The sequence below is a fragment of the Neomonachus schauinslandi genome, chromosome 3, assembly GCF_002201575.2.
Source record: "Neomonachus schauinslandi chromosome 3, ASM220157v2, whole genome shotgun sequence".
Classification (NCBI taxonomy): Eukaryota; Metazoa; Chordata; class Mammalia; order Carnivora; family Phocidae; genus Neomonachus; species Neomonachus schauinslandi.
In genome coordinates, this window is record NC_058405.1 from 148,906,960 (window position 1) to 149,026,025 (window position 119,066).

General features: G+C 38.3%; 4 protein-coding genes across 6 annotated transcripts; 3 read left to right on the forward strand and 1 right to left on the reverse strand.

The window, feature by feature from the left end:
• Positions 1 to 14,634: 14,634 nt before the first annotated feature.
• Positions 14,635 to 20,304, forward strand: ASDURF (ASNSD1 upstream open reading frame). Of its 3 annotated transcripts, none has more exons than XM_044913360.1 (5): positions 14,635 to 14,802; positions 16,543 to 16,596; positions 17,690 to 17,765; positions 18,375 to 18,487; positions 20,287 to 20,304. In XM_044913360.1, exons 1-4 carry the CDS (start codon positions 14,713 to 14,715, stop codon positions 18,443 to 18,445), a joined length of 291 nt encoding a protein of 96 aa, XP_044769295.1. In that variant the 5' UTR covers positions 14,635 to 14,712; the 3' UTR covers positions 18,446 to 18,487; positions 20,287 to 20,304. The 3 variants fall into 3 exon arrangements, with proteins under 3 accessions (XP_044769295.1, XP_044769296.1, XP_044769297.1); XM_044913361.1 differs by having other exon boundaries at positions 18,375 to 18,468; positions 20,287 to 20,303; XM_044913362.1 differs by lacking the exon at positions 20,287 to 20,304 and having other exon boundaries at positions 17,736 to 17,765; positions 18,375 to 18,470.
• ASNSD1 (asparagine synthetase domain containing 1) lies at positions 18,467 to 23,295 on the forward strand. The gene is made up of 3 exons (XM_021702806.2): positions 18,467 to 19,933; positions 20,218 to 20,399; positions 22,936 to 23,295. The coding sequence occupies exons 1-3, from the start codon at positions 18,467 to 18,469 to the stop codon at positions 23,219 to 23,221; spliced, it is 1,935 nt and encodes a 644-aa protein (XP_021558481.1). The 3' UTR covers positions 23,222 to 23,295.
• Positions 23,296 to 29,075: 5,780 nt separating this feature from the next.
• ANKAR (ankyrin and armadillo repeat containing) lies at positions 29,076 to 98,611 on the forward strand. Its single transcript, XM_021702887.2, has 22 exons — positions 29,076 to 29,676; positions 37,448 to 37,885; positions 45,540 to 45,703; positions 46,344 to 46,447; positions 50,624 to 50,804; positions 51,966 to 52,185; positions 60,673 to 60,874; positions 63,226 to 63,434; positions 66,332 to 66,436; positions 69,554 to 69,795; positions 73,949 to 74,117; positions 79,236 to 79,477; positions 80,083 to 80,236; positions 80,321 to 80,482; positions 84,144 to 84,250; positions 85,448 to 85,570; positions 89,723 to 89,881; positions 90,541 to 90,658; positions 92,810 to 92,919; positions 94,424 to 94,620; positions 97,012 to 97,058; positions 98,364 to 98,611. Exons 1-22 carry the CDS (start codon positions 29,076 to 29,078, stop codon positions 98,609 to 98,611), a joined length of 4,302 nt encoding a protein of 1,433 aa, XP_021558562.1.
• Positions 98,612 to 101,012: 2,401 nt separating this feature from the next.
• Positions 101,013 to 111,931, reverse strand: OSGEPL1 (O-sialoglycoprotein endopeptidase like 1). Its single transcript, XM_021702888.1, has 9 exons — positions 111,854 to 111,931; positions 110,476 to 110,717; positions 105,986 to 106,373; positions 104,557 to 104,761; positions 104,332 to 104,480; positions 103,180 to 103,310; positions 102,999 to 103,070; positions 102,071 to 102,177; positions 101,013 to 101,245 (listed from the first exon to the last, which is right to left on the reverse strand). Exons 2-8 carry the CDS (start codon positions 110,694 to 110,696, stop codon positions 102,099 to 102,101), a joined length of 1,245 nt encoding a protein of 414 aa, XP_021558563.1. The 5' UTR covers positions 110,697 to 110,717; positions 111,854 to 111,931; the 3' UTR covers positions 101,013 to 101,245; positions 102,071 to 102,098.
• Between the last annotated feature and the right edge of the window lie 7,135 nt (positions 111,932 to 119,066).

Consider the following 119,066-nt stretch of genomic DNA (forward strand, 5'->3'; position numbering starts at 1 on the left):
ACACAAATCAAAACTACAATGAGATATCACCTCACACCTGTCAGGATGGCCAAAATTGACAACAGGAAACAACAGATGTTGGCAAGGATATGGAGAAAGGGGAACCCTCTTACACTGTTGGTAGGAATGCAAACTGGTGCAGCCATTGTGGAAAACAGTATGTAGGTTCTTCAAAAAGTTAAAAACAGAACTACCCTGTGATCCAGCAGTTGCATTATTAGGTATTTACCCAGATACAAAAATACTGATTTGAAGAGATACACGCACCCCGATGTTTATAGCAGCATTATCAACAATAGCCAAATTACGGAAAGAGCCCAAATCTCTAAGGACTGATGAATGGATAAAGAAGAGGTGGTGTGTGTGTGCGCGTGTGTGTGCATGTGTGTGTGTGTGTGTGTTGGACTATTACTGAGCCATAAAAAAGAATTAAATCTTGCTGTTTGCAACAACATGGATGGAGCTAGAGTCTATTATGCTAAGCAAAATAAGTCAGTCAGAGAAAGACAAATACCATATGATTTCATCCATATGTGGAATTTAAGAAACGAAACAGTTGAATATTGGTGGGGGGAGAAGTAAACCATAACAGAAGCTTCTTAACTACATAGAACAAACTGAGGGTTGCTGGAGGGGAGGTGGGTGGGGGATGGGTTAAATGGGTGATGGGTATTAAGGAGGGCACTTGAGATGAGCACTGGGTGTTATATGTAAGTGATAAATCATTAAATTATACTCCTGAAACTAATATTACATTGTATGTTAACTAACTGGAATTTATCTTTTTTAAAGATTTAACTTATTTGAGAGAGAGAGGGAGCATGAGTAGGGGGATGGGCAGAAGGAGAGGGAGAGGGACAAACATACTCCCTGCTGAGCACAGAGCCCCAAGAGGGGCTCAATCCCAGGACTCCGAGATAATGATCTGAGCCAAAGTCAGACGCTTAACTGACTGAGCCACTAGGCACCCCACTAACTGGAATTTAAATAAAAACTTGAAACTACAAAAAAAAGTAAACAACAACAAAAAAAGAAATTGTCATGCCTTGATAAAAATTTTCTTTAGTTGAACTAAACACTTTAATTAAACCATGTAACTTGTAGAAAAAAAGCTAAAGCTCTATTATAGGTTTATATTCATAGGTAACTCTACCTAGTTATATTTTGTCTTCATTTACTTAACTCTTAAGTAAAATTACAGTTAATTCAAATATTAGTAGCAGTGGTATGATCATAATTTCTGTTCTCTGAACACCAGTCTCCTAAGTTCTAACTGCCCAACTTCCTCCATATTCTCTCACCAACTCCCTCTTCCCCTGTCCCTTATATAAATTCTTTCTTCTGCAAAAGCCACCTTCTGCCCCTTCTTTCAAGAAGCCTCAACTACACAGGCTCAGCTGCAGAGGCAGCCACACGTATGACAACAGTAAATCAGCAGTAAGTACAGCTTTAGTCATCCAGAAGTTAATCTCAGCCTTGCATACTCAACTTCCACTATAAAACCATTGGAAGCTATGGACACATATCCATGTATTGTTTTGTTTTGTTTTACTAGGGCAAGCCAATAACCACAGCATAGCAATGCTTTTAATACTAAAACAACAGCACCTACAAGCAAACTAACTTATAAATTGAACTAACTTGAACTAACTTCTTTGCTTGCTTACACTGTGATAATACAAATAGAATTTTCCTGGTAGTTGCTTCACAAAGAACGAAAAAAAAAAAACTTAAGACACCAAGGTAGAGTTACACTGTTACCATAAACAGATTTTGAGTAACAGCTTTGTAAAACTTTATTATAGCTAACAATCAGAAGTAGGGTTAAAAAACCCAGCTCTGCATTATAAGGAGGGCATTCTATAAAGAAACATTACCAAATATATAAATATATATTACTAATACATCATTTAGACTTTATTTGTTCCTATTGATTCACTCAGATGGACGCATTTCTGCATGTTTTAAAAGCACCTAAATGCAAGTTTTGTAACAATAAATGCCTAATCACTTTAAAATTCTCCAGATACTAAACATTTCATAACTTTATTCAATTGACTTAGCCATTCACTGTAATCTACCTCACAGAGATGATTATGTTTAACCTTGCTTCTTCAATAATGTAGAACAGAACTTTTTAAGCATATCCTTAGTCTTGAGAATCAGGTGAACATATCACAGAAGTTATGGAAGAAGTTAATTTTAATCAACCTTTTTCTTAACTGTCAGAGATGGAAAGATGCATGGGTACCATAAAAAGCATCTTCCACTGCTGTCATTCACAAGCCACACTGAGCCCTACATTGTAAGACAGTACCACCAATAATGAAATGTTCAATCCAGTTGGTACAAGAGCCAGGCCCACCTAGAATGAGGTGTATGAGATACCTAGGGTGGAAAATCTAAAGAGGTGCTCACTGCAGTGCCCTGAGAGTGCATGCATCCTTAAATTTTGCCCCGAGGTGTCTCATTTGTCTTACTCTAGTCCCTGTCCTGCACAGGAGCCCCAAAGTGATGCTGGCTGTGGGAGCCAAGAGTGCCCAATCTCCACATTCCATAGCTGAAATTAAGTTGCAGAACCAATCTTCTCTCTAGTTGAAAGGGTTTACTCATCTCCAGCCCAGTGCTTGGAGACTCAGCCATTTCCCTTAAGTGACCAAGATTAGGCTGGTGTACTTCTCTACTAAGACACTATCTCCTCCCCCCAATGCCTGTATGATAAGACCCAGTAGTCCCCCTTCCAGATACTAGAGCCCTGCTTATAAACACCCGTCCACTATTTCAGGCCTTGTTACATTCTGACGGAATTCCTGATGCAAATCACCTACTTAGATTACAATACTACCTCTCCCTTGATTTTACCTCTTTGTTATTTAGAGTCTGGCCAAAATCCCACCCCATGCGATTTCCAATATTGTCTCCTTGCTAAGACCACCCTTTAGCCTGCTGTCTAGGCTCCTTAAAAGTCTGTGGCTCGGGGGCGGAGCAAGATGGCGGAGGAGTAGGAGACCTGGATTTCGTCTCCTCTCAGGAATTCAGCTGGATAGGGATCAAACCATTCTGAACACCTACAAACTCAACAGGAGAGCGAAGAAAAGAAGAGCAACAACTCTCTCATCAGAAAAGCGACCACTTTCTGGAAGGTAGGACGTGCGGAGAAGTGAATCCGAGGCGATATTCGGGAGGAGAGACGGCGGGGGAGGGGCCTCCGGCGGCCGCTTCTGGCAAGTGATAGAACCACGGAGCACAAAATCGAACTTTTAAAAGTCTGCTCCGCTGAGGGACGTCACTCTGGTGGCTAAGCAGGGAGTGGATCCCTCCGGGACAGTGTGGTCTCAGGACCCTCGGGGTCACAGAAAGACCGGGGGTGCCTGAGTGTGGCAGAGCTCCCAGGTCACAGAGCAGGGAAGCCGGCTGCAGAGGCAGAGCCCAGGCGCGGGCTCTCAGCTCGGGGTTGCCATAAACCGAGATCCGCGGCACAGTCGGGCCCCTGCTCCTCCAGCAGGGACCCAACAAGCGGCAGATCCGGGGAGACTCACCTTTCTCCCCCGGGAGGAGCCGCGCGGGAGTGCACCGCAGGGATCTGCTGGGTTTGGAGACTCCACCCGGGGTCGGGTGCCAGGGATAGAAACGCGCGGTCACAGGCCGGGTGAGCACGGAGTGCAGCCGGAGACCGGGGAGACGGGAGTGACTGACGGCTTTTCTCTGGGGGCTCACTGAGGAGCGGGGCCCTGAGTTCTCGGCTCCTCCGGGGCGGAGATTGGGAGGCCGCCATTTTCACTCTCCGCCTCCAAAGCTGTACGGAAAGCTCGCAGGGAACAAAAGCTCCGGAGAGCAAACCCGAGCAGATTACTTAGCCGGGAGGGGGCAAGGGCGGGGCAATTTCGCCTCTGGCAAAGACATTTGGAAACCACGGCAACAGGCCCCTCCCCCAGAAGATCAGCAACAACAGCCAGCCAAGACCAAGTTTACCGATCAATGAGAACGGCAGAACTCCAGCGCTAGGGGAATACTGCACATAGAATTCATGGCTTTTCTACCATGATTCTTTAGTCTTTCAAAGTTAATTTTTTTTTAACTTTTTTTCTTTTTCTTTTTTTTTTTTTGAGTTTTTCTTTTTTATTTATTTATTTATTTATTTATTTGAGAGAGAGAGAGAGAGAAACAGCATGAGAGGGGATAGGGTCAGAGGGAGAAGCAGGCTGCTGAGCCGGGAGCCCGATGTGGGACTCGATCCAAGGACTCTGGGATCATAACTGAGCTTTTCTTTTTCCCTTTTTCAACCAACATCTTATCAATCCCTTTTTTTAAAAAAACATTTTTATTTTTCATTTTTAGAGTCATATTCTATCCCTTCATAGTAGTTACCTGTATTTTTGGCATATATATATAAGTTGTTCTCTCCTTAAAATTTTGAGATAGTTTCTTCCAACAGATTAAAATATACCCTAAATCTCTAGTATATGGTTTTTTCTACTCCCCTGCTGATCACATTCTCTCCCTTTTTTTTTTCTTTTTTCTTTTTTTAAATTCTCTTCTTTCTTTTTTCAAACAACTTCTAATCAATTCCTTTTATAACATTTTTTATAATTTCCATCTTTACAGTCATATTCCATCCCTTCATCATATTAACCCTTATTTTTGTACATATATAAGTTATTCTTTCTTTAAAATTTTGGGAGGCACTTTCTTCTAACAGACCAAAATACGCCCCAAATCTAGTGTGTGGCACTGATCTATATACCAGCCTGATCATATTTGAGCACATTCTGGTTTTTTGTTGTTGTTGTTCTGTTTTGTTTGTTTTTATCTTTTTCTTTTTCTCTTTTTTCTTTTTCTTTTTTCTCTCTTTCCGTTTCTTTTTCCACTGCTTCAGGTCTTTTCTGATTTGTTTAGAGTATATTTTCTGGGGACGTTGTTACTCTGCTAGCATTTTGTTCTCTCATTAATCTATTCTCCTCTGCACAAAATGACAAGATGGAAAAAATCACCTCAACAAAAAGAACAAGAGGTAGTACCAACTGCCAGGGACCTACTCAATACGGACATTAGTACGATGTCAGATCTAGAGTTCAGAATCATCACTTTAAAGATACTAGCTGGGCTTGAAAAAAATATGGAAGTTATTAGAGAAACCCTTTCTGGAGAAGTAAAAGAACTAAAATCTAACCAAGTAGAAATCAAAAAGGCTATTAATGAGGTGCAATCAAAAATGGGGGCGCTAACTGCTAGGATAAATGAGGCAGAAGAGAGAATCAGTAATAGAGAAGACCAAATGATGGAAAATAAAGAAGCTGAGAGAAAGAGAGATAAACAACTACTGGATCACGAGGGCAGAATTCAAGAGATAAGCGATACCATAAGACGAAACAACATTAGAATAATTGGGATCCCAGAAGAAGAAGAAAGAGAGAGAGGGGCAGAAGGTATAATGGAGCAAATTATAGCAGAGAACTTCCCTAATTTGGGGAAGGAAACAGGCATGAAAATCCAGGAAGCACAGAGAACCCCTCTCAAAATCAAAAAAATAGGTCAACACCCCGACATCTAATAGTAAAACTTACGAGTCTCATAGACAAAGAGAAAATCCTGAAAGCAGCTCGGGAGAAGAGATATGTAACCTACAATGGTAGAAACATTAGATTGGCAACAGACCTATCCACAGAGACCTGGCAGGCCAGAAAGGACTGGCAGGATATATTCAGAGCACTAAATGAGAAAAATATGCAGCCAAGAATACTATATCCAGCTAGGCTGTCATTGAAAATTGAAGAAGAGATAAAAAGCTTCCAGGACAAACAAAAACTAAAGGAATTTGCAAACACGAAACCAGCCCTACAAGAAATCTTGAAAGGGGTCCTCTAAGTAAAGAGAGACCCTAAAAGCAACATAGACCAGAAAGGAACACAGACAATATACAGTAACAGTCACCTTACAGGCAATACAATGGCACTAAATTCCTATCTTTCAACAGTTACCCTGAATGTAAATGGGCTAAATGCCCCAATCAAAAGACACAGGCTATCAGACTGGATTAAAAAACAAGACCCATCGATATGCTGTCTGCAAGAGACTCATTTTAGGCCCAAATACACCCCCAGATTGAAAGTGAGGGGGTGGAAAACCATTTACCATGCTAATGGACACCAAAAGAAAGCTGGGGTGGCAATCCTTATATCAGACAAATTAGATTTTAAACCAAAGACTGTAATAAGAGATGAGGAAGGACATTATATCCTACTTAAAGGGTCTATCCAACAAGAAGATCTAACAATTGTAAATATCTATGCCCCTAACATGGGAGCAGCCAATTATATAAGGCAATTAATAACAAAAGCAAAGAAACACATCGACAACAATACAATAATAGTGGGGGACTTTAACACCCCCCTCACCGAAATGGACAGATCATCTAAGCAAAAGATCAACAAGGAAATAGACTTTAAATGACACACTGGACCAAATGGACTTCACAGACATATTCAGAACATTCCATCCCAAAGCAACGGAATACACATTCTTCTCTAGTCCCCATGGAACATTCTCCAGAATAGATCACATCCTAGGTCATAAATCAGGTCTCAACCGGTACCAAAAGATTGGGATCATTCCCTGCCTATTTTCAGACCACAATGCTTTGAAACTAGAACTCAATCACAAGAGGAAAGTCGGAAAGAACTCAAATACATGGAGGCTAAAGAGCATCCCACTGAAGAATGAATGGGTCAACCAGGAAATTAAAGAAGAATTAAAAAAATACATGGAAACCAATGAAAATGAAAACACAACTATTCAAAATCTTTGGGATACAGCAAAGGCAGTCCTAAGAGGAAAGTATATAGCAATACAAGCCTTTCTCAAGAAGCAAGAAAGGTCTCAAGTACACAACCTAACCCTACACCTAAAGGAGCTGGAGAAAGAACAGCAAATAAAGCCTAAACCCAGCAGGAGAAGAGAAATAATAAAGATCAGAGCAGAAATCAATGAAATAGAAACTAAAAGAACAGTAGAACAGATCAACGAAACTAGGAGCTGGTTCTTTGAAAGAATTAACAAGATTGATAAACCCCTGGCCAGACTTATCAAAAAGAAAAGAGAAATGACCCAAATCAACAAAATCATGAATGAAAGAGGAGAGATCATAACCAACACCAAAGAAATACAAACAATTATAAGAACATATTATGAGCAACTCTATGCCAGCAAATTAGATAACCTGGAAGAAATGGATGCATTCCTAGAGATGTATCAACTACCAAAACTGAACCAGGAAGAAATAGAAAACCTGAACAGACCTATAACCACTAAGGAAATTGAAGCAGTCATCAAAAATCTCCCAAAAAACAGGGGCGCCTGGGTGGCTCAGTTGTTAAGCGTCTAAACCCTCCCGCTCTGCTCGGCGGGAGGCCTGCTTCACCCTCTTCCATTCCCCCCTGCTTGTGTTCCCTCTCTCGCTGTCTCTCTCTTTGTCAAAATAAATAAATAAAATCTTTAAAAAAAAAAAAAAACTCCCAAAAAACAAAAGCCCAGGGCCAGATGGCTTCCCAGGGGAATTCTACCAAACATTTCAAGAAGAATTAATACCTATTCTTCTGAAACTGTTCCAAAAAGTAGAAATGAAAGGAAAACTTTCAAACTCATTTTATGAGGCCAGCATTACCTTGATCCCAAAACCAGACAAAGACCCCATCAAAAAGGAGAATTACAGACCAATATCCCTGATGAACATGGATGCAAAAATTCTCACCAAAATACTAGCCAATAGGATCCAACAGTACATTAAAAGGATTATTCACCACGACCAAGTGGGATTTATCCCAGGGCTGCAAGGTTGGTTCAACATCTGCAAATCAATCAACATGATACAATACATTAACAAAAGAAAGAACAAGAATCATATGATCCTCTCAATAGATGCAGAAAAAGCTTTTGATAAAGTACAGCATCCTTTCTTGATCAAAACTCTTCAGAGTATAGGCATAGAGGGTACATACCTCAAGATCATAAAAGCCATCTATGAAAAACCTACAGCGAATATCATTCTCAATGGGGAAAAACTGAGAGCTTTCCCCCTAAGGTCAGGAACGCAGCAGGGATGTCCACTATCACCACTGCTATTCAACATAGTATTGGAAGTCCTAGCCACAGGAATCAGACAACAAAAAGAAATGAAAGGCATCCAAATCGGCAAAGAAGAAGTCAAACTCTGACTCTTTGCAGATGATATGATACTTTATGTGGAAAACCCAAAAGACTCCACCCCAAAACTGCTAGAACTCATACAGGAATTCAGTAAAGTGGCAGGATATAAAATCAATACACAGAAATCAGTTGCATTTCTATACACTAACAACAAGACAGAAGAAAGAGAAATTAAGGAGTCGATCCCATTTACAATTGCACCCAAAACCATAAGATACCTAGGAATACATCTAACCAAAGAGACAAAGGGTCTGTACTCAGAAAACTATAAAATACTCATGAAAGAAATTGAGGAAGACACAAAGAAATGGAAAAATGTTCCATGCTCATGGATTGGAAGAACAAATATTGTGAAGATGTCAATGCTACCTAGAGCAATCTACACATTCAATGCAATCCCCATCAAAATACCATCCACTTTTTTCAAAGAAATGGAACAAATAATCCTAAAATTTGTATGGAACCAGAAAAGACCCCGCATAGCCAGAGGAATGTTGAAAAAGAAAAGCAAAGCTGGTGGCATCACAATTCCGGACTTCCAGCTCTATTACAAAGCTGTCATCATCAAGACAGTATGGTACTGGCACAAAAACAGACACATAGATCAATGGAACAGACTAGAGAGCCCAGAAATGGACCCTCAACTCTATGGTCAAATAATCTTTGACAAAGCAGGAAAGAACGTCCAATGGAAAAAAGACAGTCTCTTCAACAAATGGTATTGGGAAAATTGGATAGCCACATGCAGAAGAATGAAACTGGACCATTTCCTTACACCACACACAAAAATAGACTCCAAATAGTTGAAAGACCTCAATGTGAGACAGGAGTCCATCAAAATCCTAAAGGAGAACACAGGCAGCAACCTCTTTGACCTCAGCCGAAGCAACTTCTTCCTAGAAACATCACCAAAGGCAAGGGAAGCAAGGGCAAAAATGAATTATTGGGACTTCATCAAGATAAAAAGCTTTTGCACAGCAAAGGAAACAGTCAACAAAACCAAAAGACAACCGATAGAATGGGAGAAGATATTTGCAAATGACATATCAGATAAAGGGCTAGTATCCAAAATCTATAAAGAACTCATCAAACTCAACACCCAAAGAACAAAGAATCCAATCAAGAAATGGGCAGAAGACATGAACAGACATTTTTCCAAAGAAGACATCCAAATGGCCAACAGACACATGAAAAAGTGTTCAATATTGCTCAGCATCAGGGAAATCCAAACCAAAACCTCAATGAGATACCACCTCACACCAGTCAGAATGGCTAAAATTAACAAGGCAGGAAATGACAGATGTTGGCGGGGATGCGGAGAAAGGGGAACCCTCCTACACTGTTGGTGGGAATGCAAGCTGGTGCAGCCACTCTGGAAAACAGTATGGAGGTTCCTCAAAAAGTTGAAAATAGAGCTACCATATGATCCAGCAATTGCACTACTGGGTATTTACCCCAAAGATACAAAAGTAGGGATCCGAAAGGGTACATGCACCCCGATCTTTATAGCAGCAATGTCCACAATAGCCAAACTGTGGAAAGAGCCAAGATGTCCATCGAGAGATGAATGGATAAAGAAGATGTGGTATATATACACAATGGAATATTATGCAGCCATCAAAAGAAATGAGATCTTGCCATTTGCAACGCTGTGGATGGAACTGGAGGGTATTATGTTGAGCGAAATAAGTCAAACAGAGAAAGACATGTATCATATGATCTCACTGATATGAGGAATTCTTAATCGCAGGAAACAAACTGAGGGTTGCTGGAGTGGGGGGTGGGGTGGGAGGGATGGGGTGATGGGTGATAGACACTGGGGAGGGTATGTGCTCTGGTAAGCGCTGTGAATTGTGCAAGACTGTTGACTCTCAGATCTGTACCTCTGAAACAAATAATACAATATATGTTAAGAAGAAAAAAAGAAGAAGAAGAAGAGGATAGCAGGAGGGGAAGAATGAAGTGGGGGAAGTTGGAGGGGTAGATGAACCATGAGAGACGATGGACTCTGAAAAACAAACTGAGGGTCCTAGAGGGGAGGGGGGTGGGAGGATGGGTTAGCCTGGTGGTGGGTATTGAGGAGGGCACATTCTGCATGGAGCACAGGGTGTTATGCACAAACAATGAATCATGGAACACTACATCTAAAACTAATGATGTAATGTATGGGGATTAACATAAGAATAAAAAAAAATTAAAAAAAAAAAGAAAAGCATTCATAGCTTTCAACAATTTTTTAAAATAAAAATTGAACAGCAGGCATTGACAAGGACCTGAAATGCAGGCATTCTGGGTTTTCTCTATTTTGCTATTCTTCATCACTTCTTTGGCAATGGAAAATAAAATATAAATTATTTTTAAAAAAAGTCTGTGGCTCAGTCTGTCTCCTTTTAATTGGCTTCCAATTAGTCCTACCTCATCAGAGTTAACAGAACCATCCATTTATTGTGACCACCAAGATAACCATAAATGCCTTCAGCCTTAGCCCTGTTGAGAATCACTGGAAGTAGAAGAGAGGACATTACCTTCAATGAGAAACAGGCCAAGCATTTGGGAGCCTGCTCTTTTGGTTCCATTGGTTCATAAATACTGCTTGTGTCAAATTCATCTGGGGGAACTTCTAACTTATCTTTTTAACACACACTTAGATAGTGCTTAATATGTGCCTGAAACTATTATAAACACCTGACAAACACTAACTCATTCAATCTTCATAACAACCCTTTGAGTTAGGCACTATTATTACTCCCATTCTGCACATTAGGAAACTGGGGCTTGAGAGGTTAATGACTTACCCAAAGTCACACATCTAATAAATACAAGCCTAAATTCAAGCCCAGCATTTTGGTTATAGGGTAAATGGTAAACACTGTTATGCAGCAGATAGCCATATCCCAGTCCCAAAGATTTGATCCAGTAAATCTGGGGAAAGGACTGAGAATTCTGTATGTCTATGAACAAAATTTTCAGATGATTTTACATAGTTGGAAGGGCACCCACCTACTAACTGGTATGTGGGAACCACAGCACTATTCCACACCTCATTTGGGACAGACAGAAAGGAGACTTATGTGGTTAGAAACAATTGTGTGTTGCAATATACCGAGAAAGCAAGGGAAGACAGTGGTTGTGGAACTACTCATTCAAAACCTTGGAAGGCAGGGTAATAATACCTTATGCTTTTATAAAATGGTCAACAGTAAATTATGTATTGTTAAACAGAATGAAATATATTAAGAATGTAGCATCAGAGGAAGAGTATAATAGCATTAATAAACATGAAACTATCTTACTAAGTAGGAACATGACAGCAATGGACTTAATTGAAAGAAGGAAGAAGAGCCTAGCTAGTTTATGGTGAGCTGCAGATGGTCAGTCCTGAACCAGTCAGGCAAGACAAATGATACCAGGTAACCCCAAAATGTGACTTTAAGCAGTGTAGGACTTACAGCAGTTGAGGGGGGAAATAGAAGCAATTGGATATATATGAAAAATAAGATAAAATGTGAAAGAACTTTGAAAACAAATATGACTATCACTACTTTGTTTAGTAGTGTGTCATCTTAAGAGGCCCCCAGGAATTTTAAAAAAAACAAACAAAAAATATCCAAGCCAAGCACAGCCATAAGCAACAACTCACCACCCAAAGGGGGTAAGCAGCTGTAGACTGGCCAGCAGTATCTCTGACCACTCAGTATGGAAACAATTGTAGGTCAAAGAGTCAGCTCAAACCTGAACCAGAACTCCCACTCTGCCAGCCACTGCCATAGAAGGTGGAATATACTGGGAAGCTCAGTCTCCAGCTTAATAGAGAAGCCTCAACTTTGCCTCCAAGCATGAATTAAAATAACATCTCATGTGTCGGGAGAGGTGAGTTCCTAGTTTCCTACCAGAATTAAAATAATATCCCATGTGTCAGGAGAGGTGTGTTCCTAGGTTCCCATCAGCTCAACTGTATTAAACCCTAAATGTTGGGACACCTGGGTGGCTGAGTAGGTTAAGTGTCTGCCTTCAGCTCAGGTCATGATCTTAGGGTCCTGGGATTGAACCCCACATCGGGCTTCCTGCTCAGCAGGAAGCCTGCTTCTCCCTCTGCTGCTCCCCGTGCTTGTGCGTGCGCTCTCTCTCTGTCATATAAACAAAATCTTAAAAAAAATAAAAATAATAAAACCTTAAAAAAAAATGACCCAAAGGACGCCATTCTACAGTATATAAAAACAAGAAGCAAAAGTATATAATATTAAAATTATGCTTCTATTAATCAGTGTTTCTGTATTCAACTTTTAAAAATAAATTAGCTACTGATCTAATGACTAATCATTAATTAACCCAATTTATTATCTCAGGATTTCAAGTTACCTAAGGATTTTGGAGTTATGCATAAACTTACATGATACAGAACATAATTACCGTTGATATAAAAAGTCTGTCTGAATAATTTTTTCATTTTAGTGGACGGAAATTTACATTTTTCATAAACTTGCATTATTTTATAGCAGTAATGCTAGCTTATTTAATCAATAAACCAATATAAGAAGCTTAAGAAATTCGGATTACCTAATCTCTTCATGAGAAGGCAAATCTAAATGTCATTAAAAAAAACACACATCTGTATTTTACTTAACATTGACAAATCAGTGCAAAGACTTAATAACTGTTTTTTTCTTTCTTAAACCAAAATTATTAATCTAACCTGATTTCTCCAAAGGCTCATCTTAATTATATAAATTTATATTCTTCAATTGTATGTAAGCTAGCAGTTTTTGTAAGAAGAAATTTTTTCCTTAAAAGTCCAGCACATATTAAGTATTAGAGATTTGGGGCTTTTTTTAATTTGGGGGATTTATGCAAGGGCACATTTATGTCTATAGACCAATCAGAACAGAAGTTCTTTAATTTAAGAGACATTATAATGGAATTTATTAATACCCTCCAGAAGTATGAAAACCTTTTACACTCAGACAGCAACATATAAAGGCTATTTTAAATTATAGTCACATGGACGCATAGAGAGCTCATAGCTTCAGTTGTACATCTCAATCACTGGTTGAAAGTACAACAGAAATACAAAAATTCACTGACCCAGAACTCAAAAATCAGTTCTCCCCCCCAGTGGACACAAAGTTCTTAATTAATTTGAGCTCACAAAGGACAAACAAAAAGACCAAAAAAACTGGATTCTCTTTCATCTCTCTTCTAATAGAGACTAGATCTCCATCATCCAATAGGTATCATCAAATGGATATACCATAAAACCAAATTCCAATCATTGCTGCTAGTAATGTATAATAATTTATCAGGCATGCAAAATTAGAAACAAAAACAAAATTTTTAAAAATGGAAAAACAGACAGTAAACTTACTTCTATAACCACTTTTGTATTTACTCCAAGAGCCAATAAAATATATGCCTGGGCTTAAACAACCCTGAGGTGCACTTCCTTAGCCATACAATTTGGCACCATCGGTTGAGTACACATCAGTTGGCATCTCCATGGAACCTTAAGAGTTCCTATGATGAAGTATAGGGCAGGATTGCATACACAAAATCACATCTCTCACACACAAGTGTAAGATGAACCTATGTCAAAGTTTTATTCAATCCATTAATTAATGAAGGAACAGATGTCAAAACCGAACAGTTTATGAGAAACTAAGTATATACTAATAAAGAAATCATTAGAATTGCAGAGTTAGATACAAAACTGAACAATAAATCACAACCTGTGGCATTACCTGGCCCACCAGATAGAAATTATTTGCATCTCTACCACACAAAAATCTACAAGTTAACCTCTGCTCCTACAGAATTGTAAAACAGCCCAGTCAATAGAAAGTCAGGTCCAGAAAAGGAATAAAACAACACCCAGTAATCTCTTTGTTTACAAGGTTTGGATAATTTTTCTCATAGGAGTGAGATATTGTAAATATTGCATGGAACATACTTACATTAAAAATTTATTCTTTTATCTGAAATTTATATTTAACTGGACATCCTGTATTTTATCTTTTAGCCCTAATAAGAAGTTAACAAAAATTTTAACAAGTCTGTACAATTCCGTTGCCAACAATGTATCTCTTAAATCAATGGCTAGTTTCATATCCTTCCTTGCCTAGATAATTAAGTGGTATTTTTTACCCCGCTTCTATTCTTTATATTTACCACTGGAGGGCGCATATAACGCACAATCCACTGGATTCCAGGCAGTAAGGAGACCACAAAAGCGTTTCCACGTTGGATCCGCTAGGGGACCATTCGGAAACCTCTCTGATTTCACAACCAGGATCACGCGCTCACTAGGCATCTGTGCGCACGCGCACAACTCCTCCCAAGATACATCCGATTGCGCAGGCGTTCCAGTGAATGCGCAGCCGCTATTGGTAAGATTGACGGGAAGAGAAAGGGAGAGGGTGGGGCCACGGGGAGCGCGCACGCGCTGTGGCTGAGGAATGGAAGGTACTGGGCGCAAGTGAGGGTTGGTGCAATTTGAGTTCAACGCGCTCGGTGGAGATGCCCAGCAGGGGGTCGCGGCTCGAGGACGGCCCCGGGCTGTTCTCCGCAGACCACTCGACACTACACAAGGAGGATCTTAGCAGCAAGGTGAGTGTGGGACGAGGCGCGAAAGTCCGGACTTGGCTCCGCTCGTCTCCGAAGAAGGTCCCCCGCGCCACATGGCCCAGCCTAGGCTTTGCCCTGCTGCTTTGCTCCTTTTAGTCTTAGCATTTGGCAGTTAGAGTTAAAGGGAGACCATGAAATTTACCCCAGGATTAGACCCAGCTGGTAGTGGGACAGAAGTTTGGTTGGGATCTTTTCTCCCTACTCTTTTTAAACTGTTCGAAGTACCTCCTACTCCAGATCTATTGTGGTGTTTCCCAACTCAGAAAATGCCACCACCATCCATTCACTTGTCCATGCCAATAACTTGGGAGCTATCCTTGACGTCCATCACGAAGACCTACCAGTTCTCCTTCGGAAGCTCATTTCGATAAATCCCGTTGTCACAGTGTACACACACCGTCCTAAACCAGCCATCTTCATCTACCCTCCGGAACCTTGCATAAGTTTCCTAACCGGTCACTCCTTCATCCATCCTTACCTTCTTCCAATCTGTTCTCCACTTTAGGCAGAGCAGTGATCCTAAAATATGTATCTGATTGTCACTGTTCTATCCAAAAAGGCGGGGGGCGGGGGGGCGGGGAGGGAGCAATGTACATCTTAACTGCCATAAACAGACAAAACCTTTCAAAATATACTGGAGATGGGAATGGTTATAGCCTTTCAAGTATTAGATGCCCTAGATTTTACTTTAGTTCTGTCCCAAACTAACAGTGACATCTCAAGCAAGTCTCTGATCCCTCTGTATCAGTTTCCTTGTTTAAAGTAAAGTGAAATGTATACCTGCTATTTCTAAAATGAATGGGGGTGCACTGTTCAAACACAGATCTGAAGGACGTTATACAAATTTGGTCTTGGAGTTCAATTCAAATCTAGCCAATTACTACATTGACTGGAGAGACAGAAGTGTACACACCCATGGGTAGTGAATTTTCTAATCACGTATAGCCCACTCCAATTACTACTGTAGCAAGCCATTTATACAGATGTATGACAGATCTCTGAGGTGTGTGAGGTAGGACAGAGATTATAAATCCTGCTTTTAGAGGTACTGATGACACAATATCATGTTCACACCATAACTGCCTTTACTGAAAAGAGTTAGAAATTTCACTTCCACTTAGTTGTGCCTTGTGCCCTATCCTACTAATAAAAAGTGAGGTACAGTTCAACAGTGCCAGCACCATTCTACTCTTTGAAATGTAAAGAGGAATAAAGCCAAGATGGAAAGTAATACGCCTTACTGCCCCAGGTAGGGCATTTATACTGCTTACTTGTTCTGAACGTGTGGCTACACCATTCAGTACATAAATCATGAAAAGCATTGATATTTCATGACGTGCTATTAAAAAACAAAAACATAACTTAAATCATTGAAAACTGATACTACTTTTGGTGCATATTGTCTATGTTAAATAAAAGGCACAGACTTTGTTTAGTAACTGTGGCCTTTGCATGAATGCTGGTTACCAACCCCAAACCCCTTATCTGGGTTCAGTGGGCTTTTTAACACCTGTCAAGTGTAATCACTGTTTCCTTTTCCAACTTTCCCCCAGCTGCACCCCCACACACTGCTGTTCAAAAAGAATCTTTGTATTCACAGACTGCCCATTTGGGCAACCAGTAAATTATAGCACCTTATCCCATCTCTCTAATTTTAAAAGGCCCTCAATCAAGCATACTTTGCTAGCCTCTGATTTAAGAAGTTTTTCTTTATTTCATTAGATTAAAGAACAAAAAATTGTTGTGGATGAACTTTCTAACCTGAAGAAGAACAGGGTGAGTTATTAGGATAATTCTGAATTGTATGTGGGAAGGTTTGATTATATCTTATTAACTATATACTAAAGTTAAAAGAATTATATATAAGATTTATATTTACATTAAAATTTGCAAAACTTCAGCATCTTTTTTAGTTCCATTGCAAAAGTGAAAAGTGTCCAAGATTTTATACACATAGTGGATATCTATATGTTAATTATAGTTGATAATTTTTTTTTCTCATCATATGCAATTTGCACTACCTTTGAACCAAAGGATACTAATTATACAATGGTATCTTGGGTCTGTAATCACTAATGGTATTGACTTATACTTGAATTTGGTGTTTTCTTTTGAAATAAATAACCATTAAATATATTAAGAAAGGAAACTCTGCCTTAAAATGAATGTGGATAATTGTTGAAAAAACAAAAAGGATAAATTGCTTCCCCCCCCCAAATTTTTTTACACAAATCATCCAAATTGAATGCCATGTGCATTAATGTATTCATAAACAAGGTACTGCTTTATGTGTACTTATACTGTCAAAAATTACATTTTAAAGTTCAGGAAGAAATGATTTTGAGCCCTTTAAAGCATTTGATAAGTAACAGGTTGGTTAAACATTTCTGATATTGTCCCTTTTAGAATTTAAGGCACAACTGACACAAACTTTCTAGAGGGCAAGTTGGCAGAATGTATCAAAGCCTTAAAACTATGTAGCACTTTGACCCAGTTCCATTTATAGGAATTGATATTTATGAGTCATGAGAGTGAACAAAGATTTAGTTACAAAGAACTTCATTGCAACATTGATTTATAAAGTTGGTAATATCTTAAATGTCTAAAACTTGAGGACTTATCAAATAACCTGTAATGTTCAAGGAAACTGATAGTTGATATATGCAGAGAAAATACATTTCACCTCAGTGTTAATGGTAGCAGTTTCTAGATGGTAAGATAATGGGTGACTTTTGTTTACCTGTATTTGCTAAGGTATTGTTCTGAATATATCTTATTGAAGTTCAAGAATATACCATAAAAGCGTTCAGAGTTTTGACATATACTTTTTAGATCAAATCCTGATATTAGCCTAAATTATGTTTTGCAGAAAGTATATAGGCAGCAACAGAACAGCAACATATTCTTTCTTGCAGACCGAACAGAAATGCTTTCTGAAAGCAAAAGTAAGTTTTTTGGGTGGTTTTTTTTGGTATATTATATAGAAATGCATGAAAAGTCTTTTCTAGGCTTTCTGTAGAAACTCATGGTAGTGCCTAAATTATACTGTCTATATCTGAATGTTTAAATATATATCTGAAGCTTGGATGGTGGTATATCAAGTAAAATTAATGCTGTGGTTTGGGTTTTCTTCAAGGTAGCCTTCCAAAGATGAGTCTACAGTAAAAATAAAATAAAATAAAAATATATAAGTTGTGTTAGAAAGCCATAATTATTAATGTGTGCTTTAGAATTTTTGGCAGGTCTAGGTGCGAGAACTGCTCTACCACTTTCTCCCTTTGTGACTTTGAGTGAATAACTTTGAGCCTCCAAAGTTTTTTGGGATTTAAACAAGAGGGGCTAGCCCATAACCCAGTGCCTGGGCCAAAATAAGCATTTGATAAACAGATTATTTTCCTAAAAGATAAACATTTGTCATTAGAAGCCTGTTGTAACACAGTGCATATACTCAGGTGGTTTGATCTTGGTAAATAGCCTATGTTGCTGTATGAATTACCAGGGAAAGGTCTAAGAATTTTCATTTTACTTAATATTTCTTCTCCCCTCCCCCACAGATATACTGGATGAACTGAAAAAAGAATACCAAGAAATAGAAAACTCAGAGAAGACCAAAATCAAGAAATAGTCAACTTGATTTCACACAACAATGTGTGGCATTTGTTGTTCTGTAAGCTTTTCTGTTGAGCATTTCAGCAAAGATTTGAAAGAGGATTTACTGTATAATCTTAACCGACGGGGACCCAATAGTAGTAAACAGTTGTTAAAGTCTAGTGTTAGCTACCAGTGTTTATTTTCTGGTCATGTCCTTCACTTAAGAGGTGTTTTGACTGCCCAGCCTGTGGAAGATGAAAGGGGTGATGTGTTCCTGTGGAATGGAGAAGTCTTTAGTGGCATAAAGGTCGAAGCTGAAGAGAATGATACTCAAATAATGTTTAATTACCTTTCCTCTTGTAAGAATGAAGCTGATATTTTGTCGCTCTTCTCAGAAGTCCGAGGTCCTTGGTCTTTTATATATTACCAAGCGTCCAGTCATCATCTATGGTTTGGTAGAGATTTTTTTGGTCGCCGTAGCCTGCTTTGGCATTTTAGTAATTTGGGCAAGAGTTTCTGCCTCTCTTCAGTTGGCGTTCAGACCTCCGGAGTGGGCAGTCAGTGGCAAGAAGTTCCAGCATCTGGAATTTTCAGAATTGATCTCAAGTCTGCTTCCATTTCCAAATCTGTGGTTTTAAAATTGTACCCTTGGAAATCTGTTTCTGGGGAGAATGTTATCAAAGAATGTGTTAATAGCCTGATTCAGATTTCAGCAAACTTGCCTGCATTTGCATCAGTGGTAGCAAATGAAGCCAAACTGTATCTGAAAGAACCTGTTGTTCCTTTAAATGTGACGTTACCACAAGCTCCCCTTGAGATTCCTTGCAGTAACACCGCTAGTGTCCCTCCTACAAGGGAAACACTTCAGGTCTTTCTTACTGATGGACACACAAAGGAAGTAGTTCAGCAATTCACTGATGTCCTGAGTATCGCAGTGAGGAGACGTGTCTTGTGTTTACCTAGGGATGAAAACCTGACACCAAGTGAGGCTTTGAAAATTTGTGATAGGAAAGCAAACGTTGCAATCCTGTTCTCTGGGGGTATCGATTCCATGGTTATTGCAGCCCTTGCTGACCGCCATATACCTTTAGATGAACCAATCGATCTTCTTAATGTGGCTTTCATGACTAAAGAAAAGACCCTATTAACTGGTTTTGACACAAAGAGGAAAAAACAGAAAAGTCATTGTGAAATATCTTCTGAAGAATTCTCTAAAAATAATGCTGCTGGTGGCGATGATGATGGTCCTGATAAACAGTTCAGTGTACCAGATCGTATCACAGGCAGAATGGGACTAAAGGAACTACAAGCTGCTAACCCTTCCCGGATTTGGAATTTCGTTGAAATTAATGTTTCTCTGGAGGAACTGCAAGAATTAAGAAGAACTCGAATATGCCACTTGGTTCAGCCCTTGGATACAGTGTTGGATGATAGCATTGGCTGTGCAGTCTGGTTTGCTTCTAGAGGAATTGGTTGGTTAGTGACCCAGGATGAAGTGAAATCCTATCAGAGCAGTGCAAAGGTATGCACGGCAGACACACTGTACTCAGAATTTCTGAGCCCTCATTTTCACCCTTTAAAGCTATCAGCATTTATATTGCAAGAATAGAGCATATTTTAATTGCATTTAACCTACAGTGCGATGTATAAGACAAAAATTGGGCATATTTTTACTATTTTATGACCATCCTTGTGTTTTTGTCAGAAAATGTTATTTTTGAGATGGGAACTTTTTAAGCTTTGCTTTTATTTTAGTCATTTTCTTTATCTTATGTTGGAAGTACGGATTTCTTTAAACTGTTACAGGTAGTTCTTACTGGAATTGGTGCTGATGAGCAACTTGCAGGTTATTCTCGCCATCGTGTCCGCTTTCAGACACACGGAATGGAAGGATTAAATAAGGAAATTGAGATGGAACTGGGACGAATATCTTCTAGAAACCTTGGTCGTGATGACAGAGTTATCGGTGATCACGGAAAAGAAGCAAGGTAATTCTACTTACGTAAGTGCTGTGGGTAATTTTGTAGAGACACTAGACTGTAAAAGGAGATTTTTCGGTTCTTTTTCTCTGGAGACTGTTGAAATGAATAACCGTAGCAACAATACTATCTTGACCTTATATTACAAACACCGTCCATCAGAGGGGAAGCTGGGGAGGGGTCAGGGGAGCACTTGTTTTCCAGAACTCATATTCTAAGCGATGTCTTTTTGGTAATTTTCAAAGATAATACAATGGCGTGATTGTTTTCCGTAGTACAGTGGAAAAGACTGTAAAACTGAGGTAATGGAATGCTGAGAGAAGGTATTTAAAGGGTTGGGTTTTGGGACGCCTGGGTGGCTCAGTTGGTTAAGCGACTGCCTTCAGCTCAGGTCATGATCCTGGAGTCCTGGGATCGAGTCCCACATTGGGCTCCCTGCTCAGCAGGGAGTCTGCTTCTCCCTCTGACCCTCCCCCGTCTCATGCTCTCTCTATCTCATTCTCTCTCTCAAATAAATAAATAAAATCTTAATAAAAAAAAAAAGAAAATATAGAAGTTCTATATGTACTATAGAATATACATAATTTACATATATTACATACCACAATGTAAAAACTGTAAAATGTTTTCCTTTTGAAGGGTGTATGTATTTGAGAGAGAGAGAGAGAAATTCAGTCTTTTATTTCAGGTAGGTCAGAGAAAAGGGAATTTATTTTATTTAGTAAAAGCAGTTGATTCTAAAGGCCCCATGTGATACCCTTATGTAAAAGTGCATATGAAGAATGTTTCAAACAGCGGATACAGGATTGTGATTTAACAAATACCACGATAGTGGCTAGATCCAATATCAATTTATTATGTATTTTGGCATACATATTAGCAGTGCTCAGTTGATTAGATTATCTTATATATAAATTTGTTTTTGTAATTAATGCATTTTTACAAAATATTCCACATAACGGGCACCTGGGTGGCTCAGTCATTAAGCGTCTGCCTTCTGCTCAGGTCATGATCCCAGGGTCCTGGGATCGAGTCCCACATCGGCTCCCTGCTCGGCAGGAAGCCCGCTTCTCCCTCTCCCACTCCCCCTGCTTGTGTTCCTGCTCTCGCTATCTCTCTGTCAAATAAATAAAATCTAAAAAAAGAAAAGAAAACCAAAATATTCCACATAACGAATGCCTTTACCCTTTCCAGTCTCTCTACATGAGCTAGAATAAAATGTAATAAAACAGAAACACTACTGTAACAGTAATGCATTTAAAGAATTGGAGGGAGAGTTTTAAAGTATTTTAAACAAAACCCAGAATTTTGTAGGAAATTAGAGAAGCCAAAGGGCAGAAAGTTATTTTTTTTAAATAAAACAGTACTTTGTTCTGTTAATACCATTTGCCTCCATTTAAATGGCTTAAAGGTAATCAAACAATTTTTTTTTAAAGATTTATTTATTTCAGAGAGAGTGTGCATGCACCCACACAGGCACACACGGGGGGAGGGGAAGAGGGAGGGAGAGAAGCCTCAAGCAGACTCCCTGCTGAGCACGGAGCCTGATGCGGGGCTCAATCCCACAACTGACCATGAAATCATGACCTGAGCCGAAACCAAGAATCAGACACTTAACGGACTGTGCCACCCAGGCACCCCAATTTTTTTTTTAAAGATTTATTTATTTCAGAGAGAGAGAGAGAGAGTATGCAGGAGTGCGAACAGGGGGAAGGGCAGAGGGAAAGGGGAAGCAGACTCCCTGCTGAGCGCAGAGCCCCACTGGGGCTCTGTCTCCTGACTGGGAGAGCATGACCTGAGCTGAAACCAAGAGTCAGACACTCAACTGACTAAACCACCCAGGCGCCCCTAAACAATTTTGATAACCATAAAATTTTACCATAAGTAAATGTTTCACAAGTTCAGGATTATAGAGCCCTTCTGTATTGATTTCATACCTCTGAAGTTCATTTACTTTTGACATGATAAAGAGCACACAGATTGAATAATTGAGTCAAGACTGTACTTGTGGGGCACTGGGTGGCTCACTCAGTTAAGCGTCTGCCTTTAGCTCAGGTCATGATCCCAGGGTCCTGGGATCGAGTCCCACATCGGGCTCCCTGCTCAGCGGGGAGTCAGCTTGTCTCTCCGTCCCCACTCCCCCACTCTTCCCCCCATTCAGGCTCTCTCTCAAAGAAATAAATAGAACCTTAAAAAAAAAAACAAAAAAACTGTACTCGTTTTCCAAGGCATTCCCAAAGAAACCTTGTGAAACAATTTGAGATTATTTCTAACCGTAGGCCTAATTTATTTATTTTTTGAGGCAAAATTTATTTATTTTGTAGCATATTATTAAAATTAGTCATATGAAATATTTGCCTATGTGATTAAATTTTAGCTGTAAAATTGTGTAAATAACCAGAATATTTTTAATTGAGAAAAACAGTGCCATCAAAAATTAATTTGATGCTATAAATTTTAACATTGAATAAAATGTAAAAAATAATCATAACACATTGGTTGTTTTTTTTTTTTTATAGTGGTTATATTTATCTATTTATTTTAGATTTCCTTTCCTGGATGAAAATGTCGTCTCCTTTCTAAATTCCCTACCGGTTTGGGAAAAGGCAAACCTGACTTTCCCCCGTGGAATTGGTGAAAAACTAATTTTGCGTCTTGCAGCATTGGAACTTGGCTTAACAACCTCTGCTCTTCTGCCAAAACGGGCCATGCAGTTTGGATCCAGAATTGCAAAAATGGAAAAGAGTAATGAAAAGGCATCTGATAAATGTGAAAGGCTCCAAGTCATTTCCTTAGAAAACCTTTCTATTGAAAAGGAGATTAAAACGTAATTCTTCACAATGTAACAATATTTACTGAATAATGATTATGTAAAAATAAAACACTCTGCTGCTCTATTATTATATAATGTGGTATTAAGGTTCATTACATGAATTTTTACTTAGCTATATAACTTAATATAACCAATTTAGTCAAATTAACCCTGGAGAAAAAGAGATAATACTTGAAAGAACAACTTGGATCTTTGAAGCTGTGATACTAACATTACTTTGAGCTCTTACATGGTAATGTCCCACCACCAACACTAAAAGAAGAGAAAGCAGGTTTTACCGACCCTTCTCTTGGTAGCTACACGCAGAAATAACTCAGTTTCTTGTTGTTAGGAGCCTGGCGGAAACAGGGCTGTTTGACAGATGAGAGAACTACGGTTTAGAGAAGCTAAACAGTTTGCTTGAGGTTCACAGTCCTGAGCAACACTTGTTACTTCTGTTACATCTCTTTAGGCAGCTAATTTTCCCACTCAGAGCTTCTGATGATTTTAAGCATTCTCCTGTCCCCAAAATCTCTAGCCTCCTCTCCTTGCCTCATTCTCAGCTCATGACCTGGGCTTTTCACAGAGAATCAGTCATCAGGACAAGAAATGCCTACACTTTCCAACACCAGAACTTCTTTTTTTTGTTTGTTTTTTTAAGATTTTATTTATTTATTTGACAGACACAGCGAGAGGGGGAACACAAGCAGGGGGAGTGGGAGAGGGAGAAGCAGGCTTCCCGCCGAGCTGGGAGCCCGACGTGGGCCTCCATCCCAGGACCCTGGGATCATACCCTGAGCCAAAGGCAGACGTAATGACTGAGCCACCCAGGCACCCTCCAACAACTGTCAAAAGGCTGTGTCTCCACCTGTTCTCTGTATCCCAACTCTTCTTGCCTTATAGGAATCTTACATTCCTCTCTCCTGTATCTTCAGCCTCTTTGTAGGATCCTTCCTATCATCATTTAATGTTCCGGTCTAACCAATTTAGAATGCACATACCTGGTTCTGTATCTTCCTCTGCTTATCATCTCTTGCCTCCCATCCACACTCACCCTCTGCACCTTTATGTCTCAACTCCACTCTGGCCTGATATCCACCCACATTAGTCAGCTGTGACAACCATACCAAGGTCACGGGTCTATCCCCAATTAGGACTGACACCCTTTCTGGACATGGACATACTTTGATTCTTTTATTTATTTATTTTTATTTTTTATTTTTTTAAAAGATTTATTTATTTGACATAGAGAGATACAGTGAGAGAGGGAACACAAGCAGGGGGAGTGGGAGAGGGAGAAGCAGGCTTCCCGCTGAGCAGGGAGCCCGATGCGGGGCTCGATCCCAGGACCCTGGGATCATGACCTGAGCTGAAGGCAGACGATTAACGCCTGAGCCACCCAGGCGCCCCATACTTTGATTCTTTTAATCTTGGTGGGAAAGCAGTTTTAGGATACTGACAAACAGCAATCTGTCAGAGACTTTCACATGCTCTGAATTTATCCTCTGGGAAATGTAATGTTCAAACCATATTTAGATACTAACTATAATAGCTTTCATCCTTTTACCTCAGGGCAGACAACTTCAAGTATCTATGTGGTCCTGAACACCAAATTGACATTCCTCCTATCAGGAATAAACTAAGAGGTAGCAGCCTAGATTTGAATATAATAACTTTTATAGTGACAATATAGTTCAATACTAAAAACATCTATCATTTATACAGTGATGATTATGTGGCAGGTGCTACTTTATGAGCTTTGCATGTATTAATCCAATTGAACTTCTGTAGGGAATTTCCAGGTCATCTGCTCCAGCATTTTGTTTTGTCCCCAGAGAGCCTAATTCTTTAGAACCTTCTTACTACTTAATTCCATAAACCCTGGGATGAAGTTCTGTGTTAGTCCTTAAAATAATTTTCCCAAGATTTGAGACACTTAAATCATCTGGTACTGAGCAAAAAACATGTCAGTAGAAGAATCTATATAGATTGTTCATAAGTGCAAACATGCAAATCTGTTAAAGAAGCAGTGACGTTTTTACATCCCTGCCCTGGAACAGCAATCATAAATTTCTAATACTACCTCCATAGCAGCTAAAATCATGACATGGTTGGACTAAGAGAAATTCTGCCCCCCAAAAGTCACTAAAACACCCATGTTGGTACACTCAGTGGAAAAGTTTAAGTTATCCCCCTTGACCTAGCAGCAGCAGACAATGAAGTTGGGCATTCCCTTATTCACGAAACATTTCTCTTGGCTTCTGTGCCCAAACTTGATTTTCCTCCTGCCTTCCTGACTGCTGGCCCTTTGTGTTCTTTGCTGACTCCATCTTCTCCTCCTGACTTTTAGATACTAAATTTCTCAGGTTTCCGTCCTGGGTTCCAAACTTCTCAATTCTTTCCCTTGGTGATTTCAGCCACTCTCTTGGCTTCACTCACCCTAAGCCTGCCCAAATGTATGCATCTACCCCAACCTGCCATTCTTAGCCTGGACCTGACATGTATATTTAAGGCATATTTAGCATCTCTACTTAGTTCTGTCACAGGTACATCAAGGTCAATATGTCCACAGCTGAACTCTTAATCTTGCCCTGATTCCCCATTTCTCCTGACAGAAATTTGAGTGTCATCTGGATAACCATTTTTTTTTTTAAGATTTTATTTATTTGACAGAGAGACACAGCGAGAGAGGGAACAGAAGCAGCAGGAGTTGGAGAGGGAGAAGCAGGCTTCCCGCTGAGCAGGGAGCCTGATGCGGGGCTCGATCCCAGGACCCTGGGACCAGGGCCTGAGCCGAAGGCAGACGCTTAACGACTGAGCCACCCAGGCGCCCCTAACCACTTTCTTTTTTAAACACCACCCACATTCAATGTTGCCACCTCATTATTTCTCAGATCCATCCACAGCCCTGCATCTCCACTGCCACACACTCTAGCCTGTACCTAGCATCTACTGCCACCAACCTAGCCCAAACCTTTAGAATAAAGTTCAAAATCATTAACTCAGCAACCCGGGTGATTAGGCCCTCACCTGCCTCTATGGCCTAATTTTGTGCCCATCGTCTTTCTAGTTCCTTAGGCAAGGTTTTGTTTGGTTTCTCAAAAAGTTCAACTTCCTTCTCAACTGGATTCTTCATCACCTGTTGTTGCCTATCCCTGGAAAGCTATTTCTCCAACTCTGCTTGGATAGCCCTTTGTCATCTTCCAGGCTCAGTTTAAAATATCACTTCCTCCGGGCAGCCTTTCCCAGCCCCTGGTCTCCGTTTGATTTCTTTCGTGTGCTGTCATTACATCTCATATTTATCACCCTGTTTAAATATAATTGTATGACTATCTGTGTAACTATAAGCCCCTTGAGCTAATGTGTCTGTCTTGTTCTCCAGGGTCTCCAAGTTCCGGGACACGGTGCTTGGCTCATAATAAGCGTTCGATAAATATTTGCTGAGTGGAAGAATAATGATGCAGGTGGGATTCCAACTCAGGAACATGGCGCCTTCGCCTCTGCCACTCTGGATTTGCGTTTTCCTAGAGGAAAATCGTGAAAGTGAAAAGTGATGGGGAATCACAGTGCTCAGAGCATGAGGCGGGATTGAGGGGAGGGGAGGGGCTGGGACACCTCTCGGAAAATTCAGCAGGGCCAAGCGAGCGCCACGCCGGCCGGAAGCGCTGCCCGCGGGCGCACAGGGGCGCCCCCTTGCGGCGCGGCAGAGCTGTCCTCGCCCGAGGACCAAGGGCTTCCGCGCGTGCCGGTTCCGCCCAGAGGCGGAGGGCTCCCAGGAGGGCCGCGCAATCGCGCGGGGCGAGCGGGCCTTCCCCGGCGGTCGCTGCAGGAGAGTCCCTCTCAGATCCTACCTGCAGAGGCTTCCCTTTGACCTTGCCCACCAGGGCTTCCTGAAGGTGAGAAGCCATTCAGGGCGACGGCTGTCCCCGGCTCCCACGAATATTCTGGGGACCAGAGTGGACGCAGCTTCCTTCTCCTGGACAAGAAAGCAATCATTCCAAAGTAGGTTTCTTCCCTTCCCTGTCCTTTCCCCTCTTTCGTGTCCATGTGGGCGTAGGTCTTGGACCAGACCTGGGTTGTTTCCGATTCTTTAGGTGTGAAACCATAGGCACGTTCTGTAACCTTCCTAGTCTCCATCTCTGCGTCTACACAGTGGGGATACCAACTCCTACCTCGAAGAGTTGGCTTCTTCAAGTGTCCTGTCCGAACTAGCAGCATCAGCATCAGCATCACCTCTAACTTTTCAGAAATGCAAATTACCCAGCTCACCCCAACAGACTGAATCAGAAACTCTTAAGCAGGGTCCATCAATGTTTTAACAAGCTCTAGGTGGTTTCGATGCAGGGCAAATGTTAAGAATCACTGTATGAGAGGCGCCAATTAAATGAAATAAGTAAAATATTATGTATAAAGAGCTGGGCAAATAGTAGACGCCCAAAAAATAGTGGTTATGATCATTTTTATTCCAAGAACAGAAAGGCATTTAGTTACATAGAAACAGAAAGTTAAATAGGCTCTTCTTGTTCCTTTTCTTTTAAGCAGGTCTTTATTTTCTTGCTTTAAAAAAACTAAAAACAAAATAAACATATACAAAAAGGCTTCTCCAACAAAAAAGAATAGGTATGCAACAGTATCTTCTCTATAAACATTTCTTTTTGACATACTTCTTAGTATCTTTTGACTTTTGAAAAGCAGAACATGATTAATGTTTAAAGATTTCACTTTTTAAATTGTTTTAATTCAAATCTCAACTTTCTTACGGTGTAATTAGTTTAAGACTGAAAATCGTAATAGAACTGCCATACGGTCCAGCAATTCCACGTCTGGGATTTTACCTGAAGAAAATGAAAACATTGGGATGCCTGGGTGGCTCAGTCGGTTGAGCGGCTGCCTTCGGCTCGGGTCATGATCCCGGGTCCTGGGATCAAGTCCCACATCGGGCTCCTTGCTCGGTGGGGAGCCTGCTTCTCCCTCTGCCTGCCTCTCCCCCTGCTTGTGTTCTGTCTCTCTCTCTGACAAATAAATAAATAAATAAATCTTTAAAAAAAAAAAAAAAGAAAATGAAAACATTAACTCAAAAAGATATATGCACCTCCATATCATTGCAGCATTATTTACAATAGTTTAGATATGGAAACAACCTAAGCATCCATCAACAGATGAATGGACAAAGAAAGTGTGGTTAAATGTATACAATGGAATATTCAGCCATAAACAAGAATGAAATCTTGCTATCTGCAACTACACGGATGGAACTTTAGGGCATTATGCTAAATGAAATAAGACAGACAAATACTGTATGATCTCACTTATATGTAGAGTTAAAACACACACACACACACACAAGCTCATAAATACAGGGAACAGATTGGTGGTGGCCAGAGGAGGGGGTTGGGGGGTTGGGGAAGCTGGAAGGGAGTCAAAAGTACAAACCTCCAGTTATAAAATAAGTAAGTCATGGGGATGTAATGTATAGCATGGCAACTATAGTTAGTAATACTGCACTGCATTTTGAAAAGTTGCTGAGAGAGCAAATCTTAAAAGTAGGTATCACAAAAAAACAATTTCATAGCTATGTATGGTGATGATGTTAGCTAGACTTATTGTGATCATTTCAAAATAGATACGAATATTTAATCACTGTGTTGTAGACCTCAAACTAATGTTTATGACAATTACACCTCAATTGTTAAAAATGTTATTAAAAAAAGATTGAAAACTATCATGGTTGACCATGAAACAACCTAATACAGATAAAGCTACAGATTTATTTGGGAAATCCAGCTTCATTACCATGACAAATTTCATTGCCTGTCTTTTCCTTTATGGTTTATTGCAGAAACTCCAGAAAGGCCACCTACAATTAGTAAGAAATGTTAAGATTACCCAAAAAAGGATTACCTAGACTTGATCAAATTCAAGATGAAGAAACCTACCTGGAGAACTTAGCAGTACAGAGAAATGCTTCTGCTTTTTTTGAAAAATATGACCGGAGTGAAGTACAAGAGTTGCTAACTACTGCCCTAGTCAGCTGGTTGTCTGCCAAAGATGACGTCCGCTCTCAACTGGACCTCCCATGTGGAATTATGACTCAAATGAATAATGTAGGTTTCTCCACTGCCATCCTGCTGACTCCTGTGGACCCTACTGCCCTCTTAGACTATAGAGAAGTCCATCAAATCATAAGGGAGTTGGCTGTTGGAATTTATTGCTTAAATCAAATTCCCTCAATCAGTTTAGAAGCTAACTATGATCAGAGTTCTTCTTGTCAATTACCACCAGCTTATTATGATACCAGAATTGGGCAAATTCTGATCAATATTGACTACATGCTGAAAGCACTGTGGCATGGAATATACATGCCCAAAGAGAAACGCGCCAGATTCTCTGAATTGTGGCGTACTATCATGGACATTGATCCAGATGGAAAGCCTCAAACATATAAAGATATTTTTGCAGAGTTTAGTTCTGCAGGTAAGAGAATCTAACATGCTTTATTTTTATTGGAAGCCATCTTTTTATTTAAAAGTAATTTATCTTTGTCTCAGTTGGAGTTTTGTTTATACTCCTTGTCTTACAGAGCCTAAGTAGGAAAATCAGTAATAGAGCCAAGAGTAGAATTCGAGTGCACTGGGAAAAATCTCCAAACTTGGAAACGAAATGACTGCCAGGTTGGCTAGTCATCTACACTGCCATTTTTATAAACCTCAAAAATGAATGATAGGAGAATTGAAGTTAAGGATAGATGTGCATCAGCAATCTAAGCTTTGGTATTTTAGTAGCATTTGGTTTAATAAGTATTTGTTCTTGGTTCACCTAACTTTTAAGTTCCTTCCTTCTTAGGGCCATATTTCTCTAAAGCCTGTATATTCACAACAGATACCACTAAATCCTGGTGCATCTCCCCAATATATGTAAATGTTTTATTGAGCTATTAAAAAAAAAAAATCCCCTAAGTTCCTTTGTAGTAGGCCAAGTGGAATGGGGAGTAAATTGGGAAATGAGTGGTTCAGTGTTCCCAACTGCTTTCATTGATGAAATATATCTAATCATTTTCTAAATAGATTTCACAGTTTGTGGGCACAGGCTTGAAAATAAGTCTCAATTCTGGTAAAAAATGTGTTAGAATTTCACTTGAGGGAGCACAGCAATAGATTTTACATAGATTTTAATCTCACCTGAAACTAAAAAAGGATGACAGTTTGTCCTTCGGGAATGAAATGTCACTCAGACGTTTCCTTTCTTGGCTATTCTGAGAACAGATCTGTTGATTTGTGTATTGCATGTAAATTGGCTGCACTTTAAGGGGGTTGATATTCAATATATAGTATTTTCAATTTTTATTCAGTTTTTTATACATAATCTTAATAAGTTTCTGCATAACCTCACTAAGGATGAAAAGGATTAATATTCTCCCCTAATTAGCCAGATTTCCCTTGGCTAAATAGAACTAATAACAGAACCTCTTAATGGTAGATCAGGTGGAAATGAACCACTTTTTATCTGAATTGTACATGTAACTGGGGAGAAAATTACCTGAAAACAACTTTAGTTTGTCAATGTAAGTCTGGTTACTAAAGCAAATACCTTGAAAACAAAATCAGTGGTTTCTTAGCTTCTCAATAAGATGTGGAAGAATTGTGATCTTTTGAATATTTAATACAGTTAATATGGTAAGGTAGTTTCATGGAGTTGTTTCATTGTTTTCTTATTTTTTTCCTTCTCTGTCATTGATAGCTAAGTCAAAAATTATACACACACATACAAAATGTACATATATGTGTTCATAAAGGGCTCTAGTTTGATTTATTCATTTTACAAATTTTCACTGAGTTTTTATTTCTAGCTAAGACACAAAAATAAGCCTGATGTTAAGAACAAGTTAGCAAAAAAAAAAAGAACAAGTTAGCAGTAAGCTTACATAAAAGCTCCATGAAAAAAAAACCCTTACCTGCCTTGTTTCTCTGTGTATGTTTTGTGCCTAAGACAGTCCCTGACACGAAGTAGGCATCAACTAATATTTGTTAAATTGAGTTAAATTAATTGAATTGAATTACACCCCTCTCTTTTTTAAAGATTTATGTATTTATTTGGGAGAGAAGAAGCATGAGCCTGGGGTGGGGGGCGAGGCAGAGGGAGAAGCAGACTCCCCACCGAACGTGGAGCCTGATGTGCCAGCTCGATCCCACGACCCCGAGGTCATGACCTGAGCTGAAATCAAGAGTCGGCTGCTTATCTGACTGAGCCACTCAGGTGCCCCCGAATGACACCCCTTGAGGGGATTTCTACCATTACCAGTTGATCAGGTTGGAAATTAAGTCTAACAGGGATGTTCCAAAGGGATTTAATAATTGTGAACTGAGGGAGCAGCTCCTCAGCAAACATGTCCAGTCAGGGTGATGTTTAGGTACAATGGCTACAACTGGGCAGTTATTCCCGACCACCACCTTCAGTAATACACATCACCGAACACTCCTGAATCTTGGTTAGGACCTGAACCACAGAAGTGTGTGTTTGCTACCTATACTATTTACTGTATCTGTGGCTGGACTGCTGTGACGTTCAAGTACCTGAGAATCAGATTTGCTTGATGACAGTCAGCAGCCTGATTCACTTGCTTTGGGTTGGGTTTTCAGATATGTTGCCTTAGTGTACCAGCAAGCAGTACAGTCTCTTGAAGACAGTACTTCTGTGTCTCAAGGGTAGTTTAGATAGCTAATAGCTCTCATTTCCATGCAGGGTAATCAACTTCTGTTGAGAACAGGCCCCGAGTGTAGTGAGTATAAGGCAGAAATTCTCCTCTGGGAGAGAATTACTCAATCTGTGATGTCGATGGAGTAAAAGCTAATGCTACCTGGCTAAGTGCAGAGTACCATAGGATTGGAGGGTCAGTAGCTTCTAAAAGATTATAGCTGGAACTGGAACTAACAAATCCTTTCTTGTTCAGGTCCTTGAGGTGATAAGGTTGAAGAAATGCAAAGTATTGCCGGTAATATCTAGTGAATTCCATTCATTTCTGTGTTCCCTTGACAGTTCCCTTTAAAGGACACTAACATTTTGGCATTATGTAGATGCATTATTGAAGAGAATATGGCACAGCCAAAGTCTTAAAAACATGTTAGTGTTTGCCCAGAAGTACTATCATTACTGGTAGTTTAGGACCTCCAAGGCTAGCTCAGGTAATATAAATAAAATATAGCTAAATTAAGATGTCCTTTTGGTAGATGGTGACTCTTCTAACCTGGAAGTTGTCAAGTGATCCATTGGCTGATCATTGGAAGACAGCAGGAAACATTGCACAAGACAGATGATGTCTCTCTTTAATCAAATTGGCCAAAATGTATCTGGAAAACTAAGCTGCATGGTTTGCCCTTCCTGACCGAGATGATGGCAGGAGTTTTGTGAAGATTTGAGCTCCATGGAGATTAAGGATCAGCAGGAATTGATAGTGGTTTCCAATGATGTTTGAGACTTGAAAATCCTGACAAAAATTGGGTTTGCTTTTCTTCCCTTTTTACAAAGATTACTTGGAACCATCATTCCCACTTGGTATTTGTCAAGCCAGGCAAAGGCCAGAGTTGAGAGATTTGACTGGTAAGGAAACAACATGCCCTTTTTATTTTATTATTTTTTTAAAGATTGTATTTATTTATTTGTCAGAGAGAGAGAGAGAGAGTGCACAAGCAGGTGGAGGGGCAGGCAGAGGGAGAAGCAGGCTTCCGGCTGAGCAGGGAGCCCGATGCGGGGCTCGATCCCAGGACCCTGGGATCATGACCTGAGCCGAAGGCAGATGCTTAACCAACTGAGCCACCCAGGCGCCCCCAACATGCCCTTTTTAGATTCAGATAATTTTTTCCCCAGTTACATGTACAATTCAGATAAAAGTGGTTCATTTCCACCTGATTTACCACTAAATATGCTTCAATGGTATAGTGCAAACAATAGTGAATGGCCAAGCAGAACACACACAAGACATGTATGGGGGAAACTCATAGAAGCAGGAACAGGTATGGGTTCCCCATCATGTACCACATTCGAAGCATCACTGTGAAACCTTGCAGGGCCAAGTGTCAGACTTGGGGACAGGAACCCAGACTCAGGCTGTGAGGCTTTTATGCTGCATGATCAAGGAAACACCAGGTCAGAGGCCAGATACAAGAGCAATGTGTATTAGCCTAGGTTACCCCCAAATTAGAGCCTGAAATGAGGGCTAAAGTCAGGGTAGTTTATGGGAAATGACTCCAAGGAACAGAAGTGAGGGACAGGAAAAGTGAATAGAAAAGGAGGGAACATCAATCCAAGGATGCACTGCTGAGTTTTCACCCCTTGGGCCATGGAGGTCCATTCTGTAGGGACTCTCTGAGGAGTCCTATAGAATACATTTCAGAGTTGTCAGCCCAAGGGATAGAAGAGGGCAGTATGTATCCCCTGGCTCCTCTTCTCTATTGGTCAATGCCCTCACACTCTAGATTTGTTCATGCATCAGAATGACTGGATGGGTTCCATCAAAAGTCTAACACAGCAGTGGTAGGGAAGTCCCAGGGCAAAAATAAGAACCATGTGGTGCATCAGAAGCAAAGCACATTCAGGTTATGTCTTTGTGAAGCTGGTCAATGCAACAACAGCTGGAGTGAAAAATACAGTCTAGGAGGAAGTGAGGTAAGGAACAAAAGGTGTCTGATATACAGTGTGACTCATGGAAACTTGGCTCCAGCCCTATCTTCCTCAGTGTTTGAGGTAGAGAAGGAATACCACTCCTCCACTGACTTGATCAGAGAACTGGGATCCAAGCCTTGTAGTTGTAGCTATATGATGACAAGCTAACAGCAATAATTTCTAGATCATCACTCATATTTGGAGAAATGGCACTACCATGACTGGGAGACTGGGTTCAAGCCTTGCAACTGACTATGTCATTGCCTTAAACATTGTGCTAATGTGGATGTCCAAGGAACTTTGCAGGAGGCCAACTCTTTTTCTAGGAGGGCAGACAGCTAAGAATCAGTCTGGCCATGTTAAACTTTCTTTACCTCTCCGATTTGCAATTTACAAAACGACCAACGAACACCACTTTTTTAAAAAACAGTAGCAACAGCTGTAAAGAACAGAGCACACCAAAATCTGGTCATATTATCCAGTTTTCTGTAGGGGATTTTATTTTATTTATTTATTTATTTATTTTAAGATTTTATTTATTTGACCAAGAGAGACACAGCGAGAGAAGGAACACAGCAGGGGGAGTGGGAGAGGGAGAAGCAGGCTTCCTGGGGGGCAGGGAGCCCGATGCGGGGCTCGATCCCAGGACCCTGGGATCATAACCTGAGCCGAAGGCAGATGCTTAACGACTGAGCCACCCAGGTGCCCCATGTAGGGGATTTTAATTATGGAGGGTTTCTTGATCTGAGTAATTCTTGGATTCTTTGATTTATTACATTAGGTTTGTGGGATGAGGGGAAAGAAGGAAAACATATTCTTGTGATAGAAAAATGTGGAGGGGATGATTTTTAGTTAAAATACATACATATATATCTATATCTATCTATCTATCATCTATCTATCTATCTATAAAATTCACAACTGGTAAAGTGAAATGGTTTTTGTTGTTTTTCTTCATGCCTCTGTTCATTCCCTGTCCTTTATCTGTAATTGGCTTCTCCCTGCCACTTCACCTCACTCTTCCACATTCTTCCCCAGGTTATTGCTACTTATTTCTCAAGACTTGATTCAGATACAGCCTCCTCTCTTCTATGCACACTGTGTCATTTTTGTATTGAAATTACTGATTTCATCTCTCTCCCTTATTAGCCCTTAAGCTCCTCCTCAAGAGCAGAGAAAAGTAGGTCTTTTTCTTCTTTAAATTCCTCAGCACCTCATACTGTGCTTGGCACAATGTAAACTTTCAATACATGTGGAAATTAAGCAGTTAATAACAAAGTGTGAGAGAAAAGGAATTGAAGGAGACTCTAGAGTTTCTAGTTTGAGGAACTGATAGAAAAATAGCATTAACCATGAAAGAAAGAAAGATTTGGGGGAGAGGAAGGATGAATTTAGTTTAGGAGTGTTTCTGTGACCTTCAGATAAAGACATGTATTAGGCATTGAGAAAGAATCGAGTTCAGGAGCAAAAGCAGGGCAGGAGATAAGACTAAAAGAAATTAACATAGAGGTTAAAACAATGGAGTCTGTGTTTCCTCTTCTTCATCCTCCAAATTTAGTTATATCCAGTTTTTTTTATTAAATCCTTTCTCGTTTTTTTACTTTATTATGACTTTGTACATATGATTTGCATTACGTGTTGGGATCACATTTCCTTTCTTTAATAACTTTATTTTTGGGGACATGAACTGTGTCATTTAAAAAAATTAGCTAAGTTTTCCAATTCCATTTCCAACTCCTCTCAGTAAAGTCAAATATCAGGTGGTGCAGCAATTCCATTTTTTCCCTTAGAGATGTCTCTCTCCACACCTTCAGTCTCCTCTTTCTATCTAAACTGGCTGATTCTTTTCTAGGCACTTTCGGTTATGGCTTTCCAAAATCCTTTCCCCCATTCTCAGCCCTCCGCCACTCTGTCCCGCCCCGCTGCCTCCTCCACCCCTCGCCTCCCCTTCCCTCCCCTCCCTTCCCGCCTTTCCTCCTCCCCCTTCCTCTTCTTCCCCCTTCTCGTCTCCGCCCAAATTCAAGTCCCTGTTGTTTCACTTGAGAGGTTCTCACCTGTGTGGAGATGCTCGCAGTTTGTTCTCATTTAGGAGTGCGGCAGGAACAGGGCTTGCTCACTGGTACACTGCACTGTAGTGGGATCAGAAAGAAACCTTGTCCTTTCACTGGGGAGCCTCTCCCTAAATGCTCTATCTGTAGGTCTTTCCTCTTTGATCGATCTGTTTTCTGCAGTCCCTGCCTGGCGGAGGGCAAGTCCTGGGCGAGAGGAGGTGAAGGGACTTACTTTGGAACTCTCTTCAGCGCGCAGACTCTCACTGTTCCCGGTTTTCAGCTCAGCTGCTCAAACCTTTTAGAGAAGAAGGGGAGGTGTGCTATCTGGGGAAGGCGATCTGGGGGTTTCACTGCACCTTAATCAGACTTTGAACCAATCTCTTCTGCTCCTCCCCCTCCTTTTTTTTTTTTTTTTGTAATTCTAACGCTAGGACCCGTCCTCCGAGGTTCCACGTGCTTCCAATTTCTAAGCCTCCTCCCCCCTCCCTCTCCTCCTCTTATTGGAGTGGGGGAGGGGGGTTAATTCTAACACTAGGACCTGTCGGTCAGAGAGGTTCCACGTCCTTCCAATTTCCTGCCTTTCTATGGTGAGAAGAATTGACTTGCTGCCTATTGGCTCCAGCCACCTCAGGCTCCAAAGTTTTAGAGATGTCAGCAAATACTATGGCTTATGTTCAGATTCTTTTAGAAATACTTTAATACTTTTCAGAAATACTTTAATTTCTTAATTTAACTTTTGCAAAAGGGAAGTGAATCAGTGACCATTTAAAAATCCAAGTGTATTCTGGCTTTTATTGTTTTTTTTTTAAATAGATTTGAGGAAGGACAAAAAGGAAAAAGAAAGGGAGGCACATTGATCTATCATTTGCACTTTTAAGGCACATATGTTACAGACTCCACATTTTCTATCAATACATATTTTATGATGCTATGCAGTTTTCTCAAGCTTAGATTAAGGGTAACATAAGTGTAACTGTCCTTAAAAAGACAATTTGACAACAAGGAAGTCCTTAATTTCATCATAAATAGGAAGAAAATGTAACAGGAAATTTGTCACTTAGAGTAAAATCAAGTTTTAATTCTTATTTATTTCATCACGATTAGTTAGCAGGAAAGTTCTCTATTGTATATGTTTAGCTTCTGATATCAGTAAAAACAAGAAATGTGTAATAGAAGGCTTGAAAAAGCAAATTATACTTTTAGCCAAGTGAAAAACTGAATCCCTGCTTAAAGGGAGATCACATTTTCTTGTTCTTCCATAGTTACCCTGATTAAATATGGGACTTACATGTGTTTCTTGCCTCCAAAGAGAATGGAAATCTATTCTAAATCTACAAGCTTTCATCTTCCTTTACTCTGCATGGTTACCACTCATCCGCGTGCTTTTCATCTTTAACAAATTTTTTGGCATCTCATTATCCCTTTATTGTCACTTTAGTAGGATTTCAAGATGAAACCCGGTGTTCAATCTCCTCTATTTATACAGAAGCCAAGTATGATGTTTTCACTATCTACATTTTTTTTCTTTTACTGTTAAGGTCTGATTGATATTACGAAGGATCCAGACTTTAATGGAATCTATGATGAAGACATGAATGAAGATCCAACATATAACCCCAATGGCCCTGAAGAAAAAGCTGTTTTTATGAAATATGCTGAAAACATTATGCTAAAATTAACATTCAGTACCACACAAGTTCAACAGTATGAAAATGTTTTTATATTTGAAACAGCCTATTGGCTTACTAATGCTATAAAATGTAATCAAGATCATCTTGATATTTGTACCTACCAGAGACTACAGCAAAGATTATATCTTCAGAAAAAGATTATTCAAAAACACTTTGAGAAGAAAAAAGAAATCAGAAGAGGGATAGGATACCTAAAGTTAATATGTTTTCTGACTCCCTTTCTACTGAGTTTAAAAAAGAAGATGAAAGTTCCATATTTAAGTAGTCTGCTTCCACCTTTTTCAGGTAAGTGTTTCAACAAAAATCAAATCTAAAATAATTATATATATGTAATTTGTATTTATTTTATTTTTTATTAACATATAATGTATGATGTTTCAGGGGTACAGGTCTGTGATTCATCAGTCTTACACAATTCACAGCACTCATCATAGCACATACCCTCCCCAGTGCCCATCACCCAGCCACCCCATCCCTCCCACCCCCCTCCACTCCAGCAACCCTCAGTTTGTTTCCTGAGATTAAGATTCTCTTATGGTTTGTCTCCCTCTCTGGTTTCATCTTGTTTCATTTTTCCCTCCCTTCCCATATGATCCACTGTCTTGTTTCTCAAATTCCTCATATCAGTGAGATTGTATGCTAATTGTTTTTCTCTGATTGACTCATTTTGCTTAGCATAACACCTCTAGTTCCAACCACATTGTTGCAAATGGCAAGATTTCATTTTTTGATGGCTGCATAATATTCCATTATACATATATATATATATATATATATATATATATATATATATATATACACCACTTCTTCTTTATCCATTCATCTGTTGATGGACATCGTGGCTCTTTCCATAGTTTGGCTATTGTGGACATTGCTGCTATAAACATTGGGGTGCACGTGCCCCTTCGGATCACTACATTTAAATCTTTGGGGTAAATATCCAGTAGTGCAACTGCTGAGTTGTAGGGTATCTATATTTTCAATTTTCTGAGGAACCTCCATACTGTTTTTCCAGAGTGGCTGCACCAGCTTGCATTCCCACCAACGGCGTAGGAGGGTTCCCATTTCTCCACATCCTTGCCAACATCTGTTACTTCCTGCCTTGTTAATTTTAGCCATTCTGACTGGTGTGAGGTGGTATCTCATTGAGGTTTTGATTTGGATTTCCCTGATGCTGAGTGATGTTGAGCACTTTTACATGTGTCTGTTGGTCATTTGGATGTCTTCTTTGGAAAAATGTCTGTTCCTGTCTTCTGCCCATTTGTTGATTGGATTCTTTGTTCTTTGGGTGTTGAGTTGGATAAGTTCTTTATAGATTTGGATACTGGCCCTTTATCTGATATGTCATTTGCAAATCTCTTCTCCCATTCTGTTAGTTGTCTTTTGGTTTGTTGACTGTTTCCTTTGCTGTGCAAAAGCTTTTTATCTTGATGAAGTCCCAATAATTCATCTTTGCCCTTGCTTCCCTTGCCTTTGGCGATGTTTCTAGGAAGAAGTTGCTGCAGCTGAGGTCGAAGAGGTTGCTGCCTGTGTTCTCTAGGATTTTGATGGATTCCTGTCTCACATTTAGGTTTTTCATCCATTTTGAGTCTATTTTTGTATGTGGTGTAAGGAAATGGTCCAGTTTCATTCTTCTGCATGTGGCTGTCCAATTTTCCCAACACCATTTGTTGAAGAGACTGTCTTTTTTCCATTGGACATTCTTTCCTGCTTTGTCAAAGATTATTTGACCATAGAGTTGAGGGTCCATTTCTGGGCTCTCTAGTCTGTTCCACTGATCTATGTGTCTGTTTTTGTGCCGGTACCATACTGTCTTGATGATGACAGCTTTGTAATAGAGCTTGAAGTCTGGAATTGTGATGCCACCAGCTTTGCTTTGCTTTTTCAACATTCCTGTGCCTATTCAGGTTCTTTTCTGGTTCCACACAAATTTTATGGATTATTTGTTCCATTTCTTTGAAAAAAGTTGATGGTATTTTGATAGGGATTGCATTAAATGTGTAGATTGCTCTAGGTAGCATAGACATTTTCACAATATTTGTTCTTCCAATCCATGAGCATGGAACGTTTTTCCATTTCTTTGTGTCTTCCTCAGTTTCTTTCATGAGTATTTTACAGTTTTCTGAGTACAGATTCTTTGCCACTTTGGTTAGATTTATTCCTAAGTATCTTATGGTTTTGGGTGCAATTGTAAATGAGATTGACTCCTTAATTTCTCTTTCTTCTGTCTTGTTGTTGGTGTATAGAAATGCAACTGATTTCTGTGCATTGATTTTGTATCCTGCCACTTTATTGAATTCCTGTATGAGTTCTAGCAGTTTTGGGGTGGAGTCTTTTGGGTTTTCCATGTAAAGTATCATATCATTTGCAAAGAGTGAGAGTTTGACTTGTTCTTTGCCGATTCAGATGTCTTTTATTTCTTTTTGTTGTCTGATTGCTGTGGCTAGGACTTCTAGTACTATGTTGAATAGCAGTGGTGTTAATGGACATCCCTGCCGTGTTCCTGACCTTATGGGAAAAGCTCTCAGTTTTTCCCCATTGAGAATGATATTTGCTCTGGGTTTTTCATAAGTGGCTTTTATAATATTGAGGTATGTACCCTCTATCCCTACATTGTGAATAGTTTTTTTTATTATTATTATGTTAATCACCATACATTACATCATTAGTTTTTGATGTAATGTTTCATGATTCAGTGTTTGTGTATAACACCCAGTGCTCCATGCAGAATGTGCCCTCTTTAATACCCATCACCGGGCTAACCCATTCTCTGACCCCCTCCCCTCTAGAACCCTCAGTTTGTTTTTCAGAGTCCATCGTCTCTCATGGTTCTTCTCCCGCTCCGATTTCCCCACCTTCATTCTTCCCCTCCTGCTATCCTCTTCTTCTTCTTCTTTTTTTTTTAACATATAATGTATTATTTGTTTCAGAGGTACAGATCTGTGATTCAACAGTCTTGCACAATTCACAGCGCTCACCATAGCACATACCCTCCCCAATGTCCATCCCCCAGCCACCCCATCCCTCTCACCCCCCACCACTCCAGCAACCCTCAGTTTGTTTCCTGAGATTAAGAATTCCTCGTATCAGCGAGGTCATATGATACATGTCTTTCTCTGATTGACATTTCGCTCAGCATAACACCCTCCAGTTCCATCCACGTCGCTGCAAATGGCAAGATTTCATTCCTTTTGATGGCTGCATAATATTCCATTGTATATATATATACCACATCTTCTTTATCCATTCATCTGTTGATGGACATTGTGGCTCTTTCCATAGTTTGGCTATTGTGGACATTGCTGCTATAAACATCGGGGTGCATGTACCCCTTTAGATCCCTATGTTTGTATCTTTGGGGTAAATACCCAGTAGTGCAATTGCTGGATCGTGTGGTAGGTCTATTTTCAACTTTTTGAGGAACCTCCATACTGTTTTCCAGAGTGGCTGCACCAGCTTGCATTCCCACCAACAGCCTACACTGTGAATAGTTTTAATCAAGAAAGGATGCTGTACTTTGTCAAATGCTTTTTCTGCATATGGTTCTTGTTCTTTCTTTTATTAATGTATTGTATCACATTGATTGATTTGTGGATGTTGAACCAACCTTGCAGCCCAGGAATAAATCCCACTTGGTCATGGTGAATAATCCTTTTAATGTACTGTTGGATCCTATTGGCTAGTATTTTGGTGAGATATTTTGCATCCATGTTCATCAGGGACATTGGTCTGTAATTCTCCTTTTTGATAGAGTCTTTGTCTGGTTTTGGGATCAAGGTAATGCTGGCCTCTTAAAATGAGTTTGGAAGTTTTCCTTCCATTTCTCTTTATGGAACAGTTTCAGAAGGATAGGTATTAATTCTTCTTTAAATGTTTGGTAGGGAGCCCCTGGGTGGCTCAGTTGTTAAGCATCTGCCTTTGGCTCAGGTCATGATCCCCGGGTCCTGGGATTGAGCCCCACATCGGGTTCCCTGCTCACGGGAAGCCTGCTTCACCCTCTCCTACTCCCCCTCCTTGTGTTCCCTCTCTTGCTGTGTCTCTCTCTGTCAAATAAATAAACAAAATCTTTAAAAATAAATAAATAAATGTTTGATAGAATTCCCCTGGGAAGCCATCTGGCCCTGGGCTCTTGTATGTTGGGAGATTTTTGGTTACTGCTTCAGTTTCCTTACTGGTTATGGATCTGTTCAGGTTTTCTATTTCTTCCTGGTTCAGTTTTGGTAGCTTATACATCTCTAGGAATGCATCCATTTCTTCCAGATTGTCTAATTTGCTGGCATATAGTTGCTCATCATATGTTCTTATAATTGTTTGTACGTCTTTGGTGTTGGTTGGGATCTCTCCTCTTTCATTCATGATTTTATTTATTTGGGTCCTTTCTCTTTTCTTTTTGATAAATCTGGCCAGGGGTTTATCAATCTTATTAATTCTTTCAGAGAACCAGCTCCTAGTTTCGTTGATCTGCTCTACTGTTCTTTTGGTTTCTATTTCATTGATTTCTGCTCTGATCTTTATTATTTCTCTTCTCCTGCTGGGTTTAGGCTTTATTTGCTTTTCTTTCTCCAGCTCCTTTAGGTGTAGGGTTAGGTTGTGTATTTGAGACCTTGTTTCTTGAGAAAGGCTTATAGTGCTATACACTTTCCTCTTAGGACCACCTTTGCTGTGTCCCAAAGATTTTGAACAGTTGTGTTTTCATTTTCATTTGTTTCCATGAATTTTTTAAATTCTTCTTTAATTTCCTGATTGACCCATTCATTCTTTAGTAGGATGCTCTTTAGCCTCCATGTATTTGAGTTTTTTCCAACTTTCCTCTTGTGATTGAGTTCTAGTTTCAAAGCACTGTGGTCCGAAATATGCAGGGAATGAACCCAAACTTTTGGAGACTAGAACAAAGCCATACACTAGATTAAGGTATATTTTGATCTGTTAGAAGAAACTGTATCCCAAAATTTTAAAGAAAGAAAAACTCACATATATACAAAAAATAAGGTTAAATACAATGAAGGGATAGAATATGACTGTAAAAATGAAAATTAAAAAAGATTTTAGGGAGCCTGGGTGGCTCAGTTGTTAAGCATCTGCCTTTGGCTCAGGTCATGATCCCAGGGTCCTGGGATCGAGTCCCGTATTGGGCTCCCTGCTCAGTGGGAAGCCTGCTTCTCCCTCTCCCACTCACCCTGCTTGTGTTCCCTCTCTCGCTGTCTCTCTCTGTCAAATAAATAAATAAAATCTTTTTAAAAAAAAAGATTTTAAAAAAGGAATTGATAAGATGTTGGTTGAAAAAGAAAAGAAGAAAAATTTTTAAAAAATAGAAAAAGTAAAAATAAAGAAAATGTTAAAAATTAACTTTGAAAGACTAAAGAATCATGGGGGAAAAGCCATGAATTCTATGTGCTATATTCCCCTAGCACTGGAGTTCTGCCATTCTCATTGATTGGTAAACTTGGTCTTGGCTGGATGTTCTTGCTGATTTTCTGTGGGAGGGGCCTGTTGCTGTGGTTCCCAAATGTCTTTGCCGGAGGCGGAATTGCCCCGCCCTTGCCAGGGCCAGGCTAAGTCATCTGCTCGGGTTTTTTCTTTGGAGCTTTTGTTCCCTGCAAGCTTTCTGCACAGATTTGGAGGACAAGAATGAAAATGGTGGCCTCCCAATCTCCGCCCAGAGGAGCCAAGAACTTGGGACCCCACTCCTCAGTGAGCCCCCAGAGAAAAGCAGTCCTGTCTCCCCATTCTCTGGCTGCACTCCGTGCTCACCTGGCCTATGACCGAGCATTTCTATCTCTGGTGCATGACCCCGTGTGGAGTCTCCAAACCCAGCAGAGCCCTGCGGTGCACTCCTGTGCCGCCCCTCCCGGGGGAGGAAGGGGAGTCTCCCTGGATCTGCCGCTTGTTGGGTCCCTGCTGGAAGAGCAGTGGCCTGACTGTGCCGCGGATCACAGTTTATGGCAACCCCAAGCTGAGAGCCCGCGCCTCAGCTCCGTCTCTGCAGCCAGCTTCCCCACTCTGATACCTGGGAGCTCTGCCGCACTCAGGCACCCCTGGTCTTTCTGTGACCTGAGGGTCCCGAGACCACACTGTCCCAGCAAGGGTTCCACCCCCCGCTTAGCCACTGGAGCAACGTCCCTCAGTGGACCCGACTTCTAAAAGTTCCGATTTTGTGCTCCACTGCTCTATCACTTGCCAGAAGCGGCTGATGGAGGCTCCCTCCCCGCCAAGGTCTATCTTCCTGAATATCGCTTTAGATTCACTTCTCCGCACGTCCTACTTTTCAGAAAGTGGTCAGTTTTCTGTTCATAGAATTGCTGCTATTCTTTTCTTCAATCTCCTGTTGAGTTTGTAGGTGTTCAGAATGGTTTGATAACTATCTAGCTGAATTCCTGGGGCCAGACGAAATTTAGGTCTCCTACTTCTCTGCCATCTTCGGATAAATCTAAATTTACGTTTAAATTCAATTTTGCTTGTAGTAGGTGAGTCCAGGCATATAACCTTGTTGTAGCCTGTTATGAAACAAAACAAAACAAAACAAAATTTAATGTCTCCAAGGTAGTTAAAAATATTTCCTATATGTACATAGTACTTGGTATATGTTTATACCAATTATAAGGGCTATTAGAAGACTTAAAACAAATTTTGAGAAAAATAAGGAAATATGCCATGCTCATGATGGGACATATGATACACTATTAATGTATCATATCTGATCTATAAACCTATAAATTCAGTGAACTTCTACGCAAAATCCCTCGTGTTTTTTATGAAAGTTTATAAATTGATTCTGAAATTAATATGGAGCAGTAAAGGATCATGAATGGTGTTAAATTTCTGAAAAAGAAATGAAAATATATTTCAAAACTTTACTAGTGTGTTAGCACTGTTTACACAAATAAACCAATGTAAGAGAATAGAGAGCTGAAATAGGACCATACTTACATGGAATTTGACAGGCATGTAGTGCAAACTATTCCCTGCACCCAGATTAGCACACAATTTATATATTTTCATTGGTGCCCAAACATGTAGGCTTATTATGATGGGCTTTCTATTCAGGTGGCAAATTTTCAGTAGAAATTTTGCAAATCATTTAATGAAAATTTGTATCATAAGCATTCAAATGGTGAAAATTATACACTTATCTGTGAACTACTTAAAAATGGGCTCATGACCATTCTTATCCTCGGGTGGAGGTAAGAGGGCAGGTGTATGGAACTAAGAGGCCCTTCATTAAAGAGAATGTTAGCTATATCTGTAATGTTTTATTACTTAGATTATTGGAAGCAAATATGACTAAATGTTAATGGTTCCAGGTGGTGATATTAGGGTGTTATATTATTCCTTGTACTTTTCTGTACCTTTTACATTTCTCAAAATATGTTATATGCTTTACATTGATGAAACCATATTCTGCTAAGAAGTCAAAATATTGGACAAACCTAATCATTACTGGAGTTTTAGAAAATTATTTTTCTAAAATAAATGTTATATGTGTGGTTTTATTACTTTCCAAAAAAGTGAGCTGGTTATTTTTGTCAGTGAGAGATACCCACCTATTTCTTTTTAATGTCTTTTTTTTGCCTGAACCAGCTCAGTTTAAGTTTTTGTTTATTTAGCCCAAGATTCTCTGAGGCATAGTTTCAAATATTTTCTAACAAGGGGGGTAAGATATTAGTCTTGAACTCACACATAGAAATCAATAAGTAGAATAATGGTTTGACTATTCCCTTGAAATGTCTATACAATGAAACTAAAATGTATGCTATAAATATATTTTCATGTTTAAAATATATACTAAGGCCATGATTTTAGAGACTATAATTGCCAAGATTTTCTTTAATGCGGATTTTTTTTTCGCTTGGTTTACGTAAATAAGAATCTAGATCTTCAAAATATGATTGTGTGTCTGTTGTTTTCACTTTTAAATTAAAGTTTGTTTTCATTTTTGGAGATGACAAGGTCAAGACAGAGCGAGAATTGCCTCCATTTATTTATGGACGAGATTTTAAATGCCAGCATTTTCACTACAAAGAGGATCAATATTTTCATGTTCATGGAGGAATTGAATTTGATATCAGCACACCTTCAATTGAGAATGCTTTGGAAGATTTTAAGGTTTAAATTATTATTGTTTCTGAAATGGTTTGTCATTTCACAACTCTTTTATCTTATTCTCCATCCAGAAAGAGTCTCTGTTGGTATGGGCACTAGGCCAGTCTCCAAATGATTATCTTCCTAACTCACTAATCTTTTCGTACATTATGTAACATACATGAATTAAGTGCAACTATATCAGAGGTATGTTAGGTGTCAGAGATGAAATGACAAATAAGCTAGGTACAACTATCCTCACAGAATTTATAGACCTCTAATGGACCATATGTGCCCTAAAATAGTTAATCAAAGAGTGTAGTAGAAATCCTTCAACATTCACTACATAGTCTTCCATTTTCCTTGAAGATTAGTATTAGAAAAGAGATCCTCTAGAGTTTAGGAACAATAATTTAATCTAGAATTTAATATAAACATAACGTTTGAATTATCATTGCTTTCCTACCTTCTTTACACTATTTTTCTTTTGTATTTTTTCCTCACTCCTGAAGTAGGAATTGGGTACATGTGGTTATCATTAGGGTCTGGTGGGATATTATATTAAAAATATATCATTTGCAAGTATAAAATTTCATCTAAAAGAAGCCATAATTGTTTAGACTTGTTTAAAGATATGTTTTTAGTAACATAACTCATATTTTAGAAGAATTTAGAAAAAATACGGGATTGTGCTGCTGATGCATTTGTAGAAGATTCAGGATATAAAGAACATTACTCAATACCAGTCATGGAACTTAATGGAAAAAGGTAAGGAACTTTCAGTAATTATTCACAGTAGCCACAACTTGTTGAAAGTTAGGAGAAAACAAGGAAAGTGTCAAAATGCAAAGGTTAACTTAATACCTCAGCATAGAGATCCTAGAACAATAACCCCCATGAATAAAATACAGACTCAACAAAATATTAAATAGTGTATTTATTTCTTCATGCTCTTTGGTACATTGTGTATAATAATCCTTATAGATGGTGATTAGTTCTTATAACTATCACTGTGATTACACGGGGATGGAGGTGAGGATCAAATCCTGTGGACCTACTGAAAAGCAGTGGACTCAGCACAAAGCCCTTTAGTTCCATAAAGAATATGATTTAAAATCCTCTTTCTCTGCTGGGTCTTGTTATGCCTGTCATCTTTTGAAGCTGGATGTTTCTCTAAGTTTTGCTAGGGTCTTTTATGAATTATGTTCTTGGATCTTCATATCTTGGACACTGAAGTTTGGAAATATGGAAAGTAGAGCTAGGGGCATTATTATTAGAAGGTAGAGACTTGAGATTTAAAAGTATATAGGAGAGGTTTTTTGGTTTTGTTTTTTGTTTTTTTAAGGCATGGAAGTGGTTTAGAGAACAGGACCAAGTCTAGAACTGTGGAGAATAACAGCTTTTAAATGGGGTGGGGAGAAGCAGAGGAGAGAGAGCAAAGGAGACTAAGAAGGAATGATACAGGGAGGAGGACCAAGAAAGTATGATAGCATGGAAGCCAGATGGGGAGAATTTTTAAAATATGGAAATAGTTAAACCATCAAATTCAACAGAGAAAAAGGGCAAGTAAACTTAAGACTAAAGAGAGCACTCAGTTTCACAATGACTTGGTAAGAGAATTAGTTCTGGTTATAGGCTATGTGTAATGAGCTGGGTAAAGTTGGGGAGAGTTCATAGGATATGAAGAAGTAAAGACAAAGGTTGTAAATTTTTCTCAAGATGCATGGCAATGAGGAAAATACCAGAAACAAGGCAGAGGGAGCAGGATACACAATGAAACATGGCTCTTTCCATTAAGACTGCCTGGATGCTCACGTGGTACTAGAGATGAAGTCAAAGACCATGTGGCTAATGACCTCCATGATTTGAGAGGGAATTAAGTAATAGATCTCATGCCTCTAGAATGGACAGTTAGTGTGCATCTTCCTGGAGGAGGAAATCTCTCGCTCAGGGATCCAGCACCTGTTGACATACTCCATGTACAACCCTTGCCAAGCTGAATAGTATCCTGGAAGCACCTCCGAATAATGCTTTATTTTCGCAGGTTGTAGTGTCTGGCTGGACACTAATGACCCTGGGATGCAGGGAATCAGGTGAGATGAAGGCTGTGCTTGGTGAGAGGTGGTTGTGGATGAAGAAGCATGGCTGGCATAAGCACACTGCCACTGGACTATAAGGGATCCAGTCGTATTGTTGCAATGGGATGCCACAGTGGAATTAGCTCTCTAGTTTCTGACTAATGCACAACATCTGGTCATCAGTGTTGGTGAACTGTAGTTAGTTGGATTTGAATTTACAGGCTTTCAAAATCAGCAGGAGTTGTTTCCCAGACGCAGCCAGCATGGAGTAAAAGTAAAAACCACAAGTGGAATACTAATCAGTATCTTCCTGGTTCCTGTACCAATTACTAGAGAACTTTCAGTTTCATAGTAGCCACCCCCACATAGTTATTCCTAGGACTCTCATATGCTCCTGGATCAGCTCTCAGGTACTCTAAGATTTCTTCAGTCTCCTTCTTTCCTGTCTGAGCTCTCTGTGTTGATCCACTGCTGGGCTCCAGGCACTCCACAGGCCCCATGAAGGCAGCTCAGCACTAATGCCATTGCATTAGTGATGCTCTTGCTCCTGGTTGGGGATCTGGTGTCACCTCTGGGGCTGGCTCCTCCTCATGCCTGCTAAACAGCATACATCAACTGTGAGACATGTTGAAGCCAATCCAATGAAGCAAGGAGAATTTCTTTCCTAATTTTACTGGTTTCAAGGAAGTGCTGCCTTGAACCCCTAACAATTTGGTGCAAAAACAACGTTTTTAGTCATTTTCCTAACAGTTGTTCTTTTCTGTGATGTAGGGATCATTCTGTGTTGGTGCGGGACCAGAGAATAATCTGAATGATTGAAAACATGCCATCTTAAAATCTCCCCTCTTTGATTTTAAGGGCATTGTTATTGGACTGAGCTTATGTATCTTGATATTCTCTTTCCTCAGAATGGTTTATCTCCTGAGACAACCCTGGTCCCTTACAAAAATAGGATCAGTTCCACTGGCCCTCCAGGCATGCCTGGAAACATCGAAGTCCTAGATTGATTTTGGTTCAGGTTGGGTTCTTCTACCATACCAGAATCAAAAAGTAGGGACCACAGTCAGATACTCAGGATTTGACCACCCATAAAACTACAAGAACTCATGAATTATTTATTAAGGTGACAATGACTGGAGCAAAAAGATTAATTTATTCCAGTACTAAAATGTCCTATTTAGGGGAGAGCATACCAGCATTGTGATACTGTTGTGGATATTAGGGGGCAGGTCAGAAATCAACTTAATATGCCAGTGGTATATCAGGGAAATGTGGTGCTGGAAGCTCCTCAGAAGCTGGGTGCCGATTCCCAGGCAGAATAATATGAAGGGAGTTATTATTATTATTTTTTTATTTTAAAGATTTATTTATTTGAGAGAGCGAGAATGAGAGAGAGAGTACATGAGAGGGGGGAGGGTCAGAGGGAGAAGCAGGCTCCCTGCCGAGCAGGGAGCCCGATGCGGGACTCGATCCCAGGACTCCAGGATCATGACCCGAGCCGAAGGCAGTCGCTTAACCAACTGAGCCACCCACGCGCCCTGAAGGGAGTTATTTTAAAAGTGAGGCTCCCTTATAGTCCCTGCTGATGACTACACCTAAGGTTTTGAGTAAGAATAGTGGTATGTCATTATGCAGTACTTGGATGAGGGCTCCCTCCTGGCACTGGCCATCTGGGCTTCCTGTGCTCCCAGTATCATCTCTCTGTGGGCCAGTGTAGGTTCTGTATCCAACCTTGGGTGGGGGCGTCCGCAGAATTCTGTGGCAGAGACTTTCTCAGGGTATAGCCACCTTTACCACCTCTTGCTTCTTCAGTTTCTAGGTAGGATAGCCCCCTGCTGATTCTAGCTGCTTGATTTGCACTGGATAAGTAAATTGAATTTCTAGAAGAAATCAACCCACATTCCCCTGGTGTTTGTTAAATTTATAAGTCTGTTTCATTGCCTCAGCAGTGATCTAAGAGTACATCACTGAGTACCAGGGCCCCAGGTGTAGTCAGCAGCTTCTGACCCCATAACAATTTACCACAGCGAGAGCCAGCTCCCTGGAGAAGTCCATCAAAAAAAGGGGTTGTAGGCACTGGGACTCTATGATGTGGTGCTGGGCCACTCAAAGACCAAAGGATATCCTCAGTGTGATCCCCTATGCCCACATCTGTGGAGGCAGAATTATGGGACTTGGGGTATCTGTCTGTGGTGTCTACTCTTAGCAGCGTGTATGACACCAAAGAAAGGTGAGCTGTCTTCTTCTAGAAATTTAGTTTAGTCGTCCACTGTAAATCAGGCATCTAGGTATGATTCATACAGCTCCTTAAGGCCCTGGAACCTATCACTGCCGTGATTTGAAAGCCTTCAAATCTGAGTAAGATTCAGAATATCTATTCCTCGATTCTAGTAAGTTAGGCAAGGCCCCATCCATGAAGGTGGCACCTCCACAAGTCGGGGCCCACAGGAAATGTGATAAGTCCCGCCACTTGGACTGGCACTGTATCTGTAAGGTGTGGGTGAAGACAGCCTTTAGTTTATATTTTTGTGGGCTAGTTTCCTTTGGGGAGGAGAGGATGGTGGATGGGAAGAATGACAACCTCAAATAAATGCGAACAGGTCCTCAAATATGCCTCCATCCCTGCAGAAGTCTATTATATTCAGAAAACTGGGATGGAAGTCAAGGTCAAGGAGGAGAGGATATTAGCCTCCGACCAGTTCATAACATAGTATTTCCCTAAGACCTTCTTTTTCAGTCAAGTACAATTTAAACTACAGTTTTATATTTAATTATTATAGAAAAATACAGCTTAGTCAGTATAGAAAAAAGTACCAAATTACTTCCAAGTCAGAAAGATTTATCTTTTTTCTTTATATTTTAATAGCTACTATGTGATCTGTTTTGAACTTGAAACTTACTATCATCAACTATATAAGACAAAGTGGTGGGGAGCCATAAATGAAGTCGTGAACAATCTGAAACCGAAAAGACTTCCACTAACAGATGCCCAATTACATGAACAATTTAAGAAAAAATTTGGTTTCAAAAAAGCTATGAAATGCAAGGTATTTCAGTAATTATCACATAATTTAGTGTAGGAAACTATTACAGATAATATGTTATTATAGATAAGTCTATGTCTCAGATTTTTATCTTAGGGATAAACATTAGGTTAAATAAAGCTTTCCATATGAAATAAAAATTCCACATTTTAGCAGCTTAGACGCTATATAATTCTGGATTATAAATTTCTGGTAGGGTTACAGAATCATCTGTTAATGAACTGGATTGTGACCAATCTTCATAATGGCTAATATTTATTGAGTGCTTATTTTGTGTGCCAGGCACTTTATAAATCCTTTTAAGAAACTTGTTCAAGGTACTAGTACTTTGTTATCATTCCTACGTTACAAATGAGAAATTTGAGGTGCAGCGAGTTAAGGCTCTTCCCCAAATCACACAGCTGGTAAATGGCAGTCAGGCTTCAGTCCTGGGGACCAAACCTGAGGAACAAACCTGTCATCCTGAATCAAATCGCTCTGTTTCAACAAGCCTTCATGTACAGCTTCTGGAACTGATAAGTGGTGAGCTCACCTGTTTCAGTGGATACACTGGCCTTTATTTACCATGTATTCATCTCAGTGTCCATACATTTAACATTTTAATAACCTGTTCATTTAATTTTAAAATATTAAGTAGTCAGAATGTCTCAAAGAAGAGTGTACTGTTTTTACCTCTGTTTTGAGACCTAGAGCAAAGAGGACAAATTGTATCTCTGTAACTATATATATTTCCTAGATTTCTAAATTAGATTGTTCTTAAATCAGAAAAGGAACCCAGTGATCTCCGTTTGTTTAAGTAGTTCAGAAAGAAAATCATCTATCCTGTTTTAATTGTCTCCAAAGAAGGATCTGCAACTTCTCCTTAAAAAAAGAGGGAGAAAAAAACTTCCCAAAAATATTTTTTAAAGTTCTCAATGTTTCTTTATAGTTCTAATAACTTTAATCCTTGTCCAGTGAGACACTATCCACATGGATCTTGGGAAAATTCTACTGTAACTGAGCACCAATCCTGTGATTATATTAATACATATTTATTAATGATGTTATATATTAACATTACATTTATTATAAACATATTAATATATATTTATTGTCCCTTTTTTCCTTAAGCTAAACTTTAAGTATATTTTGAAAAATTTATTCTGGCCCTCTTAATAATTTTAGAGCATCCCATTTGGTATGAAGTCTGCTGTTGAAAGAGGATTATCTGCTGTTTTCCATACATTTAGCCGTAAAACCTCAAGCTCGACGATCAATGTTTCAGATGAAGCAGGTTATGCTATTTTCCATCACGCTGCTCTACACAACAGAGTTGCTATTATATGTCAACTGTGCAATGCTAACTTCAATGTCAACCAGAGACGCTTTATTATGTTTAGCCAAGGTACCGTAAAGTTTTTAAAATTTAAACTGTTTTTCTTTTACTTATTACCCCTATTCAGAATTAAGAATGCATGTTGATTTTTTTTTTAAGATTTTATTTATTTATTTGAGAGAGAGAATGAGATAGAGAGAGCATGAGAGGGAGGAGGGTCAGAGGGAGAAGCAGACTCCCTGCTGAGCAGGGAGCCCGACGTGGGACTTGATCCCGGGACTCCAGGATCATGACCTGAGCTGAAGGCAGTTGCTTAACCAACTGAGCCACCCAGGTGCCCCAAGAATGCATGTTGATTTTAGAGCAAGATTAAAATTTGGTGTTGGGACCTAGAGCAAAGTTGAGGTTTTTTTTTCCCTTATTTCAGAGGGGCTCCTTTTAGTTTTCTAAGTATATCACTTATTGATCTCCTATATAGTATTATTTATTTGTTTATTGTGTCTCCTTCACTTGAATATAAGCTCCTTAAAGGCAGTGATTTGGTTTACTTTGTTTGCCATGATATTCGAGTGCCTAGAAGAAAGCCTCAGGAAATAGTTGTTGGATGAATGCAGGGTAGCATTTGGTAATTACTGGGATAATTAATATACAGTGATGTACTGTAGAAATTCAAAGAAAAGGTAGATAAATGGAGAACCCAGCTGGACATCCATTTCTTATCCCAGAGTTCTCAACCAGGAAATAGTATATTCACAATACATAAACATAAATTATAATTCATAACAAAAAATTCATCCATAATTTTTTTAGGTTAATGGCCCCTTTAAGGCTAATTTAGTTGTTTGTTTGTTTGTTTTTTTAATTTTTTATTTATTTGCAAGAGAGAGAATGAGAGACAGAGAGCATGAGAGGGAGGAGGGTCAGAGGGAGAAGCAGACTCCCTGCCGAGCAGGGAGCCCGATGCGGGACTCGATCCAGGGACTCCAGGATCATGACCTGAGCCGAAGGCAGTCGCTTAACCAACTGAGCCACCCAGGCGCCCCTAGAAGCATCTTAATATCAAAACATTTTAATCACACTGGTAAGAGTACAGAATTTATTAGTAGTCAATAGGATTAAAGCAGAACATTTTGTTTTGGTGTGTGAAAATTTAACACAACTTTTTAAGATAGCTAGCTAAAATATAAAATCATCGTTTCTTATTGCCAATATTGTTGTATCAGCTATTCCTGATATTTTATCTCTATTTCCCTCTTCAGTTATGGAGGACTTCTGCTTTCATTTTCAACGCTATCATTTTTATACTGGTTAAATTTATTCCAATGAATACATATATAGGTATGCATACCTAATAATCAGGAAAAATGGCTTTTTAAAGTCAAAACTAAATTAGCCTTGGGCGCCTGGGTGGCTCAGTTGGCTGAGCGACTGCCTTCGGGTCGGGTCATGGTCCTGGAGTCCCGGGATCGAGTCCCGCGTCGGGCTCCCTGCTCAGCGGGGAGTCTGCTTCTCCCTCTGACCCTCCTCCCTCTCATGCTCTCTGTCTCTCATTCTCTCTGTCTCAAATAAATAAATAAAATCTTAAAAAAAAAAGATGCTTCTATTATTTGATTAACATGGAGCACAAACTCAGTTAAATTTAAATGTAATGAGTACTCTGTTATTTAAAGATGTGTTCTGTTTTAAACCTTTTTTGGTGTGAAAAAAATCTTTGGTAAATTGAAGTCTCTCGTTCATCTTGTGACTACTTGATTTCCATTTGCTAAGAATTGGATAGATTTTGAAGTATGGGAAATGTATAACTCTACCTGCAATGTCTATGCATTATGACTTTACAACACAGAACTGCCCCAACTGTCAGTTTTGATCAGACAGTTGAGAAGCAGCGCCCTAGGCTGCTCTGCCATGATGTCGGGGCATGCACCATGCCCAGATGGCTTGACCAAAGCTTAAACTCAGTCCTGTTTGATGTAATCCTGCGTTTGGTATCCAAACATAGCCATTTTGTTCTTATTCATATGAGTTTATTTTGACTAACTCAGGAAACTGCTGTACATTAATAATCATACTTCTCTGTGTATTCCCCTTTAAAACAGAGTCATCAAAAATGGACACGAGAAAAGAAAGAAATGGTAAGACATAAGTAAATATTTGGTGCATTTGAAAAGGTTATTGTATATATTAAAACTCTCTTTAAAGCATATAATCTCCAAAATGTTGTCACATGAGAATGTCATATAGTGATGTTTTGTCTATATTTTGAGGTATACATTTTTTTCTACCCATGGTCATTTATTTATATTCCTCTTAAGTCTTGGGGTTATTTTCTTTTTTCTTCTTTTTACTGTGGAATTTGCAGTTACCTGTACTTATTTTTATAAAATCAGGCCCCAAAGTCATTTTTATGTCTTAAGAAATAAATAAATAAATGCAGCTAATATTATTTAGATATGCTGCCATCTAGTGACATTAACAATCTGTGAGGTCTGAGGAATGAGGCATTCTTGACTGAGGTGAGAGATTTGACCTAAGTATTGAATACAGAGAATCATGAAAAATTTTGAAGGCTGTATCTTCTATATCTAAGAGACTATGCCTTCATACTCTATATGGGATAATTCAAGGAGGGTTTTTTTTTTTCAGGTTTTGGTCATATTTAGTTGATCAGGGACCACCAACTTCAGTTTGGTTTGTTTATCCCCAGAATACACAGGCAGCAACACAGTGGACCTGACGTGAAAGTGGTGAATCATAGCATGATTTAGCCATTCTTCCAACTCAGGAATTTAACATCTTTTTTTAATTCCACTATAATTAATGTACAGTTTTATATTAGTTTCAGGTGTATAATATAGTGATTCAGCAATTCTGTACATTACTCAGTGCTCATCATGACAAGTGTGCTCTTTAATCCCCTTTGCCTACTTCACCCATCCCCCACCTACCTCCCCTCTGGTAACCACCTCCTCCCTGGTTTGTTTTGAATGTTTGTCTGTTTTTTTGTCTCGTTTTTTCTTTGTTTGTTTAGTTTCTTAAATTCCACGTGTGAGTGAAATTATATGGTATTTGTGTTTTTCTGAGCGACTTATTACACTTAGTATTATATCCTCTGGATCCATCCATGTTGTTGCAAATGGCAAGATTTCATTCCATTTTATGGCTGAGTAATATTCCATTATATATATACATACCACATATTCTTTACCCATTCACCTATAGATGGACACTTGGGCTGCTTCCATATTTTGGCTATTGTAAATAATGCTGCAATAAACATAGAGGTACATGTATCCTTTTGAATTAGTGTTTTTTAATTCTTTGGGCAAATACCCAGTAGTGTAATAACTGTATCATATGGTAATTCTATTTTTAATTTTTTGAGGAATGTTTCCATACTGTTTTTCACAATGGCTGCACCAGTTTGGATTCCCACCAGCAGTGCATGAGGATTCCTTTTTCTCCACCTCCTTACCAACATTCATTGTTTCTTGTGTTTTTTATTTTAGCCATTCTGATAGGTGTGAGTGATATCTCATTGTGGTTTTGATTTGTATTTCCATGATAATTAATTATGTTGAACATCTTTTCATGTGTCTGTTGGCCATCTGGATGTCTTCTTTAGAGAAATGTCTGTTCGTGTCTTCTGCCCATTTTTAAATTAGCTTATTTGTTTTTTGAGTGTAGAGTTTTATAAGTTCTTTATATATTTTGGATATTAACCCCTTATCAGATATATCACTTGCAAATATCTTCTCCCATTCAGTAGGTTGCCTTTTAGTTTTGTTTATTGTTTCCTTCACTGTGCAGAAGCTCTTTATTTTGATTTAGTCCCAATAACTTATTTTTTGCTTTTGTCACCCTTGCCTCAGGAGACATACCTAGAAAGGTGTTGTTATGGCTGATGTCAGAGAAATTACTGCCCATGCTCTCTTCTAGGATTTTTATTGTTTCAGGTCTCACATTTAGGTCTATGATACATTTTGAGTTTATTTTTGTGTGTGGTGAAAAAAAGTGGCCCAGTTTCATTCTTCTGCATGTAGATGTCCAGTTTTCCCAACACCATTTATTGAAGAGACTGTCACATTGCATCTTCTTGCCAAGGAGAGTTTATTTTTAAAGAAACCATTTGCAAAGACCTGAGTCTAGTGGGGGAGGGCAGCAGTTATTCAAACCAGACGTCTTCCATTGGTGGAGGAATGCAACTAACCTGAGATGATCTTAGAGATGATAAGCGTGCTGACCTCATTCTCCTCCCTTCTCCAATCTCCTGCCAGCGATCCCCATTGGCAGACACCGACAGAAAGCCAAAGGACAGGGATTGCAAATTCTGCAGGGTGGGGAGTAAAGGGTGGGGGGGCATGGAGTTTATCTGGCCCACCCACCCTGTAGGAATTTGCAGTTGAGTAACAATAGTGTGCTTCCTGCATTATTGCTTTCTTTTTTCATTTTCTAAGTATCACTTATCCCTACTTTATATGATACTATCTCTCTATTGTGTCTCCCTCACTTGAATAAGCTCCAATAAAGGGCAAGGATTTGGTTCACTTTGCCATGATATTCTAGTGCCCAGAAGAAGGCCTGGCATTAGTAAGTAATTAGGAAATAGTTGTTAAATGAATATATGAATGGATGGATGCAGGGTAGCATATGACAATCACTGGCGGAATTAATAGAGTCATGTAATACAGATATTAGGAAAAAAGGAATAAATATGGCTTTCAGGTCCCAATAGAGCATCTATTCCCTCGACCAGGGTTCTCAGAGAATAGTTTCTTCAGACTACATAAACCCCTCCAGAACTTCCCTAATTCTAGCATGTCTTAGGCCAGTGTTTCTCATCCTTGTAGCACTGTTGACATTGTGGGCTGGATAATTCTTTGTTGTGGGGCACTTTCCTGTGCACTATAGAATGTGTAGTATTTTTTTTTTAACCTCTGTTGTTTTTTTATTTTTTATTTTTAAAATTTTTTAAAGATTTTATTTATTTATTTGTCAGATGAGAGAGCACAAGCAGGGGGAGTGGCGGGCAGAGGGAAAAGCAGGCTTCCCACTGAGCAGGGAGCCCTATGCAGGGCTCAATCCCAGGACCTTGGGATCATGACCTAAACCGAAGGCAGACGCTTAACTGACTGAGCCACTCAGGTGCCCAATTAAGCACACTTTAAAGTAGTAAGAGCGGGATGTAAGAATAGTACTCCTGCCCTCAGGTTGTGCTGAAATTTTTTTGAAGAAGAATAAGAAGAAGGGGGAGAAGAGAGGGAGAGAGCAGGTAGGGACGCTTGTGTGGGTTTTTAAAAAAACCCATCAGGTCATTTTGATATGTTTCTACTGCTGAGAGCAGCTAACAGCCTTCTGTTGATTGAAATGAACCACCAGGTTCCATAGTATGATTAGGTCTCAGTCTTTTGGGGAGCCTGTGCTCCTGGACTGTGAACTTCACATGTACTCGTCAGTCCTGGCCCCCACCTTAGGTGTGGCAGGGTGGCTGGAGGGGGGCCAGAGTTGGCTATTTCCCTTCCCCCCAGGTAGGTTAGGCTCTGATAAAAACCCAGCAGGTTAGGCTCTGGTAAAATAGTTTCTCCTGAGGGCAAGCCTTGTTAAGAGAAATGGAATGCTCTGGTATATCTCAAAATGGTTCCTTTTCCCCTGCCTCTCCGCCCCCCCACCCCCCCACCCCTACCCCGCAAGCATGACGGGATCTTTCTCTGATATCTACCATGAGGACCTGGTCAAATTTCTGCAGTTAAAACTCACTAAAGCATGGGGACCCCCTGGGACTGGGTCCCCCTTGAGTTTTAACTCCTCAACTTATCCACAATGAGCCACCAGCAATTTGTCAATTATAGTTCAGATTTTCCTACTGTTACCAAAACCCAGGTTCAGCTGCCTGCTACTCAAAAAACCAATTCTTGAGAGATGAGTTTTTTTTTTCTTTTAAAGATTTTATTTATTTATTTGACAGAGAGAGACACAGCGAGAGAGGGAACGCAAGCAGGGGGAGTGGGAGAGGGAGAAGCAGGCTTCCCGCAGAGCAGGGAGCCCGATGCGGGGCTCGATTCCAGGACCTTGGGATCATGACCTGAGCCGAAGGCAGACGCCCAATGACTGAGCCACCTAGGTGCCCCTAGAGAGACGGGTTTTGATTGGAAAGGAATACTTTATTCAGGAGGCTGGCCACCTGGGGAGAAGGCAGACTCTTGTCCAAAGGCCAACTCCAAGGTTTCTGCCTGGCCCAAGAAGGATTTTTGAAGGAGTTTAGGGCAGTTAACCATAAATCAGCTACATTTCTTTAATTACATTTCTTTAATTACAGGCAGACTCAGTGGTGTCAGTTATAGACGTTATCTTCATTATCTTCGTGCTTAGAGGTTGTGCAAGGGGGTTGTGCAGAGCGGTCTGATTCCTTAGTGCCAAGGGGCTGTGCAAGAGGTTCCGGTTTCTGTTTTGTGTTGTGCAGAAGCCTTCTGTTCTTTCTGGGAAAGAATGCATAATCTATAGATAAACAATGAAAGGTTAATCAATCACTTGGGCCAAGGGTGATTGCTAAAACTTAAAGACTACTAGGTTGGCTGGAGGGGCTGAGGCAGCTTTACTACGCTAGCACTAGGTCCTGTGGAGGTTTCTTTTCAGTCACTTATGCTCCTCTGTATCAGTCTGTCTATATCTCCAACTTTGGGGGGGCAGCATTTTTGCCCTGAGACCTCACTTCTCAATCATATCCAGGAAGAGTTGTTGATTTCTCAGTCTGTTTAGTTTTCTACTTGCTCTTAGGACAGAATGGTGACTTAAGCACCTTCCATGCCTGACCAGAAACTAGAAGGCTAAGCAGTGATTTTAGATAGATAAATCAGGTCAGATATTACAGATGATCAAAAGCTATGATACAAAGCTTAGACAAGGAAGGCAGGCCGGAGGCCATTGAAAGTGTCTGAGTTGGGAGAAAACCAGTGCTTCACTGAGGAATTACCATTTAGGCTGAGAAATATGAGTTAGCTGGACGCTGGTCAGAAAAGCATTGTTTGGGAGAAGGAAGCTCTCAGACAGCAGGAATAGCCCAAGGTGACCGGATAATTCACCATCCAAATCAGGGAGACTTGAAAATGGAAGAGGCACTATTAATCATCCTCCTGGGGCAACAGGCATAGATGAGTCCTTTCCTGGGCAAGCTGGGTCATGTGGCTGGCCACCCTGCATTTGAGGAGCTGCAAGAAGGCCCAGATGAAGAGAAGTTGTGTATGTCGTGGGTTTTTTGGTGGGAGGGGGATAGCTTGCAGTTCAGGTTAAATTGGAGCCAGTGGATCCTTTTCCTATATTCATGATCAGATGGCCTTGAGAAGCCACTGAAAAGTTTTAAGCCAGCAGATAATAAGATCAGATTTGTATTTTGAAATAATGGGTTGGTGAAGGGTAAGAACAAGGTGGGAGGCTTAGAGTGGGGAGGTGGTGGCAGTAAAGATAGGTTGTAAAGATACTTGGACGTGGTGATGGACTGGTTATGGAGATGAGATGAGAAGGAGATACTAAGAAGTCCTTAAGGTTACTGGTTTGTAGAGCTGGCTGGATGGTGATATTCTTCACTGATTTAGGCAGCAGGGAAAGAGGACCAGGTTTGGAGGGAAAGATAATTCAGTTGGAACATTGTTAAGTTTGAAGTGGTGTGTGGAGACACCTAGTGAGATGTTAGAGAAAAAGATGTGGAGCTTGGAGGATATAAACAGATCTGAGACATAATCCTGGGAGTCACCAACTTTTAGGTGGTAAATGAAGTCACTGCAAAGATAAAAAGGCCCAAGACAGAGCCTTAAGGCTCATGTAGGCATCAGGACAGTGAGAACGTTCTAAAGGAGATTATGAAGGAGTAGCCAGAGGGATAGGAGAGAAACAGGAGGTTATGATATCACAAAAGTCAAGGGAAAAAAATATTTTAAAGAGGAAGAACCTTACTGTTGAGAGGTTAAGGTAAGAATTGAAAAACACCCACTGGATTTTGTAACATGGAGGGCTTTTGTGAGCGTATTTTTCCTTCAATTTCAAAGGATATTACTTCCTACTACGAAACATTTAAATAAAATGGAAAATAATTTGAACAAGAAACAGCTTATTTGATCACAAGACTATTTTATACATTGACTTAATTTTTCAAATATTTAATATTTTCAATGTTATTCTTAACTTATAAAGAAGGATTGATTTTTAATGGTCAGACATCCTGAGTTAAAGACATATAGAATTGCCTAAATTAATCCTTTTAGTGCTTATCTTGGAGCTTTTATATCATAGTATTAAAGCTCTGTGGATGGATATCAAAAGACATTTTATTTTACTTATTTATTTATTTATTTATTAAAGATTTTATTTTCTTGAGAGGGGGAGAGAGAGAGAGAACAAGAGCAGGGGGAAGGGAGAGGCAGACTTCGATCCCAGGATGTTGGGATCGTGACCTGAGCCAAAGGCAGACACTTAACTCACTGAGCCACCCAGGTGCCCCCAAAAGACATATGTTTTAGATAGACATGTTAGATATTGATCACTTAAGTAATTGTCCATCCATTTTAGGTCCAACACCTCTACATCTGGCTGCACAGGCTTGCTCATTGGAAACAACCATCTGTCTACTCTGTTTCAAAGCTGATTACACGCTTTCTGAAAAAAGAGGTTGGATGCCAATTCACTTTGCTGCTTTCTATGACAATATTGGTATCATCATTGCTCTCTATAGGAAGGATCCTAGTTTGCTGGAAGCAGAGGCAACAGCTGAGTAAGTTATTAAGCATTTGTAAAAATATAAATTTCTGCTTTCGTGGCTTGCCCCAAACACTGACACTAAAAGGAATGGTTGGTATCATTGATGTGAAAGACTATAGTAAGGCTTACTCTGTCCTGGTCACTATCTTCTTCGTCTACCACTTACCTTTAGAATGTATAAAGACAGAACTTCTACTAGCCTATCCATGCTATCTCAATGGTGTGGCTCTACAGACTAGTTTACCTAGTTAACTACCAAGTGCTCTGGAAGAAGCCTGAGACTAAGGGAGGAGAAATGTGCTCTAAATTGGAACCTAACCAACCTGGAGGCAGCTCAAGTGCTCCAGACCAGTGTGGATAGGCCTCAGATAACAGGAGAAACATCTAATGGTATCCAGAAGAGAAACACGTTAAAAAGAAGAAAAGAACCTTGGGGCACCTGGCTGGCTCAGTTGGATAGAACATGTGACTCTTGATCTCAGGGTTGTAAGTTAAAGCCCCAGGTTGGGTGTAGAGACTACTCAAAAATAAAATCTTTTAAAAACAAGTTTTTAAAAAGAAGACGAAAGTAACTTTGAAATAGGGCAACACAATTTCACAATTTAGCTTCTATTTCACAGTTTCTATTTCACAATTCTATTTCATAATTTAGCAGAGGACCAACCTTTAGGATGGAGGTATAACTTCTCCTGAAGGTACAGTCTTGATAGCAATTGAAATACAGGTTATCGTTTTGAATCTCTGAACATGATTTAGGCATAGTTTCATTCAGATATTTCTGGGTCTTCTCATAACCTGGCCATTATTATTCAGTGAAGAAATTAACCCTCCCTCTAGGTGGGGGCAGAGGTGTATATAGAGAAAGCTTTCAGGACACCAGGGTCTCTTGCTAATAGATTCTCTAACTAATAGATTCTGGAAAGAGCCAAGGAATGTGGAGACCCAAGTCAGCTCTGGTTCTGTCATATTGTGATGATGTGTCTTTGAGCAGAAGAGGGGCGTGGGGATAAAGACTGGTAGATTGCAAAAGGTCAAACAGTTGGATATCAGAGGTGGAAGTAAGAAGCTATCTATGAACGTAAGGAAAAAGGGAAGGATTCATAGAGAGGACAGTTACCGAGGTTGGGATCTATGTGGAGCTAATGAAGAGTGTGACAATGCAGGTGTGTATGACTGTGGAGCACAAATGAAGGTAGGACAAGGAGCCGAGAGATCAGCACACAGACGGTCATTAGCATGGATGTTGAAGTCATGTTGGTGAGGCAATTCATGAGCTAAGATCCTGGAAGAGGACCCCACAGGGCAGGGGGAATGGCAATATGCAACTGAAAAGAGAAACATAATTTATGTGATAGTATATTTTTCATATGAGGAAAATCAGAGTGATGGTGTTAAAGTAGAAGTAATCTTTATTCCTACCATGGAGTAGAATAAGGAAAGCAAGAGAACAGTCTTTTTGAAGTACAAAAGGGAGAAAGTGAAGAGATGTTTATTCATAAAAGACAAGAGTTTCCACGGACCCAGGAAAAAGGGAATAGAGGAGAGAAAGAGGTCTGGGGCTAGCTGAACAGAGGTGAAAATTCAAGGACAGGCAGCAAGAGAAGGGAGGTTTCATGAAGAGAGGAAAGCATGGGTATAAGGATAAAAAATAACTTTGAGGCGTGTGACATGGTGAAAAGAGAATGAGGGGAATATGTATCAAGACTGCACTAAGCACCTTGTTCATCACTGACACTAACACTGTGAGCTGAGTGTTGTTACCCTCATTCTTTGACAGACAAAAAAAGTAACCCTATTTGCCTCAGGTCACACTGCTAGTCAGTAGATCTGTTAAGATACAGTTGAAGCTGCCGTGACAAATGTGCACCACAATATTGTAGTTCGGACAAGGTGAGCACGTAGTCTTCCTCTCGTTGCTTCTTCACATGTGGTTTCCATATCCTAGTACAAAATGGCACCTCCTGCTTTCATTGTGATGCCTGTATTTTAGCCATGAAGAGAAAAAGAAATGAAAGGTAATGGCACATTCCTTCTCTCTTTAGGGAGTTGCCCATGTAGCTTCTACTAACATCTCGTTGGCCAAACTTGGGCCTATGTGGTCGTAGCTATCCATAAAGGAAGCTGGGAAATGTACTATTTGGAGGGCAGCCATGTGCCTACCCAAAAGATCTGCACTATCTAAAAAGCAGATAGTGGGATTTTGAGGAACTCGGTTTCTGCCACGATAAGGAAGCTGGGATTTGTGAACTGGACACGAAGAATAAAGAAATGGGTTGGAACACTACCCGAGCCTCAGTTTCCTCGTGTGTAAAATGTGCTGATAACACTTGTGCTTAATTACTGTAATATGCCCTTGATTTTTAGGAATCAGTGTACCCCCCTGCTGCTTGCTGCCACCTCAGGAGCACTGGACACTATTCAGTACCTATTTTCTCTTGGTGCTAACTGGAGAAAAACAGATATTAAAGGAAATAATATAATTCATTTATCAGTGCTAACCTTTCACACAGAGGTTCTCAAGCATATAATAGAGTTAAATATTCCTGAACTCCCAGTTTGGAAAACTTTAGTAGGTGAGTATACAACACATAATCTCTTTATAAATGAATGTTCTGATTATTAGTCAGCTTAATCATTGATGCTTACTCTGAAATAGAGCAAATAAAATAATACATGCATCATATTTTAAATAGTTAAAGATCATAAACATTTTTTAGTAAAAACCAGAAATACAAATAAAACTGAACTATATTTTGGGTGTACAAAAGTAGTTTTATTTCCAAATTAAAATCAAAGAATAACCCAGACTATATTTTATACAATTATATTTTTATTTTCCAACTTTCTCCAAAAGCCCATATATCGTCTTCTCCATCAAAAAAGCAAATCAAAAACAAACAAAAACAAACACGGAAAGAGGAAGGAAATTAAAGGTCAAGTGACAAAGATTCCCTCCAATTTATTCCTTTCCAATTTAAAAGATTCAGCAACGTTTTTCCTCATATATTGATAAATGTTTTGTGAAAAATTTTGCTGGAGATTTTTTTCCAAATTTGGATTCAGTCTAGCCAGAAATATTATAAGGGTAAGGGCTACTAGGACAATTAATTGAATGCACACATCTAATTTTACTCTCTCCCAAGACCCCACCAAAATTACATGGAGCTTAAAGAAGAACATCAGCAACAGCAGGAAACAAACATTCAAGAGAAAACAGGAAAGGATACCATAGCAACAAAATACTGGAAGCAGGCAAGTCTAGGACTTAGCAGGCTGGAGAAATCATTCCAAGCCAACAGTGGGGAAGCTGAGGACTTCTCAGACTTCGACCATGAATCCTTTTAGAAGGCTCTAGGACCCACAGTGCCAGTCAGGAATACTCTCTGCTGAGGCTAGCCAGAAAAGACCTAGAGAGACTTAGGCAGGAATTCTCAACAAACAGGAAATTGGGAGTCTGACCCAAAAGAAAAGCAAAGGGGATTTCAAAGATGACAGCAAAGGGAAGTCCTAGAATGGAAACTGTGTACCCACGCCAAAGGGAAAATGTGGGAGGCATTCCCAATAGGTACAATGAACACTGAGCAGATGAAATAATTTTACCTCCAGGAAAAACAAAAGTAAGAAAGGAGACAAAACTGTAGTACACTACAATGCTTACTTGTGAATAATATCTGTATAGGCATTATAATGTAAGTATGGAATATTAATTTAACTGAATACTATAAACATGGGGAAGGGGAGAGAGGAAATGGCAGCACAGTGTTGAAAGAGCTAGCTTCTCCTTTACCATAACATGAAGTCAATCGATGATGTCTCAAATCGATATAGTGAAAGTGGGTGTAAGTATTTGGAAATATGGAGATATGTAAATCACAGGAGGTATAGGGAGAGAGTCCAAAGTGGTTATATCTGGAGAGATGAACTCAGAAAAGTGGAGAGGGTGAGGCAAGGAGCCACTATTATTTTTTTATAGGCCTTTTAGTAACATTTAACTCTGAATCATGAGCTTGTATTACATTACTAAACAAAAATGAAACCAATTGGGGAATGAAAACTGATGGCTTTCCCAACAACTCATTTTAGGATGGGATAAGATATATTTAAGGTTTTCAACTCCATTCTACTGTCTCAAGAAGTCTGAGTAATTAGTTTCAAAAGTGGCTCAATACCTGATTTTGGAATTTACTGGGTACTGGGAACACATTCTAATTGTATCAGCCCCAAGAGATACTAGAGAGTGTTTCCAGTGTTTATTTGCATGCATATATATCATTATATCCCAGCATTTTTAGGAGGAACTCAGAAGACCATCCTGTTACTTTTAAGAGAATAACGCATTTGAAATACCTCAATAGTTGGAAGAACCAGCCCGACAGGAATAGCCTAATGGCACAAAAAATTCCCAACAGCCACTCCTTCATGCAGCCATTGTTGGCAAGTGCTGATAATGACTTGAACACAACAATAACCAGTGAGCATCTGGCCATTGCTTCTTTGAGCCCTGGAATAGCTCTCCTTCCTCACAGCGCCCATTTCCACTATGAGGAAAGGAAGCATTAGTCAAAGTTTATTAGACACCTCCAGTTTTAGCTCTTGAGTAGTAGCTGAATTTTAAAAGAGAGCTCCATGGAGGAATCTAGCCAAGGTAGGATTAGGACCAGATTTGCTATGACAAGGGGTTGGGTAAAGAGAGACCAGGAAAGGATACTTCTATGTGTTTTTTTTTTTCTTGTACCATAGACATTGTTTAGAAGCATATATATTTATTTACATTATCTCGTCTGGAGTATAAGTTCATTTAAGATTTTTTGAAGTGTCTTCTTCATCCTCAGGAAATGTATAAAGCTTCATATATGATTTAATGGATATTAAATTTTTATTGACAATAATGTAGTTTACTTTGCCATCTTTAAAACTCACACTCAAATTTTTTTCTAAAGATTTATTTATTTTAGAGCGCGCACGCAAGTGGGGGGAGGGGCAGAGGGAGAGAATCTGAAGCAGACCCCCCACTGAGCGTGGAGCAATGCAGGGCTTACTCTCACGACCCATGAGATCATGACCTGGGGCGAAACCAAGAGACAGACACTTAAGTGCCTGAGCCACCCAGTTGCCCCCACATTCAGATTCTATTCAGCAACTGATTTCAGGCAAGAGAAAGGTATACTGTTTTCCCAGTGTACTTGAACCATATGACCAGTCAATCTAAGTCATTCAGACCAAAGATAAAAAATTTCAGGTTTTTTTTTATCAATTCTATAGATTATAAAACCTCAAAGATGATGGGCATTTGCAATCTGTTCAGCACCTCACAGAAGGCCATGCACAGAGGGAATTTAATGAATAGCATTTGGTGGTGATAGTGGTGATCTCAACTCACAGCTTCACTTGGCCTGTACAGAAGCAGATCAGTCATTCCATTCCTACTTGTAAAATTATAACATGTGTTTTTCTGTGGAACACTTACCAGAAATGTTGCAGTGTGAAAGCTATAAACGAAGGATGATGGCCGTGATGTCTTTGGAAGTAATTTGCTTAGCAAATGATGGATACTGGAAATATATTTTGGATGCAGGTGATGTAAAATCTATTAACTGTCTTTTGCTTACGCTATTTTTTGTAGGGCTTTAATTATGTTCAATCACTTTAAAATCTATTTTTTTAAGTTTTTATTTATTTGAGAGAGAGAGAGAGCGAGAGAGCAAGTGAGAGAGCACAAGCGGGGGGAGCTGCAGAGGGAGAGGGAGAAGCAAGCTCCCCACCGAGGAAGCCCAATGCGGGGCTTGATTCCAGGGATCGTGACCTGAGCTGAAGGCAGATACTTAAATGACTGAGCCACCCAGGCGCCCCTCAAAATCTATTTTTAATTGTAGAGGAAACATTTTAGTTGATTTTAAGTTTCCATTTTTCTTTTTTCTAAGATCACTTCCTTTACCTGACAAATATATATAGATATAAATATTTATTTTTACTGATTTATAAATATATATTTATACATACATATTTTTTGAGTATCGTTGACACACAATGTTATATTAGTTTCAGGCGTACAACATAGTGATTCAACAACTCTATATATTATGCTATACTCACCATAAGTGAGTATCTGTTATTTATTTATTTTTTTTCAAATTTTTATTTAAATTCTAGTTAGTTAACATACAGTGCAGTATTGGTTTCAGGAGTAGAATTCAGTGATTCATCACTTACATACAACACCCAGTGATCATCATAACAAGTTCCCTCCTTAATACCCATCACCCATCTAGCCCATCCCCGACCCACCTCCCTCCGTCAACCCTCAGTTTGTTATCATTAAGAGTCTTATGGCTTGTTGCCCTTTCCCCTTTTTTTCTTTCCCCTTCCCATATGTTCATCTGTTTTCTTTCTTAAATTCCGCATATGAGTGAAATCATATGGTGTCTTTCTCTGACTATTTCACTTAGCAAAATACATTCTAGCTCCATCCATGTCGTTGCAAATGGCAAGATTTCATTCTTTTTGATGGCTGAATAATATTCCACTGTGTGTGTGTGTGTGTGTGTGTGTGTGTGTGTGTGTGTGTGATACACACCACATCTTCTTTATCCATTCATCAGTCATTGGACATTTGGACTCTTTCCATTATTTGGCTATTGTTGATAATGCTGCTATAAACATCATCTTCTTTGTATATTTATTAATTGGTATTTAACATGTATGTACCCCTTTGAATCTGCATTTTTGTATCCTTTGTATAAATACCCAGTAGTGCAATTCCTGGACCATAAGATAGTTCCATTTTTAACTTTTTGAGGAACCTCCACCATACTGTTTTCCAGAGTGGCTGCACCATTTTGCATTCCCACCAACAGTGCAAGAGGGTGCCCCTTTCTCTGCATCCTCACCAACACCTGTTGTTTCTTGTGTTGTTAATTTTAGCCATTCTCACAGGTGTGAGGTGATATCTCATTGTAGTTTTGGTTTGCATTTCCCTGATGATGAGTGATGTTGAGCATCTTTTCATGTGTCTGTTAGCCACCTGGATGTCTTCTTTGGAAAAATGTCTATTTATGTCTTCTCCATGCAACGTTATTACCATACCATTGACTATATTCCCTATGCCATACCTTTTATTCCTATGATTTATTCATTCCATAACTGGAAGCCTGTATCTCCCATTCCCTTTCACCCTTTTTTTTTTTTTACCCATTCCCCCCCACATCCCTCCTGTCTGGCAACCATCAGTTTGTTCTTTGTATTTAGAGGTCTGATTCTACTTTTTGTTTGTTTATTCATTTATTTTGTTTTTTAGATTTCACATATAAGTGAAATCATATAGTATTTGTCTTTCTCTGACAACTTTATATTTTATTTTTCACATGGAAATTGCACATGATCAAAAAACTTTATAAACACTTCTCTAAAAATTTTGCAATATCAAAAATGATATTAAATTACTTACTGTACTACCTTTTATATTTACTTTCACTTGGAAATTATCCCTAGTCTGTATTTACACAATTTATTTTTTAAATTAAAAACAGCAGGTTTTTTTGTGATGAGCACTGCGTATTGTATGGAAGTATTGAATCACTCACTATATTTTATACCTGAAACTAATATTACACTGTATGTTAACTAACTGGCATTCAAATAAAAACTTTTAAAAATAGCTGTTTTTGTGTCAGCCCTGGGTTTGTAACTAGCTCTGCATTTAGAACTTAGGCTAATTGCTTGCCCTCTCTAACCCTAATTTCCTTGTTAATCAAATAATTCCTACCTCATTGGGTTGTTTTGAGAACACCATTATCCAATATAACTTTCTGAAATGATGGAAATGTTCTATCTGCACTGTCCAGTATGGTATGCACAGCTCTAATGTAGATTTTGGGCACACATGAAATGCTCCATAAATATTTGTTGACTGAATAAATGAATGAATAAAAAATATAGGTAGTATCCTAAAACTATTTAGTGTTCCTAAAAACATGTACAAAAAGCTCTGTGTCCAAAAAGCGAACCATAGATAAGTCATGAAGGAGGTTTCATTTCAAGTGGATAAATAAATAAAGCCCTAATTTTACCTGTTATATTCTCCAGCATTTCTTGTGTGCTCTAGAGGATGCTCTTTTATTTCTCTCACATTGAACTGCTATATAAGCATCTAGCTGAAGCCAGATTTTCTATTTTTCACCTTATCCAGTGATCTCCATCCTTGAATCAATTGTTATTAATGAAGCTAAAGTTGCTTTTTACTAGATTCAGCACTTTTTGTTTTCAGTTGCTTGCAAAAAAAAAAAATGGGTAAAATATAATAAAATGCTCAACTAATTGCACAAATACCACCCCAAAAATTGGATGAAATATCAAAACTGAACTCTGTCATATGGTAGCTCAAAGAATTTATTCATCCATCATCTTAAGCCAAAAATCCATGGTTCCAAGGTGGCTTCAAGTTGCCAATATGAAATATAGGCTTGTGTGCTGTGTGAACATCAAATGTGTGAACAATGAGAGTTGCCTGAACTGTAGAGAAGACAGAAAAAAGTATATTCATATAGTTTCAAATAATTTTATAAATATTTCATAGAATTATTTGCTAATTGTTTATATGGCAATGACCATAACCATTATTTAGATTTTATCATAATATGTTAACTATAAATGGTTACAAATAATTCATGTTTTTTTCTTGATTTCTTCATTACAGGTACCATTCCTGCCTTAATTAATCTATTAAAAGGTTCCAAAATAAAAGTACAGTGCAAAACAGTTGGGTTATTGAGTAATATCTCAACCCACGCGAGCATAGTGCATGCTGTAGTAGACGCAGGAGGCATTCCAGCTCTCGTCAGCCTGCTGGCTTCTGATGAGCCTGAACTACATTCTCGCTGTGCGGTCATTTTATATGACATTGCTCAACTTGAAAACAAGGATGTTATTGCCAAATATGTAAGTTTTTTTTCATAGAATATCATTTTGACTGACAATAATTCCCTTATATAGAAGCTAGAAAGGTACACACCCATGTTATCATGCAGCGGCGAAACTCCCAGGGAAGAACTCCAGTCTCAGGGAAGATGGCAAAGAACAAACCTGCCACAATCCCATGAGTGCCAAAAGTAAACAAGAGCAAGATAGTACCAGAGCAAGCACAGCAAAGGGCATGAGCTCCGGCAGAGTTGTCTGATTCCCGTGTCCCTTTCTCCCAAGGCAACACAGTGGGCCCCAAGGGAGGCTACCCATGCATTGGGTTTGTGTTGCCCCAGAAGAATCTCGAGCTTAAGACCCCTGTCACTTTGGTAGCAGTCAGTAAGCCAGCCTATTCTTTGAAGGGAGACGTTCCTGCACCTTTCAAGATTACTGGCTGCATAAAAATCCTGAGGAATGGCTCAGGTGAAAGAGCTGTGATGATCTTGGCGCACTCCAGTACACGTAGGAGTGCAAGAGGCCCAGGGAGGACTGTTTCTCAACAAAAATATCTGGTGAAACTATCACCTGGGATAACGTGGAAGGCGGGCCAAGTACCTACTTAGCTCTACGATGTGGTTGCTTCTTGTTTATGAGAAGATATTATACGAAACACTCCCACTTTCGCTATTTCTGTTCTGGCTGGAAAATGTAGTCTAACTGTATACCAGAAAGTTACTTTTTGTGAATACCAAGCAGTCTTTGCCATGCTGTAGTTCCTCAGTTAACACCCACCTTATTGTGTCTGCTAATGTTTTATTTAAGATCTTTTAGTAGATAGTTAAAAGATTATTTTTATACTTTTCTTCAGGTGATGCTTCTTCACCAGGGACTGAGTCATTTAACATCATAAAATGTACTCTTTTTGTCAAGTGTAATACTTTTGCCCTGAATTCTGTCTTGTCCAGAATTATGTTTATGATCTGTTTCCTTTGTGTTCTCATGTTTAATTTGGCTTTGCCTATCCTTTTTAACTTTTTTTTGAGTCATTTCCTACTGGTTGGTTGGTTATCATTTGGAAAATATATTAGAAATATAGACACCCCAGGCCCACCGCTAGAGTTAGTCTTTATTTATTTAGAACTTATAAATCTCCAGTTAACCTAACAATTAACTGGAGTTAGGATAAGTGTGTCCCTTGTATACAGTGTGTTTAGGTTTTGCTTTGCCTTTCACTTTTTATTGAGTATCGCCCATTTACATTTATTGGCATGACATTTAATCTTAGTTCTGTCATAGTTTGTTATTATTATTTTTTAATCTTCTGTATGGTCAGTGTCTTCTTTCTCTTTTTATCTTTAAAGTCCAGGACTGACAGATCAACATTAGTTACCTATTTTTCCTTTGGTATAACTTTTCAACATGTATATTCATCTTTTATTTTTGGAATGTTTTCCTGAATTTGTATGTTTAAGTATTTTTTTTTTCCTGTAGTATTCTTTTAGTCCATTCACACAAGTACTTTTTGTGAGTTTCTTAGATGGCAGATTTTATTCTAGATGCTGGGGTGATAGCAGTGAATGAAACAGACAAAACCCCAGTGTCATGGAATTTGTAGTTGGGAGTAGCAAGACAATAAACAAAGCAAATAAACCAAATATATAGTATGTTAGGTGACAAGAAGTGATAAGGAGGAAAGTAAAGCAGGGAAAGGGAAGGGGGGAGTTGGCATTTGAGTACAGACCTCAAGTAGGTTAGAGAGTATGTCATGTTTTTCTGTTGGGAAGACCACTCCAGGCAGAGGAGACAAGTGCAAAGTTAATGGAAGTTGGGATGTGCCTGGCATGTTCAAGGAACAGCAGGAAAGCAAAAGTAGCTGAGGGGAGAGAAATAGGAGATGCTTAGCTGGGTAGTGGTGGAACCCATCATGTAGGGCCATGTGGGCAACTGTTAGACACCTTGGCTTTATATGCTGAGTGAGTTAAGCCATTGAATGATTTTGTTCTGGGAAGTTCGTGGAGAGATGTATATCACTTTACCTTCTGTTTTGAAATAGGTGGGCAAGGGTGGATGTTGCAAGACTGATTAAAAAACTATTATGGTAATCCAGATGACAGATAATGATGTCTTGGACCAGGATGATAATAGTGGAAACGGTGAGACGTGATCACATTCTGTATTATATTTTGAATGTTGAGTCACCAGGTTCTGTGGGAAAGTTGAAAGATCTGGAGGGACCTCAAAAGAGACTAAGAAGGAATGGCCAGCAAGGTAGGAGGAGACCTGAAGAATCTGTTGTCCTATCAGCCAAGTGAAGAAAGTGTTTCAAAGAGGAAAAAATGATCAATAGTGTCAAAGCTCTTGTAAGGTGAAAGTCAAATACTGACCACTGAATTTATTGGTCTGAATTAAATGACCACCTATCTGTGGAAACACTAATTATTTGTGTATTGTATCACCTTTTCCTGTCTTACGTAGCTATCATTTTTTCTCTAGTCCTTTTCCACTCATTGTTTCATTTTATTTCATTTTTCTTTTTTTCTCAATCCTATCCTGTCACTTGCTATGTTTTTCAGCATTGATTTATTTTTGTGTTGATTACAGTTTGGCTTTTACATTTCTCCACATCTTTCCTGAACTTTTTCAGCTCTCGTTTCATCTCCCCTGTCTCAAAAAAAAAAATCTTCCCTGAGCTCTGATGTCTCTCCTGTGCATTCTTGTTTTATAGAAGTGATTGCCTCGTTAATTTTTTCATTGATAATAATATACCACTTTTGGTTACAATTTCATCTATTTTGTGGCAATATTTTTTTGATGAGCCGTTTTCATCTGCCATAAGGTTTTCTATTTTTTTCTTAAATATATGTGGACAGATGCCGTTCTAGTTCCTTTATGATCATTACTCATCTTTGAATTAGATACGTTCTTTCTGGCCTGGCTCTTTGCAGGAAGTATATGTGGGAAGGGGCCCAGTTCTGGGCTAGCAAGGATATGACTTATGCCACGGATTTGTATGCATGGATCCTTTCAGCTTTACTTTTCCCTAAGCCAACAGAGACTGGTACATAGTACCTCACAATGTAGCTTCTGTTTCCTCCACAGTGCAGAGTCCATCTCTTCCTTTTTACCTCACCAAGAGATTACTTCTTCCAAACACACCTTGTCAGTATGATTCATTGCTAATCCTTGCCTTCCTTAAGTTTTGCAACTTTATGCTAAATAGACCCAGGAGAGAGCCTGCATACCCATTCCTGTTGTTTCAGACAGAGAATTGTGTATTTCTTTTTTCTGCCCCTCAAAGTAGACGCAACTCATTTAGGGAAACTGTGCTCTGCTAGCATTTCCTGTGGACAGCAGCCGTGGGGTATCTCTCTCATCTCTGCTGGTAACTCACACAGACTTACTGTGACTCAACAGTATAGATGCCTCCTGCCTTCATGGAAAATGAGATTGCGTTTCTGTTTATCTTTCTTAATACTTTTGCATTATTTCTGGTAACAGAGGGAAATGCCATCTTTAGTCCATTTAAAATTAGGAAATTATATTCACATTTAAAAATATTTTGTGTTGCACAAATATAATTACCAATTACCAGCACAATGCCTGCAATGGCAAGTATTTCCAAATTGGCAGTGTATTCAATTAATCTTACTCAGTTGCTTTACTTTTTAGAGATTTATTAAATGTTACAGTGACCTTGTAGCCCTTGATTTATTTTGGTGTAGAGGAGGCCACTTTATGCTCAAACTTATATTAACTGTCATTTAATGTGACATACCAGTAGACACTTTTGTGGGCAATCATCCTCTCCTACATAAGCAGATATTTATAGCAAGAAAGATTATAGACTTATGTTTTTAAATAAAGATTGCATAAATCTTACATAATTCAGTTGTTTTTTCATTTAAATTCAATTAGCCAACGTATAGTACATCATTAATTTCAGATGTAGTGTTATACAATTCATCAGTTGTTTTTTCATTTAAATTCAATTAGCCAACATATAGTACCTCATTAATTTCAGATGTAGTGTTATACAATTCATCAGTTGTTTTTTAATTTAAATTCAATTAGCCAACATATAGTACATCATTAATTTCAGATGTAATGTTCAACAATTCGTCAGTTGCGAATACCACCCAGTGCTCATGACATCACGTGCCCATCAATCAATTTTTTGTTTATTTATTTGTAGAATGGAATCCCAGCTCTGATAAGTCTTTTGAAGTTAGACATAGAAAATGTGCTCATAAATGTAATGAACTGTATACGGGTGTTATGTATGGGAAATGAACAAAATCAACGAGCAGTGAGAGACCATAAAGGCATCCAACATCTTATCACATTTCTGAGTTCTGATTCAGGTGAGCCTCAACTTCTGTATTATTCCTAAGTGATCAGATATATTAAGTGAAGCAATACAGGTTGGACTTGTCCTATATGAATACATGTCAGGATTTATCTTAGAATGGATCTACACATATATAATATAAACTAAATATCTGGAACACTCAAGTTCAAATGCTGGTTTATAAAAGGAATTGACTCTCAAAGCCGTAGTTTAACATAAAAGTTTAATTGGACTTTTTTATAAATGGAAATACTGGCACAAATCATGAAAATAATGCAGTTAATATACCCAGGGACTTGAGTAGATAACTCCTTGTGTGAATAACACATATATTGATCTTTGGGAACTATTTTGTAAGTTACCACAAAAATTTCAGATTTGCTGTTAGATATTGGATAGCAAAATTCTAGGTCATCAGGTCGTTAGGCCAATTATCACACTCTGAAGTACATATCAGCACCAAGAACATCACAAGCTATGAGGTAGCTCTTGTCTGTGCTGCAAATGGTCTCTTAGGTTCTATAAGAATTATCTCATTTCAGTGAGCATACACATAACAGGGTAAGCTTCAAATCCATGGTTTTCCCCAAATTTGAGGGGATAAAAAATTGGGGAAAAGCTTGCCCATTTTTCTTCCTCCGCAGTTTATCATCTTTCTGTTCTAGGTTTTCAGGAATAAATACAGAAAAAATATGTTGGTTAACATGTAAGATAGGGTTATGGATAAGGGGGTTGTTGAAGAGAGCTTTCTCTTACTTTAGACCTTCAAAGTAATTATCATCTTCTAGGGACGCCTGGGTGGCTCAGTCGTTAAGCATCTGCCTTCGGCTCAGGTCATGATCCCAGGGTCCTAGGATAGAGCCCCGTATCAGGCTCCCTGCTCAGCGGGAAGCCTGCTTCTCCCTCTGCCTGCCTCTCCCCCTGCTCGTGCTCTCAATCTTTCTCTCTGACAAACAAATAAAATCTTTTTAAAAATTATCATCTTCTAAGAACCTCTCTGTATGGGGAAATCATTTGAAAGTCCTTTCCCTTCATTATAAATTCCTAAGGTCATCTGCTCTAACTGGCCCTCCATCAATAACTATGCTCTACTTTTTTTTTTTTTTTAAGTAGGCTCCACGCCCACTGTGTAGTCCAATGCAGAGCCTGAATTCACAGCCCTGAGATCAAGACCTGAGCTGAGATCAAGAGTCAGACACTTAACACCTGAGCCACCCAGGTGCCCCTACTTTATCATTTTTAAGAATAGCATTAGTGATAATGCATAGAATCATCCAATCACTATGCCCTGTGTTATGCAGCTGAAATAATATAACATTGTCCACTATGCTTCAATTTAAAAAAAAAAAAAAGCATTAGAGGGGCGCCTGGGTGGCTCAGCCAGTTAAGCATCTGCCTTCGGCTCAGGTCATGATCCCAGGGTTCTGGGATCTATCTAGCCCTGCATTGGGCTCCCTGTTGAGTGGGGAGCCTGCTTCTTCCTCTCCCTCTACCTGCAGCTCCCCCTGCTTATGCTCTCTCTCTGTCAAATAAATAAATAAATAAAAATCTTTTAAGAAAAAAGAAGTTTAAAAAAATAGCATTAGAGAGGGCCAGCTTTTATGCTTATTTTAGCCATAGAATTTTTACTTGTTATAATTGTTCTTTATTATTTGTGTTTTATCTCCTTAATTAAAATTTAAAGATGGGGCGGGGCATGCCTGGGTGGCTTAGTTGGTTAAGTGTCCAACTCTTGATTTCAGTTCAGGCCCTAATCTTAGGGTTGTGAGATTGAGCCCTGAGTCTGGCTCCATGCCGGGTGTGGAGCTGCCTTAAGATTCTCTCCCTCTCCCTCTGCCCCTCCCCCGCCCTAAAAAAATGTAAAGACAGGGACTAGTTTTTCCCTATCCTTTTTCATCCTCCAAATCCTAGATGCTAGAACAAAGCACAAATTATAGAGGCCATTTGAACAAATAAACAGTAAATAAATTCATGAAAGAAAGCTATAGAAATAAATTGTTGAAATTGTTTCTTTTGGGTTCTTGCCTTATCTAAATGAAAGTAACTTATCCTATACTATAATCTATATTATCTCCTCATTCCAAGGAAGATAATTTTGGGAAAAAAATTATTAATTATTTTTCTCTTCGTTTATAAATTATAAATGCTTCATTTATAATTTTAATGCTTTAACAAATAATTCTCTTGGCTGTTAGCTGGGTTGTTAAGTTGTAGGTGTTCACAAAGGAATTTTATTAATTCCAATATCTCCTTAACCATTCTCAACCACTCTAAGATTTCATGCATTAAGGTAAAATGGCCCCAAAGCAGAGTCACAGCAGTTTCTTGAGATAAGGGATTTATTAACATCTTCTTAGTTTTGACCCCTGTCTCCAGGAGTTCCTCAACCTTTGTTGAGTTTGGTTTGGTTTAAGCCTTCGCTTCACCCATCTTTAGCTGCTTATTTCACACTCTTCCACTTATGTTTGTGACTGCATGCATACTCTCATTCCTGTAATGCTTCACATTTCATCTTTCTCATGGCACACAATTGTCCTGTTCTGTGTTATTGACAAAGGTCTGTATGAAATTGAAATATGTAACAGAAAGTATACAAAATGCTTTTCAACTGGAAACTATCAGCAAAACTTAAGGAGCACTTCATCCTTCTTAGAATGATTATTGACACATTTCACTGCAGATGTGTTTTCTCCACACTCCCTGGGATGTTAGGTAATAGACAGTATATGCAGTCGTTACCTTCTGAAATCTGAAAACTTTGGAATTCTGTTCATAAGAGTTTAAGATAAAGACCATCGCCATTATGAAACTTCTTGTATCCAACTCTTGAAGTTGGGAGTTCCTCAGGCTCTGTTCTTGGTCTGCTTTTTTTTTTTTTTTTTTAATACAGCACACTCTCCTAAGCAACTGTATTTACTCTTCAGAACCTTGTTATGGTTATAATCTATTCTTCCCAGTTCTCTACCCAAATCCCTGACCTCTCCTCTGAGCTTTAGAGCTAGTTTGGATTATTGAGGCACTAAGATAGCCCCTCTCCCTTTAGAATTTGGATCCAATTGATAAGTAGACACAGGAATCAAATAGAGATCAGAACTTCAGCCATATCAGCCATATTTACAAATGCACAAAATGCATTTGTGATGACTGATTCTCCAATTAAGAAATTATGTAATTCAGGATGCCTGGGTGGCTCAGTCGTTAAGCGTCTGCCTTTGGCTCAGGTCACGATCCCGGGGTCCTGGGATCGAGCCCCGCGTCGGGCTCCCTGCTCCGCGGGAAGCCTGCTTTTCTCCCTCTCCCACTCCCCCTGCTTGTGTTCCCTCTCTCGCTGTCTCTCTATCAAATAAATAAATAAAATCTTTAAAAAAAAAAGAAAGAAATTATGTAATTCACTATTCCTTTTATGGGAGAAATGAGCAACATGCCTGAGTGTGGGAATTTCCACATTTTGGACTGACGCAGCAGTATGGGGTAAAAGAATGATCCACCCACACTCTCTTAATTTTAGTAACCTATTGGGTTTTGTTTTTTTTTTAAGATTTTATTTATTCGTTTGAGACAGAGAGAGAGAGAGAGAAAGGGATGGGCAGGGGCAGAGGGAGAGGGAGAAGCAGGCTTCCTGCTGAGCAGGGAGCCTGATGCAGGGCTTGATCCTAGAACTCTGAGATCAGGACCTGAGCCGAAGGCAGATGCTTAACGACTGAGCCACCCAGGCGCCCCAACCTATTGGGTTTAACAACATTTCAAGTATTACTAGAGTGATGTATGTAAAATGCAAAGTTGATCATATTTTTACCCTCTTTTAAATCATTCACTGGCTCTTTGTCACCCAGGATAAAGCCCAAATTTCTGTCATAGCCTATATGCCCTTCTAACCTTCTCATTCCAAATGGAAATGACCTTCCCATCACTTCCTATCACTCCCTCCCTCTCTTATTTTACTCTGAAGTAGTATGGAACATATTGCTATTTCATACTTCTGGCCTTTGGCTTGTTCCGCAAGGTCAGGGACTTTGTCTTGTCGGTTCATCACTGTTTCCTAATGCCTAGGACAGTGCCTGGCATGTAGTAGCTCCTCAATAAAGTATTTGCTGAAAAAGCAAATGATTGAATGATGAAAATATTCGTAACAAAAAGTTAATATATTTGATATAAGTGATATATATACATACATACATGTACACATATATACATGTACACATATATATATATATATATTTATAAATGGGTATGAACAAGAAGGCCTTAATAGAGATAACTAATCTGAATGACAGAAAGTAAGAAAATGCTAAAAAAAAAAAAAAAAAAAATGGAAGTATATCAATTGTTGCTAAATCTTGAGGGAGTTCTCAGACTTACCCTTGCAACTTTTCTATAATTTTTAAAGAGAACAAATACAACTGGTTAATAAACATATATGAAACTATTTAGATTCACCAGTAACCAAAAATATGAAATAAAAGGAGACACAGTTTTTTGCCTATCAAATTAGCTAAATGTATGTATTTATTCTTAATGATGATATCTATACTTAAAAAGGTAAGGCCACATTGAAACTCTCATATTCTGATTATGGAAGGGTAAGATGCAATTACCATTTTTGGAAAGTAATTTACTGTGATATATTAAATCATTCCAGTAATTCCTGGGACTCTACACTAAGGGAAAAAACAGGAAGGGAAAATACCTTTTGTGCCAAGATTTCTCCTACATATTGTTTAAAACCGTGAAAAGTTGGAAATGACATGTATTTTTTAAAAAGGTGAATGGATAAGGAAATGTGATACACTCATCAGTGGAACATTTAGGAGACACTGATGCTCACAAAGAATGGGAAAATGTTTTACTGGTAAATTAAAATGCAGGATGTTGTGCTTTTAGTACAACTATATTAAATATGTCTATAACACTACTTAAATATATCTTTTCCTTTAAAAAGCAAATGAGAGTAAATGAAATATTTGTTGTTTGGGTGGTGAGAATCTGGACAGTTTTATTTCTATTTTTCTTATTTTCTCAATTTTCTATACACTCTATATAAGTTTGATTTTGTAATATGGGAATCTAGTGATAAGTTGCACTTTTATATTTTTAAAAGGTTTATTTAACTGTGTCTTGAATTCATTTGAAGACGTGTTGAAGGCCGTATCTTCTGCTACAATCGCTGAGGTGGCGCGTGCCAATAGGGATGTTCAGGATGCTGTTGCCATGGAGGGAGCCATTCCTCCTCTGGTGGCTCTTTTTAAGGGGAAACAACTGAGTGTCCAAGTGAAGGGTGCAATGGCTGTGGAATCACTGGCTAGTTACAACCCGTGTATACAGAGAGCATTTCTGGAAAAATCCTTAAGTAAATACCTTTTAAAACTCCTCAAGGTAGGAACTTTATGGTAACTTGTCATTTTTCTTAGACAAAGTATTCAATACTGAATTCAGTAAAGTGAAAAGAAAACTAAAACCAATTCTTGAATAAACTTTTTTTTAAGATTTTATTTATTTATTATTTATTTATTTATTTATTTTAGAGAGAGAGCACGAGCATGTTGGTGGGGGGTGGGGGGAATCTCAAGCAGACCATGCCTGGCGTGGAGCCCAACATGGGGCTCGATCTCACGACCCTGAGATCATGATCCGAGCCAAAACCCAGAGTCAGACGCTTAACCGACTGAGCCACCCAGGTGCCCCTAGAATAGACTTTTTTTTTTTTTTTTAAAGATTTTATTTATTTATTTATTTGCGAGAGAGAGAATGAGAGACAGAGAGCATGAGAGGGAGGAGGGTCAGAGGGAGAAGCAGACTCCCCGCTGAGCAGGGAGCCCGATGTGGGACTCGATCCAGGGACTCCAGGATCATGACCTGAGCCGAAGGCAGTTGCTTAACCAACTGAGCCACCCAGGTGCCCTAGAATAGACTTTTTATAAAACATCCCTACAGTGTTCAATAAATGCTCATTGAAAGAATGGAATATTTTTTTTTAATAGGCGTTTCAAACAGATGTTAAGGAACAAGGAGCTGTAGCCCTCTGGGCCTTGGCAGGACAAACCCTGAAACAACAGAAGTATATGGCAGAACAGATTGGATACAACTTTATAATAAACATGCTTTTGTCACCATCAGCTAAAATGCAGTATGTTGGTAAGTTATTTCCTATGCATAAATTTGCACAATGTAGAGCAGCACATTGAAGTATCAGATATATTTCTTGCTTTTCTTGACCAGGAGGTGAAGCAGTCATAGCTCTGAGTAAGGACAGCAGGATGCATCAAAATCAAATATGTGAAGGGAATGGAATTGCACCGTTGGTTCGCTTACTGAGGATTAGTAAAATAGCTGAAGGCACACTTCTGAGTGTCATCAGAGCAGTGGGGTCCATTTGTATTGGTTTGTAAATTTTTTCTCCATTCTTAAAATATCAGTAAGATACTTCCCTTCCTCTCTGTCCTCATTGATAAAGCCCTAAATTATACTTAATCTATAAAAGGCTTACCATTTTTTAAATTTCTCTAAGACCTTAATGAGTAAAAGTGGTGTAATTAGGAATTTTTTTTTTTATCAGCTTTGCCCTTCAACTCTGGTTAAAAAAGGATAATGAGGACAATGAGCTTAGGCTATTTTGAGTTAAAGGAATCTCATTGTTTTAAGTTTAAGAGAAAAATATTTCTTCTTTCCAATCTTAAGAACTATATGTTTTATATAGAATTTCTAATGCTGGGGCACATTTTTCAATTCCAGTTTTTTTCCATAATGATTATTTCTTTATAAAGTGGCCTGGGGCGGGGGCATGGCTTAGTTGGTTAAGCGTCTGCCTTTGGCTCAAGTCATGGTCCTGGAGTCCTGGGAGGGAGCCCCACATCAGGCTCCTTGTTCAGCAGGGAGTCCGCTTCTCCCTCTTCCTCCGCCCCTCCTGCTCTCTCTCGCTCACTCTCTCTCAAATAAATAAATAAAATCTTTTTTAAAAAAATAAAAGTGGCCAGTAGGTCTAGTTGTTCCTTTCACTGCAAAGGAACTAACATTTTGGGATGTCTGTAAAAGTGTTGTAGGATTGTCAGTGATTCATCTACCAAAAATAAAAATTTGAGTTCTTTGCTGAACTTCATGAATGTATGAAGCTGATTGTAGACTGTTTCTTGTAGATAAGAAAAAAAAAATCTTTATTTGTAGTTGATTGTATTTCCTCAAAAAATAGTCTACCTGAATGAAGAATGTAGGAATTGGTTCCAAAAAGATTTTTTTTTTCCTTGCTTAAAAAAGCTACTTTGCAGAAGTTCATTAAAGCTCCAAGGCAGGGCGCCTCGGTGGCTCAGTTGGTTAAGCGACTGCCTTCGGCTCAGGTCATGATCCTGGAGTCCCGGGATCGAGTCCCGGGATCGAGTCCCGCATCGGGCTCCCTGCTCAGCAGGGAGTCTGCTTCTCCCTCTGACCCTCCCCCCCTCATGCTCTCTCTCTCTATCTCATTCTCTCTCTCAAAGAAATAAATAAAATCTTTAAAAAAAAAAAAAAAAAAAAAGCTCCAAGGCAGTCAGTCAGATAAAATAGTTTCTTTTTTTAGTCAGAGCCTATGGTATAGATTATAGAGATTTCTAAAATTCTAATAGATGATAACATATATACAAAAATACTGTATGTGTGTGTGTATGTGTGTGTGCGTGAGCACACATGAATGTAATTTCTTCTCATTACTTCACTTCAAAGCTGTCTACAAACCTGTCTCCATTTGCCATAGACAAGGGGATCTCCAGCAGAACTACAGAAGAAAACTCTTGATTTCAAATTTACTAGTTTAGACTGGTTATACATACACACACACCTCCGTTTTTCTTCCTCATCATGTTCATATTTTCTTCTATGTTCTTGAACATACATATTTAAAATAGCTGTTTTAACATCTCTGTAATGATTTCCAACATCTATACCATTTCTGGGTCTCTTTCAATTGGCAGATTGTTTTTTTCCTGATTATGAATCATATTTTCCTACTTCTTTGCATGCCTACAAATTTTAAATGTGGGTTTTTAAAGACCTATTGAAATAGTTTACATACAATAAAATATTTGTTTTTATAGATTTTCTTTTTTTTTTTTTAAAGATTTTATTTATTTGTTTGACAGAGACACAGCTAGAGAGGGAACACAAGCAGGGGGAGTGGAAGAGGGAGAAGCAGGCTTCCCGCCGAGCAGGGAGCCCGATGCGGGGCTCGATCCCAGGACCCTGGGATCATGACCTGAGCCGAAGACAGACGCTTAATGACTGAGCCACCCAGGCGCCCCAAGATTTTATTTATTTCTGAGAGAGAGCACGTGCGTGCGCAAGCATGAGGGCATGGGGGGAGATGCAGAGGGAGAAGCAGACTCCCTGCTGAGCAGGGAACCCCACATGGAACTTAATCCCAGGATCCAGAGATCATGACCTGAGCTGAAGGCAGACACTTAGCCGGCTGAGCCACCCAGGCGCCCCACAATAAAATATTTATTTATTTATTTTTATTTATTTTTATTTTTTATTTATTTCTTCCCTCGGTCCCCCCACAATAAAATATTTAAATAAAATATACAATAGAATAAAATACAAAAATACATTAAACCATACAATTTGATGAGTTTTAACATATGCATTCAGCTGTGACACCATCACAACAGTCAAATAAATGAATATAACCATCACCCTGAATGATTTCATTGTGTGGCTTTGTAATCTCTCCCTCTTTGCACTTCCATCTCCAGAGAACCACTGATGGTTTCTATCATTATAGACTAGTTTGTATTTTCTAGAATTTTATGTAAGTGGATTATACAGATGTACTTTTTTTCTTGCTCCTTTCACTCGACATAGCTATTTTGATTTTTATGCGTATTATTGTATCAATAGTTCACTTTTTTAATGCTGAGTAGTATTCCATTGTATGGTATGATGGATAATTTTATGTCTTATGATATATAGTTATTACCTACCTACCTACCTAAATACCTACATATCCTGTTGGTTGTTTTTCTGCAAAACCCTGACTAATACATATGGATATCCTATTTGTTTATCCATGCACCCACTGATGGACATTTAGATTGTTTCCAGTTTCTTATTATTATATCTAAAACTGCTATGAACATTTGTGTATAAGTCTTTGTACAGACACAAACGTTTTCATTTAGTTACCCTAAAAGTTATTTAGGTATTTAGGGTAAATACCTAAAAGTAGGATTGCTGGATCATATACTAGTATGTGTTTAACTTTTAGAGAAACTGCCAGACTGTTTTTCCAAGTTGTGTTATTACTTTGCATTCCTACTAGCAATGTATGAGAGTCCCAGCAGCTTCACATCCTTGCCAACACTTAGTATGATGACTTTAGCCGTTATAGTGGGTATGTAGTAAATCTCATTGTGGTTTTAACTTGCATTTCCCTAATGATTAATAATGCAGAACATCTTTTCTATGTGCTTATTTGCCATTTGTATATCCTCTTTGGTAAAGTGTCTGTTCAGATATTTTGCCCATTTTTTAAATTGTGTTGTCTTATTGAATTGTAAACATTCTTTATATATTCTAGATACAAATCATTTGTTAGATGTATGTTTTGCATATTCCCAGTCTATGGTGCGTTCGTCCATTTATGTAACAGGGCCTTTTGAAGAGCAAAAGTTTTTAATTTTGATGAAGTCCAATTTATTGATATTTTAAATATTTTAATTTGTAGGTTTTGTGTCCTCTTTAAGAAACCTGCCAAACTCAAGATCATAAAGGTTTTCTGTTTCCTCTGTATTTAGATGTATGATCCATTTTGAGTTAATTTTTGTATATGGCCCACATTTTTTTTGTTTGGCTATTGTGGACATTGCTGCTATAAACATTGGGGTGCAGGTGCCCCTTCGGATCACTATGTTTGTATCTTTGGGGTAAATACTCAGTAATATATAGCATTTCCTTTTGTAATTTATTAACCATATTATGCTAGGACACTTAATCAACCCAACATATCAAACTGTGTTTGACTTTACCATTTCCAAGATGGAAAGAAATATTCTTATTGATATGTATATTCTTATAGGTGTCGCCCATACAAGTAATCCTATCAGTCAACAATTCGTTGTAGAGGAAAATGCCTTTCCAGTACTTATTCACCTACTGAGAAATCACCCTTCTCCTAACATCAAGGTATATAAAAGCTTTTAAGGTTTTGCTTTTTTTCTGATATAGTAAAAATTAACAGAAATATGACTTTTTGAGAATAATTTGTATCTTCATGTAAATTCACAAGTATAATAAAAAAATTTAACATTTTAAACAAAATCTTAGAAGTTTTAAATTTTAAAATTGCTGTAAAAATAGTAAATTTTATTAAAATGTTAAATTTTCAAATAATTAAGTCTTGTGTCTTTACTCATCAGGTAAGTTTTATTCCTCAGATATTTGATTATTCACAGAATTTCTTCCCTTCTTCTTCAGATATTGGTTGCTAAAACTGGGCGGGGATAATGAGGATGTGTGATTTATGTAGCAAAATTTCTCAAATATAAGTGATTCCTATCAGTATTACACCATCAGAACAGCGTTACCTTCTACCAAGCAGTCTGTGTTGGCCAGCAACAATAGTTTTCTCAATACCGATAACTTAGGAGTTGTTTAAGAGTCATTTACATCCTCCTAAAAGGCTTTCAGAGTGTGCATCAAATGACTCCCGAAATAGAGTATTTCTCAGGACTACTCCCCAGTGCTCTGCTTAATTCATAAGCATTCCATTGAAGCCTTACAACTCAATGGTCAGTAGCTAATAAGCAGTTCAAAACAGCTTTTATCCCATGCCAAGAAATTAAAATTTTTTTAGATGCAGAAGGGATACAACTATGCACTTAAGATAATACCTCCTCACATTTCTGGCGGGCTCTGGCCGCTTCCCCTGATGCCCTCCAATGGAGCTGTGTGGTTGTGCTGACGGCACACAGAGGATTTTCCCAGCTGTTTAATTATAAGGGACATTCCTCCAGGCATTATAAATGCCACTCTAAATATTAGAGAACTGGGGTGCCTGGGTGGCTCAGATGGTTGAGCGTCTGCCTTCGGCTCAGGTCATGATCCCAGGGTCCTGGGATCGAGTCCCGCATTGGGCTCCCTGCTCCTTGGGAGCCTGCTTCTCCCTCTGCCTCTCTCTCTCTCTCTGTCTCTCATGAATAAATAAATAAAATCTTTAAAAAAAAAAATAAATAAATAAAAATAAAAATAAATATTAGAGAACTGGAATCAATGAATTATATATTATCTTTGAATTAGTATATCCCATATGAATGTTTGTGTAATGAAATATGTCATGATAAACCATGAGTAAAAAATAATTTCTGAAAATCACATATTTAGGTTGAAGTGGCATTTTCCTTGGCATGCATTGTCCTAAGGAATGATCTGTTACAGAATGAATTACAAGAAAATGAAGGATTTAAGTATGCCGATGTCCTTTATCTTCTTCACTCACCAGATAAGGTATATCTTTATAAAATGTTAGAGCTCATGCAGAAAGGTTTTTAGACCACATTGCCAAATTATAAGTGTTTCACAGCAATACTTAAATATATTACATAAGAAATGTAAAATCTCTTTGGTAGGTCATTAGTTTGTAATGATGAAATAATACTGTTCCATATTTTTCATAGCTGTCATATTCTTTGAAACGTAGCAGTTTTAATGCTCGAAGAACCAATAAATCTGTTCTGTCCTGGATGTGTTGAAAATTTTCCTAATTTTATGACCTTTCAACTCTCAGTCATCCATTTCTTACCCAGTATTCCAGAGTGGTGCTTCTCAAATTATGTGTGATGAAGGAAAGCTTTTCCCCAGCAATCTTTTATGGGGAGGTTACGGTGACTAACATAACATAATAAAAATAAATTAAATTAAAAACAAACTACATCAAAAACTAATGATGTACTATATGTTGGCTAACTGACCATAACAATAAAAAAAATACATAAAAACAAAAACAAAAACTTTAAATTTTGAAATAATTTTAGATTTTCCAAAATTTTGCAAAAATAGTAGGGAGTGTTCTAGCATATCCTTTATCCAGCTTTCCTGGATATCAAGAAGGAAATTAACATCAATACCATACAATTAACTAATCTGCAAGTTTTATCTAAGTTTTGCCAATTTTCTCACCAATGTCCTTTTTCTCTACCGGAATCCAATCCAGGATCTCCTATTAGATCTAGTTGTTATGTCCCTTTGGTCTCCTTCAATATGTGAAACACCGTCCTTTGTCTTTCATGATTTTACATATCTTCCATGATTTTGACATTTTTGATGAGTCCATGCCAGTTACTTTGTAGAATGTCCATCAATTGAATTATCTGATGTTTTCTCATGATTAAATTGAGGTGGTACATTTTGGCAAGAATACCACAGAAATGATGTGTCTTCTTCACTCACCTGCTCAGTGCATTATTTCAGGAGGTACATACTGCTGTTACGTCTTATAACTGGCAGTGCTAACTTTGGGTACTTGGTTAACGTACTGTCATATTTCTCCACTGTAAAGTCACTGTACTTTCCTTTTTTAATTAACAAGTTTCTTGAGGTGAGACACTTTGAGCCCATGCAAATGAATCTGTTTGGCATGCATTTTTTCTCACCAATTTTAGCATCCACGGATGCAACAATGATTACATGGTATTTGCCTAATGGCAATTTTTTTAAAAATTCTTCTTCTTTCTTTTTTTAAAATCAAGTTTTTATTTAAATTCCACTTAGTTCATACAGGGTAATATTAGTTTCATGTGTACAATTTAGTGATTCAACACTTACATATGACACCTGGTGCTCATCACACATGCCTTCCTTAATCCCCATCACCCATTGAACCCATCCTCCCATTCCCTGCCCTCTGGTAACCACCAGTTTGTTCCCTATAATTAAGAGTCTGTGTCTTGCTTTTCTTCTCTTCCCCCACCCCATTTGTTTGTTTTGTTTCTTAAATTCCACATATGAGTGAAATCATATGATATTTATCTTTCTCTGACTGATTTCACTTAGCATAACACACTCTAGCTCCATCCACATCATTACAAATGGCAAGATTTCATTCTTTTTTTATGGCTGAGTAATATTCCATTGTAAATATGTACCGTATCTTCTTTATCCATTCATCAATCAATGGACAACTGGGCTCTTTCCATAATTTGGCTATTGTTGATAATGCTGCTATAAACATATTCTTCTTTGTATATTAATTGGTATTTAACTATATTTAACTATAAGGAAGAGTTATAAATAAAAGTTCCTTTTATTTATTTTTTAAGATTTTATTTATTTATTTGTCAGAGAGAGAGAGTGCACAAGCAGGGGGAGCGGCTGGCGGAGGGAGAAGCAGGCTCCCTGCCGAGCTAGGAGCCCAATGCGGGGCTCGATCCCAGGACCCTGGGATCATGACCTGAGTTGAAGGCTGAGGCTTAACCAACTGAGCCCCCCCCAGGAGTCCCAAAGCTGTTCCTTTTAAATGCTAATTCCCAGTTTCTGTAATCCTGTTGCCAACCATTTTGTGGACTGGTCCATGGGCCACACTTTGAATAGCACTAATCCCAGAGAAATTTGAGAACTTTTGTTGTCTGCAGTGCATTTAGCAATCAGGGAAGAAAACTGCCAACTATCTCCGTCAGTTCTGTTCTGGGGGATTTGGGAGGAAGAAAGGAGGGCTAAAAGGGGAGAAATGAACTCACTGCATAATTTTTTTTTTTTAATTTAGAATTGTACTCTACTGTAGTATATGAAAAAATGGAGATGTGCTGCTGTAATAATATGAGGAATATAGGGTGAGGAGACTGAATTTGGGTCTAACTCCCTAAGCCAACTTTCTTCTCTCTCAGTTCATGCCACATTTTATTCTCATTACCCTATTCCTCAGGGACACTCTTCTTTTTCTTCTACTAATTATTCTCCTAATAATTATCCTTTTCTTTCCAGCCTATTTCCACCTGCTTCACTTACTGGACCCTATTTCTTTGTGTATTCCTAATACCTTTCTTCTTGCTTTATGATCAGGTGACTACTTGTGTGTGCATAATTTTAATTATGGAACATTTCAAACATATATAGAATAAAGGAGTAGCATAATGAACTTAAATATTTCGATGACCCAGCTTCCACAGTTATCAACTCATGGCCAGTCTTATTTCATCTATATACCCACTTGCTCTTCCTATATTATTATTATTTTTTAAAGATTTATTGGGCGCCTGGGTGGCTCAGTTGGTTAAGCGACTGCCTTTGGCTCAGGTCATGATCCTGGAGTCCCTGGATCGAGTCCCGCATCGGGCTCCCTGCTCGGCGGGGAGTCTGCTTCTCCCTCTGACCCTCCCCCCTCTCATGTGCTCTCTCTCAAATAAATAAATAAAATCTTTAAAGATTTATTTATTTGAGAGACAGAGAGAGAGAAAGCGGGCACATGCACGAGAGAAGGGGAGGGGCATAGGGAGAGAAGCTCAAGCAGACTCCCCGCTGAGCATGGAGTTCCTGTAGGGCTAGATCTCACAACACTGAGATCATGACCTAAGCCAAACCAAGAGTCAGAGGCCCAACCGACTGAGCCACCCAGGAGCCCCTTGTCCTATATTACTTTTGAAGCAAATCTCAGGCATTATATAATTTTATTGGTAAATATTTTAGTATGTACATATAGCACTTTTAATATAATGATTAATAGTGGCAGAAGAAAACTCATGAGATTAATGGTTCTTTTTGTACTATACTGTTCAAACAAAATATTAAAAATAAGATTTAGTGATAAAATTCTTTTTGGTCTTTCTGGAAGATCTACCATATTTGTTCATCTTTGGCAAATGAACTGACTCTAAGGAAGAATTGGCTTTTGCTCTGTTTGCCAAATCCCAGAATGTTAAAATGTGATTTTTAAATCATCTTTTTATTTCCTCTTAGGATATAGTACAGAATTTTACAAATGAACTTATTTTAAGAGATGATAGAGATCATCCCACAATGCATAAAACATAATATATGCATGCTATACAAGGGAAGTTTTGATTTATCAAGTCTACTTTGAAATGTTGAAATGAAAATAAAAATAAAAATATGTTAAAACAAAAAACCTGAAGGTTAATGAAATTATGGAATTTCCTGGGGCGCCTGGGTGGCTCAGTCGTTGGGCGCCTGCCTTCGGCTCGGGTTGTGGTCCCGGGGTCCTGGGATCGAGCCCCGCATCGGGCTCCCTGCTCGGCAGGAGGCCTGCTTCTCCCTCTCCCGCTCCCCCTGCTTGTGTTCCCTCCCTTACTGTGTCTCTCTCTGTCAAATAAATAAATAAAATCTTTATTAAAAAAAAAAAGAAATCATGGAATTTCCTGTTACTATTTAGATATTTATTTGCATAATCATTAACCTAACATTCCCTCTGAAAATTAAAATTACTTCTCTTTTCTTCTCCCTGATATCACAACCTACTTCTCTATTTTATCTGTTCAATAACATTCTGGGTTAACTCTATTACCTATTTTCCCCAATAATGTCAAATTTTACTCCCAGAGATAAGAATGCAATATATTTAGATGGGCAAGAATTCAAAATCTATTACCTTGAGTAACATAACAGATGAACTAAGTTAAAGATAATACATGTTTCTCCTATTTCTAGGATATTTGTTTAAGGGCAGGCTATGCATTAACCCTTTTTGCCTTCAATAATCGCCTTCAACAATACTTAATTTTGGAAAGTGGAATAATGACCATATCAATCTTTGAGCCTTTTCTTGAATCAGCAATTGAAACTGAGAAGGCAATGGCAGCATTTCAGGTATAAAACTGGAAGTTAAAACTTCAAATCAATAAGTATGTCTTTTTAGACAAAACTTAAAAACGAGAAAAAATTTTGATCTGGAAAAGCGTTTACCAATTTGTAAAATTCAATATTTTTCACACCAGCCCTTTCTACCCCAAAAACCTCCATTATTTATGAGGATATCTTCATTTATACATAATTTTACAAGTTACAAGGCACTTTTTGCCTCTGTACTTGATTTGATGCTTATAACAACCCTGCCAGGTTGATGGGCAGATAGTATCATTTTCATCATGCCTGTATTATACGCAGAGAAACAAGGCAGTATACAGACAAGTTTTCTAACTGCACATCTTTAGCTGATCACACTGATTCTATCTGGGTGCTTCTTTCTCTATCCCATGACCTTTAGAAGAACTATTTTCTACGAACCCATACTTCAAGGATGCAAAAGCTACAAATATTGTAGGAAGAATACAGTGGCCTGCCATGTTCACCACCGTGATCAGATAGTGACAACTACTCTGATTAAACCCCTGCCACTTGGTTTTCTTCTACTGGTTCATACCAAATTACTCCCCTTGCCTTCCTGAGAAATACCAAAAAACAAAAGCTTAATTAGAGAAGCAGAGTAGAAAACATTCAATGATTCTATGCTTCTTTTTTGTTTTCAGATTATTATCTTAGCTAAAGTCATTATAGATGTGGACCATATTACTTTGTCTGCAAGAGGTGTTACTATTTTAGTGGATAGTCTGTATTCAGTTCATTCCACTACTATTGTCTTGACAGGTAAGAAATAACTGGAAGGTGGTTACATAAAACTACATCTGCATAAAACTATTTTCAAAAAAGTTTTGTAATCTGAACAATAATAAAATAAGCTTGATTCTATGTCACATGGTTTGAAGAATGAACTGGTTTAAGTCTACATGGAACTCCACACAAAGTCTACATGGGACAGTGTGAGTCTACTCTGTACCCCAAATAGAAGCCGGGTAACTCTGAACATGGCCTTTTTGATTTCCTAGTTACTTTTTCAACCCCCTAATTATTTTTTTGAGAATATGAAATGAGACTCCAACTCTGAGCTACTAACCAGAAAATCTACACACTGATTTATAATAGTAATGGCAGACTTATACTGCTATACCTCTGTCTGGTTTTCTTTTGATCAACTTCACATTTTGCTAACATTTAAGAGTTCCTTATGTTGCTATGCAATATAGCAAAGCAAAATAGTCCAATACAGTTCTTGGCACCTTAATGCTAATTGTGTAACTGTATCTACTCTAGAGCTAATTTTCAAGATGAATAATTAGGTAATTGACTTGATATATCACTCTCAACACAACATGAAACAGTATCAGAATGACAACCATATGAAGTGACTACTACCAAAAAATAAACAAGGTCTTTGTTTTTTAACTGAAATGGATCACTGAAGGTAGGAAAGGAAATTACACTTGCTGCTACAGAATTATATTTTTACTTGGCATGGAAGGAATATTCATGCAAATGAAAACTTTCTGATGGAAACTAGCTAGGAAAGAAACATGTTTAAATTATTAAATACATTCTTATTTAAATAGCATTCTTAATTCAAGTCATAGTAATTCTGTGACTCTGAAAAACAGTCGTAGTGGGTTTAAATTTTACTCCACAAACTCCTGTATGCAAGAAATACTATATTATACTAGCTTTCAAATATTAATTTTCTCAGGTTGGTTGGAATTGAGTCTCAAAAATTACTGGGCTTTCTTCGTCCATATGCATTCATAGTCCTATGCATCTCCAGAGTCATGTGCATGTCTGGGGTATCCCAAGCAAAGCAGGATATTTGGGCCTCAGATATAATGTAAAGTAAGTGTTGTGCCAAATGTCTAACTTGACAAGGTTCCCAGAAGAGGCTCCAAAGGCACGGAAGTTTTACAAAGACTAGGATTTCTGTTACCAAGTGTCCAGTTTTCCTATGTGTACCACATAACCATTCTCTACACACAGCTCCTGTTCCTACTATCTCCTTCTTAATCTTAGATCCTCTGCCTGCCTCCATTGTTTCCCATTTCTTACTCCTCCTCTTTAAAGACACTTCTCTCCCTTTCACCTAAAATAATGCCTTCTATAAACATAAGCTTTTAAAAATATATGCCTGAAAAAAAAAGGTTATTTTTAGACATTTTTTGCTTTAAGCCATACAATCCATCCCTCCCCATCCTGAAACAATAAAATGCAAAGGCCTTGGTTTATAAAGAAGGCCAGAAAAAAAAAAATACAAGAACAAAACCCCAATGAATACCTCAATAAAGTATCCACCCACATTTATATGGGTGGATACATTTATATTTTAAAATGTGTTGCACTTATTCCAACACAGCAACAATATTGTGAAAGAATATCATATGAAAGCTCTAAAAATAAAACACATATTCGAATGAAATTGTTTTAAATTGGTAGTTGCATATTTATTTACTGAATTACTTTATTATTCTTTTTATGGCACAAACATCAATGACTTTAAATTTAAGTAATACATTGTTTGGGTTTAAAATACCATTAAGCTCTTAACTCAAAGCGATCTGAACTGCAAAAAGGACATACTAAATTTTTTTTATGGTAGTTCAATCATTATGTTCACAGTCATTAAAAAAACACTAAAGCTCAAAACAAAATATATTCTGAAGTCATAGGGAAGAAAAACTCTGATTTTCAAAATTCCCTACTCTTAAATAACTTTTACTGTTTGTGACAGAAAACCAAATCATAATTTTGGGGAAAGAATTCTACATTTAATATATACATGCTTTTTCTCAGCTTTTCTTCATTAACAGAGATGTCTTGTGACTCAACCCTTTTTAATAATATGTGCAAATGAACAAAAGTACAGTAAATCAGTTTATATCAATTAAATAACACAAACTTTTTTTCTTGTTTAATTTACAGGGAATTTAATAGCTAGCCTGGCTCATTCTAGAGCTGGTATCCCAGAAGCATTTACCACATTAGGGACAATCCAACAGCTCTGCTATCATTTGTATTCCGGAAAAGAAGAGGTAAAAACAAAAGTAATTCTATAATTGAATATTCTAAAAATGTAATTGCCTCTCACTTTGTGGGCTACTTTCTCTACAGGTTAACTATGTTATATAATAGTTCATGTTACTGACTCAAAATTAGATGATTTTTCTAGTATTACATCTGCCATGCATAATTTTGGTTCCCACAAAATGTGCACATTTGTTTTAACTTCAGTACTTAAGATTCAATATACAAATAAGTACATTGATGATACAGAAATTTATAATTAAAATATTTATAAAATATCTCACAAAAACTGGTTACTTAGTAACTAACCAGTTCTTGTGATCTAAGTCATTTCTAGGATTATTTGGAATGAATGAAAGTGGAATCCATTGGACAGTTTTCTTTATCTGCCAAGCAGGATCAGAGGTGACAGTATGAAGAAGGCCAGGGTAGTGGTTTGCCTCTGAATATTCCCCTCTCCCTTCCCCCCTCCCCCAGGTGTAAGGCAGTGTTTCTCCAACTGCAGGGGACACAGGAACCACCTGGAGGACTTGTTACACCATAGATTGCTGGGCTCCATTCCCAGCATTTCTTATTGAATACATCTGGTCTTAGGCCCTAAAATGGGCGTTTCTAACCAGTTCCTATAAGCTGAAGCTGCTGGTATCAGTGCTATACATTGAGAGCCACTGTTCAAGGTATGGTAGATAGATGGGCATTGGAGCAGTCAGATGCCAGTGTTGAGACTAGCATATCAGCCCTCTAGTACCGTGCATGGGCCTGGCTTATATTCATTCTGTGACATTTCTTAGGCCACCACTAACAGATTTTCTAAGAACTGCCCAGGAATATACTTTAATCACATGAACAACCTAATTACTTCAGGGTCACAGGCAGAGGGTATTTTTTTCTGGAGTCGTGTGGCTGATACTTTGTTTTTGCCAGTGGAAAACTGAGTTGCTTTCCTGAGTGTCTTTTTAACTTATTTTTATCCTGTAGCCTCTTACCTGGTTTCCTGTTACAATCAACTGAGCAGTTTTGAAAAATTCCAGTGTCCAGGCTGCACCCCAAAAGAATTAAGAGTTTCTAGGGGTGGAACCCTAGCACTAAGTAATTTTCATAACTATCAAGGGGATTCCAATGCACAATCAAGACTGAGACCCACTGTCCTAGCTCAAACTCAATGGTTCTTACTCTAGCTGCAGATTGAAGTCACCTGTGGCACTTTTAAAAACAATATGAATGCCCAGATTCTACCCCCAAGAAAGTTGATGGGCTTTTTTTTTTTTTTTTTTTTAACTGCTGGTGATTCTAAAACGCAGTCAGGACTGAGAACAACTACTAGAAACCAATGGCAGTTGACAGCTTTCTCTAAAAATATGGCAGTTCTGCTTCCATCTGTAGATTGCCACTGGTTGACCTACACGTTTGCTCTGCAGAGCTACAGAGACTGTCTTATGAAATGTTTAGTGAGAACACTTTGTTAGATATTTTAAGACTAAAGCTCAACGGAGGAATTGTTTCTTCATTTAGGTTCGCACAGCTTGCTCCTGTGCTCTTGGCTACTTAACTTACAATGCAAATGCTTTCCGCATCCTATTAAAGGAATGCAGAAATAAGCCTAACCAGTTCCTTCGTATAACAAATAATATCAACAGAGATGCAAGTATTAACCCAGCATTTTTAAAGGAATTTCAAATGCAGCAACGAGTGGGACTTCCTTCCTTAAGGTATTGTGCCTATATTTGTGAAGTTGCAGTAGTGAAATTATCAGTAGAGGAACTTGTAAGAAAGTTTAAGGAAGATTGGGGCGCGTGGGTGGCTCAGTCGTTAAGCGTCTGCCTTCGGCTCAGGTCATGATCCCAGGGTCCTGGGATCAAGCCCCACATCGGGCTCCTTGCTCAGTGGCAAGCCTGCTTCTCCCATTCCCACTCCCCCTGCTTGTGCTCCCTCTCTCGCTGTGTCTCTCTGTCAAAATAAAATAAAATCTTTAAAAAATAAAAAGAAAGTTTAAGGAAGACCAAACAAGGGGAGCTATTCCTGATATGAATGAATATATGTCTTGGATTCGAAGAGAGAAAATTCCTCCTAAATGTCCACTGCCAAAGCCTGTTTTAATTCTGATTTAGCAACAAAACTGCTTGTGGAGGCAAGAATACAACCAGATCTTGGGGATCCCGTGTGGTCAAGATTATTCACATTTCAGAAAAGCTTTTTGGGATTCTGGTTGCTTCCAAGTCTGATCCAGGAAACCATTTTTGGGATATACTTGACAGTCCCAAGCCAACCAGGAATACCACCATGACCTTGGCATCATCAAAAAATGTTCAGAAGGTTCAAAAGACCTTTGAACTTCATTCAAAGCTAGGCCAGACTCCCAGGGTAGAAAGAGGGCTAAATCAGACCCAGTGGCTTCAGTTATGGCAAAGTATGACAGGCATTTATTTATCCAGAGGATTTTGCTTCAGTGCTGGAGTTTCATCAGAGCTTAAGTTTCTGTAAACGGAGAGGAGAATCTCCTTAGAATGGGCATATTTTCTTTAGTCAATGTAGATGAATTATAAGTCTTCTCTGCAACTAGCACTATTATGTAGGAAACAGAACTACTCAAGATACAATATTAACTCAGGGCCCCTGGGTGGCTCAGTTGTTAAGCGTCTGCCTTTGGCTCAGGTCATGGTCCCAGGGTCCTGGGATCGAGTCCCACATCAGGCTCCCTGCTCAGCAGGAAGCCTGCTTCTCCCTCTCCTACTCCCCCTGCTTCTGTTCCCTCTCTCACTGTGTCTCTCTGTCAAATAAATAAAATCTTAAAAAAAAAAAAGATACAATATTAACTCTATGATAATAGAAGAAACTAGGATCCAATACTGTATTATGGTTCCATAAATCAATTTCAGTATAGAGAAAAATTAGTACATCTTCATTTTAATTCTTGGAAAAACCAAAACCGCAAAACTGATTACCTCATTTTATATAATGAAACAGGGAAATCTAAATTAAATTCCTGTAATTGACAGTGTTAAATAATATTTACTGGTTAAAAAAATTAACTTAGGATAAATAATGAAAAGTATTATTTTACACAATTACTCTGACAACTAGCCCATGTGGCAACTTTTCAGGAATTAGAGAAAGATGCCCTTACCTCAGGACACTTCACTGTCAACTGCTGAAAAATAGGTGTAATAACTATACAAATCTACAATGACTGAGGGTGAATGGCACCCCCTGGAATTGTGAACACTCAACTTTTAGGACTGTAAGCAGTGACCAGCGCTCAGTAAACTTGTAAGAATGGTTACCAGGTGAGGTGGAACTGGTTAAATAATAATTACTCCCATAACTAATAGTGTTATGAACTCTTCTTATTTACATGGACCATTCCCTTTAATTTTCATAACCATTCAGTGAAGGAGTTTGATTAAATGAAACTATGGGAAATGTGCTAAAAGATTATTAAGACCTGTTTGGAAACTTTGGCATGGATAACAATACCCTTCCACGAAATGTTCCTGGATACCACTACTCGCAAGTACACTGATTGTGGCTGGCATCATGATAGCATTTTCTTGGTGCATATACCACTTCTCTATTCCCATTCCCCCATCCAGCTCCAAGAGTAGCAGATTAGAAGAGTCCTTGGATATGCAAATTTTGAAGTATGGAGAAAGACATAATTTTACTGGTGTCAACTGACCCTGTATGAAAGCACTCAGCCTAAATGCTAGCTAGTTTCATGTTACCCTTTGGCCATGAAGTTGGCATATGGACAGATTGAAGTCTATGCCTCATTAAAGTGGACAACAGCAAATGTTCCTCACCAAATTAACCAGCTATACATTTGTGATAACCACCTTTAATATATTAACTTTAAGCGAGACTTAAATTTTATTACCAGGGAAATTTTGTAACTATATTATGTTACATGTACAGGATGAAGATTTAAAATAATACGGCTTTTAAAAGCCACCCACCCACCCATCCATATGGTGTGTGTGTTGGGGGTAAAACACACACACCCATTAACTAGCTACACCTTGTTATTCTTTGCCTTTAAACACTTCATTGGTAAACCTTTGCTTTGAAAATAAAGTTTTGTGATCAATATGTTTTCCTTTTAGTCTAGAGAAAAATGGAGGACCATCCATAATTCCTGTCTTTAAAAAAGGTAATTAATTTTTCTTTGGTCTCTAAGGTAACTTCTAGCCCTGACACCTTACAATTCTGTGTTCCATTCCTAAAAATTCAAAATGTAGAGGTTACCCCCCAAAAAGTTTACCTGTAAACTCTGCTTTTGTCATTCTGTATACTTAAAATATTTTCCTATTTACAAGACTACGTTAATCATTTCTTTTAAGACCTTTCCTACCATATCACTTAACAGAAATCCCTCTCTTACTTTGTTTTTCTTATAAGCTATGCATAGAAATAGGTCATTATTGAAACAACATATAGGTATGGCCTAAATTACGATCTTGCTATTATTTTGTTTCATGTACAACTTGTCTGTCAGTTCTTAGGATAGAGACCACATTTTCTCCACTGATACACTACAGTTTTATATATATTTGGTAGATGTTGGCTGAGTGATTTTAGGTCTGCAAGGTCAGAGTCCAGAGCTTATAGAGTTACTCATTAGTTCCTATTAGACATGTAATAGGGAAAATAAATTATTTTTTGACTTAATTTATACGCTTAGTGCTTATTCATGTGTAGGACCAATATGAGTCTTACTTGGTATATTATCCTAGAGTCAAAAGCAAGGACAGAACCATTCAAAAGCCAAGATCCATTTGTAAGAGTCACAAATGGAAAAGGAGAGAATAAAAGGAGGAGAGAACTTCACTTATTCAGGGAGTCTCTGAGGAAAGCTAGGTTTGTGTGGGAGGCTGTATATATGAATATTATGAATAGAAGAATATTTTTTGTATAGCTTCTTTAGTGTAAGTTAATTTACACAAAGGAATAAAGTCAGTCCCATTTTTTTCTTCACTTTAAAATTGTTTTCTTGTTTTGTTTTGTTTTTCAATATTGGTTTCTACATAGCAATCTGTGTACCACTGATGGTCTGATAATGTTTTCACAGGTTTATGGTAACATAAGAAAAAATAAGGACACTATAGTAAGTTTCTGATAAAGTTATTTTCATTCCATATATAAAATGTGTCATTTTGAGATAGTACCTTTTATACTTTCTCTTGGGTGTTAAGATATCCCTACTTTTACAAAATGACATTGGCATTTATTCTTTTATTAGTCTCAACTTGGCATAATAAAAAGTTGGCAACCATATATTGGCCCCACAAATTTTTGCCCTTGACATCTAAAAGTCTGGAAGGTATGGATCCATTCTCTTAGTATGTTTTAGTGATTTGAAGAAAATAGCACTATACAGAACCAAAAGCAATGAGACTATATCTAGGGCTCTTGGGCTTAAGAAAGAGACATTTAATTGTGGCTCTCTAATTTTCAGGGAAAGAGCACCGAAGAAAATTAAAACCTAAAATTCAACCAAGAGATTCTTTGACTTTAATACCTCCTGTAACTAACTTCATGGGACTCTTCAAAACAACAAAACAAACCCCTGTTTCTCACAATATTTTTTCCTTTTCATCTGCAATTTCATCAGATATCATAGAAGTATCAAGACCAAGAATAGTGTTTTTGAGCCAACTTGGGAAACATGTACAGAAAGCTAACCCAGAGCCTGCAGAAGGCTAATAAAAGCATTAATATGAAAGTATAAAAGAATTCCTGAGCACTCTTTTTAAATTCTTTACTTTTTTTAAAAGAATTTATTTTTAAGTAATCTCTCTATTCAATGTGGGCCTCCAACTCACAACCCCAAGATCAAGAGTCACATGCTCTACGGACTGAGCCAGCCAGACACCCCCAAATTTTTTATTTTAATTTTAATCTAATTCTAGTAAAATACATATAACTGAGTATAAACATTTGAATGTTTATTGATACTTAACAGATTTTCTCTAGCCTGTCTACCGAAGTTTAACATCAGGTCAGACTCATAGTTACAAAAAGTAAATAGAATTTTCTTGCATTTAACACTATTAAAATATAGCAACTGAAAAAAGTGGCATAATTAGTATATCTATATCAAGTGTTAGAAACATTTTTAAATTGGTATGCTGGGCTAAAGAGGCCTGATTGAAAATAGCCCACATGTTAACACTCACTGTAGTACCTTGAGATATTTAACGATAAATACTACAAATGCACGAGGGTTTTAAAACCCAAAATGTAGAAATGTATACTTTTAAAAGACTTAAAAAAAAAATTTGAAATCACTGCCCACCAAGTACAAAAGTATGGCTAAAAACTGTGGCTACCAGTGTTGACCATTTTCCATACTTACAAGTATTTTTGGTTTACAACTGGAAAGTGTGACACTCTGTGGCTTAGAATCACATGATGTCTTTGCCCAAGGAGTACTGTTTCCAGTAGGTACAAGTTTTGATGTAGGTCGGCCTCTATTTTACAGCAGCAGGTAGATTTGATACAAAGTCAAGCTGGGCTTCACTGTATCCTTTAAAGCCCTCATTTTTCTCTGACCACTTTGCTCTGGGCTACACTGAACATATGTATTAACTAGCAGTTATTTTCTCCAACATGCCTTAACACAAACAGTAATGATGGTGGTGATGGCAGCTACAGGTACTTAGGGCTTTCCATGCACCAGAGTCTAAATCCTAGGCTTTTTGCCATTGAACAATAAGCGACCTCTCCAATCTTCAAATTTAATTCTAATTCTGGTGGATGCCCTAATATAGGAACTGTGGGGGGAAATGGCTTATTCTATACTACAAAGGGAAAAATAATTCAAATGATAAGAAACTGAGTCATTTATTCAGCACCGTTAAGGATAAGAATTCATATTAATGGAAGTATTAAGCCTCTGCAGATGTAAAACAAAACAAAACAAAACCCTCTAGACAACAAACTTTGAGCTTTGGAACTGGCTTCTGGTGGGCTCAAGACTATATTTTAAGAATATGTTCAGGGGATTCTTCGTATTCAATAATATAAGACACTTCCTGAGTTTCTTGGCCTACCAAGGCCATCCTACTAGTCCTAAAACTCACAGTATTTTTCCTGAAGTACAGCTCCTCCAGTAAAGATGATTTTTATCACCCTGCATTTTTTCTTTTTTAAAATTACATATGAGAAAGGCCTGAAGATGCAGAGGATTTCAGCAAATTGCCTTTTACCTGTACAGTTAGCTAACTCTGGTACATACACTTGCCCATATAGAATTCAGTGTTTCTCCCTCCCTTTTCCTTTCCCTCTTTCTCTCTTCTTTCCCTTCCCTCCTTCCTTATGGCCAAATACTAAAGGCCTACAGATATGGAATGCTTCCCCAAAATGCTCATTTTCTTTATCTGTATTTTCTCTTATTTATATCATGAACTCAATTTTGACATGTGTGCTTGTAACACCTGTAGCAATTTTGATACTTAAAAATTTTAAGGACATAGATTGTAGATACCCCCATTTTATAATATTTGTGATAGGGGGAAGAGATTTTGGTCAATTTCCTTCCATAGTTTGTATGCACTCTGATTGTGAGAGCCACAGGAAATACTTATATTACTTCTCTGTGAATTCAAGTTCACATGATACAGAACACAAATTTAAATGAAAAGTGTGAATTCACAAACTAAGTTTCTTCTAAATAATATTTACAAACCAATTCTATCAGAGCTATACCTCAACAGCAAAGAATATAAAGTTTGTTTTTTAAATAAATATTGGCTGTTTCTATATGTTCCCTCATATAAATTATATTTTCTATTTCCAAATGGATGATCATAAAGCGATACTCTATGATCACAATTCTTAAAAAAAAATTACTTACGGAATTTCCCCAAAAGGAGGTCACCTTAAGGCAGGATTAAAATAAGAAATCCTTTCGGTCTAGATTTTTATCCTTACCCTCTATTTTCTCAATAAAGCAAGTCATTGACTAGAAAATTAACAACTTGGTCCAGTATGGATGATATAATATAACTCTTTACTGGTAAAATCTCTCAAAGGACATTAAAGTCAGTAGCATTGTTTTTATATTCAAAGGACAGTACATTTAGTTACTTTAGGCAGAAAAAAAGTGATAAAGCTTCAGATTCAAAGGAAATTATCCAAACACAAACCAAAAACCTTCACATCTCATATATTTTCATTGATTAAATACAGTTTCTAAAATAATGCATGTAAACATACATGGTCAACTAAAAAGTACAATACACACTTGAAGGATTACTTGCCTGTCCTACTTCTTAAAATCTCAGATGGATTTTAAGAAATGTATAGACATCCCAATTGCTCCAGGGAAGATGATACCTAATAACATATATTTTTATAATTAATAACATGCATTCTGTTAGAGACAGTCACTCTTTGTCTTCATTTAGAGTTCTCTGATTTGACATGACTTTGACCTGGCTACCTTTCTAAAATTGCTCTCTCATTATAAAAGTTAGGCTAATGTTTCAAAAGGAGCTAAAAAAAATAGCTTCTACTGATAACCACCAATTTCCCAGGGGGAGGTAGGTGGGGGGGGTGTAGGTGAAATAAGTGAAGGGGATTAAGAAGTACAAACTTGCAGTTATAAAATAAGTCAGGGGATGAAAAATACAGCACAGGGAATATAGTCAATAACACTCTAATAACTTTGTATGGTACAGATGGTAAAACTATACTTATCATGGTATCGTAATACATATAAATGTTGGATCACTATGTTGTACACCTCAAATTAATATTGTATGTCAACTATAATTCAATTAAAAATAAATAAATTTAATAAAATAAATAGAATATAATCTAAAAAAATAGCTCTTACAATCCTGATATAAGAAAAAGAGAAAAAGGTCCAGGCCTTTTTAAAATGGGGCCAGGATTTAGCAGATTCACTGTATATCTTCCAAGGTTTTCTTTCTACCTGCCAATATCAGTACCTTCTTTACCCCCACAAGCTATTTTACTTTAATTTTGATAATAAACAAATCTACACTCCCTTATAAAACTATAACATATTATTAGTCTCAGAAGAGCAGGGGAAACATCAAACATAAAAACAAAAGAAAGTCTTGATGAACAATTAATACTATGTTTCTTCCACAATTTGAAATATAAAAAAATCACAACTTAATGTTGAAATACTACCTTTAGGGATTTTTTTGAAAAGCAAAAATCAAATCTCCATCTTTAACTGTGGTACTCTTATGGCAGCTTCTCCAACTTCTTCTGATATATCTACTCCAAGAGGACATCTGCATCACAATCAGATAAATCACATTATCTCAAATACTTGCTTCCTGATCTGTCGCTAGTTCTAGTTCGGCAGACTATTTGCTTAGAATTCTGACAACGGTTCCTATCTTGTGTACAATCATCTGTGATGATGGTTCTTGAATACAAACACAGCAGGGATAATGGGTGAAGAGAAGGCCAGTCCCATTAATAAATCTAAATTTTGGTATTTGTTTTAACTACTTAGAGGTATAATTGACATCTTTAATGTATACAACTCAATGAATTTGAGGATTGAGAAGTTTTTGAAAGAAATAGTTCTGCTCTCATACTATAAATAAAAACTTAAAAGGAAATAGAAAAATGATAAAAACGCCTTATAATTCTCTACAAAGCTGAAAGGGTACAAACAGTTTACCATACAGCTGAAGTCAAATCTGCATCCATTTCTACTTTAGAAATTCCCCAGGTTTTTATTGATTCTTTGAGGTTTCAAAAGCTGGCTTGCTCCTTTTCTACCTTCTTGTCACTACTGGCAGGAGACGTCTGAGATCCTACTCTCTTTCTCTGTTCTTCCTCAGTAAATAATTTTGGCCTCAGATTTCTGCTTTTTTACAACGTTGCCCAATATACAGCTTCAACTGGGCCCTAATCTGGAAAAAGCCATCAACTTCTGCCTCAACACTGTCACAAGAAGGCAACACTGGATCAGACAGTATGTTCTACGTGAGGCTAGGCCATCAATATAGGAGATTCCTTCTCCCACTACTAACTAAACTCTGTTTTAGGCTTTGAATTTTATACTGCAACTTGCATAGAGATTATAAAAGGTACCACGTACTTGGGTTCATAGCGGATGCCTTCTGTGTTGTGTAAAACGCCCACGCCAGCACGTAGTCTTTCAATACCGTTCCTAAATAAGAATCATTTAAATAAAATAAACAGACCAAGATTTAAAGGAAGAAGATGTAGCATGATGAAATGGCAAATTATGAGTGAAGCACATACATCCCGTGGCTTACCATGCAATCATAATGCCATTGTCAGTGCACAGTCTGGGAGGAGGACACAGCAAAGTGCACTGTGTTGCATTTGTTACAATTTCCAGAGCTTTTCGGATGTATAAGTTACTTGCAACGCCCCCAGATACAACCTGAAGGAATTGAAAAGACCAAAATTAACAAATATTACATATGGCTATGAGCCAACTGTTAGCTAAACCTGGGGAAGATTCCAGCATTATACAATAAGAAAATATCACATTTTGATAGGTGGAGATGGGCAAATGATCAATCTGTATAATAAAAATTTGGAGGAAAAGAAAATCAACAATTTCAATATCAATATACAAGGACCACTATAATTTTTTTTTGATTTATTTATTTATTTTGGCAGGTGGTGGGAGGGGCAGAGAGAGAAGGAGAGAGAAACTTAAGTGGACTCCACACTGAGCATGGAGCCTGACCAAGGGCTGGATCTCAGAATCCTGAGATCATGACCTGAGCTAAAACCAAAAGTCAGACACTTAACCCACTACACCACCACGAGGAGCCCCGGACCACTATCATTTTTGTACATTTTCTTCTAACTTTTTTCTAATTATAATCAAAGTACAACAATATTTTAGACCCTGCCATTTTTACTTATAAGCATTTTTCTCATTTTACATTATTCTTAAAAAGCTATTGCCTTTGATAGTCACATAATATTCTATTTTGTGACTCTACCATCATTTAATATTTGTCTCATTTTATAATTTTCAAAAAGATGAAGTTTAAGATATAGTTAAACAGGAAGTTTATCAAGGCTTTTATGCAGATTTAAAGGGATTTCATCAAAGGAACATAAATTTGAAGGAAACTAGCTTATTTTTCTAAAAATAATGATAGCAGTTACTGCATCTCATTTCTTAATGTAAATCCACTTTTAAATTCAATGAGGAGATGCAGTCTTGGAGATTTTTTGCCACACAGGCTGTGCAGATGTCCTATAAAGCTGCCGTACCTGTATAAGAAATGGCTGTTAGTCTTTATTCTGCAAAATTTCATACTTCCGGGCTAGCGTATGACATAAAGGCCTTTTGATCCTATGCACGGGATCAGTTAAGCTCCCAGAAGAAAAGTAACACACTGTAAAGTGTGAATACTATTGTTAGAGGAGACGACAGAACTTACCAGTACTGCATTACTTGGAGATAACAAGCGTCTCTGCTGGCAGAACAGAATGGCACGGTGAGTTCTCTCTGCCACGTGGCACGCCGTGGTGTGCTGTACCGCAGCAGCAACGTGTGCGGCTGAAGACAGGACTTGCCCCCTCTGCAGCCCTGCAGAAATAAGCAGGTATTTTTAGGCACAATCCAGGATTACTTATTTTTTCAACTCTCCCAATTAGAAATATACCTTCCTCTTTTTCCTTTTGCATTATTATCTTATCAATAACATGCTGAAGTCCAGAGAAAGAAAAATCACAATTTTTAGCTCGTTGCATGGGAGGTTTGATAGCAAAATGCAGTTTATTTCCTTGTTTGGCCAAATGTTCTATAGCCTTCCCACCACTCATGGTGAAGCACTCTGGATGTTTTATCAAAGACAGTCTTCTTGCCACCTATCAAAAACAAAAATGTTTGTAATGAGTCATAAAGCTGCACATTTTGAAAACAAGCAAAGGAAATGAAATTTACTAAAAAAAAAAAAAAATCCAACCAAAAACCAAAATAGAACAAGCCTGGGTGAATAAGACATGCTGTGCTTTTACATATATGGACTATAGTTAGTAGTCAGTAAGGACAGACTCTTGCTCCTTCTCACAGCCTGATCAATAGGGGTCAGTAGGGGCACCTGGGTGGCTCAGATGGTTGAGCGTCTGCCTTCAGCTCAGGTCATGATCCTAGGGTCCTGGGATCGAGTCCCGCATCAGGCTCCCTGCTAGGCGGGGAGCCTGCTTCTCCCTCTGCCTCTGCCTCTCTCTCTCTCTGATTCTCATGAATAAAAAAAAAATAAAAAAATAAAATAAAATAAAAAAATAGGGGTCAATCACTGCTTCCCTATCTACTTCTGCTCTTTTGGAGATGAAAAATAAGTTTGAAGTTCACAATGACTGCTTAATGATTAGCTTCAAATTAGAACTTGTCCATTTCCTCTAATCATTGCAGCTGTTGGCAGTAGGCTTTCTGCAGATAGCAGTAGGCTCAGGATTCATAAACAAGGGAAAAAGAAACCTGCTTGGTGGTGGTGTCAGCAACTATGACGTTCAGTCACAAAACTTTGTACACCTTTGGGCGCCTGGGTGGCTCAGTTGGTTAAGCAACTGCCTTCGGCTCAGGTCATGATCTTGGAGTCCCAAGATCAAGTCCCACATTGGGCTCCCTGCTCAGCGGGGAGTCTGCTTCTCCCTCTGACCCTCTCCCCTCTCATGCTCTCACTCTTCTCTCTCTCACGTAAATAAATAAAATCTTTAAAAAAAACACACAAAACTTTATACATCTTTAATGTCCTTTATTATCTTTATATACCCTCTTATTTCACATTTTTATAGTACTTTACATGGCAATTTCTTTCAGATATATTTTTTGATTAAAAACATAACAGCATCTGCAAACTATATGAGCCTTTATGTACTGATCTAAACCTCTTACCATTTCACTCATAATGGGTAAGAAATCTTTTATAAAACTATGTACTACTTTTCTTTTTTTCTTACTGCATATAATTTTTTTCAGTCTATTAATCAGAAATATTTAGATAAATGGCAGTAGTGTACCTATTATTATTTGACTGAAATAGACACCTTAATAGAAAAGAATGGAGAAATTAATTCTTAAATAATTACCTTGTCAAGCATGTCACCTGGTGCTATGTCCAAAGACTTTCCCAGAAGCAGAAAATCTGAAACTCCTCTAACTAATGCCAACAGACAATGACCTCCAGAAATCAAAAGAACTAAAAAGGGAAATTCTACTTTATTTAACAACCTAATAGTAAGTGCATGAGCCTCCATATGATGAATGGGAATGAAAGGTTTTTTTAACTGGTCTACTAGTTGTAAGCTAAATGATAAGCCTACTCCCAAGCTTAAAGCAAGTCCTGGTTTTACAGTAGTTGCAATTGCTGAGAGTTCACTTGGAGAGACTTTACTGGCAGAGAGCGCTTCTTGCACTATTCGTTGAATATTTTCTCTGTGAAGTTGCTGAGCTACTGGAGGAACAATCCCACCTGTTCTGGAAGAAATAAAAAAACAGCTTTTTATAATTTCAAGACTGTCAAAGTAAGAAAAGTTTTACATTAGGGCTGAAGGCATGTTTTCAAATTAATTATTTTATAGCCAAATATGTTAGTCAAGTATATTTAAGTATGTGTACCTTATAATGCACCACAGTATAAGAACTTAGTATGCAGTGATTAAGGGTGTAATGTCTGACTTTTCAAAATTGTACACAACAAATTCCTATGGATTTGTTGATGAATGGAATCACCAAAATAATCTTAAGAAGCATTCTATGGAAGACGTCTTGAACAAGGAAAGGACAGGATAAAACTGGATTTTAGAAAAATTAATCTCTCTGGAGACAGAATTTTTATTTTTTCAATTAAAAAAATTTTTTTTAAGATTTTATTTGTCAGACACAGAGAGAGAGAGAGAGAGAGAGAGAGAGCACAAGCAGGGGGAGTGCAGAGGGAGAAGCAGGCTCCCTGCTGAGCAAGGAGCCTGATGTGGGACTCAATCCCAGCACCCTGGAATCATGACCTGAGCCAAAGGCAGACGCTTAACTAACTGAGCCACCCACATGCCCCGAAGGGAGAATTTTCAAAGAGGTTACTGTAAAAGTATTTGTTTACATCTTAAACTACATGATCATGGGACGTGAAAGAAAGGGACAGAGAGCCTTGAAAAACTGTTATAACTGACTGGATATAAGGGGAAGGGGGACCAAGGCATCCAAGATGATTCACATATTGAGCTGGAATGACTAGGAGAAAAGCAATACTAACAGAGAAACATGAAGACAGTTTTGTGAAGAAGATGAGTTTATTTTTAAACACATTGCACTTGAGGTCATGGCAGGACAGCAGACAGCTTGCAATCCTGAAATAAGAGTTGATAATTTTGATTTTGGGTCTATGTAGGACCCACTCCAAATGTCAAGAGTAAAGAAGTAGGAGGTAAAGTTGCTAGCAAAAAAATTGCCAGCATGTGACTGACTTACAATCAGAGAAGCAGAGCAATAAAATATAGGGTCTGCAAGATACACCTCTCTAATCTCAAAAAAATCTTCAAATATTTGACGCTGTGACTTCTATACACAGAAATGAAAACCCTCAATAGGGGCATTCAATTAATATTTACTTAATAGTTATAATATGCAGGGGCGCCTGGGGGGCTCAGTCAGTTAAGTGTCTGCCTTTGGCTCAGACCCTGATCCCAGGTTCCTGGGATGGAGCCCCGAGGCAGGCTCCTTGCTCAGGGGGGAGTTGCCTTCTTCCTCTCCCTTTGCCCCTCCCCCTGCTCATGCTCTCTGTCCCTCTGCTCTCTCTCTCTCTCTCAAACAGTAAAATCTTAAAAAAAATAGTTATAATATGTATTGAATCAGGCAATGAGGGAAACAATAAAAGAAACAACCTTATTTCAACACATTCATATAGTAATACTATTTTCCTTAATTCTTCAAAGCCACTTTTTCTCTTACATTCTTCAACTCTGTTAATGGCCTTCAGCCTTCTAATGACTTGGGTTTCTAGCTTCATCTTTATCTCCTTTCTTTATCTCACTTTCCACAACTAGGTGTATCACCATTCCAATTGCCACCATCAAGTTCAAAAAGCTCTCATTATCTCAGTCTATTCAAAGCCTTCTAACTGCAACTTCCTAGAGAGATTTTCTGATCCTTGGAGTCCATTCTACATTGTGTTGCCAGAAAGTAAAGCAAAATGCTGCCCCGTAACTCTCCTACTCAAAAGAATTTACTTTCTTGAAATTTGGGTAACTTTAAGTCTAAATCCTCTCCCTCCCACTTCCTTCTCCCACTTGTCTACCTCCCTTTCTTGCTTGGGTTGGGGGAGGGGGGTCCTACCTTGGACCTGCTTAGGGCTGCTTAGCTAGCATAATCCTTTTAAGGATTTTATGTATTTTATCTTAAAAGGATTATGCTAGCTAAGCACTCGAGACAAAAGGGATGAGTAAGACCATGGCTTTATTCTCAAAAGAACTGATTTGTACGCAGTATGGAGAGTAGGTGACTGAGGGGCTAAAGCTAATAAAAAGTCAGGGAAACCATCTGGCCTCAAGGTAGGACCCCCCTCCCCCAACCCAAACAGTCCTCTATTAATGCATTTCCCATGCTGTTTTAAATGACTTGCTTACCTGTCGGTCTTCTTCACTCATTTATAATGGACTAGAAGTACGATTGTTACTAATAATAAGTAGCTTTTATTGAGCTCTTGCTACCTGTCAAGAATTGCACTACACGCCTTGGAAGAATTCACATTTAATCCTCACAACAATATTAGGAGCTAGTTACCATTACTATCCCTATTTCACACATAAGGAAACTGAGGCACAGAAAACCGTGCAAGGTCTCATAGTTGAACCAGAATGTAAACCTACTGCTCAGAGACAAGGATTATATATCTCGGTCTTATTTGTACCACGGTGCTTCAAATGTTGCCTGGCAACAGTAGGAATTCAATAAATGCTGAGATGAGCTGTGTAGATGGTACCACTTTACTTCCTGTGTATTTCTCTCAAGTGACCTATGCACTAACTAAACTGAACGTTTGTCCTGTATTTTATCACCTCTTTGCCTTTGCTATGATGTTTACTCATGCTACAGTATTTTTTCCATCTCCATTCATTGAAGGCCTACCTATTTTCAAGGCCACTGACACCTGCAGTGTATCAGACGCTATGCTGGCTATCAGGCATAGTGTAGTGATTAATACTGATAATTAAGACAGAGCCCATCACCATGGAGTTTAGAGTCTATTGGGGGAAAGACTATACATAAGTAAACAAATGTAAAAATTATCAAAAGGATGATGAAGAAAATAAGCAGGGTGTAGTGATACAGAATAAACATGGCAGGGATACTGAATTCAGATAAAGTGGTCAGGGAAGGCCTTTCTACACAGTAAACATTTACATGTGCAAATGTCCAGGACATTCAGAAATACTGAGTGGAACTGAGGCATGGTAGTAATAGTTATTGTTTGCACCACTTGTTTGATACTTACTTTATGCTGCCTTGTACTGTATGTTTCCTTGTAGGTCTGTATATCAGAGATTGGGTTAAACTCCTTGAAGGCAAGGACTTTCTGTTATTTCACTATGCCTTATTAACACTTACCACAGTCCTTTCAGATAGTATGTAACTGTTAGAGGTCTATTCTGTCTCTTCACATATATTATTTCTGTTATACTCCCCACAATCCTGTAAGGCAGGTATTATCTTTCCCATTTTACAGATGTGAAAACACAATCAGAGAGGATAAGGAACTTGCCTAAATTCAGAGTCAACACCAATTGCCTAATTCATAATTCAAATACAGGTCTGTGATCTCAAAATACCAACCTTTTTCACTATTCAGGTGTTATAAATTGATGGCTTGAAGGTGTATTTGATCTGTATAGCATTTTAATCTATTTTGAATTACGAACTAATTTTAAAATCTGGAGATATTACAGTTACATTCTGGATTCCCATTTTCTCTTGAAAATTCTGATGATCAAATAACATAGGGCCTACATTTCTGCATGGCAACAATTGGCTGGAGGTGACTAGTGACCTCCTCCAGATATCTTCCACTTTATATACAGCCCACTTATCTATGTAGCCTGACTAGTGGTCCTCTGCAAAGAGATGAGTTTATAAACCTTGCACCATTCTATGCTTTAATACAACAGTGTCTTATTATTTAAGTACCAACATGATTTATATCTATAAATGTGAATAGGATTTTTTTTTTTCCCCAGTGATTAACACAGGCTAGAGATAGGGTCATGATCTCCTAGGACTTCAGTCGAGACCATGAAACATACAGGTGGACAAAAGAGGAAAAGGCATTTACTGAGGGGAAATCATGGATAAATCTTAGAGTTGGGAATGAGCTTAGTTCTTTTTGGCAAGAGGCTCAGTTAAAGTTGAGACCTTATTATGGAGAGCCTTAAAGGCCACTATGTAGGGTTTAAGGTTCTCTATAGTAGTTATTAGAAGCTTTTGCACAAAAGAACTTAACTCCTAAAACTGAACTTTTATATATGATAAATAGAATTATTTCATTTTACTTTTCCCCAAAGTGGGAACTACCAAGATAATGTCTACTTACTTTAAATGAACTTCAGTTTGGGAGTGTATTGCTTCTCCCAAAACATTTCCAGTTTCATCCACCACGGCAGCTGCTGTATCATCACAACTGGTTTCGATTCCTAATACTAGTTTATGAAGAAACAGTTTTCCAGGATGAAAATTAAAACTTCTTAAAAATTCATAAGGTTTCCTTCTTGATGGTTTAGAAAAAACTCCTGTTGTCTTATTCAGTATTAGCATACTTAACTCTACAGATAACTCCTAGAAAAGAAATGAAGAAACAAACTAATTATTTGGAACTGACATTAACCACTAACCCATTCAGATAAGCAAAATTCCAAAAACTTGATTTATTTTGCAATATAATAGTTTTACAAAATTACAGGAAAGTTTTGTAAAAGCAAAAATTTCTAAAGGCTATAGCCACCTGTGAACATAAATAACAGTATGAATGAATACAATGCTCTTCAAGGGGGAAAACAAGGAAGTCAGATATAAAATTTTTTAGTATTATCATGCTGTTCTTAGCAAACTATTCATTATTTATAAAATAGCTAATAGTTGCATGGATAGTCTTCTGGAAAGTGCTATTTATTTTTGATAGCTAAGTTAAAACAAAATTGGTTTAAGAAAATTAAATGATAAAGGCAAAACAGAACAGATACATATAAATGCATTCCATTTCTTGGAAATCTCTTTCAAAATAAAATTTAATAATTTGGTTTGAAAACAATTCACAAAAAAGACACACACAATTTAGTCATCTACTTTGGAAACAAGTGTTCTTATAAAGCTCATCTTAAAAGAACCACATGTGGACTAAAACGACTGCAACCTAATACCCATTTTATCCATTAATTACAATTTTTCTAATTCAGTCTCCATTTTACCACAGGTTTATTGTAGTAAGGATCTCCCCAAATCCTTTCTCCTCAAAATAATAGCAGTACATCACTGAAGCACCCTGGTATCTTCACAATTCCAAGTATCTAATTTCATGCCCTCAAATCACCTGTTCTAGACCTTTCTGGATGCTTACGTAGACCCTTCCCCTACACAGTAATGGAAAAAAATGAGAGAATACTGAAATTTTTATTGTTCCCCTCTGGCAGAGGGCATCCGGGGATTAGAGTTATAAGCAACCTACTTGCGCAGAGGACAGCTGCGGGGAGTGCAGCCCAGACACACATACTCGGAGAAACTAGATTTGCAGTCACTAAAATCCAGGCAGGGAATCTTGTGCGAAGCACTTGTCTTTAGGGTTACGAAGGCTCCTACGTGAACCAGGGTACTTGGCCAGTGCTAGTCTGTTCTAGGAAGCGAAAGGTTTGTACTGGAATCGCCCTTCCAGGCAGGCGAAAGAACCAGTGAGAGAGGGGGTGAGCAATTTTACCCACCTTCCTCGTGAACGACAGTGGCTAGTACTGGTTTCGTTCCCCTAGCAAAGACGGTCGACTGCGTTTTTAAAAGAGCAAGAGAGGCCGAACCTGTCGCTCCGGAAGTGATGTCATCAACACGGTGCCAGCGTTTCGTCGCCAGCGCCTGCTCCTATGGCCCTGGAGGGCGTCACTTTTAACTCAGTACAAACAAAGCGTAAATGTTGTTTTTGTCCGAGATGCAGTGCGTGCACTCATGCGTTACTTTAGACTTACAGGTAGCAAGACTTTTGCAAGGTCACACGGCTAATGATCGATCTAGCGGAGGCCGAACGTAGATTTGCCTGACTACACAGCGTTAAGTTCTGAACACTTCGCTACGTGAAAATTTTGTTTGCCTTTGGCTGGAATTTGGACGCCACTGTGAGGAAAGGATGGTGCAGATTATTCGTCATTCCATTTTAGAGGAACTGTGACCAAATCTAAAGGTTGTTGCCCGAAGTAGCTAATAGTTCAGAAACGGAGTGGAAAGGAGGGACGACGCCACGGACATACTTGTACACGGTTCCGAGGGAACGGAAGTGCTTCCGATCGGACTGTCTAAACCGTCCCTCCCACTTTTTGGAGTAAAGGTGTGGGGATGGCTCGTTTTTGTGATTAAAAAGGGGAAGGAGCTATGGTATATTCATTTACCATGAAAAAATTATATCCTATTTTCGCAATGCATTTCATGGTTTCTGCTTACTATGTACACAACCTTCAGGAAAATATGTACTCATTCTTGGACCTCCTTCAGTCTTTTTTTTCCCTTTCTTTTATTGTATGTGAACTTGTCATTTGTATGAATAGATTTATCCCAAGTCTTTCTTCTGCTAAAGTCCTGCTAGACTTTAAGGTTTTACTAAGCTTACTAAGCAAGGACTTAATATATGCAAGATTGGTTAAGGCTATCACATTAAATCTCTCGAACGGCATGAAGTTCTTGGTATAGAAGATAAAGAAATCTCGGTCGGAAGTCACAGTTACAGTCTAGTGGTAGATAGAAATATATACATTCATAATTACCAAAATGTTGAGAATTTTTTAGGTGAAACATGCTTTCAAAATTTATGTGTGACAATAGTAACCATAATTAGCAATTCACTTACGTTGTGCCAGGTAGTGTCGCAGATTAATTTAATCCTCACTATAATCCTGTGAGGTAATTAGTTACTGTCCTCATTTTACAGATGAGGCAAATGGACCACAGAGTTTGATGATTTGCTGGTCACATAGCTAGTAAACGCAAAGCTATAAGTTAGGCCATCTGGTTCTGGAAACTGTTTCCTTAACTTCTAGAAGATAAAGTAACACTTATTTCCCTAGGAAGTGTGTCTGAGCTAAAAAAAAAAAGGGGGGGGGGGAGAAAAATTAAGACCAAAAGGTTAAGAAAAATTAGTTCTCCTAACTGCATATGATTGGTTAGAGATTATTTTCTATTATATGCTGAAATCTAGTCTGACCATAAAATCTTTCACATCTGGCATTTTCTTGCAATTTGGATTATGTTCAGCAGGTGTGTCTCAATACCCTTCTGTGCAAGAATGTGTCAAGAGTTATCCCTTTTTTATGTGCTGGTATTATTGGTAGATTCCTCATCCAGGCACGTTTGGCTGGTGTTGAGTCTTTTTTTTAAGATTTTATTTATTTATTCATGAGAGACAGAGAGAGAGAGAGAGAAGCAGGCTCCCAAGGAGCAGGGAGCCCGATGCGGGACTCGATCCCAGGACCCCGGGATCATGACCCGAGCCGAAGGCAGACGCTTAACCATCTGAGCCACCCAGGCGCCCCTGGCTGGTGTTGAGTCTTAATGCTGCATTATGTGAAACAGCAAAACTCTAGGACACATTAGGAAGGAATTTTATTCTTCCTTAGATTGATGGCATGTAAGTAGCAGAAAGAAAAGGCACTTATACCAGTACCACATATTTGGCAAGTGAAGGTATACATTTTCCATGTTCTTTATTGTACTAGAGGAGTAATTATTGGTGGAAAGGCACTTATGCTCTCTGAGGCGGGCCTGGGCTTTCATACAGATCACATTATATGATTTGAATGCCACTGGTGGACATTCTCAAAGAAATATGGCTTAACTAATGTAACTTCCACTTGAATTTAGAATCAAAATATGCTCATTTTGTCTTTGCTATTGCCTGCCTAACTTGCCATTTGTAAGTTTTAGAGGAAAGTAATATATAGAAGAATCTTTACAATAATTTCCCAATTACGTCTTACTAAATTGGATTTTATTTTCATTTGTTACTTATTTATTGGGTTCTTTCCTTTGGGCTACAAACTTCATCAGTTGTTAGGGATAAAAGATAAGATCCACTCCCTATCTTCAAGGAATGGGGTCTAATTACAATACAGCATTATTGAAAGTGTACATTGAGAGTGGGGAGTTGCTTGGGGAAGGTGGTATAGCTTGCCACAGAGGTATCCACAGCTTAGCAGGACCTTGGTGTGATTACTGGGTTTCAACATCTGATTTTCTAGGCTTGAAATTGGTTTATCAGATTTGGAGGTGACTGGACTCTGGGGTGCTGAGGCACACAATCTGCTAAGAAACTGCTTTGTAAAAACCATATACTAAGGTGTTAATTTATGAAAAATGTAATGATGAAGGAAGTAGGATACTTAAGCTTGCTGATCCTCACTTTCTCTGTATTGAGCAAATTACGGTGAAAGCCAGATCCAAATTATAACGAGAAGATTGTTTGGTAAATATGGAAAGGAGGCAAAAGAAATGAGTTTGGTGCTTTAAATGGCTAATGTTTCAGGCCTGATGCATCTCTTTTCACCTGAGTCACCTGTTTTACATTCTTCATGGGTTGGATTGTGTTAAAAATACACTTACAAATATCTCTTTGATGTAGAAATTGTTTCATTAATGGTAATACTGTCAATTGGGTCTCATCCTTGGAAAATATTTGCTTTTTTTTCATTTGCTGAGCCATTATGCTTATTTTACAAATTTCAGATGATTTATTTTATTGTGGTAAAATATATGCAACAGTATTTATCATTTTAACCATTTTTAGGTGTACAGTTTGGCATTAAGTTTACTCACACTGTTGTGCAAACATCTTTACCATCCATCTACAAACCTTTTTCACTTTCCCCCACTGAAACTGTACCCATTAAACATAATTTCCCCTTCCTGCCAGCCCCTGGAAACCACCATTATGTCTCTTACTAGTCTAGGTACCTCATATAAGTGGGATCATACAATATTTGTCCTTTTGTGACTGGCTTGTTTCACACAGCAATAATGTCAAGGTTCATCCAATGTGGTAGCATGTCAATTTTTTTTTAAGTGGAGTAACATCCTGTTGTTTGTATATACCACATTTTGTTTATCCATAGACACTTGGGTTGTTTCCACCTTCTAACTATTGTGAATAATGCTTCTATAAACATGGGTTGCACAAATACCTTTTCAAATCCCTGCTTTCACTTCTTTTGGGTATATACCCAGAACTGGGTATATTGCTGGATCATATGGTAATTATTTAATTTTTGAGGAATCACCATACCCATATGATCTTATTTTTCAAGTGTGTGGGGTCTGTGTGTATTTTTGGCAGAGGAGGGAGAGGGTGAATCTTTTTGTTGCTCCCATATAATCCCCAGGACTGTTAAGTACCATAATAGAAACATAGAACTTGATAATTCATAGGAGGGACAAATTTCTCAAAGCAGAATCACTGTATCAGGTTTTCTGTAGTAGGTGGCACACTGGTATTTTCTCAGCAATGCCAGTTATGTCATCTGGCTTCTCTGTTCCTATTTAAAAAATTACAACATGGGAGCACCTGGGTGGCTCAGTTGGTTAAGCGACTGCCTTCAGCTCAGGTCATGATCCTGGAGTCCCGGGATCGAGTCCCACATCGGGCTCCCTGCTCGGCAGGGAGTCTGCTTCTCCCTCTGACCCTCCCCCCTCTCATGTGCTCGCTCTCTCTCTCTCTCTCTCATTCTCACTCTCTCAAATGAATAAATAAAATCTTTAAAAAATAAAAAATTGCAACATGATGATGCATACCTATCTTCTTTTTTTTTTTTTAAAGACTTTATTTGACAGAGAGAGAAGCACAAGCAGGGGGAGCAGGAGAAGGAGAAGCAGGCTCCCTGCTCAGCAGGGAGCCCGATGCGGGACTCGATTCCAGGACCTTGGGATCATGACCTGAGCAGGAGGCAGACACTTAACTGACTGAGCCACCCAGGCGCCCCTTATCTTCTTGATAATACACTCAACAGTTTTTTGCAAAATCTGGACATTTAAAAAAAATGCTGTCGATAGAAATTTATAACTACATAATTGGCAAGTCAGAAATTTTATATACTATAAAATTCCTGCCACATTTTTTAGAGTTCACTCTACAGTGTTAATGATGCAATTTCTTTACTATAGTTCTTATAATTGAGAATTTATTTTTATCAATATAATTATACAGTTAGAGTGAACATAGTGATAAACTTGGCCTATCTGCTAAACTTAGAATTATATAGAAATTTAGTGCTACAGGTTGTCACTTCCATCATCATTAGTTGATTATCAAAGGCTTGAATGAGTCAAGAAATAGAATAAATTACAATGCTGAACATAGACTCCAAATATATTTCTACTAAACTATCTTTTAATTATGAAATATTTCAGATTGTGAAAGTGTCAAGAATACTATAATCAATTTCTGTGAACACAACACTAATTTAAGAGTAATATTATTACCCAATACAGTTGAAGCCTACCGTGTACTACATAACTAAGATATTCAGTATTCTAAATTTGAGTTTATAATTCTCATGTGTTCATTTAAAGTGAAATGAAAAATTTTAAACCCCATATAATAAACTACCTGCTGAATCATTTTTTTAACTGGAACTGAAATTAGGGAGTAAAATAAAAACCTGATATTTCATAACTCTTCTTTTTGACATTAGGCAAAATAAGGGAGAGTTTATCTTTGCTATTCTCTTACCTACCTTCCTTCCCTTCCCAGTGCTACTACAAACTTCCTTTTAGATTATTTTACTTAGACCTGTCTTCCCAGTACTGAACCTGTTTACATTTCCTACAGCCACATGTAATATGCATGTAATTGTTTTGAAAATTACTCTGTCTTGTTAGAAGCATTACAAAACTGCATTGGTCTACGCTGGGTTGCTACATTTGTCTTCTTCAGGATTAGCATGAGAGCATTTTGGGGCTTATTTACTGATGACATATTAATAAAGGAGATATAATATAGGTGAAATATATTGCATGACAATTAAGTTTCAATCTAACAAGATGGGGTTCCACAGTAAAAAGAAATCTTAGACTTGGTTTAATAAATCCATTAAGTATATGAAGGGAAAGCCATCATTTAAAGGCACTACATGTTGAATAGTTGAGGTTTTAGTGACTGTAAGGTGAATCAGTGATATGTGGCTGTTAAAATAGCTAAAATCAGACTACATTAAAAAAAAAAAAAGGATCCAGAACAAGAGAATTGGTACCACTGTAATGACATCACATCTTTTCACCTCTTGTAGTTAGCTCTAATACTATATAATAATAAACTGCAACTCAGAGCAGAATTACCAGGATAGTAGGAGAAATTTGAAACCATATCACATGGAAAATGGTGAAGACCCTGGTAATGTTTACTCAGTGCTATTGGTAACAGTTTAAAAGTTAAACAGTTGAAGAGTTGTGTAGAATAAGGATTAGATTTTGGCTTAATGTAAAATAAGTTATAAATTCCATTACAAAAATGCAGCCTTATAAGTCCTCCTTTATTAGCACTAACACAGAACTGAATGGAGGCATGATGGTTAATGAAAATTCAAGGTAAGGTAAGGAGTTGAAATTATATAGCCTCTAAGGTCTTTTCCAATTCTTAGCATCATAACTCCATAAGGCTAATTCATACAGATATTAGTTAAGGAGATATTGTTATGCCCCTTAGGATCTTTATAGTTTAGTAGTACTTTAGTAAAGTAGTACTTTAGTAAAGACCATAGTGCATTACACCTAAAAATATGGTTCTATGCTTAAGGAAAAAAAGGTGGGGGGGTAGGTCAAAAAGACACAGAAGCCAACTTGGAAATTATGACTGGGAACTTGGACTTCCAATGGCCAAATCTGGAGAACAATTTGAACAAATTAGTAATGATAATAATGAACTATAAACCAAAGAATATCTGTACGTCCAAAATAATGATTGAATAAATAAATGGAGAAGAAAAAAAATCTTCCTTACAGAATTCCAATAAATAAATGTGGAAGGAATAGGGAACTAGAAAACCACCATGGAACTCCACAGTACTAATTGTTGCAGGGAAAATTCACCAATGAATGCTAAAATTAGTGGCACTTATGAACTCATGGCATATTTAGAGACCGCCACTGTTTCCTGATTTGAAATTAGGAGCAATTACAGCACAGCAATTAGTTTTAACCCAAATAATAGTCATTATAGATTTTGTTAAAAAAAAATTTTTTTTTCACATTAAACGATACAAACTTGTGAAACTGGGAAGTTTCCATATTTAATACAACCATTCACCCAGGTGTTAAGACCAAAAAAGCATACACCAAATTTGACCACTTCTTAACCACTTCATCACAGCCATTTTCCTAGTCTGAACTACCTCTTGCCTGTAGTAGTTTCCCAACTATTCTTCCTGCTTCCTATTCCTTTACACTTTATTCTCAACATTAGCCTTTAATCTCCCATGTAAAACTATCCAATGGCTTTGTCAAGCTTAGAAGAAAATTTGCTTATTACCTTGGCCAATAGAACCCTAAATGATCTAACCCTTTCTATTTCTCTGACCTCATTTTTTACCATTCTCATCCTCCTTTATTACTCCTTTCTAGTGTAAAAATCACCTTAGGAACATTAGGGAAGGCTTTCTGAGGTAGGTTCTCCTTTCACCTGCTTAATTTTTTTTTCCATGGCATTTATCACTACATGAAATAATATGTTTTGACTCATTTATTATCTGTTCTCCAATTTGAATGTAAGCTTTTAAGGGAAAAGATTTTGTCTGTCTTACTTACAAACTATAGCCACAATACCTACACTAGACTGGGCCCTCAAATATCTATTGAATAAATATTTTTAAAACATTGGAAGGGTGACAAGTGGGGAAAAAAGCAGAAGGCCTGTATTAACAGAAGCAGATTTCTATCTCTGAAGTCTGTGCA

What these genes read in the sequence shown, in the direction of transcription:
- ASDURF (XM_044913360.1), top strand. Translation starts at nt 14,713, where the DNA reads ATGCCCAGCAGGGGGTCGCGGCTCGAGGACGGCCCCGGGCTGTTCTCC. An exon ending in AGGAGGATCTTAGCAGCAAG is followed by an intron (nt 14,803 to 16,542) that starts GTGAGTGTGGGA and finishes TTATTTCATTAG; the next exon opens with ATTAAAGAACAAAAAATTGT. An exon ending in CTAACCTGAAGAAGAACAGG is followed by an intron (nt 16,597 to 17,689) that starts GTGAGTTATTAG and finishes TATGTTTTGCAG; the next exon opens with AAAGTATATAGGCAGCAACA.
- OSGEPL1 (XM_021702888.1), bottom strand. Translation starts at nt 110,696, where the DNA reads ATGCTAATACTGAATAAGACAACAGGAGTTTTTTCTAAACCATCAAGA. An exon ending in CAAACTGAAGTTCATTTAAA is followed by an intron (nt 106,374 to 110,475) that starts GTAAGTAGACAT and finishes TATTTCTTCCAG; the next exon opens with AACAGGTGGGATTGTTCCTC. An exon ending in CAGGTGACATGCTTGACAAG is followed by an intron (nt 104,762 to 105,985) that starts GTAATTATTTAA and finishes TGTTTTTGATAG; the next exon opens with GTGGCAAGAAGACTGTCTTT.
- ASNSD1 (XM_021702806.2), top strand. Translation starts at nt 18,467, where the DNA reads ATGTGTGGCATTTGTTGTTCTGTAAGCTTTTCTGTTGAGCATTTCAGC. An exon ending in CCTATCAGAGCAGTGCAAAG is followed by an intron (nt 19,934 to 20,217) that starts GTATGCACGGCA and finishes AAACTGTTACAG; the next exon opens with GTAGTTCTTACTGGAATTGG. An exon ending in GATCACGGAAAAGAAGCAAG is followed by an intron (nt 20,400 to 22,935) that starts GTAATTCTACTT and finishes TATTTATTTTAG; the next exon opens with ATTTCCTTTCCTGGATGAAA.
- ANKAR (XM_021702887.2), top strand. Translation starts at nt 29,076, where the DNA reads ATGTTAAGATTACCCAAAAAAGGATTACCTAGACTTGATCAAATTCAA. An exon ending in ATGCTTTGGAAGATTTTAAG is followed by an intron (nt 45,704 to 46,343) that starts GTTTAAATTATT and finishes CTCATATTTTAG; the next exon opens with AAGAATTTAGAAAAAATACG. An exon ending in GTGGGACTTCCTTCCTTAAG is followed by an intron (nt 94,621 to 97,011) that starts GTATTGTGCCTA and finishes TTTTCCTTTTAG; the next exon opens with TCTAGAGAAAAATGGAGGAC.